The 117,238-nt window shown below is 33.9% G+C and overlaps 4 protein-coding genes across 10 annotated transcripts; 2 read left to right on the top strand and 2 right to left on the bottom strand.

The window, feature by feature from the left end:
• Positions 1–1,542: 1,542 nt before the first annotated feature.
• On the bottom strand, positions 1,543–24,356 carry LOC125055756 (villin-like protein quail). Of its 2 annotated transcripts, none has more exons than XM_047658319.1 (16): positions 24,255–24,356; positions 20,340–20,438; positions 12,185–12,298; positions 11,145–11,350; positions 10,640–10,841; positions 9,872–10,174; positions 8,488–8,781; positions 7,655–7,852; positions 7,045–7,131; positions 6,881–6,974; positions 6,021–6,251; positions 5,299–5,436; positions 4,538–4,693; positions 3,881–3,987; positions 2,677–2,862; positions 1,543–1,810 (listed from the first exon to the last, which is right to left on the bottom strand). In XM_047658319.1, exons 1-16 carry the CDS (start codon positions 24,267–24,269, stop codon positions 1,697–1,699), a joined length of 2,544 nt encoding a protein of 847 aa, XP_047514275.1. In that variant the 5' UTR covers positions 24,270–24,356; the 3' UTR covers positions 1,543–1,696. The 2 variants fall into 2 exon arrangements, with proteins under 2 accessions (XP_047514275.1, XP_047514274.1); XM_047658318.1 differs by lacking the exon at positions 24,255–24,356 and adding an exon at positions 21,925–22,071.
• Positions 24,357–26,963: 2,607 nt separating this feature from the next.
• Positions 26,964–27,544, top strand: LOC125056059. The gene has a single exon (XM_047658927.1). The coding sequence runs from the start codon at positions 27,043–27,045 to the stop codon at positions 27,496–27,498; it is 456 nt and encodes a 151-aa protein (XP_047514883.1). The 5' UTR covers positions 26,964–27,042; the 3' UTR covers positions 27,499–27,544.
• LOC125056057 (elongation factor Ts, mitochondrial) lies at positions 27,495–32,612 on the bottom strand. 6 transcript variants are annotated; one of them, XM_047658926.1, is made up of 5 exons: positions 32,483–32,544; positions 32,238–32,291; positions 31,371–31,520; positions 30,297–30,548; positions 27,495–28,069 (listed from the first exon to the last, which is right to left on the bottom strand). In XM_047658926.1, exons 3-5 carry the CDS (start codon positions 31,518–31,520, stop codon positions 27,551–27,553), a joined length of 921 nt encoding a protein of 306 aa, XP_047514882.1. In that variant the 5' UTR covers positions 32,238–32,291; positions 32,483–32,544; the 3' UTR covers positions 27,495–27,550. The 6 variants fall into 6 exon arrangements, with proteins under 6 accessions (XP_047514882.1, XP_047514880.1, XP_047514876.1 ...); XM_047658924.1 differs by having other exon boundaries at positions 32,478–32,541; XM_047658920.1 differs by lacking the exon at positions 32,483–32,544 and adding an exon at positions 31,896–31,934 and having other exon boundaries at positions 32,238–32,439.
• Positions 32,613–33,127: 515 nt separating this feature from the next.
• Positions 33,128–103,534, top strand: LOC125056173 (dynein axonemal heavy chain 7). Its single transcript, XM_047659146.1, has 75 exons — positions 33,128–33,498; positions 33,714–33,918; positions 36,366–36,501; positions 36,844–37,010; positions 37,376–37,529; positions 37,794–37,943; positions 38,295–38,486; positions 39,108–39,236; positions 39,459–39,706; positions 40,662–40,883; positions 41,694–41,775; positions 42,578–42,702; positions 43,837–44,014; positions 44,463–44,584; positions 45,163–45,447; positions 45,542–45,664; positions 45,774–45,927; positions 45,997–46,223; positions 47,108–47,252; positions 48,054–48,182; positions 48,553–48,715; positions 49,335–49,450; positions 50,481–50,637; positions 51,264–51,400; positions 51,717–51,947; positions 52,030–52,195; positions 52,667–52,812; positions 54,191–54,316; positions 54,573–54,695; positions 55,686–55,846; positions 56,466–56,637; positions 57,309–57,491; positions 58,421–58,552; positions 60,170–60,283; positions 60,757–60,864; positions 61,051–61,248; positions 61,741–61,864; positions 62,707–62,882; positions 63,802–63,953; positions 64,753–64,900; positions 65,611–65,823; positions 66,727–66,899; positions 67,468–67,609; positions 68,362–68,475; positions 69,277–69,387; positions 70,924–71,112; positions 71,703–71,932; positions 72,643–72,868; positions 73,092–73,274; positions 74,098–74,323; positions 75,612–75,757; positions 76,271–76,466; positions 76,857–76,927; positions 78,313–78,470; positions 79,025–79,178; positions 80,054–80,187; positions 80,462–80,735; positions 81,122–81,263; positions 82,274–82,452; positions 83,628–83,791; positions 86,915–87,056; positions 87,859–87,925; positions 89,361–89,506; positions 90,264–90,416; positions 90,945–91,074; positions 93,012–93,253; positions 94,703–94,859; positions 96,512–96,678; positions 98,835–98,843; positions 98,914–98,934; positions 99,934–100,171; positions 100,648–100,799; positions 101,397–101,534; positions 102,133–102,276; positions 102,749–103,534. The coding sequence occupies exons 1-75, from the start codon at positions 33,279–33,281 to the stop codon at positions 102,953–102,955; spliced, it is 11,964 nt and encodes a 3,987-aa protein (XP_047515102.1). The 5' UTR covers positions 33,128–33,278; the 3' UTR covers positions 102,956–103,534.
• The last annotated feature ends 13,704 nt before the right edge of the window (positions 103,535–117,238 follow it).

Genomic DNA, 117,238 nt, shown 5'->3' with positions numbered 1-117,238 from the left:
CTTGCGATAACCAAGTTGATGTGTAAATCGTAGTCGTGATCATAAAGTACAAAGCAATTGTTAAAGTACACAGCGGAATTGATTTTTTTCCTTATTGAGAAAAGGATGTTAGAAGTGATGGATGAGCTTTATCTTCGTTGGTTGAGTCTGAGGTGTTTTAGTATGACGCTCGGTGCTAAAGGCAGGCCTCCGTATTGTTACTAGTAGTTCTCGTTAAATGTTTCTGCCATTGCTCTACTGTTAACATTCCTGCAAAAGCTATGTTGTTTTGTTTACCTTAGTTTTATATCGAGTTCTATTGCCGATCGCGAGCGCCGTGAAATGTGATATGGTTTTAACGAATTTTTGGTCTACCCTCTTAGGGAGCGTTCAAGTATTACGTAACGAATTTTGGGAGGGAGGGGGTCCTTTTGTAAAACGTTACGATGCGGGGCGGGGATTGAATTACGCGTTATTGTTAATTTTTCTTATTACACCACATAATAGTAACTAAAGAGTCACTAGGTGGTCACGAAACGTTTTACTAGAAGTCTATCCAAGTAGATAGTTTAGATTAGTACTGTACTTGGATACTGAAAAACGTTACGGCGAGTTCATGGGGGTGGGGGGGAATAATCTCCAAAAATTGCGTTACGTAATACTTGAACGCTCCCTTAGTGAAATTAAGTGAACCATATCATAAAATAACGGCGTTTGTATGATCAATTATCCGCTTCTACGTTGTAGGTTAAGTTTGTAAAGCTTTTAAAATAACTCGCGAATTTCAGAGTAACGTACTTATCTCTCGTTATTTGATTTCATCGTATTTTTACGCTTATTTTGTTTGAATGCATTTTTTATGTTAGGGCAGCTATTTCATTGCTTATGTCATTCCATCCTCTATATTTTTGTTACGCCGTTTTTTTTTCGATTTGTTGCCAAAGAAATTTTGGAAATTTTGTAAAATTTTTGCATTTTATTTTCTGATCATTGTTTTGTTCAATCGTAGTTATGTATGTTCGTGACAAAATTTGGGAGTATTTTTATTAACATACGGTGGTGGTATCAGGAATACTCCCAGTTTGTCGTTAGATCGTTGCGTCGATATTGAACAATTATCGAACATGTAATTTATTTATTTATGGTATTACATATTATGCTCTCGTATTTATCAATTTATTGTAAGTTCCTAGATAACTTTCTCATTATAAATCGGCGCAGCCATCTTTGAAATAACTTGTGTATGGTTGTAAGTCGTATATTTTTGAAATGTTAGGAATCAATTAGGGTTTAATGAATGACGTAATCGTCACGGTGCGTACGTAATACGTCCGTACGTGTCACGCAATACTAATACCACGTGCCTTAGCTACGCGGCCCACTCCCATATCATGTAGGCATATGTTATGTATCTATAGTTATATTGTAAATATTATGTTTTGAAATAAACCAATATTTTATGGACTTTTAAGGAATTGTATATTGTAAAGATAATTATTAATTTTATCATGTAATAATTAATGCCTAGCTAATAAGTGCTACATTTGTGAAAAATAAATAACATTAAAAAAATATTTTGTTTTATTTTAAAGCAGCTTAGATCACAATAATTATATCTTATTATTAACATATAATTTCATAGTTGAATATTTTGATTTAAATAAATTATAGTGCAAGTGCAATAACAATTTTCACAAGCTGTATTTTTGGTTAATAATTAAAATAAGCCAACAAATTTCTTCATCTCTTTTTGTTTCCAATTTGGCAGGGTCCGGAACTCGCAGTACGGCATATTGAATGTTGACACGAAATCGTCGTGTGTCAAATAAAGCTGAAAGATTCAATTTGGTTTAATATTTACATATTTTTTTTATTAATTCAGCTGATATAATACATATAATATATTTTTTCCGGATAGTTAACAGGTATAATAGCCTACTACTGTAGGGACTGCCCCAAGGGGAGCTCTGCTCATAAATCTAACTTCGAATATGCGTCACTAGGGGTTTAATATGTAGTTATTTAAATAAGATAACAAATAACTCTTATGCTGATGTACGGTTAATATTGTACCAAACCCATGTGGGGTTTGAATACTAGAGTCAGGCTAATGAAAAAAGATAATTGAATTATTTGAAAACTTTCGGATGGCAACAGAATGTAATTGAATTTCTTAGGTTAGTATGATTTATTGTCTTGATACTTCATGCAATTACTAATTTTTATTGCTATTAAATATTTTTTCCGAATAGTTAACAGGTATAATAGCCTAAACTTTGTTTTATTGATTTTTTGGATTCTGATTTTGATTATTCCGAATAAAGTTGTGTTTTATAGTAAATATACCTAGTTTTAATTTTCCATACGTCATTTTAAGTATCAATAGTAAAAGACTAAATACGTATAGTATTTAATTTCAAAGAAATACAGTTACTATCAATGTAAAAAATAATAAAATAAAATCAAGTATCAAGTAAGTTTAATCCATAAAATATATCAAACTTTTAGGGATACCATACTGATTTTTTTTGAATTTGCCGCGCTTTTTCGTTATCTTCTTTCATTAGTCTCTGGATAGACTAAACGGAGTTTGTTTTACTAATCTAATATATAAAATTGGTACCTACTTGTTACTGCATACTAAAAAGTCAGTGACAGCATATGTGAAACAAATTTAAATGGCAAAACAACGTTTACCTCTTTAGTAAGTGGATCGATTTCCAAAGGCATATGTTCTTTGGGGCCTCGCAATACCGACAAAGGATACTTCTCGTGCTGATCAAATTGATTCTCAGAGTTGCCATTCTGGTGGGCACTGTTTCCACCGCGTACTATTGCTTTACCCTCTAACGCGCTTACTATTGCACTAAACGTCTTGTGAGCCTGAAATTAAGAATTATGGCGCGCTATTAATAGAGCAGTGTTGACCTATTGGCTTCAGCGACTCTCATACCAGAGGTCATAGGTTCGATCCCCGGCTGTGCACCAATGGACTTTTTTTCTATGTGAGCATTTAACATTTGCTCGAACGGTGAAGGAAAACATCGACGAAAAAGTCGACGGCGTGTGTCAGGCACTGAAGGCTGATCAACTACTTGCCTATTAGATTTAATAAATGAATATGAAATAGATTCAGAAATCTGAGGCAAAGACCTAAAGAGGTTTTAGCGCCACTGATTTTTTTTATTAATATGAAAATTCAGTTTCATCAGCCTAAAACAGAACATGTTAACTCTGGTAAAATACATTGGTGCAAACGATTTAGACGTTTATAATTGTATATATATTTTAACTATAAAAAGTCATGTCGGGATAGATACGTAACTATCAAAAAGTGTTTTAGCTATGTTTCAGAGCACGTGTTTTTTAACGTAAACTACCAATGTATAGTAAACCCAAACCCACGCTGTATGCTGGTAAGTGAGTGTATATTAAGCACTTGAAACATCGAGTTAGGTAAATAATGTAAAAAACGTGTGTGTACTTATGTACGAGTGTTAGAAGTTATACTTCTTTGGCGTAACAAGTAAAAAATCTTTTCAAAAATTATATACTACGTTTGTAGAAAAAAGGTAAAGTTTTATTATAACGCATTATCTAGTTAAATAAAGCTTATTTAAATATCAGAAAAAAATAAAATGCTGACTATAGCTAACAAAGGGTGTCGATTTTTTGTGACGGTATGCGCGCGCATCGTAAAAATTTACTCTCATCATTTTTTCCTAACGCGCCAATAGAAGTATAAGTTCAATAAAGCTGTATTTACATCATCTACGTCTTTTATAGCATTAATCTTTAACTTATCATTTATCGTAGTCAGGTTCTTGGCCCTTAAATACTGTACAAGATTACATACTATTAATATAATTACATTTTAGGTATAATATAGGCAGCAACTGACCTTCCACATGGAGCTCTTCCAATGGGGGAAAAATCCAGTAAAGTTTGGAGGCTCACGGCCTTGACTTAGCACGTATATTGGGGTATCCGGATCGCGGGATGCAGGATCTGAAATAGCTTTAAATACTTAGACAGGTGTACTAAGTAAATTTTGTATTATTAAGAGGAAAATATTTATAGAAATCGATTTTAAACCGTATGAAATGTACCGTTGGTTTATAATATTGAAAATCTTTGTGACCAAATAAGTACTACCTTTGGGAGCATTCAAGTATTACGTAACGCAATTTTTGGAGATTATTGACCCCCCCCCCCATGTACGCGCCGTAACGTTTTTCTGTACCCAATAGTAAAACGTTTCTTGACCACCCAGTGACTCTTTATACCTAAAAGTATCATTTTGTGGTGTAAAGTACTGGAAAGTCGAAAATAATATTAACAATAACGCGTAATTTAATCCCCGCCCCGCATCGTAACGTTTTACAAATAGAAAAAATTCGTTACGTTAATACTTGAACGCTCCCTTTATTACAAGATCGATATCTTGGCGACTTAACTAAAAAAAAATTTTTTTTTTTAAAAGCGTTTTTTTTAGGTAACTGGTTTGTTAAAATTTTTGGGAAAATTTCTCAACCTATAGATAATAACACCATCATACCAAATGTGAGATAGGAAAGTGCGACGTTCCTTGAATCATCCTTAGCACGAAGACAGCAGTGTGCGCCTAACCACACGTACACAGCGCAATGTACATCAAGTATGCAACACATTTCAGGCGACAACTCGTATTGGGTGAATGATACTATCTCCTCAACTGGAATTTCATAAAGAAACGAAAGAAAATTAGTTATTTAAATCACGTTTGGATTTTATTTCGGTAGTAAATAACTTTTAAAGATTCCTATTTTCTGGTAAAAATGTTGTTCGTTCGTCTATGTATGGTATTAAGTTGAATTTTGTCTAATAAAAAACCAAATTTTTATTAATCGAGACATTTTCATGGTCTTTACGATAAGTAGTTTAGACTATAAAAAACCTAATTATAAGAATATGCCAGTCTGTTTCGGATAACAATCCTCTAAGGTCGTCACACAATCTATTTATAATAATAAATAAAATAAAAATGTGTTATTCTTTATAAGTACATATGCATTACAATGTGTAAGATTTGGGAACCCTTTTAAGTAAAAAAATACCTACGTCAGGGTTCCCAGCTCTTCCATAACAAACTTATTTATAAATTCCTTTAAATATAATATAATATAATTTAATTACCACATCTTTTATTCTGTTGTCAACACGCCCGAGTGCGTAAGTCAGTGTGTGGGTGTAAATGTGTGAGTGAGTGAGTGAGTGAATGAATAAAGAGGATAATTTATAATGCAGATTATAAACAATACTGGTATAATATGAACTTACAAGTATAATGTCCAGGTGAAGTCACAGCCACGTAGAACAAACGAGGCGGTAGGGGTCGTTGCATCTCTTCAAGAGGCGCTGGAACGAGCAGGTGTCGTCGATCTCCTAACGCTGTCCAGAAGTCTGGCTTTTCTTTGCCTTAAATGATAATAAAATTAATAATAATTGTTTTGATGCTGTTAGTGTTGCAAAAGCACAGAACGGTGTAATTTAATAAAGAAATGTAATTAGAATTAAGTATGAAGAGATACACAGTAACTCTTCATTTACTTCGCTAGGGTAGTGTTAGCAAGGCTTGACGCTCGACTCTAAACCATGATATTGGACTACCAGCTGTGTAATGTTTTTTTGAAAATCAGGCAATTAATTAGCGATGAAAAAGAGTGGCAGAGAGTTTCTTGCCAGACCTTCTTTCCCGCTCTACGCCCTTGACTTACGAACTTGTAAATGTAAATTTAGAATCAATTTAACACCTTTTCTATTGACGTTCATAAGTTTACCTATATGAATAAAGTTATTTAAAGTTTGAGTTTGAATACTTACTCATACGAAGAAACCAGCATCTAGTCTTAACCTACAGTCAAGACACCGCTTAGTGCGACTTCCATATCGAAATAAGTTTTTGACTCATCATCGTTTGTATACCAATAAAAGTATACAGAAATCTATAACAATTAAGGGAGGTTTTGAATCTTTAGTTTACAATATAGTTTAAGATATACCTTGCATGACTAACACATGTTCCGCCGCCGCCATGTTCTTAGCGACCTCCCTTTCGTCACCAGTAGCAGTGGCAGCGCACCAGACCCAAATCCGAGCCCCTTCTCGCACTATGTAACACGCGCCTCTGGTGGTCGTCGACGCACAAACTTCTACGCCACGAGCCTCCCGTGCGTACTGACCCGATACGCGAATTAATGCTCGCGGTGGGGGCACCACGCGACGCCCACTGGCTACATAAAATTATTTATTGAAGTTAGTTAGGGAAAAATGATGAGAGTAAATTTTTAGGATGCGCGCGCGCATCGTCACAAAAAACCGACACCCTTAAGTTAGCTATAGTCGACATTTAAGTTATATTTCTTTTGGAGTATTAGGGAAAAATTATGAGGATAAATTTTTACGATGCGCGCGCACACCGTCACAAAAACCGACTCCCTGAAGTTAGCATAGTCAACATTTTAAAATAAAAAATGTCAAATTCTTTAACTATGTAGAAATATTTTTTGTGATATTTAAATAAACTTTATTTAACTAGATAATGTGTCATAATAAAACTTTAATGTATTAAACACCTTTTTCTATTGTTAAATACTCCTTTCTTCTAACGCGTGTACATAAGTACATAATGACACAAGCAAAAAAAATCTCTTTCCTAAGCTATCAGTTATCATCTGCTGCCTATTTCAAGCAAGGATGGGATAGAGGATAATTTATCCATCTTGAAGGCTGTATTATTACTAAGAAGAATTTCGTGTCTATAGTTCTAAAATTCTTTATAATTTATAAAAGTTGTGTAAGGATAAAAACTTTAAACTTTTAATATCAACGCGTTATTACTTATTTATTTACATATACTCACGATCGTAATTCGTGGCAGTACCGCAGTATGTGACCATTCGTCCTTTGAATATTTGAAGGAAATGTGCCGGTTCTTTGCCCTGGTATACCCAAGCCTGTAAAATATAATGAAAATAATATTACTGTTATATTTATAAAATTATATTATTGCTAAAAATTCAATACCTGAATAGGAAGACGCCCCAACTTTGTGTAGAGGTCTTTGGCTTCTTTAACGCCCAAATTCCTCAGATCATTTGGCGAAGAGCCACCCTGGAATGAAACAAAGTAGTAAGGATTTGGAGTCTAGTGCTGAACTGTAACGTCCAGTATGATGCCAAATTTGACATAGTGTGGTACAATAATTGAATATTGAAATCGGAATAGCTATCTATCGCTCTTGGAAGTTGTTCCCACGCTAACTCCAAAATCTACATTTGTCAAACACAGAAGGTCACTATAAAAAAAATAACAAACGAAAGCAATTAAAGGCCAAGATTTCTTCCTTCCTTTAGTCCTTCAAGAAAAGAGCGTACCAATTCTTGAAAGGCCGGCAACGCACTTGCGAGCCTTCTGGCAGTGTGAGTGTCCATGGGCGGTGGTATCACTTAACATCAGGTTAGAGCCTCCTGCCCGTTTGCCTCCTGTTACATAAAGTGTAATTATAATTGTAATTAATGGTCCAAACAATTTTTAACATAAATAATTATTAGAAAAGTGGGTACTTGCATAGAAAAACTACAAATTTTTATTTTGTATGGAAGTTACTAGGTCTGCCATTACCTTACACACTTACCATCCAATAATAAAGTATTGTCTGATCCCCGGTTGGCGTGTGGTAGGTGTATAGTGCGATGTAACAGTCTCGATCGTAGAAAACGGCTTGTTGAGGTCGCTCTAACTCTTGTAAGGCGCTTCGTTCTCGGTCTATTTCTTCCTCACGTCGAACCCGCCACATTCGGAGAGCACCTGAACCATCATCTGGGACCTGAGTCTGAAAATAACTTCTGCTAAGAAAAATCTTCTAATCAATGTTTTCTCATTTTGATCTTGAGTTCGCTATTCTGTGTACAATAGAGAAAAGTGTACAGACTGCTCAAAATTATGCAATTTTTGAAGTGAAACTTCTTTAGGCGCGTGAGGGTAATAAATTTACGGATGAAACGCAATAATAATAATATTAGCGCCACGAAGATGTGCAGCATTTTTGTCGAAGAATAGGGAGAGAGCGATTCTGACCGATTGAGAGAGAGTGAGAAGGGCGAATTACCTTATTGAGATTCTATTTTAAAATTAAAATTTCGTAAAGAGAATTTATGAAATATTAGTATTTTATATTTTATGCAAAATAATTTATTGAAATCTCAAATGACGAATTGTAAATTAAAATGCCACGTGCTATTATTATCGAAGCAATAAATTAAATTATTATTTTGTATTAATTTTCGACACTTTTAATACTTTAATGACAATTAAATTCCTAACATATCTTCCTTTTTCCCTCCATCTAAGTCTCGGAAATCTAAAGTTTTAGATTTGTATAAATATGAACAAAACTTAAAAATTAGTTTGGCAAAGAAGTTTCACTTCTGACATGTGTACTTTGTACGCACGCATTTTTTTTATTACCTCAGCCGCCAACCAAGCATTCGTCGCAAGGCTGACCGCATCCAACTTAGTTGTAGCCGATCGAGCTGACCGCAACCTCACATCTCTTCGCGAGTCGCACCAGTTCCACTTATGGAACAGGGCTGCGAACTCCAAGGGCTCTCTGCCTGATACAGTAACTGACACCGGGCCATTGTATCTACGAGCTTTTGCCAACCCTCGGGCTGCGGCTAACGCCCCACGGTTAAGTTTGGAAGCGTTTGATCCAACCCAAGCCCATACTCCTCGTGAACCAGCGTCTATTACGTAGATGCCCTGAAATCGAAGATGTATTGCTAATATAGGAGTTCTTATTAGTCTGAGCAGTGTTGGCCTAGTAGTTTCAACGTGCGACTATCAAAACTGTTTGATCCCCAGCTGTGCACCAATGGACTTTCTGTCATGCGCATTTAACACTGGCGCGTTAATTACTGGTCCATTTATTGCAGTATAATAATACGAATTAAATACGGTATCAAATGTAAGATCTCAGTATGTACATTAATAAAGAGGCACAATCTATATTGTGGTCTTTTAATTACTTTAAAGAATCGTATACCATTACGTAATGTTACATACATGTTACAGTGTTTATTGGTATAAAATCAATCGTTAAATATTTTATTGTTATAATTTAATTTGTTGTTGACGTGACGTATTCACTCCAGCGTGCGACTCTCTTCCCTGAGGTCATAGGTTCGATCCTGCTATGCACTAATGGACTTTCTTTCATGTGCGCATTTAATATTAGATCGAACAGAGAAGGGAAATATCGTGAGGCATGCCGTAGACCCAAAAAGTCGACGGTGTGTGTCAGGCACAGAAGGCTGATCACGCACTTGCCTATTAGAAATGATCACGGAACAAATACAGAAATCTGAGGCCCAGACCTAAAAGGGTGTGCGCCATTGGTATATAACTTACTAGTCAATGCCATTAAACTTAATGTTATTGAATTGAAAGTGAAAAGTTACGTATAGTTCACATATAGTTTTTTGTATAACGATATTAGTCTCGGCACATAACACGATTTTGCATGGGATAATAGTTCGTACAGTGAAAAGACTTAAAAACTACCATCACATGACTCATCTTATAAACCGAAACGTAGGCCGATTTTGTTAATATGAATTAATAATGACCGACTGTAACTAAAAAAAAATGTTGATACAATTATATAACCGTCTATATGACTTTCGTTGACACGGCTGTAACAAGTTCGAAACGTCGAATTAAGTATATACTTAATCTTTTTTTATGTAATAGGAGGCAAACGGGCAGAAGGCTCACCTGATGTTAAGTGATGGAGTCACATTCCCAGAAGGCTCGCAAGTACGTTGCGGGCTTTTAAGGTGAAGGTACTTACATCATCATTTAAGTCTGATCTATACAGCGGAGCGCGTTTGATTTCTTCCAGTCGAGCAGCGGGTTTCTGTGTCAATACAACTGGGGACGCTCTAGTTGGTTTCGAGGACTTATACAATCTAGCAGGTCTTGGTGGATCCAGGGTTGGGGCAATTGGTCGTACAGAACGAGCTCGAAGGTCCAAGACAGAGTCTAGAAGATTTCGGTCTGCTACTGGTAGGGTTTGCTCGTAGCCATCGTGAGCGATCGTTATACGACGGGACAACATGCCTTTGTCGGCGCCACGGGCCATTCTATATGCAATCTGTTAGAAATTGTAAAAAAGTTAAGAAATGTAATAGTACTCTAATAAATAAAGAAAAAATATTTTTTATTATTTAATATAAAATACTGGTATCAATTATTCCACGTCATTAAATTTTGATCGGTAGACATCCCTAGCAAAGAAGACAGAGGGTGTAGGCCGAGAGAAAAGCGACCGTAAAACCTCTCGGTACTCTTTTAAAATACCAAATCATCATACAAAATGATTATGGCAAACAACACGTATTTTAGAACATACATCGCAAATCAATTAGAATTACTACTACTATATCCTCCTTCTGTCTTTATTAAAAAAAAGTAATCTTCTTTCTTCTCTAAAAAACCTCTCCTAAAAACTTTGGTCCTATTTTCTATCCTTAATGTGAGGAGATGTTATTCTATTTTAAATCATACAACATTTTTCAATCTCATTATTCAAATAACTGGCCACAATTTCAGAATTTACCTTAGCACCAAAAATTTTCTCAATAAGATTAGCAGCTCGACCCAACCACAGAACAACGAGAGCAGATGTGTCAAGAACAAACACTCCGTCAGAGGCAAGATGAGACCATGACACGGGTTCCAGTTGTAGAAGCACAGGTCTGCGCCCGCTCACTCTGTACAATCGACTACCCCCGTTGAGGTTAGAGCCACTGCAAAGGATCCTGGAATAATACAAATTAATAATTAGAGAAGCACACGAATGTGTTTCTCTTTCGGAGGATTCAGAACTTAACATGAAATACAGAAATTCTGTTTAGATTATAAAAATGTAAGTATTGTTGATACGTCTTCATTTAAGGTCAGCGCAAAACAATAGAATAACTACGAGAAAGGGGGGGGGGGGGGAACAAGTATACTATAAACTAACCTATCTATAACGATTAACAATCAACCAAGATACTTTTCCTGCCATAACAGGACACAAGAAACCCCTTATGTTGGTAAAATTAATTAATAATACTGGCCTAATCCCATCACGAAAGTAGGACAATAGTCTCGGTGATTCTTTAGTAGCTGTCTCTCTATGTATGACCAGAGGTGCCCCAACGTGAGAAGCGAGTTGTGTTGCGCGTCGTAATGCTAGAGTCCCCGGACCCCCTCGATCGCCGGCCCACGCGTGGATATGACGCTCAGCGCATTCACCGCTACCATTTTCTTTTATTTCACGGCGCTGGAACAAAACGAACATTAAATTATACCCATCAAATATTTAATGATTGATTTCATACAAATACATAAAATACTTCGAAGATCAGTAAATCTTTCAAAGGAGGACTTTTCCGATCTAAGGCAAGCCGGTTTCCTTACGATGTTTTCCTTCACCGTTCGAGCGAATGTTAAATGCGCACATAGAAAGAAAGTCCATTGGTGCACAGTCGGGGATCAAACCTACGATCTCAGGGATGAGAGTCGCACGCTGGAGTGAGTACTGCTCATCAACAACAAATTAAAGTATAAAGTAAAGATTTTATAACAATAAACACTAACATGTAACATTATGTAACAGTGTATACGATTCTTTAAACTACTTAGAAGACCACAATACAGATTGTGCCTCTTTAATAATGTACATACTGAGATCTTACATTTGATACCGTATCTAATTCGTATTGTTATACTGCAATAAATGGACCAGTAATTAACGTCAGAGAATTGATTTACGAGATCCGTTGTTTTTAATGAGACGTGGAAGATTTTTGACCAACCCAATAAGGACGCTTCAAATTCATCGGAATTATTTGTTTGTTCCCCGATTACTCACGCCTTTTTGACAGGCGTGACGCCCTACCGCCAATCGAATTTGTATGATTGGTCCTGTGCCAAAACGTGAGCTTATGTTATCCCCAGACTTTGCTTCAAGCCCCAGGTCAACATACACATTAATACTTTTTAATTTGACGTATTTAATAGTGCTACAGATAATTTTGAATTTGTATCTGGGTCTGTATAGCTCAAATTCCAATCGCTACTTCTTAGGTTATTTTAGCTTTTTGAAAATACTTACAATAACATCAGGACCAGCAGGCTGTCCAGGCAAAGACGCTGAATATACTAAATAAGCATCAGTGTCGTAGAATGTGCCGAATTGAGTCCGTGGAAGCATTTCTGTGGAAGACTCCTGAAACGTATACATGTTTTTATTGTATTTATTGCAAATTTGATTTTTTTAAGTTTTTTTAATAGAACTGGCGGCAAACGGGCACGGTTAAGTGGTACCGCCGCCCATGGACACTCTCAATGCCAAAGAGCTCGCGAGTGTGTTGCCGGCCTTTTAAGAATCGGTACGCTCTTTTCTTGAAGTACCCTAAGTCGAATTTTGATATACTTAATAACACATTGGTTGAATGATTGATTGTTTGATAATTGCTATAATGAATGAACTACTCTCCAATCGGACTGGTTACCCGCGGGGAAAGTGACCACCATTACATATGAAAAACGTAGAAGTATATACAATATAAATAAAAATAGGCGCTCCACGTTACAGCAATAAAAATTATGCGCTTTCAATGTAAGGTCCCTATCATCCAAAACAAGACAATCTGAACAAAGCATTGAGAAAAATCAGAAAAATATAAAGGAGGCTTTTACCTTAAAAAGGGGCCATACTACCTAAAAAAACTAACTTCATTTTGTACAACTTATACTAACATAACTAATACTCATAGTAGAAATAATAAATGTTAACTAACCAATTGTTGTATGTATCAATAAAGCTTTAATAATAAAAATAATAATGACTGAATACTTAATAATGATTAATGGGCATAGAATATTCACCTCACTTCACCTCTTTTTATAAATTAGACATGTCCTAATATTTATTAAGATAAGTTTAAGTTTATTGTTTGTTAAAGTAATTTATTACTTTCTATGATTACGGTAAGTCCTGTTAAACAAACAAGTTTTCGGCATTTGTAATAGACATTTTTAAATTGCGTTGGTAAGTATTTGTTTTTTTAACGAGACCCGCGCGTTGATTACCATCTATGAATAAATTATATTCGTTATGGTTTGTAAATACGTAACTATTGTAAATAAAACAATTCAAATTGTATCACACTAACAAAAATTATAAGCTTGTGTTTTATTTAAATGAGAGAAAATTGTTCTGTTTGTGTTGTTGTTATTAAAATAAACCTTTGTTAATCGATTTACACGTAAAAAAGTAAGCAATGAATATTCTCGAAAATTCATCGGAAACTTTTTTTATATGAAGGCAAATATATTAAGAAGAAAGCACAAGACATGATCGCCAGCATACGACGTAACGTGGGCTTCTGTGGCTACAAGCTACTAAGGTCCCATACGACTACTTACTGTACTAATTTTTGTATTTCTTGAGCATTATTTTCATAAAATACTTTGTGTATTTATATTTCTAATAAATATTGTGCAGTGTTGGCCTAGTGGATTCAGCGTGCGACTCTCATCCCTGAGGTCGTAGGTTCGAGCCCCGGCTGTGCACCAATGGCATTTCTTTCTATGTACGCATTTAACATTAAACGATGAAGGAAAACATCGTGAGGAAACAGGCGTCTTAGACCCAAAAAGTCGACCGCGTGTGTCACACACATGTGGCTGATCTCCTACTCGCCTATTAGATTGAAAAATTACCATGAACATATTGATTTCAAATAAATAATGTACTGGTTTTTACTGACGTTAATAACTGGTTATAAATCGATTGTGCGGTAAATGAACGTTTTCTATTAATTAACAATAAAATATAGGTGAGACGGAATCAATACCAGCGTAATAAATCTGTTGGTCCAATTTTTTAGCTGCACTAAGTTACACGTTTAACGTCGCGGTCAGCTGAGCTGCATAGCGGTGTACGAGAATGAATCATTTGTGCCGTTAGTTTTTATCTTAGCTTGCCTACGTGCCTGGGACGGGTTAGTACTCAAAACCAGCCTAAAGATCGTAAACATTGTGATAAATACGTTTTGTTAATGGTACACAACTTGTTGGTTGCGACTTGCTTTGTTACCAGCTTTATTTATTTCCTAAAATTACAAATACATAGATTTTGTGGCATCTTGTGGCGCTTCATTCCCACTTATATATTATTTTATGTATTTGAACTGACCTATACCTGTTTTGTAACGTTCATTAACAAATCTTAGGATTAAGCACTTCAACATATTGTTGCCACAATGGATGCTTTTATTCGTTGGAATATTATTATTTTTTCAATTTGGCCGAAGTTTTTTGTTTATAAATAGTGTCCTTTAATAATGATTGCATAAATAATAGATATTTCATAAGATTTTTTATGAAATAATCATTAAAATCCAGTGGCCTTAACTATTTGGTACTTATTTGGTTACGTTCATTTACACGTGTGACAAGAGTTTTAGATTTGCCGCCAATTCACAAAAACAAATGACAAATGAATGCACTACATTAGGTTACGAAAGAGTTCTAAAATTGAAATTAAAAAAAAGTTTTCATTAGCAATGTCTCTAACTGGCCAGATCTATCGTAACTGGCCAGTCCTATCGTATCGTCCGTGACGACGGATGGGTAAAAAAGATTTACTTGGCCTAGTGGGAAGGTATTTGGTTAATTAATCTTTTTATTTTATGAATAAGAACTCTTAAGCCCGTCACAAGTCACGATATACTAAAATGTTCCTTCGCGGTATGCGCAGATATAAGGAAATCTCAGTTAGGGCAGAAACGTAGGAGAACTACCCCTGGGTTGGGATTCGCACGCAAACCAACACGGCTCATGTTTTTATAAAATACTTCTACAAGTCGAAGTATCAAGTTATAAGAAGAACTCGGTTATATGTTTACTTACTATATATAATGGGTGAAGTTTTAAAGATATAAAACAAAAAAAAAAGGTTTATTATGGAACATAAGATACACGTATCACTTATTCCACGTCATTAAATTTGAATTTGTAGGCATCCCTACTCATCGGCAAAGAAGACAGAGGGTGTAGGCCGAGAGAAAAAGCCGGCGTAAAAAACTCTCGGTACTCTTTTAAAACAGCAAATCATCAAACAACACTTATTTAAAACAAATATCGCAAATTAATTAGAGGTAGCCTGTCTAGCACTAGTCCCAGGCCCTTTTATCAACTAGATAATCGTTGAATTTATAGTAAACCTTTTTACACAGCTTTTCTTTAATACATTTCTTAAATTTATTGAAAGGCAGAGATAAAAGAGCCTCTGGGATTTTATGAAAGAAGAGTATCCCTTTCCCCAAAAAAGAATTACTAACTTTAGATAGTCTAGTACGGGGAAATTGCAGCCTGCGTTTGTTCCGTGTATTAACATTGTGCGTATGTTCTATTCTAGTAAACTTATCACTATTTTTGTATTCATACATTATATTTTCATAAATATATTGCGAGGAAAAGGTAAGTATATTAATTTCCTTGAATTTATCTCTAAGAGATTCCCTACATTTTAAATTATAGATTGCACGAATAGCCCTCTTCTGCAGGATGAAAATTATATATTTAATTTCGATGTTTCTAATATAAACATTATACCAAGAACGCTCATTCTTGTGCCAGCTTCAGCAGTTTTATAGATGAGTTCTAATATTGTGTTTAGACAAAAAAATCCATCTGTAACACTTCATGCGGAAAAACGAAAGTTTCCTAGAACATAAAATGTACAAATAACAGCTTGCGAGACACGCTGAGATAATAGTGGGTCTGCGCGTGCGCTTCTCGCATGCAAACCGATTTATTGCTATATGCCTAATTAAGTGTAATACTTTCTCTTTACTTTGTTTATTAGATGTCACTTGCAAATTCAATAGGTCTCTTAAATGGTAATTAATTTTAAACGATTATTACAACCATCTTTATTACGCAACCCGTGAAAATTCTGACATGTGAACTTTGTGTTTAAACTCCTGAAACAATATCGGGCACTTATTTCTTTATCATTGATAATAATTTTCAATACAAACGGTAAGTATCTTTGCACACAAAAGCGATATTATGATATTTTTATTTTATCAGGTATCGAACGCCATTAGCGCTACTACAAAGAGGACGGTGGTTCATATAATAACAAAAACGAAAACATAACTTTAAAAAAAATTGTTTTCGTATTTTATTACTTTTATTATCCGTACAGCATTGAAAATAAAATACTCTATTGTATATATACGCAAAGCTAGTTAGCATTGGTTAGGAAAATCGTATAATTTTATACTAATTTGCGGTATGAAAAGCTTATCCAAAACAAAACATCCTCTATATTTTCTCTCGTAGATAATTCTAGTGCTTATATTCAAGAAGTCACAGAGAGATAACGATCACAGTCATGATTTAGAAAGGCTAATTTAATGCGCTTCCTAGTGAGTGCTTTCAACTAATTTTCTTGCAAGTTAATTTTCCAAATTATTCATTTGCAACGAAAGTTAAGATCTGCTAGACTCATCTTCCCGCATTTAGATTAATCCTGATTAGCTGCATTATGTTTTTGTAAGATTTGTCTAATTTAGGAAAACTCAAAAGCATTGTTAAGTGCTTTCCTAATCCGCTATTTTACTAGTATTATTTTGGTTAATAATAAGCAAAACATATTTTGGTTCGGTTTGGTCAAAGCACCAAGTCATTGTTTAGAAGCGCGGCATCCAAAATTAAGCTAGCTATGATGATCGCCAACCTTCGCATGGAGTTGGCTCTATAAGAAGAAAACATTATTACTAGTAAAATCTAAAATTTGAAGTGTATAATATTTTTATTGAATTTTTACTTTTTTGTAACATAAGATTTTCTATAATTGTCATATATTTTAGAAAATATAGCGTGAACCATACTATAGCTGGTGGTATAGCTGTGGTGAACTTTAATAAATAAATGCAATAAAACTCAATTAAATTAATGTAGCAGTGTAGGCGATAAGAATAGAACTTGTATCATCTAAATGCAGTCTGCGATTAAAACCATACGAATCCGTGTATTTTTTTTTTTTTAATTTTTTTTTTTGTATTTTTTTTTTTTATAGTTCAACCGCATAAGGGGAAAATTCTCGCGACTTAGTTGAATATTTTCTTTTGAATAATATACATATAACTTCGTTCACGGCGGGTTACACTTCCCGTATGATACTTTTAATTATTGATGTATGCTGGCTTTCGTCTGCAGTATCGCCTGCGTGTATTAAAGACGCAATGGCAAGATTAAAATAATCACTGTTAAATTTCTGTCAACTTAACAAATATATAATAAATCAAACAAACATAGTTATTTGAAAGTTTATCGCGTTCATACAGACGTAGCGAACTTCATATTATATGTGGATACAAAATAATAATCTGATAAATGAATAAAATGTCACAGATTAAAAATCTCAATTAGAAGTTGTACTGTTGTAATTAGAACGTCCAAGATTCTTAAAATTGTAATTTGATACGGTTTCATTTGTGTCGTGGCACCCTGTCGACGGTTTTGTATATACTTTCACCTTAATATAAAACTTGCTATTGAATGCTATTATTTTTAAGTACGATACGATACGATGAGGTTTTTTAGATTGAGGAGATTTTTTATATTCTATGATCAAAGTTGGTTAAAACATGGCGAATATCTATAGTATTCGATATTCAAGTGTCAACAAATGTTTATATGCCAACATATTAAGGTGGGAACTGACCAACGTTACGAGGTGTAATGTAACATGTAATGTAATATTACACAGCGAGCATTCGTGCAGTCAGTACGTCGTGTTACGGGGAAACCAGCGAGCAACGAGCCGCTCGTTGCTCGCTTTGAGTGCTCCACCCGGCTGTCGGTTTTTTGGCGAATCCTTTGACTGTTACGCGGTTCAGTAATTACGCGTCGCACGTCGCGAGTGATCATCATTATGATTTTCTATAAATTATGTCTTTTTTAAGTACTTTTGGTCCAATTAAATTCGAGACCTGCGTACAAAGTTTTTATACTGTCCAGTAATCATTTGGTTTTTAATATTGCAATCAATAACAAACCACCTCATATTCCTGTGTTTTTAAATAAGTTTAATGTCCAGTAACATTTTTTCTTCTTCTTAATTTGGATGAAACAATAATTAAATAGAATGAAAAATATCAACATTATCAATATCACATCTCGTGAACACTGGCGGCGAAAGTGGAGCACAGAGTTTTGACAAGCATGTTACGCCGATTTTAGAACACAGCGTAACATGCTCGATGCGTAACACGCTCGATGCGAATGCTGCATTACACCTCGTAACTTGGTCAGTTCCCACCTTTAGCATAATATGCCAGCGAATCTGTCAATACTGGAAATATGAAATGATGTAAAAGTACCAAAATCTTCACGCGTTTATTAGTAATTGATATGTGCGTTCGAGTCACTGCTGAGTCGATGGACTTTTCTTCGGCATGCCTTAGACACAAAAATCGAGGGCGTGTCTCAAGTACAGAAGGCTAATCAAAAGACTTTTTTGAAGTTATACTTCTTTTGGTGCGTTAGGGAAAAATTATGAAAGTAAATTTTTACGTCGCGCGCGCACACCGTCACCCTGAAGTTAGCTATAGTCAACATTTTAGTTTTTTCTATTCCCAGTGCCGCTTTTTCTAAACGTAGAATAATATTTTTGAAAAGATTTTTATCTTGATACGCCAAAGAAGTATAACTTCTAACGTGTGTACGTAAGTACACACACGTTTTTTTACAATGACTGATCAAGTTGTTATTTAAACAATTGTATTAATTTTACTATGCAATATTTATTCGCAAACCTTCTAATTTTTTTTACATCTGTACCAATTTATTTTGGCAAGAGTTTGTAAACTTATATAAATATCAAAAGAAGCACATAACATTGTTATTCCAATACATATTTTTTGTTGTATTGTTAGAACTAGGTATAACTAGACTACCTGGGCGTTGACCTGGAGGCTAACGATCCTTTGTCACGGTTCTGAACCTCAATTCAAGCGAAACTTGTTACTCGATAGACTAATATGTTATATTAAATACATATTATAGATTTGTAACTATTTACAGTTGTGAATTAATATTGAGAAGACTTTAAAAGACGCAAATCCTTTTCAATCGCAAACGTTATAGTCAAATAAGTGATATTTGTTATTTATTAACATTTGTGAATAATAAAGACAAAATATTTAATGGATAGCCAGTTTTTGAAGGAGGTATTTTAGTTCGTTCAGTTTGTATACCACAAAGAAATATATTATACAGTTTTATTGTGATAAATCGATCTGCAAAAATGGTATCTTCACAATAGTTGGGTGTGATAGCTATTGAATAAAAATTTGATTAAGGGCACATGATCTAAATCTTAAATTGTAAAGCAACAAAACCAGTGGCGTTGCAAGCTTTGAAGGTCTGAAGACCTCAGATTTCTGTATCTATTTCGTGATCATTTGTTCTTTCTAATATGAGTAGTAGGTGATCAGCCTTTTGCGCCTGACAGACCGTCGACTTTTTGGTTCTAAGGATTTCCACACGATGCTTTTCTTCAACGTACGAGCTTTTTGCGCACATAGACAAATTTTGAATGAAATACTTTATATTTATGTTCCATAAATGGTAAATCTAGTTGTCTATTAAAAAATAATGTCCCAAGGGGGACCTATCCTAATGAAGTCGGTTAGTAAGGTAAAAATTTTCTAGTCATGAATACTAAAGTAAAGGTAAAATTCAATTAGTTTTCATTTCATTCGATAGTTAGGTGATATTTGCATCGAAAACAATTGCTGTGCGTCTAAAATCCGCATTGACTGTAGGAGTATAATAACACTAAGCCATTCTCTCAAAAGACTGTAAACAAATTGTTTTTTCTCACAGTACTCCGAGTTGGTGAAAGTATCTTCCTACGTGTGGTATTTCACTAGATTATGGGAGCGATGGTGATCGTGACTATAATTATGCGTGATTGTAATGTCTTTGTTAACTGTTATATCATACCGTCATTGTTTTACGAGGAGCGGAAGATATTCCATATTGTAAAGTGGCCGCAACTCGTACAAGCATTTCTCTTCATACATTCATGTAAGATTTTTAAGAAAATTTTACTACTTAAATTTAAGTTAATGGATCTTTTGCCAACTTAATAGTCAGAAACTTGATTGTCCATGAGATTATTTAATAGTTAGTTCCATTTTTATACAGTGTTAAAATAATACATCACAGGTAATTCAACATACCGTAATTTTCCATATAAGAAACGTAGTTTGATCCCGTGGGACAGTCCTGAAGACTGCGCCGTCCAATACAGCCTTCGTTGGTACGGCATTGTCCTCATCCTGTATTAATAATAAATGGACAAAATATAGTAATTTTAAATATACATACTTCATATAGGCAGGTTTTAAAAAAATATTGTTCTATTTAAAAATAAAGCATACAAAACAAAATTATTACTACTGTATTTTATGAAATTGTCATTATATATAGCGTTATTAAATAGAGAGATATAATATGCGTTTCGCGGGCGCGTACTGCAAACAGTCCAAAATGTCGCTGCCAGCAGTTAAACCGCAATTGACAAAGTGACTTCTAAACCTAAACAGAACTAATCTCAAAACAATGATAGGGACAATTACATTGTCTCCTTAATTAACATATTTTTAGACAGCCCCATGTGCAGAGGCTGTTTCAGCGCAGAGGAATTAGTCACCAACGTAGCCCTGGAATGAGAAGCTGTGAGGTCGCTCCGTGAAGCCTGCGAAGTGCCCGGGAGGCTGCTGTGCTTTTGGAAGGAGTGAGGCTGGCTTAGTTAACCAGGGCTTTATGCACAACGGACCTATTGAGAGGCTAAGTGCGGAAACGGCCACAAACCAATAACCAATGCGTTTTGTGCGAATGTGTTTGCTTTGGTAATGGCAGAATAAACAATGTCTATTGGCATCCAGAGCGGCAAAATCATCTAGAAGCAGCCGTATATAAACAATTTTCAAATCATGTATCAGCAATATCGTGAATCGTCTATTGATATCGTATCACGAATGTTGACAACTGACATTTTTGAATAACAAAATCGTTGATCACGAATTTGCGGTTAACAATACTAATACAATTTATATGAAGAGCTAACGGCCTGTCATGGAGTCACAAGGACATTTATTTCTTAAATATTTTAGATATACATATAGGCTATGTTACTTAATGGTAATGTGGCATTCTAATGGTGAAAGATTTTTTAAAGTCCAGTTTTCGATAGTATCCGTTATTTGTTTATAATATTAAAATGACAACTTTAGTAGTTATTAGTATCTTTAGTCATGGTTACGTAATTAAAAAATTTAGGATTTCCATTCTGGTGACCAGACGATAGAGGTTTTATAAAGTAAATACATGTACCCAATATTATATATATTTTAATATGTATTACTTGTTCCTATATATACCAAGAATTTTATCTATAATTCGATTAGCGGCATGTAATCGGTTTGGATCAATATTGGGAGGCTTTATCTTTTGTGGGTAATCTATTTTTGTCGATTTCGCCATTTCGATTGTAGCTTCAAGCTTTTTTCTTTTAGTAAAGTCTTAAATAATACACAAATGAAAAATAAGATAAAAATTATTTAATTTTACACACTATTAAATCTAAAGGTCATATTGTAGATGGGTTTTTTAATATACAGTCTAAAATGGCAATAGATAAGATCTCCTGACAATTAAATTTGTTAAATTGTTAAAATTAAAACAATACTGTCGACCACCGTGTAACTATAAATTCTCACACAATACACAAATTTATTTACATGTTACAAAACTAAATCGTACTTGTTCAGCGCCTATTTCCAGTATGTGCATGTTGGTGGTCAGGCACAAGAGTCCATCACCTACGCACTCGCGCAAAAACCGAATCTCAAGACGACCGAATTCTACGTACACGAACCACAGACTAACCCGCCACGGACAAGAGAAATGTTTCACGCTGACTGCATTTTTATTAAATGGGAATAAATTAAAACGCGAAAGTCGCGTGCGATTGATGGTTGATCATCATAGCGTAATTATAATTAACAGTAAACAATCACAAATATCTGGAGCAGACGATGCATAACTTTAGATAGTTTCGTATATAAAGATAATTAACGCGAAACGTTTCTAATCTTTACGCTAAGATTTATAAAAACTTGATAGATTTTGTTAGTTTTTTTGTTTTGTTTTTATTAGGCTTTGCGAAACGAAAGTCTTCGAGATATTATGAAGAATATAAAGTCCAATTCCAAAATTTTGTATTATTATTTTAAATATTTTGCAGGTATGAGGGTAAATTATTTGACACTCCAAATGTATGTAGAATACTACGTAAATAACCGGCCGCAGGAGGAAATTAGAAATAAATATAAAACAGATAAATTGCAGTAAATCTGCTTACGTAATACTTGAACAGTCCCTAATTGCAAGCAGATTTACTGTAATTTCCCCCCCCCACTCCTTGCTCTTGTCAGCAAAAGTAAGCAAAGCTCTCAAAAATAATAGAACATAAACGTATTAATTTTTTGTAGGAATCCTCGAAATTGCATTTCGTTTTCAAGCATAGACAATGTGTTGGTAATATGTGTAAAAAAGTAAAGAATTACTGTTGACGTAATCACCAAATAAGAAAATCGAAGCCCCCCCCCCCCCATAGTGCTTCCGTAATTCTTGGCCGGCCCCTTATGAACAGGGTTGGACCTAAAGATTTCTAGAAATAAGCAGAATTTTTTATATCGCTTTGAAATGTTAGTCTAGGTTAACTAATGCTTCATATTTTCTAGGATAGTGCTAGTTGCAGAAAATGCAATTAGTTTTAAAATTCGTCTCGGCCCCTATTTGAGATTTTCCGTTTGATAAGTTAGTCATGTACTTATTAAGAGGCTTTGGGTTTGACTACGAGTGAAATATCTGTTTGTTCGATAATAATCTTCATCTTTATTTATAAATTTATTACGTGCGTGTTAAAATAATTCTCAATGTAATTGTATGTAACTAGTATATGATATGGTAATTTTTTTTTTAAATTAGATAGTTTCGCACTTGATGCACTTTTCCATATTCTCTTCATTGTTTTTAGGATAACCTGGAAGATATTGTTTGATATAATGTGGCCGCCTGTACATATAAAATAAATCAGTGGCGCTACGACCTTTTTAGGTCTGGGCCTCAGACTTCTGTATCTGTTTCATGATCATTCGTCAACTATTAGGCAAGTAGGTGATCAGCCTTCTGTGCCTGACACACGCCGTCGACTTTTTGGGTCTAAGGCAAGCCGGTTTCCTCAAGATGTTTTCCTTCACCGTTCGAGCGAATGTTAAATGTGCACATAGAAAGAAAGTCCATTGGTGCACAGCCGAGGATCGAACCTACGACCTCAGGGATTAGAGCCGCACGCTGAAGCCACTTGGCCAACACTGCTCAATGCGCCTGTACCTATATACTAATTAATTTGAATTATTATAACGTGACGAATAAATAAAAATTCTCATCTATACATCAGATTTGGTTGTAATATTTATTTAACTTTTATCGGCCGGTCACATTGGCCGCATTTGTGATGGCAAATGGGTCAAAAAGACCCTTACTTGGAAGGGTCAAGTTGGAAGAAGAAAGAGAGGATGCCCACCAAAAACTTGGGAAGATGAAATAAAACGTTTTTATTTTGTATTACTTTAGATTAAGGTACTATGTATATATATATATATTTTTATATAACATTTGTTTCTGCACTTCTCGCACGAATCATGTTTCTTTTTTTTTAGTTTTTTCTTTAACTAGGGTTGCCTGGAAGAGATCGCTTATTAGCGATAAGGCCGCCCGTTACATCCCTTATAATTTTTTTTTTGTATTGTGTTTGATTTATTGTTTTTTGCAACGAAGTGTTAATAAATAAATAAATAAAAGGGATAACGGGGTAAAACTGGAAAATTGTCGCAACAAATAGGGACAAATGGAAGAATCTGGAGGAGGCCTTCACTCCGTCGGAGGTCGAGTAAAAGTGTAAAACTTAAAAGACATGGACTTACTGTAGTTATAGTGTACTCGAATAAAGGCTATTTTTATTTTTTGTTTATTTAACTTAAAACTACTGATTCTCATATTTATAAGACAAAAACAAAAAGTATCACCTGATAGATATCCATGTGTATCTTTCTTGATTAGCGGTTTCTTGCTCCACGCAGGCACATGTCAACTCCGCTTTGTGTGGACTGGTGCAAAAATCCCACAATTCTGGTCACAGGAAATACGCTTGGACGCGCACTTTGTGAAGTCACACGTTCACTTTCGTTTGTTACGGATTTTAAACCCATAATGACCAGACCAAAACGATATCAGATTTCATAACTCAATTGAAACGTAACGAAATCTAGACACCGCCAATACACGCAACATGCAATATATACCAAAATTACACAAGAACTCCTAATTAAAGTGCGGCGCAGTTCCTAAAGGAGCAGACGAGTTTAGTGAGTTACAAATGAAACACCTCACTTTAGGTAGCATGACAATAATATTTTTGATATCGTTGATCCATCAACAAGCCGCCAAGTGTAAGCTGAGGCTCGTAGAAGTGACAGTAATAGATATATCGGCCCCGTAGAGCGAAAATTCATTAAGTCCAAAAAACCTGTTTCAAGATAATGAGGGTTAAAGTTTTGAAATATATAAATTTAAATTTTAGCATGTCATGACATATTTTAAAGTTTTTAGTTTCATTTTGAAGGAAATCAAATTAAGTTAAAATGATGTTAGCTGCCCAAAGTGATGATTAAGTTATTACTGAGAAAACCTAAAAAAAAACCAATTAGTTATTTGTTCTCTGTCGAATATCCGATGTAGTTATGAATTAGTTAATATTCGCCCCTAGTTAGTGATTTTACACTCAGATCGAGTTTATTTTTGATAAATAACTTGAGTTGGGTAATTTACGACTAACTGGTAGATATACAAAATGTACTTAATGAAAAAAAACTTAATTTTGTTTTATAATAGTATAAAATCTAACTACTTTTATATAAAAAAATCTTCTACACTTCCTATGGATTGAAAATGTTAATATAAAAGTAACTAAATCTTTTATTTTTATAAGCTATGTAAGTTTTTGATAAATAAAAAATCGTTAACATGATTCAGTTATTTCTCTTATTTTCTATTAGGACCAAAGAATAGATTTATTTAATTTTCACTTTTTGTAAATCGGAAACTAGGATACCTACAAAATTGACGGTTAGACAGTTAAATAGAGAAAAAAAATATAGTTTTATTGGCATTGTTAACTCGATTTGGCCATTTTTCGACTTAATAAGTTTTCGCTCTACGGGGACGATATGTATCCTAGTGCTTAAGAATAAAATATAATGAAACATTTCATTAATAATTCTCTCACTATTACGTAGGCACTCCCTAACAAAAAAGAAATCCAATTCAGTCCTTTCGCAGATGTCGCAAAATACGCGGTACGAAAACTGAATATTGAGATTTGGATCGACATTAAAGTTGAAGTTTGCTGGCTCTAGTCTGACTCATCTAATAGCTTTGTTCGCACCATATAAAAGTACAAAAAAATTACAAACGACGACCAACGCCTTTCATTTGAAATGGTAGTATACTATTACATTATGAAAACTATTACATTGCATTGAGAAACTTCTCGAACCTTGTTTCCAGCTACTTGATTCGAACAAATTTTCTCCAGATATCGAAACATTTAAAAATCATAGGTACGTTTATATACATTATTTTATTATGAAGACTTAATTCTAATATTTATTTAGATAGGGTCTGGAAAATCGAAGTAGGTACTGTAACTCACTCTTTTACCATTAGGGGCCGTTCAAGTATTACGTAAGAAGATTTACTACAATCTATCCCCCCCCCCCCTTCTTCTTCTTGTCAGCTCTCAAAAATAATAGTACTTACATAAACGTATTAATTTTTTGTAGGAATCCTCGAAAATACATTTCCGTTTTCAAGTATAGACAATATGTGAGTAATATGAGTAAAAAAGTAAATAATTACTGTTGACGTAATCACCAAATAAGAAAATGAAAGACCACCCACCCTCTATAGTGCTTAGATACGTAATACTTGAACGGCCCCTTAGCACGAACAATTCGTAAAATCGAGTAGTTAACGTAGGTTAGTAATAGCAAATTTGTATGGAAATCTTGAGAAAGCACAAACATTGTTGAAATATAAAATCTGAAGCAAACTATACAAATTGTATGGGAAAACGATGCGTTTGTATACAAAATCATACGGGAGATGAGACTGTCAACCTAGACCAATCACAATCAAACGGAACGCACTTTTGTATTGACTTATACTTGACGAAATTGTTCTAAAGTTCGTATAGATTATAGGCTCTAAGATATTTATATGCCCATGCGTCGGCATTACTTTATATATGGGAAGCCTTAAAAGTGCGGTATTAAGCAATAACAATAAATAGATCAACAATAGAATGGTTACGCTCGAGCGGCCCATCTATCAAGGACAGTTACAATTATTTAGATTCACAACAAAAATATCAATAGTAACGGATGCTTCGAATTAGTACACCATGAAGGTTATATTATTTAATTTATCACCCATATCGAGTTTCAAGGAGTAAATATTCTCTTGTGTGTTCAAAATAAAGTTGATTTGGCAAAATAAACGAAATTTCTTATTATTTTATCTAGAATTTAAATGATTGCTCAGTAATTGTCGATGCCTTCTTAAATGTATCTAAAGAGTTCCACGAATATTGGTATTCTAAAAGAGTACAATCGTGGGTAAATCCTGAAATGAAAAGATAACTTTTTGGATATATAATTTTAGACCTTATTTAAAATTGTCATTGATGACACTATGATTTTGACAATCGATAAATTAAGTATTTCTTGATACGTTTTATAATAAAAAAATTAAATTATGTACACCGACGAAAATTCAGATAAGGAATGTGAATTTGACGAAATTAGTCCTGAAGACAGTCCGAATGTTACAAAGAAATCATTATCAACTGTTGGCTTTAGAAATACTATGGAGAGTCAAGCGCGGCCGATGGCTCTGAGAGCCACTCAATCTTTCACCGGAGCAGTGGAGGAGTTACGGCTTGGCTCAAACTTACAGCGAGTGCACCTTACAAATAGAGGAAATGTTACGCCCATCACTAAATCTACACCTGTATGCCCTTGTGGATGCCTTTTACGGCCAGCTGTAACAGGCCCTTTCCGGACTAGAGAAAAAAACACCCTAGCACTTCTCGTTGTTGCGCCGGAAGTTCTAAACCATCATGGCTACAATTTCGAGCCCAATCAAATCGCAATGTTCTGGAAGAAAGATTGCAGGAAATTTCTTTGGAAAGGGAAATCAAAAACATATTGACTTTTTAATTTTTTGGAGTTTATTTAAAATAAATATCTAAGACCAACAACATCTACTGTAATGTTTGAACGGTATCCAACGGTTGCTTTTCTACACCTGGTAGGGATTCCTCAGATTCTCCACAAGAAAACCTAACGTAATCGATAACTTCAACTTTGTTTTCATCGAGAATCTCTTGGACCGTGAATGAAGGATCCAACAGGTACTCCTGGTAAATGAGGCAGACTTCATCATCAGAATTTTTGGCTGGAGTGTCGTTTTCCTTGTTCCCGATTTTCAATGGCGCACAACCGACAATGTGTTGACACAATTGTCTTCCCATGTCTTCTTGGTCATTCGGTTGCTTGTAGGCTAATAGGGCTCCATATTTTCCAGCAGAATATTCTGACGCGACAGCAGGAGCTGGGTGGGTGTAAGCGGATATTTTAACGTCACTACTGTTAGCTTTCCAGCACTCAGCGCGACGTAGCACGGCGTTTTCCCCAACAGATCCAATAAAAAGTGCCAGAACTTCAGATAATTTCCTACCATCAACATTCATGTTGCCAAGTTGCTCACTGTCCAACTCCATCTGAAATTTTAATAATGTTTTGTTATGCATTTGAACCCTAGCTATACATGACATTCAAGTTAGGCCACAATCGTGTGGCAGGCACAGATATCTGCCTGACGGGTGAGTAGCGACCCGCAACGGCTTCGCACGGGCATCCGTGATCCGTTAACCTTAAAAATTATATATGTACCTTATGAATCATTCCAAATATTTATTAAAACCGAAAGAAATTCCAAGTAGTTCTTTTCAGACACAGAGATAGATATCACTCATCGATGAGGCAGCGCCGTAAGTAAGGTTTACTTCTTTGCAAGTCAGGCACGAAAGAGATATAATTTTTCGGGTTAATATATAGCTTATGACACAACAAAATAATGTGGCTTACTTAAAAAAAAAACAAAATCCATTCAGTAGAACCAGAGATTACTCCCTACAGACCTACAAATTTTACCTCATAATAATAGTATAGAATAAGAAATCGGAATCAGAGACCAAGGAAAGTTAAGGTGGAAACATACTACTAAAACGCTACGCGACGCAACGTGTCGACACCCGATGTCCATCGTGCACATTATCAACACGCGACACCACGACTTAAATCCAATTCGTGGAAATTCCACACAGTATGCATTTTCAGTAAGAAATTAATTTAAGGAATATTTAGGTGGTGAAGGCGCCGTTCCGTGGTGGCTTGATATTGTGAGGAAAGGTAGACAAAATTAAAAACTTGCAACTCATACAAAAGTCTTGTAATATAATATTTTAATAAAACTTTCCTACCTACAATAGCTTGTATTCATTTGTTCGGCTATTTCTTCCCATGCATTATTTCTCACAGTATGGTTGCTGTATTAAGCTAATCTCATGTCATATAGAACAGAATATTGTTTCACCAACTCAGTTAATTGTTGGTCGTTCATTTCGCCAAAAAAATAAATCCAAAAATATATAAGTATATAAATTGACATTTGTGCCAAAAACTCGAACGTTTGACGCTTGGCGTCAACAACACGACAACACGCTGAATCAACAATCGATTGGATGTTACCGCGTGTGATCACATGGCGTGTTGTCTATGTGCACCTGACCATATTAAATATATGGGATTGATAAGTACTGACATACGTCGGATGGCGTGGTGTAGCGTCGCGTTTTAGTAGTATGTTTCCGCCTTTACTGTTTTTAAGGCGGAAACATACTACTAAAACGCGACGCGACGTGTCGTGTCGACACCCGATGTCCATCGTGCACATTACCAACACGCGACACCACGACACGCTTGCAAATTCAAAAGTCATTTAGCTGATTTATTCCCCGCGCAATGTGCCAGCAAGTTTTTACCAATTTGAGGTTCAGATTCGAGGAATGTTTGCAGCGCAATGGTGCACACCTGGATGATGTTATTTTTAAGAAATAAATTTCCCAGATGTCTATTTTAATTGAAATAAAATTTTTTATGTATTGTATTTAGTTTTTTTTTTTATTTTTTTTTCAAATTCGCAAATCTTTCTGGCCAACCCTGTATTTTTCTAATAAACTGAATTGATTAGCAGGTTATTTGTATTAACTAACAACATCCTAACTCCCTGTTTTTGTCCTTGTATTGAGGTAATCTCATGTCATATAAAACAGAATATTGTTTCTCCAACTCAATTAATTGTTCGTCGTTCATTTCGCCAAATAAATCCAAAAATATCTAAGTATATAAATTGACATTCGTGTCAAAAACTCGAAAGCATTGACGCATGACGTCATCATCACAACATCCACAACACGCCGATCCAAATCGATTGGATGTTACAGCGTGTGATCACATGGCGTGTTGTCTATGTGCATCTGACCATATTAAATATATGGGATTGATAAGTACTGACATGCGTCGGATGGCGTGGTGTGGCGTCGCGTTTTGGTAGTATGTTTCCGCCTTTATACATAAAGTATGTAGATTATTTAATTTGAGTACAGTGAGGAAATGCTGCCAGCGTTAAAGGTACTTACACTGCCTCAGGGACCAAACTATTAAATATTTTTTTTTAATTACATTTTTATTCTAAGTAAATTGTAAATACTGTATATTTGATTGATATGTTTAGGTTTTAATAAACAATTTTAATAAGAAGTAAGCAGATATAATTCTTGCTAATTTTTTAAACAGTTTTTAGGTAAAGATATAATAAAAATTTATACATACAACCTAAAGATAACTTTGTTCTACTACTGATAGTAAAAGGTAAATGGTACTTACTTTTGTAACAGGACCCTTGGCCTGAAGGTGAGTATGAGAAAACTTATAACATGCAAGGGTTGCATCTTCCAACATTTTCTGAAATTTCTCATTCTTGGCCACAAAGTCTGTCTCACAATTAAGCTCCACTAAAGCACCATGGCTTTGGTCAAACTTTACTGCAACTAGCCCTTGGAGTGCTTTCCTTCCGGCTAATTTAGTAGCTTTTGCCCAGCCCATGGCCTGAGCTTGCTCATTTAGCCATGCCTCCGCCTGTATTCATTATAAACAAAGAAATTACATAACAATTTTGCATATAAACAAGTAACAAGGTTATAAGATCGGTGTAAAAAATGTTAAAATTTAATATTATTTTAATAGTATAATTGGTGTGATTATAAAAAAGGAATAATGAAAATTTCTTAGTCATAGCAGTTTAAAACTTCCACAGTGACAGTTATGTGGGCCCTTAAGTGTGGAGTCATTCCAAATGTGTTAAATCAATCAATCAAAATCAAAATACGTTTATTCAATTTAGATGCAACTTAGGGCATGCTTATGAATGTCAAAAACGTTTACAAAATTCGCGAAAGAGCAAGACTATGCATTCCGTTCGCAAAACTACCAGGATGCCTTGTTCTGAGAAGAACGGGCAATAAACTCAGCAAGTTTTACCCTCCCTCTACATTACAATTATTCAAAGGAAAATGTCATAAACCACAACGTCATTAAAGTTACATAAGTAAAAAAAAATCTGTTCAGTGATTTACCACATTCACCATTACACACATGTTAAAACAACTAACAAATGTATCTTTTATTAAAAATAAAGACATTTTCTTAGCGCACTACCCTAACGTGTAATGTTTTAGATAAACTATTCTAATCACTCTGATCCAAAGTATTAATAATTAGTATTTTGAGAAAAGGTTAATTGTAATGTTTGTATGACATTTATATTTGACATTATTTTTGTAATGAAAGTATAATCCGAAATAAACAATTGTTTAGGTGGAAAAAAGATACATGTATGTTACAATGTTTAACATAAAATAAGGATTTGCAAGTATTTAAATGGTTAGTTATAAAATATACCTTATCAGTGTCATTGTTGTGCATTTCAAGTGCCTTCTTGCAATTAGCAATTGTATAACCAGTTTTCTTCCTCAACTTAGCTAATAAAGAGGACTCAGCAGCACGCCAACTTATACTTGTGTGAAAATTTCTTACCAATTGCAATATCATCTGAAAAATATTAGATTTTCAAATTAGTAACAGAAATTGAATGCAAGCACAGCAAACATTATAATTATTTATCTTTGTTAAATTTACAAGTATTAGCTAGTAGTCGAACTCACTAGTAAAACATTCTAAATTTAAATTAACTCCAATACACAAATTGAAGATAAATTTTGCTTGCTATAGCTTTATTTTTGAATAGTTTAAGATAATTTAAGCCTTTATACAGCTAAGTTTACAACAATAACTATGAAATGACATCATCGGTTATTACAGCTACTGCAAGGCCAAAACTACACTAACACACAGTAACAGTTTTGTTTAGAGCTTCATGCAAGAAACAACTGATTTAGTTTTAAAACTTATTATAGTTGTTGTTACCTTTGAATGCAACTTAATAGTTTGTTTCATTACATAAACCTATAAGGAAATGTTAAGATAAGAGACATTTTTATTAAAAATATACTAAAAGAAGAAGCGTTTTACATAGAAACTACTATGTCTATCTGTCTCTATTCTAATTTTCATAATCCTGGCTATTGATAAAGGAAAAAGACAACCTGTCTGTTGTCATGGTAAAATCAATAAACAGTATTTTAAATACCTAGCCTTCGCTGGCTAGGTCTTAAAATGTATTAATTTAACCACATTCCTATAGTTACTAATAAGTGATATAAATATTTTCGTATGTTTCTTATGTAGGATACAATAATTTTGACTTACCTTTATCTTGTTTGTCGTAAGTATACTGTGATGATTAATTAGAAGTAAATACGGCTGTAACAATATTTTGTAGATCTATCTTTTTATGCACTTCACAAAGATGTAAAGAATAATTTATTTGTTTAAAAATGTTAGGTTATTATTTAGTAATTTAAATGCAATTTTTTTTCGTGCGATTTTTGACAAATAAATAGGTTTTAGAAGCTAGTTAATTGTTATAACATAATATTGACAATTTACCTTACATCAATAGTAAATAATTGAGAGAATGATCCGACGTCCGACTACCGTAGATCTTACATTATTTTTAAATAATATTTCACAATAATTAAAATTCTAGTTTATCCAGTCCAGTCTAGAAAGGTCCGAAAAATTTATTATCTGTTCCTTAACCTATACAATTTCGTAATCTGTGCTCAGGCCTCCGTCATTTGGCGCCTAAAATTCAGTAATAAAACGGGCAATATTATAATTTTTAACTATTCTAATTTCTATTCTTGTATTTTATGTATCTGTTATACATAAAGTATAAAGAAATAAATTAACTATATAGTGAGAATCTAATAGATGCGCAAATGTCGCTTTTAGGTTTATTTATTGGTATATCTTTATATAAGTAATTTTTGTAGAACACGTGTCCACAGTAGGAAGTTTAATAACAATTTTACATGGAGCTTGATTGATACAATTTAAATTATAGTTTTTAATAATATGTAAACATAATATGTTGTGCTGACATATTATACAGTTAAAATTGTTGTCACTTATAAGAATATGTGATCATATAATTGATTGGTATTAGGTATATGTAATTACGATCAGAGAGAGTTGCGTCAATTTTTCAGATCCATTCGTATATTTCTGTTATTAGTAATGATTGTAATAACTATTAAATGGCTAGAATATTTTGGCTGGAAATGTTTCAACCTGGAGAATTCGAATTGCATGCTACGTGCAATGGAATTTTCATTTTATATTTAATAACATTTTATATTTCTTTCAACATGGACATACATTTAAAATTTCAGATCGTAGGTAAACATGCAGAAAAATAAACCAACGCGTAAAAAAAGCCAACCAGCACCGTCAACGTCGGATGTTAAACTTCCAAAGATTCCAAGGATTAAAATGCCAGATGATTTTAAAATACGAACACAACCACTGTTTTCACTCCCTGAAGAGGTCTTGAAATTGCCTCACCCAAAGACAAAGGCTGCGAAAATACAGGCATCTAAAACGTCTGTCAGGAAGAAGTCTAGTGGTATTTGCTTGTCAGATTTTAATTTTTAACCGACTTCAAAAAAACTAAAAAACCGATCAGTTTGAAAATTAGGATCATGTTTTTAATTATTGAAATAGCTGGATAGTCTTATCATCAGTTTTTATTGAATGGAAAGGTCTCATGATAGCCCTGAATATATAATTAAGTGTAACAACATGTAGAAATTTATGTTTAATCTACGAAAAACATTTCAGTAATGCAAAGTTTTACGGCAATGAGAAAGGCCCGAGAGGAGTTCAGGGCAAAGTTGATGAATTTGATTTGTCAATCCGCGCCAGGGGAGGACGGGGATTCAATACCCTCAGCTGAGGAGAAGAATATGCTTAGATATTATTATTATCTACGTTATGGGATTGATACAATTCATGTTGCGCCCCTTGATAACAAAATTATTCTACGGTAAGAGTAAACACGATAAAAAATAATAACAACTTAGTTGAATACTAACTTTTATATGTAAACATTAAATAAATTAGGGTACCCACTCGTTTCAATAGTGAGGGTAGTCACGTTTTTTAATTTTGTTCAATTAAACAATTTATATGATATTCCGAAGTTTGTTGTTGAATAACGGCCAAAACCAATATGCAATCTCAATCCAATTTTAGCTGTCATAGACTGACAATTCAATCCATTTCTAAAGAAAAGCATGCCAATATTCAATACATGGACTGAGATACCAATCTAATTATTCAACCAATCGTTCAGAGGGCGGATAAGAGATTGAAGATTGCCCTCTGTATGAAAATGAATGTTTACTCATGCCAACAACCTATCTGTCCATTTTGACAGTGCTTCGATTGGCCAAATCAATCTCGGATTGCTATCGGTGAAACTCGTATGATTTGGGTTTGGGATTGCGACCTAACTTAATATTCATTGGGAAAATTTATTCATCTTCGTCATCTTCCAGTTCTAGTGATAGTGATTTGGAAGTTTAAATGCAATTATCCGATTGGGATAGTAATTCTGAAGCTGGAAGAAGACAACGTACTTCTGTGCGAAGACATAAGAAGACAAGAATTTATTATATCCAGGGCCTGAATGACGCCGAATTCACATTTAACAAAAGAAGCTTTGGAGACACTTTTACACAAAGTGATGTCTATCATATATGACTTCTTGCAGGTTTCATCTTTTCATCAACTTTTGTAAAAAAAAAACCTACTAAATCCACTTCAAAACCTCAAGACTCCAGCAGAACATCTTTATAACGAATCTCAAATACGAAGCAGAAATGTGGTGGAAAGGACATAATATGGTGTTTGGAAAAAATCGGTTCCCCAAAATCGGTTTGTCAAAAAAGGTTTTGCTTCAAGTATCTCGTGTACAAGCCGTGATAGTGGCATGTGCAGTGTTGCACAATATTGCTATTGATATGCGAGATGAACATTTTGAACTACTGCAACAAGTGGATGAACAAGCTGATGATATTGATCAAAGCGCAATTGACAACGTGGGAAATGCAAGTGTGCGAAGTAATCTTATAAGTAATTATATTGCTTTATTACTATAATATTTTATAAATTACAACATTTTTGAGATAAATTAAATAAAAATTCAATGCTTTTATTTAAATAAAAATACAAATTTTTAATACAATACATCCTCGCTCCAGGCACAAAATCTATTATTTTTCTAATTTATTTAACAATATATTTTTTTCTATGGCCCATAATTATCTTTTATGCTCTCTTTCTTCCTCTTCAAATGCCCATTGCTTTCTCTTATTTAGAAGCTCTTCCTTTCAATTGACTTTCATTTCCTTCGACAGACAACAATATCATGTCTTTGACTTTTTCCTCGATAGAGATCGGGGTAAGAGGAGTAGCAGCACTAGGGCCACCTCCTGTACGATATGTTTCAGCATGTATCAAGGCAGACTTTTTTCTTGTAGCCCTCTTTAAGCTTTAGCACTGCGAAAGTTTACCCCACTTGTGCTATTAAACAGCGCCTCCAGCGTCTTCCAGCACTGCTCTTTTTTCCTGCCAGGTGACTGAGTCACTCTTTTTATTTTCTAATATATTTTTATGGTCAGCAACAAGCGAAGTTAGAAGGTCAACTTCTTCCCGGCTGAAATTGACGCTTCTTTCACGTTTTTGCGTAGACATTTTTTTAAGTTAAAGAACCAACCTCGAATCACAAAAACAAGATACACAAACTACTCAGAGAAAATTTATATGTGTAATAATATGTACTGAAATACTCAATAACCTAACAAACAAAAATACCATATGAAAATGACAGCCCGTTTCGTTACAAGTAATATTAAATGACCAACAAAAAGGTTAAGGTTCTATGTTTTTCTATAGAATTTTGTAACTTTATTTGTTCGTAACAAAAAAACAAACAAAACGTTGCATAGCTATTTGCTACTTTATCCATACATTGTGAAACAGACCCTATTAGTCTTACTTATTTTATTTCGTTCCAAAAACAGCAAACTTTTGGTATGCTTGAACACAACATATTGCATTGAACGAAACGCGGTCGAGAGGCAAGGATCACGCAAAAGATTGCTGTCAATCTTTTGTCAAATAAACAATCGGATAGCAGAAATGTTTATTGGCATGCAGATTGGAGATCGGTCTTTAGATATGAATCAGTCCAAGATTGGTTATAATCATAGATTGAGGATACATTATTAATTTTGGCCGTTAGTCTAATTCCGATTGATTGATTGCTCATATTATTATACAACTTGAATCAGACTTAAAGATATCCCAAGAAACTTCTTCAGTAATATTTTGGTAGATCTCAAGATAAAATTGGGATTTTCGGATACATTTTGGAATTCATAATATTTAGGGTGACAATCTAATACCAGCAAAACCATAATATTTTAGGGTACACAATTTAATACCGGCAAAACTGAAAAAATGGAAAGACACACTTTTTACGAGTACTGATGAGATGAGAGAAGATTTCATGATGAGTATGAAGAAAGCAATCGTCGACTTTGTCTTGAAAGATCCTAATACGGTTCGAATTGTTTTTGAATTCATTTAATTATACAATTTTAATATACCTTTAATCCATAAAGTCAAAGTCAAATTATTTATTTCAATTAGACCATCTAAAATGGCACTTTTGATTGTCAAAAAACAAAAAAACATACATTTTATATGAACTTCAAAATTAAATATATAATAAACTAAGCATTTTTGAAATCCGAAAGTAAATTGCGAACACAAATTTGTTATAGGACACCAGTGGAAAAGATTTCTTCTGTGTCTAAAATTAATTAATGAAAATTCATTGTAATTATTGTTTATCTCAGAGATAGATTATATAGACACTATTGTAATTAAAAAAAACTTTTAGGAGGAATCTCTGGAAGAAGAAGACACACCATTAAAACAGGAGCTGGCAAAGAAAGATGATGCGTGGCGAAACCGTTATGCCATAGCCAAGAAGTTTGTGACGAAGAACCTTCATAGTGTTAACCCTTGCATTGCACAGGTGCTGCAGATATGGTGGAAACAATTCAAGTGAGTTCATTTTGGCCTTGGCCTTTTGGTATTAGCCTTACATATATGAGTATGTTTCAAAGACTAAAGTTTTAAGTTTTATAAGTTATTCTTGAGATTTTGTGCAGTAAACACATAACAAACCAAATTGACTCGATTTTGAGAAGTAAATGTATTTTTGTGACCCATTTTAACATTATTGAGAAATTTAATCTCGTTAAGTCAAGGAAAACAGTTTTATGTTCTATGAAAGTTGGTAATAATAAAAACGTTACAATTTATATTCTGTAATATAAAATAGCGAGTGTTGACAGCGACACAACGAAGCAAAATAAAATAACTTTAAATGTTGTACAATAAAGTGTTATGAAACAATTGCTCCATAGCGATCTACGTCTAATAAGCATGAAGGATATAAAGATGACGAACGAAGCTTATGAACTACAGGATTTCTGTTTTGTAAGCAAGAGACACATTGAGGCCGCAGGGAACGTGCTCTCTATGCAGTGGATACCCACTGTACAGGCTGTTTTTCTTCAGGTGTGTTATAAATCGTTTTGAAAGGCGATTTAGTACTAACGTTGTCTAACAATCGTGCTTCATCTGGCCGATTTTTAAAATCTTTAACGTCCATTAGATAAGTTATTTGAAATTCTTTTAATTTTCATTCTGCGATATAAAGCCAACAATTATAAATTTGGTTTTGATTCACTTCTTTGGTCAGTGCTTTTTATGGCGTAGAAAAGTTGACCTCTTTGCTTTCGATTTTATAGAAACTTCAAAAGGATTTAATATTATTTGTAGGGTAGTAAAAAGCGGCAAATCCCAGAACCAAAGCAGGTGTCGAAAATGAAACATTTCTACAATTGCCTCGCGTGTATTATGGCGTACAATTTGCAGACACTCTGCCTGAAATCTATGAAGGATTTCACCGAATATATCATTGATGTTGGGGTAATTAACTTAAGCTAAAACTAATTTACTTAGAGAAAAATGATAATCGTTTATAATCCTATTTATATTTCTCGTAAGTTTTTAACTGGTTCTAAAGCGCTTTAATCTGAAATTTTCTCTTTTCCGAACAACAAAATTCGAGATGTATTTATTTTCAATAAATCGTTGCCACTTGGTTGCAAAGAGTTTCTAAATAATTTATTTCTTACAACTATTTGGTGAGGGTAAAATTCTTTACCAATTCCAGTATCATTCTTGCTCTCTTAACCCCAGAAACAAATAGATTCCAAAACTATATGAATATGGATGACATTGTTGACACATGGTTTGAACTGGGATTTAATTTATCAGGGTATGAACCAAGGATTCGTAATAAATCTGACATTCGCGAATGAAGCTATACAGTTCGAGCCGTCTTTCAAGCAGTTCAGAGATCAGCTGTGTCTTCTATATGACTTCATAATAGATGCGTGCAGACAATGTCCAAGACTTGAGACTCTGCTGTACCAGGACTATGTGATAACGAGTAGAGTTACATTACGTGTGAGTAAATTAGTTCAACTTGCTTAAAAGTGTTTTTAACTATATACAATTTCTGCCAAATATCATAAATATAATTAGTGGATAGCACATATCCAATCCAAGCTTCTGGTTAATGCAGAAGGACAAATCTTGGTGTTTACATAATACATTATTGACTCAAAATCTAAAAAACCTAAGGAAATTTACGTTCTTACGTCGATTTCGATGTAGTATGTGTGAATTAGTTCTAGCAATTTTTTTATTATTTTTTTTATAAATTTTCCGATGAATCACACACAAACGCATAAAAATTTCATTTATGCAAAGATTTACAGCAATGAAAAATGCTCCAAAAGGAGTTCAGGGCAAAGTTGATGAACTTTTTTTTTGTTTTTTTTCTTGCTCTCACTTTTTTTGGTTTAGCCGATGTACATGGCCAATCAATAAAAATTTGTCGGTAATAATCATAAGAAGATTTTGATTCAAATAAAGCTAAAAATGTAGTAACCTAATAAGGATAGTCACCTTGCCAAAATCACAGATTGATACCTTCTTGGCATGCGTCTTAATCATTTAACTTTAGATGAACCCACAAAGAATATTGTTGCTTCATATTTAGATGATTATCATGTACCATTTCAGCCCGTTATTGATAACGATTTGGTAGAGGGTTATAAGAAACTCGTAACAGATCTAATAAATGAACAAAGGATTGGACCCGAATTGAGAGTTCAGGATTTTGATGATTACGTCTGTTTGCTTAATGGGGTGGTAATTATAACTATACATTATCTAGTATGAGGATTTGTACATCTAATTAAAAAATTTGGTAAAACTAGTTTAATCTGCTCAGTTTATCTAAATCATTATTCGAAATTTAAGATATATTGACGATATATAGTATTTGTTAGTAAAGTTCATATCTAAGATAAATTATTGTATGCGCGTTTTGTTTATGAAACAAAAAAAGGATTGCAGTTTTTTTGTGTCTAGTCATCATCAAAAGTAGAAAACTTTATCAAAGCGATACCAGAGAAGACTTTCGAAGAGTTTTGTGCTGAAGCAGTCAAATATGTGACTCTTGCGAGAGAGATACCTTCGAAACTCGAAGGGACAATAGTGATTGGTATGTTTCGGATGCAAAGGGCGGATCTTATTACTTCTTTAAGAGGTGCGGCGACGAGACTTGCAAATACTTTACTTAGACGTATGACGGAAGATTACCAGAATATGATTAGATCGTAAGTAAATTTTACATCAGATTTATGTATTTCATAAGATAAGTGCTGAAAATTATTTATTGATATATATTACGTTTTACACGCGATTAGCAGAAGAATAGCAACAAAATTGAAGAATTTCATATATTTTTTATAAATATTAATGTTATATTATGTTATATTTATTAACGTATTTACTGAAAAAAAATAGTATGCCTAACCAATTTTTTTTCAGCAAAGGGAGCATTCAAGTATTACGTAGCGAATTTTGGGGGGGGGGGTTCTTTTGTAAAACGTTACGATGCAGGGGGGGATTGAATTATTAATATTATTTTGGACGTTCCAGTACTTTACACCATATAATGGTAACTTTAAGGTATAAAGAGTCACTAGGTGGTCACGAAACGTTTTACTATACTTGGGTACAGTACTGTACCCTAAGTACAGAAAAACGTTACGGCGCATTACACGGGGGGTGAGGGTCAATTATCTCCAAAAATTGCGTGACGTAATACATGAACGCTCCCAAATATGTTTTATGAAATATCAAATCCAAGCACAAATTGTTTTTTTGTGTGGTGGTTGTTTATGTTCTTATTTTCTCCAAAGCCAATAAAAAATCTTTTTTATCTTTTACATATTTATTTGTATATTTGTCTGTTAATATTTTATGGTCGTGTTAAGCGGGCTATAGACGGACCGCATGTTGCAGTCAAGACCGACTGCAATATGGATCTGCAGTTTCCATACTAAATTAATATCCGCAATACACGGACCGCTCGAGCAGTTCCTGAGCAAATCGCATATTGCAGTCGGTCTTGACTGCAACATGCGGTCCGTCTATGTCCCGCTTTAATAATATTTCATTCTTAAACAATGTGTAGATTGAGTGCCTAGAATTTCTGAAATTCTCGTACTATATCATAAATACCTAATCAATATTAACATAAGAATTTAACATAAAACACATTTTTAGTATATATGACGAATACTCTACAATTGCGAATACTTTATTAACACCTCCCCCGGATACAGCTGCTTTAATGGAACTAATAGCCTATATAAAGAAAGTTGAGGATGTTTTGTTAGACGATATGGAAGATAAATTACGAAATGTTTTGCGGTACATAATTTTCCTAGGCGATTATACGGTGTTCACACCGTTGGAGATGAAGGCGAACAATCAGAGTTTTCATTGGTAGGTAAAATAGCAATTAAATATACATGATTTTTAATAATGATTCAGTGTTGTCAATATTAACGAAATGAGTGCTATGTTTCTGAAGTTAGGGAAAGAGTGAGAGAAAATAATGAGAGTAAATTTTAACGTTGCGCGCGCACACCGTCACAAAAAATCGACACCCTGAAGTTAGCTATAGTCAAAGTTTTAATTTTTTTGAAGTTATACTTCTTTTGCTGCGTTAGGGAAAGAGTGAGAGAAAATGATGAGAGTAAATTTTAACGTTGCGCGCGCATACCGTCACAAAAAACCGACACCCTGAAGTTAGCTACAGTCAACATTTTAATTTTTTTGAAGTTATACTTCTTTTGGCGCGATAGAGAAAGAGTGAGAGAAAATTATGAGAGTAAATTTTACGGTTGGCGCACACCGTCACAAAAAATCGACACCCTGAAGTTAGCTATAGTCAACATTTTAATTTTTTGAAGTTATACTAATTTTGGCGCGTTAGGGAAAGAGTGAGAGAAAATTATGAGAGTAAATTTTACGGTTGGCGCACACCGTCACAAAAAATCGACACCCTGAAGTTAGCTATAGTCAACATTTTAATTTTTTTGAAGTTATACTTCTTTTGCCGCGTTGGGGAAAAATATGAGAATTTTTTTTTTATTGTTACTGTCGTTTTTTCTACAAACGTAGAATAAGGCGAAAGATAAAAAAATTGAAATTTTTTTATCTTGTTAAGCCAAAGAAGTATTACTTCTAACGCGTGTACAGTACACACACATTTTTTTTATTAGAATTTGTATTTATTAAGAAATCTTCTAGGTACGCTCGTATGCCAAGTGTCATTGAGGAAAGCAAGGTTATATGCGATCAGAAGAAAATTGAGTATCAAGAATTGTTGAAGGTATTATTCATCTCAATATGAAAGTCTTCATTTTAAACACATTATCTGTTTAATTGGTTAAAAAAACAACATCAAATTTAGTCTGACAAAAAAATCATGTGTCCAATTCACACGTGGTAGAAGTGAAACCTTCAAAAACAAAGTTTTTATAATTAAAATATGTAAATTAGACTTTTTCTCTATCTAAATGTAGGATCTTTTCTTTAAAAAAAATATATTTTAATGTTAAATTTTTATTTATAACTTTAATATCAATCTTTAATTTGGTAAAAACTAAAATAATAAAAGTTTGAAATAAATTCACAAGATCCAACGTGGGAGAAAATGAGATAGGAAGCATTATACAGTGTATAAACTTTTAATTAAGTGTAGTACGAAGTTTTCACTTCAAAAAGTTTCTATAACTAATGATTTGTAAATAAAATTGATAAATAATCAAATTTTATAATTAAACTACTTACTTGACTTACTTATTTAATTTTCATCAAATCTATTTTTTTATTTCAGAAAATGTTCAAATACACACGAATTTAAAGTTTATACACTGTATAATGCCTCCTATCTCACTCTATCTCACGCCAAATCCTATTAATTTATGTGTCTGTCTCTTTTTACTGTCGCTTTTTCCGTTGCATCCGGTTTGAAATCACAACGATTCTAAAGAAGTTTCACTTCAATAAGCTCCCTTCTCCATGAATGCCATCAGGTCAATATTATGTATGAAGACGTTCCCATTAATTTTTTGAATCACAGCAAAGTTGTGACGAAACTTAGAGACTATTTAGAGAAAGTTCTTTTGTAGGTTCGTATTGCCAAATTCATTGATGATTTGGATGTGTACGAATTGCAATCAAATGAACTTCAATATTGGGGAGACATAAATGAATTATCTAAATATGTCACGCGGGCTCGCCGGCTGGACGAAAAGTAAGTTTAAAAAAATATTTTTTATTCACAAGTAATGTGTCTTGCGAAACAATAATACATTCCCAGAATAGTTTAAAAAAAAATCACGCTCTTTATTAAGTTCCCAATAAAACTGATCTCATTCGGAAGAGGAACATTTCATAAAAAATATCAAATTATACTTTTATTTCACATTTTTAGTCTAAAATGAGCCATCTGTCTAAATTTAAGTTTCGTGTACGCTCTCGATACCCCAGACATCCCATTATTCCATTTGTCCCTCCTTTCCGTAGAACGCGTTTTGGTCAAAGCTCACCGATGTCCAGATTGAGCATTCTGATAAACGAGCTAGATCTGGATATCCATAGTTGCTTCCCTCACGCTTTAAAATCGATTTTTGTTCAGTTTTTTGTAATTTTAATTTTTTTGATTAGTAATGGCTTTTTTCGTAATGTTTGTTTTATTTAATAATTGTTTTGATTGATATTTGTATGATCTCTTAATGTATATCATGTTTGCCTTTAAGTGCTTGTCACATTAAAAATTGTATTTTGTGTTTGTTTTTACTAATGTATTAGTGTGCCGAGCGTTGGCAAGCTTTATCAATAAAAAAAAATGCTAATACGCGATATTTTTTATTCAACTAGGTATACTTTGTATTGATTTATTTTTTCTTCACAAGATGTCTCTTTTATATCTATAGTTAGGTACAGTAAAAAATATAATTGTGGAATAGGCTGCTCGACTCCATACGATTGGCTACTTCCCTAACATCTGTTAAAACTCTTCTGCATAAACATTTCTTAATTATATCCTATCCTGATTAATGTGTGTAATTATTGTATTTCCTTTTCATTTGTATTCATAAATCCGTGAGATAAGCTTTTTAGTTTTGTTTTATTAATATTGTTTTGTATTACTTTAGATTAAGGTTCTATAATTTGTTTTATAAGATTTGGTTATGCACTTCTTGCACTTCACTCATAATATTTCTTTTTAGTTTTTTCTCTTAATAGGGTTGCCTGGAAGAGATTGCTTGTTAGCGATAAGGCCGCCCGTTGCATCCCTTATAATTTTTATGTATTATGTTATATTTTGTTTTTGGTTTATTGTTAACTGTAACGAAGTGTGAATAAATAAATAATTGCCTTTCAGATTGTCAATGGCGCTAGTGAAAATAGACCAATTTAATGAAGAGGAAACATCATTTGGTTGGGAGGTCTCTCAGTACCCCAAGAGGAAATCTGTCTATGACAGGCTCGTGCCATTTAAGAAATTATTCGACGCCGGCTATGATTTTCTTGAAAAGCATCATCTTTGGATGAAATCTAGAGTAAGTTTTAATATTTTTAAATTTGGCAATTTAATGTCATGTAGAGTAGGTGCGAGAGAAACAGCCGAACAGTTATGCGAGCTTTGCTTGCTTTGCTACGCGTTGTTTATTCACAAGAAATATATATTTTTAATGTTAAGTACCCAAATTATTGAGGAACTTTAATGACGTAAAATTGTTGTCATAACAAAAATGGATGTAGATGGTTCTCTCTTCTCTTCTCTCAGACTCACCTTGAAGTTATTATATAAAAGTATTATGTATTTCATTTATTAGGGTAATAATAATGCGGATTTCTTTTGTCCCTGACTGTTAAGATTCGTATAAAAGCTTATTTAATTAAAGTATATAAGCAACAATTTTAATAGAATTAGTATTTTCGTAAGGCGTTCGAGCAGCTATAGGAATCTACCGATACTCATAATGTATAATATTTACATTCTTTCAGGTGGGTAGCTTTGACCCAGAAGATATAGAAGGAGATGTGAGTTATTTCTACAAAATCGTATATAAGCTGGAGAAATCGTTCCAAGAAGTTCCTGCTACATTTGAACTTGCTCAATCTGTACGGTCAGTATCTAGTGATATTTGATGTAATGGAAATCATATTAAGTATATTTTTTTATTAAATAGTATTTTTCATTGCTATGTGGAGGTGAATAAAACTATACTATAACCGGAAAATTTCAAGGTCTTAAGAGTTGCTAATTAATATATTTATTTAACGAACTTTGGTTGCCCGTTGCCTTTTAAATTAGTAACCTGCTTTTTTTGTTTTTTATATGTATGATTTTTTATATTATGGTAACGAAGTGTAAATAAATAAATATGTGAAACCAGCAACCCACTGAAGTATTTTTGAACCAATTCGACTTAGGGTCCTCCAAGAAAAGAGTGTTCCTTTTCTTAAAAGGCCGGCTTAGCACTCGCGAGCCCTGTGGTATTGAGATCTATTATCCATGGGCGGTGGTATCACTTAACATCAGGTAAGCCTCCTGCCCGTTTGACCCCTGTTTAAAAAAAGTTCCAAAATAAGGTAACTTGGATATTTTTCCTAGTTTCTATTTACTTTTATACCAAGACTTGTTCATAAAATAATCAGAGGTAATAAATTAATCTTCAAATCTATAATTGAATTTTAACTACAGTCACAAAATGGAAGAGTTCAAGACAAATATGCCCATCATTCAGACGTTGGGTAATCCGGGCATGAAACCACGACACTGGGAGAAAGTATCTGAAATCGTGGGCTTCCCAATAGTAGTCGATGAAGAGTTGTCACTAGAAAAAGTTATTGATTTCAACTTAGTAGATTACATTGAGAAGTTTGAGAGTATATCGGAAGCTGCGACTAAAGAAAATAACTTAGAAAAGGCTCTCGATAAGATGATGAAAGAATGGGCTGATCTTAAGTTCGACATACTGCCATACAAGTTAGTACATTCGAAATTGTGGATGTTGAAGCTTATTTAATTCCTAAATGGTAATTTGATAATTAAAACCAATTAACCGAACTTATGATTTCAGAGATACAGGAACATATATTTTATCAAGTGTGGATGAGATACAGTTGCTGTTGGATGATCACATCGTCAAAACACAGACGATGAAGAACTCGCCTTATATTAAACCATTTGAAGAGATTATTTAGTAAGTTCACTTTAAAATTAATGCTTGCTTTGTTAACTTTCAGAAGAGTAAAGATACTTATTTGCTATTTATAACATTTTTGAACTCTAACAAAAATTTGTTTTAATAGTGACTGGGAAGGAAAGTTGGTCCTCCTACAAGAAATTCTTGATGAATGGCTCAAAGTGCAAGCGACTTGGATGTACTTAGAGCCCATATTCTCTTCACCAGATATTCAGCAGCAGATTCCAGAGGAGGGTCGCAGATTCAGTGCTGTTGATAAAGTAAGGAAAATCGAACTTACGGCTACTGAAATTAGTTTAAATTAAGTTTATAAGTTAACTTGATTTTAGATGTGGCGTGAAATAATGAAAGCCGGATTTACGGAACCTCGCGTTCTAGACGTGATAAAGATAGAGAAAATGCTGGACCGGTTAAAGAAATCCAATAATCTATTGGAAATGGTACAACGAGGGCTCAACGCTTATTTGGAGAAGAAGAGATTGTACTTCCCAAGATTCTTCTTCCTGTCTAACGATGAACTGTTGGAGATCCTGTCGGAGACCAAGGATCCGATGCGGTATGTGATTATAGAATTGGATTACCGGATATCTTTTCTAGCTTTTTATAGTTTAGTTGATATCTGATTCCTCTATGTATGTATTTTCGTGTTGTTCCCTCGAGAATGTAAGTGCGTGCTCCAGCAGATCGAGGACAAATCTTTGTTTTTAATTTATTTTATATTATTACTTAAGAGGTCATGTGGAACATGGTGTAATGGTTGCAGCTCCTTACAAACGTTGGGTAAAACAAAAACTTGGCGATCAAAAAGAGTGGCGGAGAGTTTATTGCCAGTTCTTCTCTTCCATTCTACGCCCTTGATTTGAGAACTGGCAGTAATTATAAAAATTATCCATTTTTTTTTACGTTTATAAGTGTACATTGTCTTACCTATATGAATAAATGATTTTGACTTTGACTTCTTAAAAACTTTGTTATTTGTATATCAGATGAGCAGGAGGCCCGTTTACCTCCTGTTACACAAGAAAAAAAAATAACGTAATGTAAATGTAACAGAGCTTAAGCATGATGTCGGGTGTTTCAATATTCTGTTTGTCTTGAAGACAGGATTCTGTATTGTATTATCTGAGATTTCTTAGAACTCTCAAAACAAGATTTGACGTTTTGGTATGAGCAGCGCTGTGGAACACGTCTGCTCCACAGCATAATGCTGAGCCAGGGCCAGTTACAACCACAACTCATTACACACTTAAAATTTGCCTTATTTCTTTTTTTTTTCATTTTTTTTTTCTTTTTTGATTATTATTGTTATTTTGTGTGTTTATGCGTGTGTTTCGTTAGAAATAAATGTTATGTCTGTCTGTTTGTTTACGAGCTGTACTTGCCATTCCTTCTTTCTTACTTTGTGAGATCTGCCTTTTGTGTCACTGATTAAAATTACAGTGTCCAACCTCACCTCAAGAAGTGTTTCGAGGGCATAGCAAAATTGTCGTTCACAGAGGAAATGGTCGTAACTCATATGCGGTCTTCTGAAGGAGAAATTGTAGAACTCACTATAACCATCAATACTGCTGCTGCTAGAGGCCAAGTGAGTCTATTTTGTGTATTTTCTTTTTATCCTACTATTAGTTAACACAAAAGATAAGAACGTGTCGGTACTTTACACTTTTAAAATTTACTGAGGGTAGGTTATTAACACGTCCGTTCCGCACGAAGTCTCGAAATAAGAGTGAGTCAACGCCGGTATTGCTTCGCGTTATATAGGTTTCTGCTACAAGATGGCGTTAGTCCGCTAACACTACAACTTTAAATATATAGTTTTATTTCTGAGTTTCTCTAGTCTATTAGTCTTTCCGAAGCAATTCTTAGGGTCCTTAAGAAAAGAGGGTAGGTACTAATTTCTAAAAAGCCGGCAACGCACTCGCGAGCCCACTGGCATTGAGTGTCCACAGGCGACGGTAACACTTAACATCAGATGAGCCTTCTGCAAGTTTGGCCCCTGTTCTATAAAAAATATATTGGGTCACTTGATATTGTAGGCATATTTAGTAGGATATGACAGGCAATTGTGTAGCGATTTTGTAATCGGGTTTTTTGATTATTAACATTTTAGGGAATTTGAGTGAAAAATATATCATCTTCGTAGAAACTGTATATCAACTCTAAAATAAGTGAAATTAATTATATGGCGATCATACTAGAAACGATAATAACAAATATTTAAAAAATTGTTTTTAAGTCTCTTACCCCCGTTGGGTCATGGCATTTAACCGTTTGCTTCATACATACTTAAGGCGAACATGAGTCCACAAGCTACGATAGCTGTATTAGCAACACGACCTATACTAAAACTCGTATTAAGATAATTGATTAATATTTTAATTTATAGGTAGAAAAATGGTTGCTAGAACTAGAAGTATCAATGAAATCTTCAGTACACCATTGTGTAGCATTATCGTATGATGACTATTTGAAGAGACCCCGAGAGAATTGGGTTCTCATTTGGCCCGGACAAGCGGTATGTATTTATAAATACTACTTGTTAATGTTTTTTAAACAATATTAGGTTTTCTATATATTTCCAATTATACCTTACTATGAATAGATAATCGTATATGATAAATATGTTGCTTCTTCATTATAGCTTTTCTCATTACATATAGTTTTATTAGACCGGAGATTTTAATTTGTTAGTAATTTCAAAAATATACTTTTACTTAAATGCGTTTTTTCTTATTAATATTGCATTAAATTTCCAAAATTAGAATTATCCCGACATTTTTACATACAAATTGATATCATTAAATAAAATAAAATTTACAAAAAACCCATTATAACTTTACTTTAGCTTTTGACAAACTATGCCATAGATATTTTTACAAATGTAGGTACAATGCATAGCAATGACTTTTTGGACGTCAGAGGTAACAGAAGCCATACACATAAACGTCAAAGCCATGAGAGCATATTGGGACAAGTGTAATTACCAGATATCCAAAATTGTGGATTTGGTGAGAGGTGAACTGAGTCTCCAGAATCGGATTACGCTGGGTAAGTTGAACAATGGTTTTAAAGGTGTTTTTCAAATTTATAAGGTTTTACTAATTGTGTTTTTATATTGAGTAATTTTATATTGAATATTTTTACAACAAATAGTAAGACAATTAGAATGGTGGTATAATTAAAGCTAGCCAATGATTTGATTCTACCTAAATGAGCAATTAAACCGACGGTAATAAGTGCTAATAACGATAGCAGTTGAGATTCTGATTGCAATGTTTTATTTTTGTACCACGCTATCAGGGTCCTATACTAGGGTTTCTGATATTTAGAGACTTTTATCTAGATCGCAAACAATATGTCGGTATGGTTATCGCTGTCGCTATTGGCCCAGAGTACCAGTGCAGTTAGGCTTCGTTTCATTAAATCTGATTTTAAAACGATATTTACAATATTTTGGTAAAATCGCTTGAAATAAAATACATTTTGCTGGTATTTTTCGTATGATGATGATGTTTAGGTGAGGTTATAGATGAGGTTTTAATAAGGCAAAAATACATGAGTGATTATACATTTGTAAAGTTACATTCATTTAGTAAAGTAATATTTAACGAAGACATGAATATTATACCTACTATACAGAAATTGTAATTTGAAGTTTTGGTTTAAGGCGCTCTGGTAGTGTTAGACGTCCATGCTCGAGACGTATTGATGGAGTTAATTGATTTCAATGTTCAACAAGATAACGACTTCAACTGGCTCTCACAAATTCGTTATTACTGGGAGGTGAGGAACTTTACAACAAACGACTTCCGATATTTTTATTAATTAAGAGATGTAAAACTTGGCTTACTGATTCTTTACTGTACATTTTAAAAAATCGTGATATTTGTTGTTTTACAATCACTGAATAGAAATATTTTTGGAAATAATAATAATAGTAAGTACAACTTGAGGCTTATTTTAGTACCAACATCAACAACAAATAAAAATAAATTGAAAAATGAATAGACAGCCTCCGTGTACAGTTGTACGCCGACAAATGTACGCAGAAACTGCTGAACAATTTGCAACTAAGTCACTTCTTGTAAGGAGATAGTATATACCTCACTCACCTATTGTAAGATTAATTATAATTCTAATACCGACTTTAAACCACTACTCCTGATACTGATGAAAAGTAAAACATATGATGATTAGGATGCCAATATATATATTCATTATACATATCTATAATCTATATATATAATATACTAGCCGTTTCCCGCCCGCCCGCCGGGCGAATTAAAATAGGAAATAAATAAAATTTTATGTTTCATTATTTTATTATTCTTCTTTTTAACTTCCCGCTAAGAAAATTGAAAATTTTCGAAAATCGAGTTTTTAACAGATGTTGACGTTTTGAGGTTCTAGGAAGAATGTTTCCGCGGTGAAGTCCGTATGTATAAATTTTCATAAAAGTAAAACAGCAATAAAAAATGAAAGAATTTAAAAAAATAATAGCCATAAACCATCTAGGAAAAATTTCGCATCGAATGGCAGTAGTTTCATGTCGATACGATAGTTGTTTGGGCGTCAAGGAAGAACCTTTTTTCTTATATATATATATATATATATATATAGATAGATTGGCATCCTATCATCTACCGATCATCATATATTTTACTTTTCATCCGTATCAGGAGCAGTTGTTTAAAAGCGGTATTGGAATTTAATAAACTTACGACAGTCGTTAGTGTACGTCGTATCGTATCGAATCCCGTCGACCTAATTGTACAAAGATACTCAATCTTCTACAATGCTATTTTATTAGGAGCAAGAGGAAGACCTGAGCTGGCAAGTGGCCACAAGGATGATAAACTCCCAGTTAATGTACGGTTATGAATATTTGGGTAATACGGGACGTTTAGTCGTAACTCCACTTACAGACAGGTGCTTTAGAACTCTGTTTGGGGCGCTGCATCTTAATCTTGGTAAGTGGCCAATTGTAATATTTTGTTTTATTCGATAAGATAAGTGTTGTTAATGTTAATACTGTATCCATATTGTGTACAAAACCCTAACTTGCTTCAAATTATGTCATTTATATTTTTGCTACCGAATATTACGTTATCACTTTTTCCCAGCTAAATCGGAGCAAAATCGGAGTATTTATCTCCGATTTTTAATTACGTAGAATTCTGACAGCTATCATTTTTTGACAGATGTCAGAGATGGCAAACCTTTTTGGCCGGGCGCATTTTTCAATTTCAATACGAGTCTGAACATCTGAGTCTCTACATACATTTTATTTGTTAGTGAATGTATCCATTTTGAGAACTTTTTTAGAGCAACACTTATGAAATGTCTGAATTCTACGGAATAAAAATCGGAGTATAGTTTAAAATCATGAATAGTTTGTACTTAACAATTATATGCAGAAGAAGATGTTCTCCTAGACCAATCGTTATAGGCACTTTAAAATATGCTCCCTTATGAAATAGATATTTGCTTTCAAACAAAACATTTGCGGTATTTTTTTTAAAGTATGATCATTTAAAGACAAATAATGGAACAGCTGTCATCGATCTTTAATATAAACCATAAAAATGAATTTAAGGAGGAGCACCAGAAGGCCCAGCTGGAACTGGTAAAACAGAAACAACAAAGGATTTGGCAAAAGCCGTAGCCAAACAGTGTGTTGTATTCAATTGTTCAGATGGGTTGGACTATATTGCGCTTGGGAAATTCTTCAAGGTTAAAAAAACCACTTATATTTTTATTCAAAAATATTACTTTTCTTACTTAGTTTCTAAGTTTCCATAGGTAACTAGAGAGATAAGATTTTTCTATCCTTATCATCACTCATATATATGTCGCATCCAACTAGCTTAATAAGCCGTTCAATTAAAAGCCTAGCCTCTTACCTACACAGCGCCGTTTAACTAGCGGCCTGAAACCGTAGCGTTTGTATCAATACATAAATTCCCATAAAATTGCACACAATCTTAAAATTATTTTAAATTAAAATTCTAGATCTACGTTTTAATTCAAGCAATTTCCTCTTTCTCAGGGTCTGGCATCTTGCGGAGCATGGTCATGTTTCGATGAATTCAATCGAATAGATTTAGAAGTATTATCTGTGGTTGCGCAACAAATCCTTTCAATTCAGCGCGGTATCAACTCTGGCTCAACGGAACTTTTGTTTGAAGGAACTCTATTGCATTTGGATAAGAGTTGTGCCGTGTTCATCACTATGAATCCTGGTTATGCCGGGAGATCCGAATTGCCTGATAATTTAAAGGTTTCTGCGTGTTTTGAACCTATTTATTAGTCTACTAAAGCTTTCTTTTTTATAAGATTAATTCGTATTAAATTTTTTCTAGGCATTATTCCGTTCCGTGGCCATGATGGTACCGGATTACGTTTTAATATCAGAAATAGAGTTGTACGCTTTCGGATATCTGAATGCTAAACCTTTAGCGGTGAAGATTGTAGCCACATACAGGCTCTGTTCAGAACAGCTCTCATCACAGAGTCACTATGATTATGGTAAGAATATATATACAAATAAACGTGGGGCTATTATCTTTTAGGTCAGGGTCTTAGGGGTCTGTATCTATTTCGTGATTAGTTTATAATAGGCGAGTATGTCAGACATATGTGTCTAACACGCGCCGTCGGCTTTTAGTTGCTAAGGCATGCCGGTTTCTTTCGCCGCACGAGCAAGTACTGAATGCGCACTAGACAGTCGATTTGTGCTCAACCGAGTTTCGAACTTTCGACCTCAGTAATGAGAGGGGAAACGGGAGAAAAATTTAATTCAATACATTTATTGTTTTCATTAAAACAAAAGATTGAATGGGCGGTCTTCTTGCAGACAACCCAAACATAAATAACATAAATAAACAAACAAATATAAATAAACACTATCTGAAGAGGTTTCAGACTTCAAATTGGCTTAGTTATCCAAGTGAAGTTCGTTTGTAATTCTTTATGAACTGAAAATGATTTCACTAATAGGAATGCGAGCTGTAAAATCAGTATTGCGAGCAGCTGGTGCTTTGAAACTTCGTTATCCCGACGAAGATGAAGATGTGATACTGTTGAGATCAATCAAAGATGTCAACTTGCCCAAGTTCTTGGAGCACGATGTACCGCTATTTATGGTAATTGCTTTATCGGATGTATTGTGGTACTATGCAATCTGAAAAGGTACGATTCCACCAAAATACCGTGCAGCACATTTGTAACAATCATTTTGTGCAAAACAATAGTAGAACACGTCTTAGGGCGTGACCAAACAGGGCGTGCAAAGTGCGCGGCAGCAACATGCGGCATTCGTAGGACATAACAACGAATGCTCAATGCGAATTAAGGATTCTCGATGTTGATCGCAAAAACATCGATGATGATGTTGCTTTACGAAAAATATCGTAACATATTAACGGAATCGAACCTCAATGTTAGCTCACGGTTTCGGCACGACCAATGCGACTTTGCTGAAATATTCGCGAACAATTTGTTATGTTCGCTTGAGTGAGTCGACCAAAACAAACATTTGTGCCGTACGCTGTGCTGTTCAGCACTGGTGGAATCGTACCTTAAGAGACCAGAAACACTACCTATAGCGTTTTTAATTGCAGTAATAAGTCTACTACGCACTTCCATCACACATCAGCGCTACCTATATTGATAATATAGTATTATCGTCGCTGTAGAATGATAACCTCGTATGTCCAGAGAACCAAACATTACAGGAAACCAAAAAAAATGTTTAATTTCGTCAATGTTCGTTAAAATATTAATGTGTTTTTGTTCATAGTTTTAGATGGTAAAAAGTACTTGTTTATGTTATAAATAAGTCCTTACTTCATGACTATACCAGTTAAATGACATAACAGTCTAAGAATAAAAAGAAATGTTTTTTTGACATACATGGTTATCATTCTACAATGACGTTATATTTCGTCCTTAGTAATTTAGTAAATGGCAGCATTAACTAAGAGACTGTCTAGAGTAAGAGAACGTTCTCGCCACTAACTTTTCGAATGAATAATTTAAAAAAGCCGTTAGTTTGGAAATGATTTTTCAAAGAGTTTCTTAGAAAGTCTAGATTTTTATTTAAGAAAAAATTGAGCTCTTATATTTTTTGACGTGACAACGTCTTATAGATCGATGGAGCCGGCTGCACGCACGAAAAAACATGACTCATGCGGCGTTACCTCGTTCTGAGGCGTTACCTCGTTGTGAGGCGTTATCTCACTCTGAGGTGTTCCATTTAAAATTGACATAATTGTATTTATGCGTACAAATAAACTTGATCAACTAACTAAGATAACTTGATCAATTCAATTGTGATTTCCATTTACCTCCTTCTCTATATCCATACAAAATACCTATCAAACATATAAAAAAAATTTATTTTTTTGAAAAATGCAACCATCCCATCAATATTTATTTATGACGTTGTCACGTTCAACTATCGTCAGTAAACCGACTTTACAGACAACTGATTTTTTTTTGTAATTTTGATAATTTTTGTAGGGTATAATCGGAGATCTGTTCCCTGGTCTTCCATTACCACAGGCTGGTCTTCCACATCTCGTGGCGTGTCTTAAGGAAGTCTGCGTGCCTCTTAATTTGCAGGCCAACGAGTTCTTTGTTGAAAAGGTTATTATGTCATTTTTTCTACAATTGTTCGAGATTGACAAAATTTCTTAAAAAAATTTTTTTACAGAGATAGTAACAGATCTTTTAAAATTAAATTGTTTTCTGTTATTTTATTAAATGTTTTTTGTATTTTTTTGGTGGAATAAATTTTCAAGCTAAACTTAATATATCGAAGTTACATATCACATTACAATTAGATCTAAAAAATAGTCTTGGAAGTGAAGTCTTTGATCACACTTGAATTATTGGATTACAGGTTTTACAATTGTACGAGATGATTCTGGTCCGACATGGTCTTATGCTGGTAGGTTTTCCCTTCTCAGGGAAAACTAAATGTTATCATGCGCTTGGGCATGCTTTGGCAGCTGTATCGGAGAAGGTAGGAACATACGTAAAATATTAAAGCCGTATCATAGAACTTTTATCATTTATCATAATTTGATTATAGTGACTAATTTTTGGTATTTCTTTCAATTTTCATAGAATAAAGTAACAGGTAATAGACCAAATAATGTTATAAGTTCGAATTTGTTGTTGTTTTCGTTACACCCATTAAAATTTCAAACATCGGATAGCTTCTAGTCCATTCGGAAATTGGTTTAATTTCAATAACTTTCACAAGTATGTTTCCTACTACTAAGAAATAACAATGGACGCTTGGCGGACCCATGCGACTTCTTCAATACAAAAAGATTTGCGTTCCGCCATATAGCGGGCTAATCGATTCCGGGGAAGTTGCATGGATTTGGTAAGCGCTGCGCCTGATTCATAAGTTGTCATATCATATTTTTTATTTATTTCATAATAATTGTTTGACCTTCCTCGTTTTATCATTGGCAGAGTAAATGAAAAAGTGCGTGCGTACTTTACACATGTCACAAGTGAAACTTCTTTGGCAAACGAATTTTTAATCTAAAACTTTACATTTCCGAGATTTAGATGGAGGAAAAAAAGAAAGATATGTTAGGATTTTAATGAATTTAATTGTCATTAAAATAATAAAGTTTCGAAAATTATCTAATAGAAATTATAAATTTAATTTTTTAATTTATTTCTTCGATAATAAAAACACTTGGCATATTTTAATTTACAATTCGTAATTTGAGATTTCAATAAATTATTTTGCATATAATATAAATATATGCAAAATTTATATTATATGCAAAATAATTTATAAATACTAATATTTCATAAATTCTATTCTATTTTTATAAGGTAATTCGCCCTTCTCACTCTCTCGAACAGTCTCAGTCGCTCTCTCCCATTTATTCAACAAATACGCTGCAAATTATTAATTATTGCGTTTTATCCGTAAAAATTTTACCTTCATGCGCCTAAAGAAGTTTCACTTCAAAAAAACATATTTTAGGGTCTTATGGATGAGAACGCAGTGGAATGGACAGTGATAAATCCAAAGTCGATAACAATGGGCCAATTGTACGGACAATTTGATCCCGTGTCCCACGAATGGTCTGACGGTATCTTGGCTGTTAGTTACCGGGCCTTTGCCGTCTCTATTAATAATAACAGGTTTAGTACTATTTATTTTATATGTATGCACATCAATTGAGAATTCCTTATTAAAGCATGAAGTGTGCAGTCATTGCGCACTTGGAGTTAAAACTTTTTTGTTAACTAATAAAATACGTTAGAAATGATTTTTTTTGGGCTTTGTAACCCAACTTGGGTGAAGACAACGACATATTTTCCCATCTTGCAAGTTTTGAACAGGTTTTATAATTTAAATGTGTCGCTCTTACTAAGAACTATGCTGTGTACCAGATTTTTGTACATTATTTTATTTATGTATAATTTTTAAATATGTATTTTTTTTAGAATTGTACGAAAAAGACGTAAAATTTTTTAGAATTTTTGTCTTTTAGTATGTTTTTTTCCTGGCAAAACCACTAACTATTTAAACATCTTATTATAGTTAATTAATTTTAATATGTCCTATTACTATTACTATTTTTCGTACGGAATAACATCGTAACCATGGTAACAAACGGCTTTAATTCCTGTATAATAGGGCTCAGTGGTTTCTATCAAATTTTGAACTACGATCCGGTCATGACAAGACCATTATTATTTTTTAAAAATACAAATTATTTTATATATAATTATTGTCTTCTTGTACATTTACTTTCAGGAAATGGCTAGTTTTTGATGGCCCGGTAGACGCTATATGGATAGAGAATTTAAACACGGTATTAGATGATAATAAGAAATTATGTCTCATGAGTGGTGAGATCATACAACTGGCTCCAACAACCAATTTAATTTTTGAGCCAATGGACTTGGAGGCAGCCTCACCAGCTACCGTAAATATATTTATGATCACGCACATTTCTGTTAGATTTTTAAACGCACTAGAGGAAAATCACGTGTAATACTAATCATTGATAGAAACTGGTTTGAAAAATCATCTTTTTAAGTCGTCGAAGAGCTTAGTTTTTATTTAAATTCATCGTTTTGACGGTTAGCTAAAATGTATTTGATTTTCTGCACATTCGCGGCGCATTCGCCAGATGTGGACGCACCCTTAAATACGTATTCAAACCCATGATAGGTTCTATCAATGTTTAGAATTATACGGGCAAAGCGAATTTTGTTGATTTGATTAACAATTAAGTATAGAAACAAGGTAATTAGAAGGAAAACCAGTTAAAAAAACAAAAGAAAACGTAATTATGACGCGTTTCGCATGAATGTGATTGGTCAATAGCATCTATACACCAATCACACGCGATAGGATTCGTCTTTTCGTTTGACGAATTACAATAAAACGAAATATTTTATTTTTCAACATTCTTACATTGATTTCTTCATTGTTATAAAATATGAAAAATTAATGAATTATTAAAGTTATTTGAAAAGGTTTTTTATTTCCATATTGGTAAGGAAGCATAGAGTTCTTATCACGGTGTATTCACCGTGGTAAGTTATGCTATATAAAGCGATTATCGTATGTGGAATTATATTTTTTTAATAGGTCTCCCGCTGCGGTATGATTTATATGGAACCCAAAGGACTGGGTTGGAAGTGTCTTTTGGAGTCTTGGCTTAACACGCTCCCATCGACATTACACGGATTTAATAAGAACATTATACGTGCATTGTTTAATAGATTTATGTCGCCGTTGTTATGGCTTGTTGAATATTCTGGGAAAGTTAAGGTAAGCTATTTCAACGAATTAACATTATTTGTTTCCTTCTTAAAATGTTTTTTTATTTAACTAAAGGATCTGAAAATATATTTGGTTTTGATGATGCGATTACATTTATTTTTAAGGCTATTCAAAGTTTTTTCTTTCTTGTATGTCATGTCCTTAACGATGACATGTCGAAAAAATGTCTCATTAGCAAAATTGTATGTATGCTGTTCTACTTATTTAAATGTTTAGTTCATACTTTCTTTTAATATCAAACTCATACATAAGCACTAAAGGGTGTCGATAGGGGCAGATAGCCCTCGTAGAGAATTGTGATGGAAACTTTCCACTTGAACTCATACTTTATTCATCCTCTGTTTCTACTTGTACTGGCTCCCTGCCCTCCCTTAACAATCGGCAGGCGATACCCGTATAATATAAATCACAGTATCATATGCGATTTAAAAAAATTAAGAGATAATGATTTAAAGAAAAGAGGGGGGGGAGGCATGGCTGAGTAGTGTCAAGGCCGTGTGTTGTACGTAAATACGTTTATGTAACGGGTTATAATTGATATGACGACAGTTGATAATTAAAAATTTAAACGAACATCGTAGCTTCTACGTGTCAAAAGTTATACTAATTGCAAATCTCGATACGCAGCAAAATAATCTCAAAATGGCGGCGCATCCACCCCCACCCAACCCCCTACCGCGCGGGATGTATCACAGTTCTCACTTATCGTATGAATTCTTTAATCCTTTAGCTATCCAGTGATATAATTCAAATTTCGATATAGAGGGAGGATAAATTCGAAACTACAACGACAAACTGCCCCCGATTTTGTTACCATAAGGGTTTCTTAATTGCCCCCAAATTGTAGCAAAGTTTACGTAGCGAATAACTAAGGAAGAAAATGTGTGCCTCAAATTAAATAATATTTTGATTCACAGCAAATGTATGTCACATCCCGTTCTAATTTGGTTGTTGCGTGTATGAATTTATTTGATACATTTATGGACGACTTCTACGACGAGAAATATATTGAACAGATTTCGGATCTCGATATTCGGGCGCAACTAGAGGTAATACAATCTATAATTTTACTATTATAATTAATTGTATTATATTTTGTATAAATAATATTTGGCATAAAATATAATACTTAACACATGTGCTACATAGTAGCTTATCATTTAAAAAAATCAAACACTACACGCAATCCCCGTCGAGCGAGTTTGCTTATCGAAGCCGCGTACAAATTATTTGAAGTCTATTAAGTATGAGGGTGCAATATTTGATCGATTACCGTCTAAAATTCGTAATATTAGCGCGTTTAACCAATTCAAAGGGGCATTAAAGATACATATCAGAATGAGCCTAGTAGACTAAAATTAGGACGGCTGTCTGATGGCGACGTGTATGTCGTTCGTATATACATATTAATAGTCTAGTCGACAAGTTGAAAATGGTCCAAAATAGAGATACTGCTCTTAAAATTATGTGCGATAGCTCATTGGTAAAATTTTTTTTATAAACAAAGTATAAATATTTTTTTAATTTTTATGGCATGATCTTAAGTATGTATGTAAGAAAGGCTCTACGTAGCGAAATTTTTTTACGACCATTATTTAAACATTTTATTTCACTTACAATTAAGACGGTAGTTCGAGAAAATTTCGTTAGTGAACAATTGTTTAACTTGTTGAAAAATTAATTTTAAGTAAAATTTCCAACGGGAATAAATTAATTATAGTGTTCAGAACACACCATAATTTTTTCATATTTAAAAATATATTCAATACCTTAAATAAATTAATTAATGTGCCGTACTCGCTTTTGACGCCACGCGCGAATCCTAAAAATGTCACGCGCAGACCTATTTTCAGCGTTAAATTAAAATTATAAATAATTGAGATAGAGTTCCGAGAGTTAGAGAGAGTTTTTATTGGAAATTTCCTCCTCTTTCAGAATCTTTTTTTGAAATTAATTAAATATTAATAGTTTATTAAATATTGGCAAAAAACGAAATGCCATTTTTTTTTCATCTTTAATTGTTTATAACTTTTGCAATTTTTTATGTGCTAATACACGCTTTTGGCACATTTTTCTAAACGTCATTCCGGATCCAATGAGCTATCGCACATAATTTTAAGAGCAGTATCTCTATTTTGTACCATTTTCAACTTGTTGACTAGACTATAAATTTCTCATGTAAAAAAAAAATTGTAATGAGAAATAAAGTTCTTTAATATAAATATTTATACCTTATATTTTTTAAAGTTCACATAACCGTACAATCCATTAACTTCTACAATAAAACTATTTAAATAAAGACAAAATAATAATAACAGACTCTTTTTATACGATACATAATATAGATTAGTCTTCAGTTATTTAAGCAAATACAAGCATCATATTTAACATATTAAATTATAATTTTTACTATCAGCTCATTATAGAGTTATTTGTTTTTAAATTCGTCAAGAAGTCGTATACTTTAAGCGTCTTCGTATCGTCCATCCAATTTGTATAGTTTACGTATTCTATACGTATTGCTTTTAAAATTTTCGTAAAGAAATGTATACTTACTATTATATTTTTACGTTGTTCGTGCCTTGTAAGGCAATATTTTTTGCGTCTTTTTTGTCCATACATTGTATTTAAATATAGGAAAAATAAATGTATCTTATTATTTGTAGGGTGTATTTTTCTTTTCGTGCATTTGGTCGATTGGAGCAACTCTGGAAGCTGACAGTCGGGAAAAATTCGACATGCTTTTCCGAGGCTTGCTCGAAAAGGAATTTCCTCAAAAGGTAATACGGTTTTCCTTTTGAATGTGGAAATTCTGAGGAATTGTATGATGTTCTATATTTAGGTTAGCTATGTAGTACTGTTTATATTATACGTCAAAAATATGCATTGTTGATGTAATTTTTTTTTTTATATTTATTTACGAGTTTTGTCTTCATGAGCATTTAAATAACAGATACGGTCAGCGCAAGAAATATTCGTTAAAGAAGTTTTATTTAATTAATTAACCTATTTGAAAGTACCTACACTCTTACAGTGACTATGTTTAGTGTAAAGCACGCCAAACGTCAACATAAAAAAAAAATATTTGTCTTAATTTAATCGCCTTGTTAACTGTATACATGTTTTTTTAAATCTATATAAATTTGAGGTTTTGAACATACTTGTTCTAACTGAGCTCTAAATTAAACATATTTTAATCTGATGTTTTTTACTTCATAATGCAAAGTTAAATATTTCGATTGATATATTTTAGATTATAGAACTGTTGAATTACCCCCGAGAAATACAGAAGCCAGAGAAACAATACATATTTGCTCTGCCAAAGGAAGGACTTGTGTATGACTATCGATTTATTAAAGAGGTAACTCAATTTAATATACATATATAATACTGTCTAAAGTACCCTTCTATCTCTTTTCATCACAGCGTAAACATAATTAAACAGAAAGAGACAAAAGAGTTCAATTTGGTTTATTTTCTATGAGAATCGAGGGATAGTTACTAATATTATAAAGTAGACATTTTAATTTCTGTACCTCGCCTTTAGGGTAAGGGTAAATGGAAACCCTGGCAGGATGACGTGGTATCAGCTCCCCCAATCAGCAGGGACACTCCACCTAACCAGATTCTTGTGACCACCCTGGATAGCGTCAGATATTTGGCCTTGTTTAAATTGCTGGTAATGCACCACAAGGCTGTTATGATGGTTGGACCAACGGGGACTGGGAAGTCTTCGTATATTATCGTACGTTTTTCTCACTTTCTAACGAAAATCTTCTTAACCATGTACTTATGGTTATTTATGAAATTAAATTTCTGCTCAAAGCATTTGGACCAATCGAATTTATTTTCCGTTGAAATAAACATATAAAAATCAGTGGCGCTATAACCTCTTTAGTTCTGGGCCACAGATGTCTAAATCTGTTTCATAATCATTTGTCAATCTAATAGGCAAGTAGGTGATCAGCCTCCAGTGCCTGACACACGCCGTCGACTTTTTGGGTCTAAGACATGTCGGTTTCCTCACGATGTTTTCCTTCACCGTTCAAGCAAATGCTAAATGCGCACATAGAAAGAAAGTCCATTGGTGCAAAGCCGGGGATCGAACGTACGACCTCAGGGATGAGAGTCGCACGCTGAAGCCACTAGGCCAACACTGCTCTAGTAATATCTATAGACTAAACCAATTTGTTAGAATATAATATAATTTAAGATTAAGTTAAAACAATATTTGTAGGATTTCTTAGTCAGACGCGTTGACACGAAAGTGTATAAGGCGCTTATAATGGCGTTCTCGGCTCAAACAAATTGTAACCAAACACAGGATATTATAATGGGAAAACTGGATAAGCGAAGAAAAGGTGAATTAAATTGTTATTTAAAAAAATATAATCTAAATTTAAATGTTTATATTTTTCACATATTAGGTCCATCACATAGGTAAAATATTGTTTACAAAAAAAAATCAATTCTACCCACCCCTGTAGAGCATTTTGACCAAGCAAAGATTTTTTCTTACAGACTATCGCAACTAAGTAATTTTTTTAAGTCCTAGCATTTTGGTGTACTTTCATACATAACTAAAAAGAGTATGTGACTAATTTTTATTACTATGTGTCACGCCGTCGATTTTCGGTCTGCGGCGGTATGCCTTGGTTGGTTTTCTATGTTTTTCTTTGCCGTATGCGAAAGTTAAATTGCGCACATTGGGACACAGTCGTGTTTCGAAGGTGCGACCGCATTGCTGCTCACTTGAGCCACTAGGCATACAATCGTCCGTCGTGTAAATACATAACAATCCTAAATTTAAAATTGTCATCTGTACGTTGGGCGTTAATTTTTCTCTACAATTGTCTCAATATTAATAACATAAAAAATGAAATATAGCCCTTTGTTTCATTGATTTTGCTAAATATAATATCAGGAATATTGTATATTACAATATGTATCACTATGTAAATTGAAGTCAAAATTAAGAGTCGTCCAACTTCGATTTTGTTCCCTTTGGAGTAAAGACTCTCGGGCCGTGGGGTACAAGTGCACAGGCGCTAATTAAACTATTACTACTACTATTACTATGTAGTTTAAGAAAATTGTAGATAATGTATATTTGATTGTTATGAATACAATCTCATATTATTTATGTATTTTTACTGTAATATTTACCTAGTTATATTTAGTACAAATGAATAAATATTTTAAGGTGTTTTTGGTCCACCTATCGGTTGTTACTGCGTAGTATTTGTGGATGATGTAAGCATGCCACAAGCGGAAACGTACGGTGCACAGCCGCCCATAGAAGTACTGAGGCAAGGCATTGATTTAGGACTCTGGTACGATAGAAAAACAAATGTTGCTATGCATTTGATTGATGTACAGGTATGTATTACATTCACTCTTGATAACGACAACAATTGAGTAACAAGTACTTTTTAACTTGCTAAAATTAGTATAAACTGCGCAGTCCCTTTATTATCCTAGCCCGCAATAAACTCGACTGTCGGCATCATGCATACGAAATTTCTAAGAAATTCGTTCTTTTGTTTACAAACCGGGAATGCTTGCACGTGTAGACTGTTGTTGACCATGACTAATAAGTAGGAGTCTTTTCTCCATTTCTCCACGCCATAAAATGCAAAGTCCCTTCAGTGTCGTTATATAAAGTTTACACTATATTCAAATTATTGACCGATTAGGACGCACAATATAGCCAATAATCAATTGCATTTGTCTTTGTTTTGTGTGAAAACCTACGTCATGAACCGTAACGTTAGCTTTTTTATTTATTTTATATTACGTTTGGTAATTATATAATATTCCAGTGTTACTTGTATTTTTACGTTAACGTTTACGTTACGTTTACGGGTAAAGTATATGTATATGTGTCCAAAAGGAATTACACAAATGCCGTACAGTAATAAATGACCTATATTGCTCCTGTAATTGTCGTCGAAATAAAAATTTGCACCGACTTCCGGCACCATCACTTTAGTATGGAACTAGGTTTATCGACATTTATTTTTAATCATCTATACACTATAACAAAGCCGTACATTAATAATTAGTCGAAATTCCTCATTTGTACCTGAGAAATTCCATTCACTCACGTACTCACATGTACCGCTCAGAAATGACGGCATAGTGTTCAGAGTTATTTTCTGATATAGTAACAGCCTTCTAAGCGTTATTCACGTTGGTTCATTCACAGGTATTTTTTTTTTCATGGGCTTGTAGTCTATTTATATCGTATAATAAAATATAATATAAAATGTATGTATAAATGTACCTATGTACATAGTTCATGTGCGCGATGGGAAAACCGACGCCTGGTGCCAAGTTGATCACGCCGCGTTTTTCAAGACACTTTTCGTTCTTTTGTATCGACGAATTTGATGACGAAACATTGCAAGTTATCTTTGGCCGGATTATGTTGTGGCATCTGGATACAAGGTATGATATTAACATATATATATATAGGTATTATATATAATCCCTCGTGTCACGTTGTTTTAGTTAAATTTCTCCGCTTTTATGCATATTCAATAGGTCTATCTTTTGGGTCAGCTATTTTTATAATTAAGTAAAAAGCTTTTAATAGAAATATTTCATTTTTTCAGAATAAATCTTTAATGTTTTTTTTTTTTTTTTTTTTTTTTAAGACAATTCACCCCAATTGACCTAGTCCCATGCTAAGCTAGTGAAGCTTGTGTTATGGGTACTAGGCAACGGATATACATACATATTATAGATAGATATACATATAAATACATATTTAAACACCCAAGACCTAAGAACAACACCAAATGCTCATCACATCGATGTTCGGCTCAGCCGGGGATCGAACCCGGGACCCATGGATTCGCAGTCAGGGGTACTAACCACTAGACCAATGAGTCGTCAAACTACTTGTATAATAATAATAATAGCCTTTATTTGCTGCTGCCGTAATTACTTATACTAGTTAAACATGTTAAGTACTAATAAAGTAACACTAAAAAATCATCACTAATAATAATTAATCGGCAAGCCGGTTAATTTCTGTTATACAGCTCGTCCTTGGACATAGGCCTCTTCTAAGAGCTTGCACTCTTTTCTGTTTCTAGTTTTACGCTTTAAATTTTCCGATATAAAAAAAACTATGTGGGAATAAGTTTGTCTATTAAATGGTACCTAGGACGGTTAATGCACCTAAGATTTCTTAGGTGCATTAACCGTCCTAGGTATTTACCTAGAAAAATATTTTTCCCAGAGGGTTCTCGAAAGACTTCGATCCCTGCATCGATGAGATAGTGGCAGGGACACTTGAGGTGTACAAGGAGTGTCGTCTTAACCTCCTGCCGACGCCCTCCAAATCTCATTATACATTCAACTTACGAGATTTCTCCAGAGTCATTCTGGTACGTGCATACAAATTTTTAGGTTTTTTGTTGTAGATGGTTAAGTTTATAATATTAACGTTAAATTAATAAGCGTAACCCGTTTTATCTGTACCAAAAACTATTTAAGTAATTTTTACTTCCAACCAAATATATCCTCATCGGGCAGAATAACTTTGTCACGGTATTAGTAATCACAGTGATTTGTAAGCGCAGATTAACGGTATCGCTACAATCATGTTTCAAACTGGCTTTATGGGTTATATAAAATATTTGAAATAATTAACTAAATACAAAACCTCCTGAAGTAGTTCTAGAAACCTCCTGAAGAAGTTCTACAAACCTCCTGAAGTAGTTCTACAAACCCCACGAAGTACTTCTACAAACCTCCTGAAGTAGTTCTACAAACACCACGAAGTAGTTCTACAAACCTCCTGAAGTAGTTCTACAAACCTCCTAAAGAAGTTCTACAAACCTCCTGAAGTAGTTCTGCAAACCCCACGAAGTACTTCTACAAACCTCCTGAAGTAGTTCTACAAACCCCACGAAGTACTTCTACAAACCTCCTGAAGTAGTTCTACAAACCCCACGAAGTACTTCTACAAACCTCCTGAAGTAGTTCTACAAACCCCACGAAGTACTTCTACAAACCTCCTGAAGTAGTTCTACAAACACCACGAAATAGTTCTAAAAACCTCCTGAAATAGTTCTTAAATGAAACCTACTTTTAGGGTGTCCTACTATCAGTGCCGGAAGTGACACCAGGCCTCCAATCCATCAAACGTCTCTGGGTACACGAATGTTTGAGAGTCTTTTCTGACCGTTTGGTTGAGGAAAAGGACCGACAGTGGCTTGTCACTTGTTTGAGAGAAGCTACGGCTAAATGCCTTAATGATGACTTTGATAAGATGCTTGGAAGACTTCTTGATAATCCCAAAGATAAGGTAAATATAGCATTTATTGACAATCTTGTAAGTTACATCACATTACATTATCTTATTTCTGCTTAGTTATTAACGAAATTTAGTTAAAGTAAATGTAAATATTATCTTATTATTTTCTACTAGTATAATAGGAAAGATAAGGTATGGTAGATTAATTTACATTTAGTGGTATATTAAGCTAAGGTGTCTGGCAAATGGGGGAATGCATATTGTTTTCTGTGTTATAATCCTTTCCACCACGACGCCTGGTTTTCCGCAACTCGGCGAAAGGCACTTACTGTCCCACCACCACCTATTTGTAGATCCAGCTACCCGTATAGGTGTTTGGAAACCGATATGACTTAGAAGTCTATAAGACAAGAGCGCACCATTCCTTAAAGGTCGGCAACACACACGCATACCTGTTCGTTTGCCTATAAAAAGCCAACATTGTTTTCAGTAGTTTTAATGCCGTCCTTACAATATCGAAACACTATCACTAGTCATGTCATGCATGAGGATGCTATGTTGTATTTAAAATATATAACAAAAATAAATGGTGAAGATAGTATAGAAAGGGATAAGGGTAGGTTTAAAGACACGGTGCTTCTATAATGTAAGGCGAACTGCCCTAGATTATAAGTTTTGAGGTACTGACGTAAAATATAATAACTAATATAATTTGCTAGTTTAATATGCAAATTATATTATTGTATTTTTTTTAATTCATGCATAATGTGTACAACTTTCATGGCAAATGCAGGATTTATTTATTCAAAGAATCTTACGTATGTACATTTATTAGCTTTTTAAAAAATGTTTAACTTAATCTTAAAATACATATTTTCCTTACATCCTCAACCGTCTGGAATGAAATAATTGAATAATAATAATGCTATTTGAATAATTTTATGGTTTCCTTAGATAACAGATCTACATCTTCGTAATTTGATATACTGTGATTTTGCAAATCCCAAAGTTGACACTCGTTTCTATATGGAGACTACAAATATGGACCATTTGAACTCAACTGTCGATGCCTTCCTCGTCGAGTTCAATAATATGTCTAAGAAGCCGATGAATCTTGTACTGTTTAGGTGCGTATTTATAATCATAAATATGTGTTTTGTTGTACGTTGTTTGTTGTATGTTTAATGTAATAAAAATTAACCATGTTGATGACATATTTTAATAATGAGGCACTAAGAGGGTACAGGGGCTACTAGTACCACTACATTAAAGGCCGTTAACGCAATGCAAACCTCCAGGTGGTGCCCATGGGCGGCAGTAATCACTAAACATTAAGTGACCTCCTGTCCCAAAAAATAGTGCCATAAATGAATATACTAGATGACAAAACAAAAATATTATCATTCAGTACCTCCAAATTACTTCTATTAAACAAAAACACAATAAAATATCTTCATATATTCCTTGAAATAACAATGTATTGAATTAAAATGTATGGTGTCAAACTTAATGGTATAGTGAAGCTATCGGACCAAATGTGTTTAATTTTACTTTAGTAATAATAGTTATTTAGAGTTTATTTTTCTTTAATTATTTAAAAAAAAAAATTGAGCTTACCGAATCGAATTCTGCATGCATACTTGTACAATATGAATTCTCATTTATTAATGTTTTTATCTCTATATATACCTCTAGGTTTGCGATAGAACACGTATCACGTATTTGTCGAGTGCTAACTCAGCCGCGGTCTCACGCACTCTTAGTAGGACTTGGTGGTTCCGGACGACAGTCCTTGACAAGGCTGGCTGCTCACATCAACGAATACGATCTATTTCAGGTTAATTTATATTTACTTTTATTCTATGCCGTGAAAAGACAGACAATTGTTTAGGTTAATTGTGATTAGTCGAACAGTAAGGTTCTTTGAATTGATTGATTGAATTGTAATTTAGACTTTAGTTTTACATCCTTAGCGAAAATAATTTCTGCCAACAATATTTCATAGAGTGCCTAGAAAAATGTTAGCCGGGAATCGAAGGTTGTCTGCGAATGCATATAGATGATTTTTGCTCATTAATAGTTATGATTAAGCCATAAGTTGCCTTCAGAACAAATCGTATGCAAAAAACTATGATAATATTAACGATTTATTTGTATGGAAAACTTGAGAAACGTTCTGACTTTAAGCGTTCGAACAAAATGACGAATTACGAAGCGTTTGAGCAGTTTAAAACGTTATCATATTCATGGAATTATTAAATTTGTGCAGGACCAGTCCTGCGATTCTGTAACTCACTTTTCGAACTCACACAGCGGTTTTCGCATCGGCGGTCGCTCTCAAATCAGTCGTGAAGCAGTCATTTTATGATTTGGCATTCTGATAAACAATAAACTACAAGCTCCCAACTTTTCAGAATGCCAAATCATAAAATGACTGCTTCAAGACTGATTTGAGAGCGACCGCCGATGCGAAAACCGCTGTGTGAGTTCGAAAAGTGAGTTACAGAATCGCAGGGCTGTGTAGTATGTCACAAAATTGCCACTTGTTACCAAAAGCGTATTTTAAAATTCTCTCAAATTTCAATATAGGTAGAAATGAGTAGAACATACGGTAAGACAGAGTGGAGAGAAGATTTAAAGACGTTGCTACGAAAGTCCAGTACTCCAGACTTACACATGGTGTTTCTGTTTATTGAATCACAGGTATTTATATTTTGAGCCTTCAATTGTGCTGGTTTCAGCGTGCGACTCCCTGAGATCGTAGGTTCGAACCCCGGCACCAATGGACTTTGTCTATGTGCACATTTAACACTCACTCGTGAAGGAAAACATCGTGTGGTTTGCCTAAGACCCAATATCGACGGCGTGTGTCAGGAACTTGCCTATTAGAAAAAACAAATGATCGCGAATCAGATACAGAAATCTAAGGCCCAGATTTAAAAGGTTATAGCGTTACTTGATTTATAAAAGATTTAGTGCAAGTCATGAAACTATTATTTTGTATAAATTTGTATTACGATGCCTACATCTTGTTTTACGTGTGATTTTTAAATCTATTGTAGAAATAATTGAGAGAGAGCAGTGTTGGCCTAGTGGCTTCAGCGTGCGACTCTCATACCTGAGGTCGTAGGTTCGATCCCCGGCTGTGCACCAATGAACTTTCTATGTGCGCATTTAACATTTGCTCGAACGGTGAAGGAAAACATCGTGAGGACACCGACATGTCTTAGACCCAAAAAGTCGACGGTGTGTCAGGCACTGAAGGCTGATCACCTACTTGCCTATAAGATTTAAAAATGATCATGAAACAGATTCAGAAATCTGAGGCCAAGACCTAAAGAGGTTGTAGCGCCACTGATTTATTTTATTTAGAAATAATTAGAAGCGAATACATTATCAATACAATGTAAATTATAGACAACGGTGGCTTTCCATACTTCATAATTGTCTCTAAAAAGTAATAAAGCTTTTAAGAACAGTTGAAAGTGATTGTTGTTAATATAGATAAAAGAAGAAGGATTCCTCGAAGACGTCAATAACATGTTGAATTCGGGAGAAGTGCCGAACATATTTGGTGCCGATGAGAAAGCGGAGTTGTGTGAGAAAATGCGAGTGGTACGTATTTATTTGCCCTTGCTCTTTATCTATCGGATTTAGTTTTATCTATGTATCATGTATCACATATCAGAACATACGTTATATTCAAAGCTTAATTCATATACGAATTACATGTTTTGACATTTCTAGTTCTATTTCATTACCTTGATGGCTGGAAGTTTTTCACAGTCCGTTTCACAAGGCACTTTCTTTTGCGAAATTGTGGAATCGACTCCCGATGGGGGTCTTACCTGAGAGATACGACCTCCAACTATTCAAAGTTTGAGTGTACTCCTCCCTCAAAGGCCGGCAACGCACCCACTAAAAATGGGTATCCATGGGTAGCGATGACTGCCCTTTTTCGTCGTCCCGTAGGCTCGTTTTCCCCCCCCCCCCTATTACATAAAAAAGGGGGGATATACAAGGGGTTAATATCTAAGTCAAGTACAGAAATAATGTGTATTAAAAAAAGAGCACTTTGGGTCCATTAACCTTTGTAAAATGAAAAAATGCGGTCGTAATATGTAAAATCTTAAATGTTTTTTAAAATCATTTCAAATATCTAATTCAGTCTTCGTCGTTAAAGTAGAACATTTGTCCTTAAAGTAGAGCATTTCAGACATTAATTTTATAAAATGAAATACTTGAACTTTTGAAATACAATATTTCACAAGGAAATAGAAACCAATTGCTGTTGAAATAAAATGACATGAAAAATATCTTCAAAGTAGCAGCCGACTGGAAATATGGAGCATTGATAGTACGGTTCATTTGGCACGTAAAGTGTGCGCTCCAAAAGATATATTACACTTATAAAGAATTTCCTTTATTCAATTTTACATAGGTTTTTTAATATTTCAATATTTTGCCTTAAATGTGAAAAGTAAAATATTTTTATAGTGTTATCAATTTGAAGGTTTGTCAAATGGATGGCAATGTTGGTAATAGTATAGTTTTAAATTTATCCTAAGTTTACCTACATTTGGGGATAACTAAAGTAAAGTCAAAAGTCAAAGTCAAAACATTTATTTCAATTAGACCACCTAAAATGGCACTTTTGAACGTCAAACAAAATACAACGAAGATTCTAGTAGAAAATATACTCTTTATAATATATATAAATTAATATTTTATTGGTGAAATAAGTAACTACTAGTTACACATCTTATATATAAATATGAATTGCTGTTCATTTGTCTCGCTAAAACTCGAGAATGGCTGGACTGATTTGGCTAATCTTGAAATATATTTGGAAGTTCAGGGAAGGTTTAAACGGTAAAACATGAATAATAAGTAAAGAAAAATACTATAATTGAAATTTCCAATAAAAACATACCAAGGTAACATAACATATTTGACCTGTTTAAAGAAAATTTTTGACCTGAATCTTTTTTAGAAATAAGAAAAATTTCACTTGGTGTTTCATAGTTGTATTATGAGGTCCGATCTCTTTGATTTACAAAATTGTATTAAGTTTTGAAATATATATGTGATACATGGTTATAAAATGCACAAAACGCTCCGCCCACTTCTAAACACGATTGCTTGCCGTAGATCGATCGACAAAGGGACAAATCCCTACAAACGGACGGCACGCCGACAGCGTTGTATGCGTATTTCGTATCCATAGTTCGAGATCAATTACATATAGTACTAGCAATGTCTCCCGCTGGAACATCGCTTAGGACAAGAATAAGAAAATTCCCCTCGCTTGTCAATTGTTGTACTATAGATTGGTTCCAGGTAATTCATACTATATTAAATTAAATATAATAATGATATAGTTAATTCATATGGGTATTGATACTAGTGATACGCCTATGGATATATATACAAATATATAATATATACAAATTCTTAACTTAAGAAGAATTTGTATAATTATTTAATTGTAACATTATTGGAAATAAATTTATTATTTTGGTGATACTTTTGAATGTTTAAAAATCTTATTTTTGATCATTTTTCTTCTGCCTCGTTATTAGTATTATATGTTAATTGTAACTCAATTAACATTTGGATTAGCTTTTACATTTTTGTTTAAAGATATTATTTATTATTATTTTCTTTAGATTTTTTTTTACTTTGATACCTAAATAGAAATTGGTTATATCGGCATATAAATAATTTACTAATAATAACTTATGTCTTAATGTCTTATTATTTGTTACAGTCACGCAAATAGATTAACTATTGACTTTTAATCTACTACTGTTTTCTTGCTAAATATCCCTACCATATTCTCTTGCGTTGCCATTAATAATAAAAAATTGCCCGAGAAATGTATGAACAGTTTCTTTTCAAAAGTAAATCCAATTTAATAACTCTTGTAGGAATGGCCACCCGATGCCTTGCTAGCTGTAGCGACACGATTTTTAAAAGAAGTTGAACTGACTGATCTCGAACGAGAAACAGCCATAAAACTGTGCCAAATATTCCACACGGACACACAGCAGCTTACGCGAGAATTCCTCTTAAGATTGAAAAGATACAACTACGTGACGCCCACCGCATACTTGGAACTTATTAACATGTTCAAGTCTTTGTTAGGGAAAAAGCGAACGTAAGTATATTAGTTGAGCCGTGTTGGCCTAGTGGCTTCAGCGTGCGACTCTCATACATGAGGTCGTAGGTTCGATCCCCGGCTGTGCACCAATGGACTTTCTATGTGCGCATTTAACATTTGCTCGAACGGTGAAGGAAAACATCGTGAGGAAACCGACAAGTCTTAGACCCAAAAAGTCGACGGCGTGTGTCAGGCACAGGAGCCTCATCACCTACTTGCCTATTTGATTGACAAATGATTATGAAACAGATTCAGAAATCTGAGGCCGAGACCTAAAGAGGTTGTAGCGCTACTGATTATTTTTAAGTTTATTTGTAGGTAAATCTAGAGCGAATTGCAGTAAACGTGATTATTTAAAATTAAGTTCCTACATTATTTACTTTATGGTTACGGAGTGGTAAGACTTGAATATTATCTTTTTCTGGATAAATGATACTTTTAAGTAGTTCATAATGCAATTTTTTTTTCGTATTAGTTTCGTAGGTTTCGTAGTCTTTAATAATAAGATGCTTTCACGCATAAAAATTAAAAATCATCATTGGTTCTATCTAAAAACACATTTTTCAAGATTATTTATTAATCTCTCTTTAGAAGGGAGGTTTCGTTATCTGACGGACAGTTTCTGTGATACGCTAATATCAATCATATCATTAAGCATTTTATGTAATTAGTATTTCAGTAATCAGAAAAAAATAATACACTTTCAGAGAGCTATTAACAAGCGAAAAGCGCTACATTACGGGCTTAGATCAATTAGCAATAGCGGCAAAATCGGTAGCAGCGCTACAGCAAGCGCTGGAAGTGCTGCAGCCGAAACTAGCGGCTGGTGCAGCGGCTGTAGCAGAAACAACTGCTAAAGTGGAGAAAGAGAAAGAGGGAGTGGCGTTGGTAGAAGCTGAAGTTCTTGTCGATCAAGCCGCTGCTGAAGAACAGGTATATTCGGGAATACACATTGATATTGTTTCTTGAAGATATTCAAAGCAAACCATTACTTGAAATAAATAGTATAATATTTTGAGAATTTTTGTTACTTGCTTACATTATTAAACCTCCAACTATCAGTGACTTTACAATTGAAATTAATATTACAAAATCTAGCATAAATTAAATAGTAACACATGAAAGAGCTGAGTTTTTAATGCTTAAAATTATTCAGGCGAAAGAAGCCCAAGGTATCAAAGACGAGTGTGACGCAGATCTGGCTGAAGCCATGCCGATCCTCAACTCTGCGCTAGCGGCTCTGGATACTTTGACTCCTCAAGATATCACTTTTATTAAAACCATGAAGAGTCCTCCCAGAGGCATCAAACTTGTGATGGAAGCTATTTGTATATTGAAGGTATGATTAATTTCTGTGTCGGTCTCAATAAAATTAAGTTGGTGCAGATTTGATGAAAATTTGAGTAATAGACGACTGATCATACAGACTCTTTTCTTTTTCTTTTCTGTGGTCCTACTAAAACCCACACATAATAAAGTGACTTTTCTTTCTTCTTGCTCACACATAGCACGATGACCCGGTAAGTCAATAAAATACATAGTATCCCATTTTGCTTGCAGTTAAATAATCATGAAAGTTAAAGCAATCATTGTAACTGATTCACAAACAGTTAAGGCTAAACAGTTAAAAACAGCGAAACAATCAGTGCGATGCCGTCATACCATCCGTCATGTCATGATATATACAACTTTTCGACCTTAGAAGTATTTCTAGCTTCGAGCCAGCTCAGTCTGATCCTCCCTTTCGGTCGCAAGAAGAGCAGCACCTTCCTTCCTCTACGTGAAGTATCCGTTAGATGTATGATTTGTCAGTGAACCAGTTGCAAAGTTGCTTTAATTTTATGTTTTGCGTCCGTGCGAAAATTGTGTTTTTTTACAGCCGCTTTCTATACTCGATCTATAATCTAAAATTATTTCCGTTTCTAAAAGATTTTCGCAAATTTAGATTGATAAATTTCAAAATTGGATCGGTCCAACCAAAGATATTTTACAAATCAAGATTTTTAAATATCAATCTCAAAGTAAAAATTGGATTGGGATTGAGTATAAAAAGCGGCCGAATTGAGAACTTCTTTTATACTTGCCACATTCACTTAGTAGCAAGGGTATAAAGAAATGTTGAAATTACCATTGATAACATACCTAACAAACATAATTCTTAGGAAATTAAACCCGACAAGATACCGAATCCATCTGGAGTAGGTACGATAGAAGATTTCTGGGGGCCATCAAAGAAAGTCCTCAACGATATAAAGTTTCTTGAATCCCTACAAAATTACGATAAAGATAACATACCTCCACCGGTGATGAAGAAATTGATGACCACTGTGATGCAAGATGATGGATTTGTACCAGAAAAGATACGAGCTGTCTCTGTTGCTGCTGAAGGTAATTCAGTACCATCATGACTTTAATAAGGGAATTTTGAATATGTAATTATAGTGTGTCAATTTCACACTACAACTTCATTTATGTGTTATTGAGTTACTATTTCTTCCATAGAAACATTTATCAAAGAAACTAAATGTACATTTCTTGTTCTATACATTTAACCAAAATACAACCATCAATTTAATCTTTTGTTTAAGATTATTTTCTTTTCATTTCTATTTAATAGTCAGTGTTCATAGCATGAATTAGAGTCTGGCTAATGAAGGAAGATAACGAAAAAGCGCGGCAAATTAAAAAAAAAATAGTATGGTATTCCTAAAAGTTTGACATATTTTGTGGATTAAACTTACTTGATACTTGATTTTATTTTATTATTTTTTACATTGATAGTAACTGCATTTCTATGAAATTAAATACTATACGTATTTACTATTTAGTCTATTACTATTGATACTTAAAATTACTAGCATTGCATGGAAAACTAAAACTATATTTATAAAACACAACTTTATTCGGAATAATCAAAATCAGAATCCAAAAACTCAATAAACCAAAGTTTAGGCTATTACACCTGTTAACTATTCGGAAAAGAAATAAAAATGAGTAATTGCATAAAGTATCAAGACAATAAATACTAACCTAAGAAATTCAATGACATTCTGTGTTGCCATCCGAAAGTTTTCAAATAATTCAATTATCTTCTTTCATTAGCCAGACTATACATAAATATTAATAATTAAATAGAACGATAGCACGAAATTTGTATATGGAAAACTTGAAAAGCGATCCGTGGTCGTATAATTAACAACATTCACGAACATAACCTCGTTTGAATGGAATGCGTGTACTGTAATATTTTATCTAATACTCGGCGAAACTATCTTAGAGTTCGGTCTTCTCATTAAGGGCAGAATATACCACAAAATAATTAAAAGTTGTAGCTAGAGCAGTGTTGGCCAAGTGGCTTCAGCGTGCGACCCTCATCTCTGGTTCTCAGGTTCGAACCCCGGCTGTGCACCAATGGATTTTCTTTCTATGTGCGCATTTAACATTCGCTCGAACGGTAAAGGAAAACATCGTGAGGAAACCGGCCTGCCTTAGACCCAAAAAGTCGACGGCGTGCGTCAGGCACAGAAGCCTGATCACCTACTTGCCTATTAAATTAACAAATGATCATGAAACAGATACAGAAATCTGAGGCCCAGACCTAAAAAAGGTTGTAGCGCCATTGATTTTTCTTTAAAACATTGTAGCTAGGATTTGATAAAGGTTAAATGTTTCTTAGGCATGTGCAAATGGGTCATTGCAATGACAAAGTATGACAAGGTGGCCAAAGTAGTGGCCCCGAAGAAGCAACGTTTGGCAGCGGCGCAGGCTGTTTACGATAAGGCTATGGCTGCTTTAGCTGTCAAGCAAGCTCAACTCCGAGAGGTGGGAAAACTAATATATTAGATAAATTGAATCCTATATTGAGGTATAATAAAAATATTTTAGTTGTATAATATTTTCATAGATTTCGGTTATTGTTCAAAACAACTTTCTAATTTACTTGAGAGCAGCCTTGCGATTCTGTAACTCACTTTTCAAACTCTTACAGCGGTTTTCGCAGCGGCGGTCGCGCCCAAATCAGTCGTGAAGCAGTCATTTTACGATTTGGCATTCTGATAAGGAGGGAGCTTGTAGTTTATTGTTTATCAGAATGCCATGTGAGTGAATGAATGTGAGTTCGAAAAATGAGTTACAGAATCGCAAGGCAGATTACAAATTTGTGTTTTTCGTGTTTTTATTTACGTAATTAAGTCAAGTTTAATACCTGTTTGTATTGATATAAAGTAATATTTTTACAATATCTTTCAAAATTTTTGAAAGGTAAAAATTTTAAAACACAAATAAGGATGTTCTTTGACGTTTTTTCATATGTTTAAATGGAATTCTTATATTTAGGTACAATTGAAATTAGGAAAATTAGAAGACGCATTATCAGAACAGAGCCGCCAACAAAAGATGTTGGACGATGAAGTGATGGATTGTAGTAATAAATTAAAGCGAGCCGAAATGCTTATATCGGGCTTAGGGGGTGAAAAGACTCGATGGACACAAATAGCTAAAACCTTGAGAGATACGTACAATTCACTGACGGGTATGTTCTAGCGTAATATTGTCTATGTTTACTCGGGTACGTACTACACATTTAAATAAAAGCTTTAATTATATGGTGATGCAAAAATGTCTATAATAATATGAACTAGTTAACGATATGGTCTCTTGTTAACCGAGATTAAATAAAAATAAATTATATGTTTTTATTGTATTTGGTACATTTCCGCAGTTGTTTCAATTTTTATAGTAAAAATATTTAGATCAAAAATCTTCTCTCTCAATATAAGAAACAAAATTTAGATTAATTTCTTTCACAATTTCTGACTTTTTTGAAATTTAATTAATCAATTAATAAGTACTCCCGTGCACATAGAGAGTTGAAAAGTTATTTTAATTTTTGTATTTTTTAGTAATATAATGATTATTTTAGGCGATATTTTAATTGCTGCGGGAGTGATCGCATATTTGGGTCCTTTTACGGCAGCATTCAGATTTGAACAAGTATGTAAATGTTTTAACAATTAATAAATAATAGTAAAAACTTTATTTATGACAAAAGGGTTGTGACAGAACTCCTATATCCCCACACTAGGGAGGCCTGTGTGTGGGTAACTAGAAAACAATTATTATGATTGTAATTTAACTTTCACTGATTAATAAGGAAATTATGGACTTTGGATTGAGGGGAGGTTTCCCCATAGTGTGAGACTCGTTCTAAAAGCCCTACCCACTAAACCCCTCCCACCAGTCACGTCACTGTTGGGATAACTTGGAGTTGCGTAAGCACTCTACCAAGAGACCCCGTGACTAGCTTTTACAGCAACCATCTAACATCTTCCATAACATTGACATCGCCTTACAAGTCTCCATATGGTCTAAGATCCCGATATACAACGACCTTCACCGAGATGCTTATTTAATGAAACGTATTTTATATTTAATTTAATATGTCAATAAATATAATCCATATGGGTTGCCTAGCAAATTTCAGTCCAGAGTATTTTAATTAATATTTAAAAAAAATAAACATTTTAAACATTTCACCGGTATGATTAAAAGATAAATTCTATACCAATATAAAGTAGGAAGCACATAGAATATGCAAACGTTAGGTTGTTTTTAGTCAATTAATTATTTATTTATGTGTATATTTTTTATGTGACACTAAAATATATATACATCTTTAGTAAAAAAGAAAGTTATAGTGATACATATATAATACTACCCTGATTAAAAATATAGATTGAAAAAAATTAAAAAAATGTACTACATGCAAATTATAAAAAAAAAATTTTTTTTTAAATATTAATTAAACATACTCTGGACTGCAATTTGCTAGGCAACCCATACGGATTATATTTATTGACATATTAAATTAAATATAAAATACTTTTCATTAAATAAGCATCTCGGTGAAGGTCGTAATATATCGGGATCTTATACTAATAGTTGTGTTGCAATTTCTTGCACCCAACATGTTATTCGCCGACATATTCTCGCTCGCACATACAACGTACTGTGGGGCTTCATCACATATGGGAGATTTATGTCCCGCTTTTCCACACCTATAGCACACATTGCTACGGTCCACAAAATGAGACCCCATCAATATAAAATATTATTTGGGCCTTGGGATTCAAAGGCATGGTTTCAGCGTTGGTCGGTTTAATCAGTGATATTAATTTCGTTCATATTTTTTATTGAGGTATTTCCCAATATGAATTAATGAAAATATAAGAGCGTACCGATTCTTAATAGGCCGGAAACGCACTCGAGCGTTTGGCATTAAGAGTGTTCATGGGCGGATGTATCAATTAACATCAGATGAGCTTCGATATCTCGTTCTATAACAATGTTTATCATGAATATAATAATAATTATTACAGATAAGGAAATGGGCCCGCGCCTGTCACGATTGTGGTATTGTGTGTACATTGAACTTTAGTTTAATCAAAGTTTTGGGTGAACCCGTAACTATACAGCAGTGGAATATTGATGGACTGCCCTCCGACGATTTCAGTGTTGAGAGTGCTATTATTATTATGTAAGGATTTTCATTTAATTTTTATGTTATTTCGTCTTAATTTTACGAGATATTACTTTTAAATAGGAGTAAGATTGAGATAAACATAAAAAATTTAATGTATTTTATGTTTTAATACTTCAAACGTAATATATATATAATACTAGCAGACCCGGCAAACGTTATTTTGCGATGTATATTATTTCTAGGAAACATTCTTAAGTTCAATAAAAATAACTGTGTTTCTATAATAAAAAATAGGAGTTGATCATAGAGGGGTGAAAATTAAAAAAAAATTAAAAGTTGTATGTATTTTTGTATGCTGTTTTATAAAAAAAAATATAAAATAAAAAATATATAGTAGCGGATTCTCAGACTTACTAATATGCATAAAAATTTCATAAGAAACGGTCGAGCCGTTTCGGAGGAGTATGGGAACGAACATTGTGTCACGAGAATTTTATATATGTAGAGATAATAATATATACATGTATAAATATGATGTTCAAAAAGATTATTAATTAACATAAAAAAATTGAGTACCTCGATACTACAATACTGGAGTATATTTGTAGGAACGCCCGTCGCTGGCCACTAATGATTGATCCCCAAGGACAAGCGAATCGATGGATTAAAAATATGGAGAAACCGAATAATTTGTGCGTTTGCAGAATGACTCAGGCTGATCTCGGAAGGGTTTTGGAAAATGCTGTTCAGTTTGGGCAGCCGGTAACTTATCCAAATCTTCTATTCCATTGTTTAGCGGGATTATTAATATGGAGAAGATGATTCGTAATTAACTTTTTGAGAAAAAATACAGACACTTAAGTAAATTATTATTACGTTTTGAGGTGAATTTCAGTTAATTTAACGAAATTTAATTGTCTGTATACTTATAATCGCGTCAATAATTACGCGTGAAGTGAATGCTGGCAATTTTTTTCATTAGTTTTTGATGAATTCTTTCGTTGTTCACTGGCAAACAATAAGAAGTGGTCTGCAATAAAGACAAAATGATTTTTTAATTCATTTTAACTAAATAAAGCTACAAATGTAAAAATCGTATAACGAGTGTGACCTCATGACAAAATCACAGCTTGAATCCTTTTAAGGAGGAAATATTAAAGAATTAAATTTTTTTTACAGAATTCACTTCACGCGACTTAATTTACACGATTATAAGTGTAATCAATATTCACTTATAATCGTGTAATAATCCAGGCTACGTTAGACAATTCAATTTCTTTTAATAAACAGATTTTTTGTTTTTTTGCAAAAGAGTTTATAAGTAATATTTTTCAATATATTTGTCTAGATGTTTTTGACGAAAGTTACTGAAGCGAATTTACAATTTTAATACCTTATGTGGTCCATAAGAATGGTTAACCGACGATTAAACAAAATAATATTATTATTTTCCAAAACAATTTGCATAAGAAACTCTAGACGATTCCAATGAAGTCATGACAATAGTTTCGTTAGATAGTACTAGATGGTGGAGAGAGATTTAAGGATATTTTGTGTACAGACTCATATTGTAGATTGTATCGTAGATCGACCGATTCAGTTGGAATAATCTCTTTCAAATTAGTTTATATTTTTAGGTATTGTTAGAAAATGTTCTTGAGGAATTAGATCCAATGTTGGAGCCATTGCTACAGCAACAGACTTTCCGTCAAGGTGGTGCGCTTTGCATCAAAATTGGAGACACGATTGTTGAATATAGCAAAGATTTCAAGTACGTTGTGATCTTGTTAAAATTGTATTCTTCATTTAGTGTTACTGTTTTAACTAATTGTATTTTATTTTCTACCATTTTACGCTGAGTTTTTAACTCGGTAAAATCATTATCAATGTGCACCGGTTTAACAAAATCGTTCGGTTAAATTTGTACAGAGATACATTGTTGAAAGCCTTATCAAAATCAAATAGCAAATTTATAAAGAAGAAAAAGTTATTGAACCACGATATTTTTTAACGCACGATATATCAGACAAGGTTATGACTTCTAGGTTATATATTAGCACAAAGCTGGCTAATCCCCATTATCTACCTGAAGTTGGTGTAAGAGTCACTCTTGTGAACTTCATGTTGGCCAAAGATGGTCTTCAAGCGCAACTTTTGGCGAGGGTAGTTGCAAGAGAGAGACCGGATTTGCAACAGGCAAAAGCAGATCTAACAACACAAGGCGCAGAACATAGAAGATTATTGCAGGAGATTGAGAAGAAGATCCTTAATGTTCTATCTACATCTGAACACTTGCTAGAAGATGAAGAGGCTGTACAGGTAAGAGACGATGACAAAAAAAGTTACATAATAATATCTGTGTTTAAGATTTCGCATCAGTACTTTCCACGTCCACGCAGAACTAAATGGAAATAAATACTAAAATAGCACTTTAAATTAAGTTGGGCGTGATTTTAAGTGATACCGCCGCCCATGGGTACTCACATTGAAAGAAGGTTCGCAACTGGGTTGCTGGCCTTTTATTAATAAAACGTTAACGTTTGTTTGTTTAAAACAAAGAGGAAGATTATTGTAGCCTATTATCTAGGCGAGGAAACTTCAAGTCACTTGAAAATCCTAAAAAACATGACTTCAATATTTAAGCCCTCAAAAGAATTTCTCAAGACTTCACACCGAAAGAAAATGTAATAAATTATTTTCCGTAGATTTTAAATTCGGCGAAGGATACGTCAAATGAGATAAAAGAGAAACAAGAAGTTGCAATGATTACTGAGAAAGCGATAGACACAGCGAGAGATGACTATGTACCTATAGCGGTTCATTCTACTAACTTATTTTTCCTCATAGGTGCGTTTTTTACAAATATCCTTAATTTCTTCGCAAATGTGACTGCACTGAACTTTTATAATTCAGTGTTTAAAGTGTATATGTCACCGTAAAATTGTAAACACCGTTAGATTGTAATCTATCGAATTAACAAACAAATATGGTGGCGCGAGGCATATTTCGTTCAACCAATCAGCGCGCGAGGTGCGATCCGTTTCACAATTTGACGGTTTCACTTCGATAGTTTACAATCTACCGAATAATTATACGTTAAATTGTAAGCAGTGCGTTGAGGTTCACAATCTTTCGACAGTTTACAATCTCGCGAGATAGTTTACAATCTAACGGTGTTTACAATTTTACGGTGACATATATATTAAATTTAAAATTAATTTTTAACAAAACAATTGAAACTTTAAAATTGAGGGCTACAAAGTACAGTACTATATAAAACAAAGTTGGATTTGTTCGAACACTTATAACTCGACAACGGCTGGACCGATTTTCATAGTTTCGGATTTGTTGTATTTGTCTCCGTCCTGCATAACTTTAAAAAAATTGGAAGATTGACGAAACAAATCCAATACATAATGTTTATAGGATAGCTAGTAATGAAATAAAATCGTGTTGCTATACGATTAAGAAATTTAATTTAATTCTACAAAAATACTAGCGGATCTGACAGACGTTGTCCTGTACACACATATAAACAACAAAATCTAGTAATGTAAATAATTCTTGACTCCATCTGAACACACAAAAAATTTCGTCGATATCTGTCCAGCCGTTTAGGAATTTAATGACGAACACATGCACAGAAGATTTATATACCTGTTTATTTACTGTATCGATAAATAACCTAGTTGCAACTCCATCTGCCGGCATGATTTGTGAATCTAAACCAACTATGGCGCCACCCAAACATATATAAAAAAATTCATTCAAATGGGTGCAGCCGTTTAAGTGGAGTTCAGTGACATACACACGTACAGTAGAATTATGTATATAATATATTGTTAAACCTTTTACAGCATCTCTAGCGAACATAGACCCGATGTATCAGTACTCATTGGGCTGGTTCGAGGGTTTATTTACAAGCTCAATTGATAACACGGAAAAAGTTGAAGAAATACCAGAACGGCTGGACATACTACGAGCCCACTTTACATATTCGCTCTACGCTAATATTTGCAGGAGTTTGTTTGAGAAGGTTTGTCTTATTTCTAAAACAGATTCTTCTAGAAGTATCCCATCCAAAGACAAATGACGTCGTATTCATATCCTATCTTATTTAATTTGTGGTCTTTTAGCCCACGCACATATTTTTTTCTTTTTTTTTACAATTCACACCAATTGACCTAGTCCCATGCTAAGCTGTTGAAGCTTGTGTTATGGGTACGAGGCGACGGATATACATATATATTATAGATAGATATACATATAAATACATATTTAAACACCCAAGACCTGAGCACAACACCAAATGCTCATCACATCGATGATCGTCTCAGCCGGGGATCGAACCCGGGACCCATGGATTCACAGTCAGGGGTACTAACCACTAGAAAAACAAATATATATATATATATATATATAGGTATGTCTCCTATATGTGTGTGTGGGTTAAAAGAGGACGTCGTAACAAGAATATATAGGGAATGCTTAGGTGGTTTGGCCATGTAGACCGGATGATGATGATGATGGATATTCGGCAACCTTGCCTTAGATGGTGAGATAAGGTTGGGTAGACCTTGTACATACCTGGACCAAATCCAGGCGGTGCTTGAGAAGGGACAAGTTAAAAGTACCCATAACCAACGAGCATGCATGTTGAATGACATGAAAGTGGATGAAGCGAGAGAGATTTTTTTTTATAGCACAGGGACAAACGCGCAGCAGGCTCATCTGATGTTAAGGGATACTGCCGCCCATGGAGTGTCCATGCCATCTCAATGCCAGAGGGCTCGCGAGTGCGTTGCTGGCCTTTTAAGAATTGATAATTTTCTATGTTATAGGTAGGACCGTAACAAGTTCCGTTCCGTAGATCCGTGCGAAATAGGCGTAATATTATAATAAATCACGACTCATTGGTCTAGTGGTTAGTACCCCTGAGTGCGAAACCATGGGTCCCGGGTTCGATCCCCGGCTGAGACGAACATCGATGTGATGAGCATTTGGTGTTTAAATATGTATTTATATGTTTATCTATCTATAATATGTATTCGTTGCCTAGTACCCATAACACAAGCTTTACCAGCTTAGCATGGGTCAATTGGTGTGAATTGTCTTTAAAAAAAAAATCACCTATAAGGTAATTACCCAATTATTAGAAAGCCAGCTGTCAGAAACTTATAGTAAGTATAAAATTCTTAAATTGTTACACAGGATAAAATTGTGTTTTCTTTACTCTTGACGATCACGATAATGGTGGCGGAGGGCAGATTGGATCGCGGACACGTAATGTTCTTGTTGGGCGGCGCCCAGCCGAGGCACGTACAACCAAATCCTGTTGCTTTTCTTAGCCCGCAAGCTTGGGGAGAGTTTAATTCGTAAGTATTATTCAACAAAATAATATGTTAGTATTTGAAAAAAAATCTAGAAATAGTGTGTCTTAAGATATTTTTAACTTAAATATTTTTAATAAAAGGCGACTAGTACCTTTCGTATAAGGTACATATATATATATATATACTTTTTTTGTTTTTTCCTACTATAAAGTTCACAAAAGAGAGTGCGACTTTACACGACTTACAATCTAGACTTTGCAATAATTATGGCTAATAAGTAATATTATGACGACATAATTTTCTACAATACTATAATGTTTTGACACTAATTCGTGTGTCCGAGATACCGCACTTGAGATGTAGGTTTATTAACTCAAAAGGTTTAGTTCTCTTTAGACGTCTTATTCCTTTTGTGTCAAGATGTTGGATTGTCTCAGCATTCACATGGCTATGTAGCCTGTTTAAGTGAGCTAAGGCAAACTATTTCGGCGTATTTAGGACTCGTTAGGTACATACATAACATGCTGTGTTAGGTACATGCACAAACATCAAATTGTTGTTTAAAAATGTTTAAATCGAAATATAATTAAAATATTATATTGTGGTTTACTTAATACACTTTAAATTGCAAAAACAAATTTATCTTCAGAAAATAGTCATTAAAACAAATTGAACTTTAAAACATTTCTCATCTATGTGGCTGAGTTTTGTAGTATTATGCAAAAATATAGCACTATACATATACGTATACATACATATGAACAGTGTTGGCCTAGTGGCTTCAGCGTGCGCCTCTCATACCTGAGGTCGTAGGTTCGATCCTTTCGAACGATCGGAACATTTGCTCGAACGGTGAAGGAAAACATCGTGTGGAAACCGACATGTCGTAGACCCAAAATGTCGACTGTCGAAAATGGCGTGTGCCAGGCACTGGAGGCTGATCACCTACTTGCCTATTAGATTTAAAAATGATCATGAAACAGATACAGAAATCTGAGTCCAAGACCTAAAGAGGTTGTAGCGCCACTGATTTTATTTTATACATATACGTGCCATAACGTATAAATGATACAAATGTTTCATTAAATAGAATTTTTTCTGCAATAAAAAGCTATGTTATCGGACAAGCTTTCTTTATTTTTTCAAGTTTTAAACGACTCTTTTATATGAATCTGAATACATTCTCATTTACGTAATGTAGAATGCTGTGTTTACCTTTTAACTATTTATAATATACAAAAAATGTATGTCAACTACCATTGAAATATAAAACGTATTGTTTTAAAAACTTTTTACAGTAAAAGCTGACTCAAACTCATCTATTTAATTAACTCTAATGCTAAGCGCGCACAGGTAACATTTGTTAGCGTTACATTAAAGTTTTTCTCATTATCACGTCATGTTTCTCAATTGGAGTGCGCTCACAAAGGGTGGTTAAAATCGAAGCGTCATTTGCCGATATGGATTTCGAAGAGACGGTCATACTTATAAATAAAAAAAATAACACTTACCGACCGCCACATTTTCACTTACGTTAAATTACCCTAAACATTGCTAACTTTTATTTAACTTATCTCTTCCCATAGTTTAATTTTCTTATTAATGTCACATACATAAATGTCACCCAGTTGTCACGTAATATGCACGCATCTACATACATATCCACAGACTTGTTATGAGTGAGGAAACAGTCACGGTTACAAAAGTAACCCGTGCGCGCTAGCCCTAATACAGTGAAACTTGGTTAAGTGGGACCTGGATAAGTGAGAAACCTCCATAATTGGAACTCATGCTGAGGTCCCAACACTTTGGCACTGAATTACCTCTGTTAGTGGGACGAGGTAAGCCTCTATATCTGGGATTTGTTCTTTCGATTTATGATCATAGTTACCTCTATAACTGAGACAGCGAGTAAATTTTATATGCACAAACCTCTGTAACTGAGATAACATTGTTTGTTTACTCAATCTTATTCTACCCACAAATTCCACTCGTAATTTTGGAATTACGTAATTTAATAAATAAGTAATTTTAAGCTTCAGTTACCTTCAGTTTTAGTTTCGCTTTACTATCATACAGATGTTTATTTGAAAAATGCCAATATGAAAGCTACAATCGTTATCATTACGTGAAAAACTGAAGTTAATATCCGTTTATGAAAGTGGGAAGACACGCGAAGAAGTTTGTGCCAAAATCTACTCTTTGTAGAATAATTCAGAGTAAACATAAAATTGAATCACAATGTTCTGAAGGACAACGAAAACTAAAACGTGTACGTTTATCAGAATATCCTGAACTTGAACAGTGTTTGCTAACATGGGTCTAGAAACTTTGCACAGTTATTTTGAAATGTCGTCAATTGGTGACCAAAGCATATTTCACCTCTGTAAATGAGACAGATATTTATTTATACCTGTATATCTGAGACACTGGGTAAGTGGAATACCTCTATAAGTGAAACGACATTGCAGGTCCCTTGATGTCTCACTTAACCAGGTTTCACTGTAGTAGATTAATAATCTAACTCGGTTCAAAACTTCACTACAGAGTTTAAATACTAGTAAAAATGGTTTTTATTATATCTTGCTTATGTTATAGGTATTTAGACTACAGATTTTCCTTTTTCGAGTATTGAGTGTGCTCTTTTATCCCTTAAGTGAAGTTTATAATTCATTTTAATCATCAATATTTAGTTTATAAAATGACGACTGCGAATTTTAGTTTAAAGGAACATGTAGATAAATACAGAAGTAGCTAGTGGCTTCGACATGCGACTCTCATCCCCTGAGGTCGTAGGTTCCTTTGCTGTGCTTCAATGGATTTTCTATATGCGCATTTAACACTCACTTAAGAATAATAAATGATCTCAAAACAGATGCAAATATGAAACTCGGGGTACTAAAATGTTCTAGAGCTACTAGTTTTGAAAAAAAAAATAATAGCTACAAACATAGACAGTATATTGGTCGAAGTCGGGGATCGAAGTCAAAACATTTATTTGTACGGTACTTGTACAGCACTTGTACAGTACTTGTACAGTAACTGTACAGTACTTGTACAGTAGTTGTACAGTACTTGTACAGTACTTGTACAGTACTTGTACAGTACTCGTACAGTACTTGTACTTAGAGCTTATAATTTTATATATTTGAAAATATATCGCAGACTAAACGAAATGGAGAGATTTAGTGGTATTCTAAACCATTTTGTTACAAACCTTCCGGCGTGGGAGGTTTACTGCGATACGCCCGACCCTCAAAACCAGCCTCTGCCTGAACCTTGGAATACCAAATTGGATATGTTTGAGGTACTCTTTAAAACCCAATTTTTAAATTATTTTTTACCTAATTGCTAATGTAAATAACACTTTCCAAATAACCATTTTCTATTTTAATTTGAACGCTTACACATTCGTAACAATAGTTTAATAATCCGTTGTTTTTTATTATTGGTTAGTTAGTTAGCTATTTTTTACTTATTTAATTAAGAAAGTTTACCACATCGTATATAATGCTATATCTATAGTATATGTAACAAGCTATCTTTTCTAAAATACATGACAATTATGGTGATCATAAATGTTAAAAAAATTAAAAAGTTCCTTTACTATTTATAATGTTTTTATGAATATTAAAAAAATCACTGGTTGGTTAACGTATTATTTATGTATTGTCAATTAACTAGATGTTTCTTATTATCTGTTGTGTTTCTAATCATAGGTACATCAAACGAAATGTGACACAAATTAGCCATTGTCGTCGATTTTTTTTGGTTTTAGTTAAACAAGATAGATGCCTGCCTTGCGATTCTGTAACTCACTTTTCGAACTCACTCAGTGGTTTTTGCAGCGGCGGTCGCGCTTAAATCAGTCGTGAAGCAGCCATTTTGTGATTTGCCATTCTGATAAGGAGGGAGTTATAGTTTATTGTTTATCAGAATGCCAAATCATAAAATGACTGCTTCACGACTGATTTGAGCGCGACCGCCGCTGTGAAAACCGCTGTGTGAGTTCGAAAAGTGAGTTACAGAATCGCAAGGCTGATTATGAATAAGCAAGTTCTAATCAAAAATTTACAAGTATAATTCTATAATATATATAAACTTTTCAGAAAATGATGGTTCTCCGTTGTATGAGGTTTGATATGATGGTACCAGCTGTGCAAAACTTCTGCGAAGGTATACTAATCTTTGTGTAATTTATTTTTTAATACATTTACACCTCTAGGAGATACAGTGTTTATACGTTTCAATGAAATTTGAGGTCATATCTATATATATATTATAAGAAAAATGGTCTTCGTTTGAGGCTCCTTCACGCCTAAACCACTGATCGTATCGACATGAAACTACTGCCATTCGATGCGAAATGATGGTTTATGGCTATTTATTTTTTGAATTCCAACGTTCCTTCATTTTTTTATTGCTTTTTTACTTTTATGAAAATTTATACATAAGGACTTCACCGCGGAAATATTCGGGGACGCTTCCTAGAACCTCAAAACGTCCACATCTGTTAAAAACTCGATTTTCGAATTTTTTTAATTTTCTTAGCGGGAAGTTAAAAAGAAGAATAATAAAAATATGAAAAAAATAATAATAATGAAACATAAAATTTTATTTATTTCCTATTTTAATACGCCCAGCAAAGCGGGCGGGAAACGGCTAGTTACAAATAAATTACGATAGGTATATGTACTAGTGCTAGCACTCAGAAAGATGGGACCCACCCTAAAAAGTGGAAGTCGCCAGAGACAGCCTAAGTCACAAAAATGTTTTTCAAAGATACAAACGCTTACAAACGAGTCAAGACAAGTCACTTCGCACCTCACATGGCCAGATCCTGACTGGCTACGGGGCTTTTGGACACTATTTTCACAGAATCAAACTGACTAGCCCCGCGTGGGACTGTGACGAAAGAACCGACCAATTGGTGGTTCATTTACTTAAGTATCCGTCTTTTGAAAGAACCCAGATGTGATCCGGAGATGAGACTAGCATGGAGGGGGTCGGATTGGGCTATCCAAGATGTTGCTTAAGCACAGATTGCAGCTGGAAAAATTCTTCCATATAATTGTCAAATGCGCTGGATAGTTCCGACTCGCCTATAAATATCATAAGGATATTTCGAGTAGTTGTCGCCCGGGCCCAACAAGGAACGCCAAGCCCACCAGACCTAGTTTAAGCAAGTCCCTTTTTAGGAAAGGGGAGATTTGATACTCTCCTGATGCTAGCTTCTCAACCTAATCGCGTGCCTGATAGGCTATTAGGGGGCCTACGTAAAAAAAACGTTCGCTTCATACCCGTAGCGCTGATGTACACTTTTTTTTATTGCTCTGGCACGGTTTGTGCATTTGCCAGCGTCAAATATAAGATTTTTATAATTCGTGCTTTTTGCCTTAGAAATTCGACCATGTCCTCCATGTACGGTTTAGGCACTCGCCCGGTACCGCACAACCCTCCCAAAGGCCGAGAACAAATTTAAATTAAATTAAAACTTGCCCTCGAACCGGGAATCGAACCCCTCACCTAGCTGCCACTTAATAAGACCGCTAGGCTATGAGGCCCCTGAGAAGTACACTTATCGGTAATTAACGGATTAATCTTTTTGTAGCGAAAATGGGTCGACAGTTTGTTGAACCGCCATTGTTTGATTTGGGATCGTCTTACTCGGACTCCCACTGTTGTATACCACTATTATTTGTTTTGACCCCTGGCTCGGATCCTATGGGTACACTTCTTAAATTTGCTGATGATCAGGTAAGGAAATCAATTTTTATATATTTCAATGACCGATGTTTAATATAAAGAAAATTATATTGTGTGTCGTTAATTAATTAATTATAAATGAAATTCTTACTTTTGCTTAACTATTTTAATAGACAAATCTATTTCATATATTCAATCATACTTTACATCTCTCTTACTACATTCCAATATAGAACAATGGCAAATATAAAATACATATAAAACATCGTATAATATATATAAACAACATAAATTACGTGTCACGTTGTTTGTCCGCTATGGACTCCTAAACTACCGAACCGATATCAATCAAATTTGCACACCGTGTGTAATTTGATCCAACTTAAAAGATAGTATAGCTTACATCTTAATTCAATTCTAACAGATGGCGCTGTGTTGAAAGTACCAACGTTTCACATAAGCTACAATTTAATGGCAAAACCACCAAAAAAGCATGGTGGTCCCCATGACTGGTGTTCTCCTACCGTTTCCCTTGAATAGTTTACTACTATGTAATATATCAAAAATCTTAGGCACACCAACGCTTGGTCGAGTCTGCTAGTAAAAATTATATAACTAAAGAGTTAGTTTAGATGAAACCTCTTACCTTCTATCTATTAACAGTATTAACGCGGGCATGGTTGAAAATTTTTCAACTAAGTTTAAATATTTATTCATACGTAACTATATCTAACGATATTTACATGTTCTCCAATTGTATTTATAAAAAGCTTATCCAGAGAGTTGCCTAATCCCACATGATTATTAGGGTTTTGGGGCATCCCGGCTGTTTTCGTTATCGTTGGGACAGGGCCAAGGGCCAATAGCCGTAAAGTTGATTGACGAAGGTGTACGCAGCGGCACGTGGGTTGTTTTACAAAACTGCCATTTGGCAAAGAGCTGGATGCCAATGCTTGAAAAGGTATTTTAAGACCTTTTGAACTAAACTAAACTTTTTTGATGCTAAGGGTCTGTTTCACAATGTACGGATAAGTTCTACATAAGTTCCAAATAAGTTATTTATTACTTATTGTTAGGATAAACACTATTGTTGCGTTTCACGACTGTCAGATAGCGCTATGCGTCACATAAAGTCCATCATAAGTTAAGAGTCCGATGAATGTCAAATAGCACAATTTATCTTCCAAATAATTTATGTGTTGCTATTTGGTACTTTATCCATACATTGTAAAACAGACCCTAAAAGTATTTCAATACACAATGTGTATGAAAGGAAAGTTTTTTGTATATCAAGTAATTTTATATTTCATTCGTAGAGAATGTGGGCGATAATTTTATGACAAATCTAATTTTAGCTTATAAAGCTTGTCTTATTCAGGTTTGCAAAAGCCTCCCACGTTTCTAAAAGCGACTTGATAAAATTAATAAATGTTATACGTCATTCTTTTATTTCTTTCTACATATTTTAAGATCTCCATAATTCACTTAGATTTGCGAAGGCCTCACGCCGGATTCCACCCATCCAGACTTCAGACTTTGGCTAACGTCATATCCGGCGGATCATTTCCCCGTTTACGTGCTACAGAATGGTGTTAAAATGACTAATGAACCACCTCAAGGTAGGAATTTTTTACCACATTTTTACCAATTTGTGTTGTAAGATAAACTTTTATTCACAGACAATTTACAAAGTAATTTTTATTAACTTTAAATAAAAATACATAATAGGTTGGGGAAAAAGTTTCTTCGCATTTTTTAAGAAAATTCAAAACATTTTTTAATATAGTTTATTTACATTTAACTAAAGTATGTAGGTACTATTTTGTTCGATAACTTTTTGCCATTATTTAGGTAGGGACATGATCCCATTGCTATAGAAATTTTGGGGCTTCTGATCAAAATACCGGGATAATTGGTTTTGGCAGTCCTCTCGTGATGATAACCTGACACTTCCTAAAGAATTCTGAAGAGACTGAAACAGGTGGAAATCTGAAGGTGCAAGGTCAGGACTATACGTCGGATGCATTATCACCTCCCAGACAAGCTCTCTTAGTTTTTGCTGAGTGGCCAAAGATGTGTGAGGTCTACGTTATCATGATGAAAAACCACACCCCTTCTGGTGATTAATTTCGGCCGCTTTCTCTCAACTTCTGGCTTTAATCTCATCAGTTGTTAGCAGTAGAGTTCAGAATCGATGGTCCTGTCTGGTGGTAACAGCTCATAATGAATAATGCCCTTCCAATCCCATCACACACACAGCATCACCTTGTTGCGAGTTATCCCGGGTTTCGCCACAGTCTGTGAAGCCTGACCGGCCTTTGACCACGACCTTTTTCGCACGTTCTTGTCGTACGTCACATCTTTATATATACACTTTTCATCATCAGTTATCAGCTTCTTCAAAAATGGTTCGGTTTCATTAAGTCGTAATAAAGAATCAAAAATGAGTACACAGTTCATTAGGTTTCTTACAGTGAGCTCGTGAGGTACCCAAGTATTGAGCTTTTTTGAGTACCCAGTTTTTTTCAAATGCGCCAAAACTGTTTTGTGGTCAATTCCCCGTTCTTCAGCTACGTCGTAACTACTGATATGCCGATCTTGCTCCACTTTTTCAAAAATTGCATCCATTTTATCTGTCATAGGGCGACCAGAGCGACTTGGATCATTGACATCAAAATTTCCGGATTGAAAACGCTTAAACCAAATTTGTGCTACTCTCACAGACACTGCACTAGGTCCATAAACATCGCAAAAAAAATTCGCGGCTTGTGTTGCATTTTGACCTTTTTTGTAGTAAAATTTTAAAATGTATCGAATTTCTTCATTCGATTCACTCATCTTGACGGTACGAAAAATAAATAAAAAACAGTCATTATCCTAATTTGATTTTGGAATTATCTTCTTTAAAATCTCAACTTTCCTTGATAACAAAACCAGCCAGATACATATAGTATAGCCAAAGAGATTTTATTACAAGTTTATACATACTATAATGCGAAAAGACTTTTTCCCCAACCTAATATTATTAACTAAGGGAGCGTTCAAGTATTACGTAACGAATTTTGGGAGGGGGGGGGGGGGAGATCCTCTTGTAAAACGTTACGATGCTGGGCGAGGATTAAATTACGCGTTATTGTTAATATTATTTTCGACTTTCAAGTACTTACACCACATAATGGTAACTTTTAGGTATAAAGAGTCACTGGGTGGTCACGGTGGTCACGGTCGAAACATTTTACTATTGGATACAGAAAAACGTTACGGCGCGTTACATGGGGGGATTGCGTGACGTAATACTTGAACGCTCCCTAAGAACCGTTTTTTGGAAGGCTGTGTTTTGATATTGATTGTGTTCAAATAATTATTCTAATAAGTTGCTTAAAGTTCATTGTTATATGAAAAACATAATTTTCTCATATATTGTTTTATACTTACGATAAAAACTAGTGGTTCGCATTTCAAATGATAATAAAATATAAATATTTATATGTAAATGCAGAAATAATATATAACGAGAAGATTTTGAAGCCTCTTATAATAGATTAAAAAATTATAGGTCTCCGAGCAAATATAGCTCGTTCATACCAAAGCGATCCGATAAACGATCCAGAATGGTTCGAAGGGAACAAACAACCTGATACATTCAAAAAGATGTTGTTTGCTCTGTGTTTCTTCCACGCTGTGATTCAAGAGAGAAGGCAGTTTGGACCATTGGGCTGGAATATCCGATATGAGTTTAATGAAACTGATTTGAGGATCAGCGTCACCCAACTTTATATGTTTCTTAATGAATATGATGTGAGTATATTCATCACATAAACATTCTAGATCTTATGGTGGCCCTTTGGTAGGCCAATTTTAATAGATAAATCAAGATATCGTGTATGAATCAAAGAGCAGCGCTGGCCTATAGGCTGCAACTTGCGACTCTTTTCCCTGAGATCAAAAGTCAAAAATCATAATATAGGTAACACAATGTACATTTATTAACGTCAAAAAAAATGTATATGAAATGCTTCTAACTTCACATTTAGTGCCAGTTCTCAAATCAAGGGCGTAGAACGGAAGAGAAGAACTGGCAATAAACTCTTCGCCACTCTTTTTAATCGCCATGATTTTTTACACAACGTTTGTAAGGAGCTGCAATCATTGCACCATGTTCCACATGACATCTTAAGTAATTAATAATAATAACATAAATTAAAAACAAAGACTTGTCCTCTATCAGCAGGAGGCATGGTGAAATAGGAGCACGCACTTACATTCTCGTGGGAACTACACGCAAACACATAGTCGAAATAACTAACATCACTGCATACACGAATTCAAGTCCGACCAGTCACCACAAGTAGAACCCATTCACGACTATGATCGTAGATTCGAATCCTGGCTGTAGATCAATGGATTTCTGTGTATTTGCCCATTTAACTTTCACTCATCCTTCTTATAGTGCTATCTCTACGCGAAGGTTGGCGATCATCATGGCTAGTTTAATTTTTGATGCCGCGCTTTTAAACAATGACTTGGTGCTTTGGCCAAACCATTGTATTAGGTTTTTCAACCAAGACGTGTGTCTGCGGCCAGGTCTCCTCCTACCTGCCACTTTGCCTTGTGTGATTAGTTGAAGGAGCTCGTATTTTTTCGTGTTATGTAAAATGTGTTGTGTTGACTCGTGCGGTGAATGAGAACATCATGAGGAAACCGGTATATATATGTAGTTGTATACCGGTATGTATACGTAGCTTAGAACTAAAAAGCCGACGGCGTGTGTCAGGTACAAAAGAGCTGTCCACCTATTTGCCTATTAAGAAATATAAATTATAACTAAACAGATAAGAAAACTTGAGCCGATCATTTTTTTGGATTACCTTAGTAGAATACGGGTTTACAGATTAGTATTGTGGAACAAACATTTTCATTGTTTCATTTCACGGTTACTTGGCTAATTTAAAGTACACATCCATCATACGATTTGTAGGATATCTAACTAAGATTATATTAATCAATATATGTACGATTTTGTTGTATCAAATCATAAAGATTGTGTTACCAATGTTATCTGAATCAATATCTCTCTTTGGAAAAGGATTATTGAAACTCTTGCTGTTACATTTGCCAATATTGGCACTTGGGACCGCGAATATTTTTTGTATAATATTGGGTCGTAGTTTCCTTTTAAACACTTTAACTAGAAATTGTATACAGAACAATAATAAAATATATCTACTCAAATCAAAAGCTTTTTAGGATGTGCAATTTGTTGCTTTGCGGTACTTAACTGGTGAGTGTAACTATGGAGGTCGAGTTACTGATGATTGGGACCGACGGTGTCTTAACACGATACTATACAAGTTCTACAATCCCAGAACTGTTGACGAGGAGAAATATCCTCTGGACCCCACTGGTAAGTAGATTTATTATTGTATTTGATCAGTACCTTTCACTCAGTCTGAAGAAGTATTTCGCTGGCATAAAATATTTGCATGAAAAATCTCATACTAGTATTTTGAATTCCTGATGGTCTAAGATCCCGATATACAACGACCTTCACCGAGATGCTTATTTAATGAAACGTATTTTATATTTAATTTAATATGTCAATAAATATAATCCATATGGGTTGCCTAGCAAATTTCAGTCCATAGTATTTTAATTAATATAAAAAAAATTTTTTTTTTAATATTTCACCGGTATGATTATTAGATAAATTCTATACCAATCGAAAGTATGAAGCCCATAGAATATGCAAACGTAAGGCTGTTTTTAATTAATTATTTATTTATGTGTATATTTTTTATGTGACACTAAAGTATATATATATGTCACCGTAAAATTGTAAACACCGTTAGATTGTAATATATCTCGCGAGATTGTAAACTGTCGAAAGATTGTGAACCTTAACGAACTGCTTACAATTTAAGGTATTATATTGTAAGCAGTACGCTGAGGTTCACAATCTTTCGACAGTTTAAAATCTCGCGAGATAGATTACAATCTAACGGTGTTTACAATTTTACGTTAACATATACATCTTTATTAAAAAGGAAAGTTATAGTGATACATATATAATACTACCCTGATTAAAAATATTGATTGAAAATAAATTAAAGAAATTTACTACATGCAAATTATAAAAAAAAAAATACTCTGGACTGAAATTTGCTAGGCAACCCATATGGATTATATTTATTGACATATTAAATAATACGTTTCATTAAATAAGCATCTCGGTGAAGGTCGTTGTATATCGGGATCTTATACTATGATTTTATTAGTTTCTTTTGCGAAGTGCATACAGATGAAAGTAATTTATTAGATGTACGGGTCTAAGGTCACACAATAATGTCCTTTTCAGTTCGTTCTCCATTCAATCTTGGTCTGGTTTTCATATACATAATAATATTTTGCCTGATTGAAGTGTATACTTGGCGTTATGAGATTCAGTTTACAATATAGCGAAGTCTTCAATTCTGATAATGTATTGAGGATTGTCCATCAACTGATTGTCAATTGATTGATTTATGTATCTCGTACCTATATATAATTGTACATTGTTTATATATATAAGGTATAGCCAAAGATGGAATAAATAATGTATACAAAAACACTAGCTGACCCGGCAAACGTTTGTTTTACCATGTATATCATTTCTAGGAAACATCTTTTTAGTTCAATAAAAATAACTATCTACAATAATAAAAAATGGTTTGATCGTAGTGGGGTAAAAATTAGGGGTTGTATCATAAAAAAAATAAACACCATTTTTTTTGAAAAAATAAAAAACATTTTTTGGGGTCCCCTTATCACTTTGAAATATAGATAGTAGCCAATTCTCAGGCTTCTGAATATGTAGGAGTATGGGAACGAACATTGTGACACGAGAATTTTATATATAAGATTTATGGAACTTTGAAAGGAAATAATCAATAAGAATATTACATATATTTAACTAAGTAGTATTGTGTGATGGTGTGAAAGTGAGGGTATGTACGTGGTGTGCTCATGATGCAAGATATTTAACGCTATAGATATGTGATGGTGATAATAAACCAACAGGTATATACCACATACCAACACTACGCGAGCATTCAGATTTCATTTCATTTGCTCGCTCATTGCCCGTCGCCACACCTCCTTCAGTATTCGGTTTCCACTCCAACGCTGACATCACGAAGCACTTCCGTGAGGCTGAGGAGCTTTTGAGTACGGCTATATTGACTCAGGTAGGCTCTTGGTTATTGTAATAATATCGTGAAAGCATTAACATATCATACACATAATGTGAGGGAAGTTGAGTTTTATTGTAGCTTATATAAAACTGTAGCTTTTAAATCTTACAATCGTTAACACAGAGACTGAATCTAAGAGTCTTAGGGTCTGTTTCACAATGTATGGATAAAGTACCAAATAGCTATGCAACACATAAATTATTTGGAAGATACATTGTGCTATTTGAAACTTCATCGGACTCATAACTTATGATGGACTTTATGTGACGAATAGCGCTATCTGACAGTCGTGAAACGCAACAATTGTGTTTATCCTACCAATAAGTAATAAGTAGCTAATTTGGAACTTATGTAGAACTTATCCGTACATTGTGAAACAGACCCTAAGTAATGCACACTTTAGCCAATTACAGGTTATATTTGAAAACTTCAATTTAAAGTTTAAAAATCACCTTATACTGTTATTTTTCTGAGTGCGTCTGGTATTCAATTTTAAAGTAGTTTTACCTCATTGTCCTGTCAAATTAAACATAAAATTTGCGGACAAATAACAAAAATTCTCGGAGAGCCAAAGGTGGAAAGAAAGAAAATCGATCCTATGTGTGCTAAAAAAATTATTTGAGGTCAAAGGTCAAAATTTGAGGTTTTTTGAATTTTTGTTATTTCAAATGTCTATATCGACCGGACTATTAGTAAAATACCTTTAGTGTTAAGAGATAACTAATTAGTTTGAGTCTTATAAATGCATATTACTTACTTTCCGTCTATATAGAATGTTAGTTCAAATGATTTGTCTTGGCTGGTTCCTGATAATCAGGTACTATAAAACAATTGTTCAATTATTTTATCCTAGCCTTTGCCGCTATAACTCCAGTGAGTTAGAGAGATAACAAATGTTTTAAATTTGAAACATAAATATTAAGTTACCTAGACGTGTAGGTAATTTCACACCTGTCGTTCCAATACAAAAGAAGCAAAACTGCAATGTCCCCAGTCCACTGCACTGTATTGATTTTATAAAACTCCCGATTCTCAATCAGTGGCATTTCTACCTTTTCTGGTTATATTGAAATTAATAATAAACATATGATTCGGAGAGCGCTAATGATGACTCGCGTAGGTATGTGAATGGGTTTGATTTTTAAATTTATAGATTTTATTTTATGCACAAAAATACATACACAATCCTTAGGGTAATCGATGTTGAAATTAAAAATAAAATACATGATATACACAATTTTGCGTCTGTGAACTCATAGCAGTCTGCGAACATATATCACGTACTTAGCATTAAGTTTTTAGAGTCTGAATCTCACTCTAAATGATGTTTTTCTTTACCGTACGAACTAGTGTTAATTGCGCATATAACTTGCTTATAAACTGCGTAATAACTTATTTATTTTAAAGAACGTACCAATTCTTAAAAGGCCGGCAACGCACTCGCGAGCCATCAGGCATTGAGAGTGTCCAAGGGTATACTACTCACCACAGGTGAGCCTCCTGCCCGTTTTCCCCCTGATCTATAAAAAAAACGAATTCAGTGCAAAGTTTTAAACGAAATTAAATACAATGTGACAATACTAAAGAAACCAAAAAGTACTTTAAGTAATAAATCTGATCGCACTTTTATGAATAACGGCGTATATGTATAACCTATGTAATGGCGTCTTAGCCTGACTGCTTCGACCCACTAATTGGAATTGTGTTTGGGACCCCCGTGGATTTATACTGTATAATTTTCTTTAATAGTTATTTCTATAGCGATAAAGCATTATAAAAGCAATTCACTGAACTAATTACTTGCTGAAAAAACAATGTGTAAAAATATTATTTACTCTCAAATAAATTTAATCTAACAAAATCTGTAGTCTGGCGGATTTAGTTTCTTTAGCTTAGTGGTTAGTTTAGATATCATATTATAGCCAAGTGGATTCAGGTATTTAAAGAAATAATAGTTATTTCAAGTGTTATTTCATCTCCAAGTTACTTCATTTAATCACAGCGAGGATAAAAAAAAACATATATAACAGTACATATTAACTTAGGTTTCATTTCGTCTTAGTATGAATGTATTATTATAATGTAGTCTAAACATGTATTTTAATAGAAATTGTATTCTGTTTCATTAACCATCGCCGTCGGCCGACAAGGATCGTACGGTGAGTCTACTCGAGTTTAATTTAATTCCATTTCGTTTTTCCTTTAATAACATATTTCTTTTGCTCAAAGGATCTCCTCAAAGAATATTTGGTGAGTTTATCTTATAGATGTGCGTTTGATGTGTTCAATAAGCGGTAATGGTTTCCATCTGACAGCTTTTAAATTGCTTTAACTGATGACTGTACTTCATTCAGTGTCGGGTGAGAAAATAGGTGCTTGCATCGTTGACGAAATTGCCTTGTCATTATTATATCAGAAAAATTTCACGTATTTATGTGGTCCAGGATAGACAGTAGTGGTTTCCATAGTTCTCTGAAAGTGTTTTGTTTTTTGTTCCTTTGTTTTCTGCATAGTGTTTTCACAGAGACGGCTCATTGGTCTAGTGGTTAGTACCCCTGACTGCGAATCCATGGGTCCCGGGTTCGATCCCCGGCTGAGACACACATCGATGTGATGAGCACTTGGTGTTGTGCTTAGGTCTTGGATGTTTAAATATGTATTTATATGTCTATCTTTCTATAACATGTTTGTATATCCGTTGCCTAGTGCCCATAACACAAGCTTCACCAGCTTAGCATGGGACTAGGTCAATTGGTGTGAATTGTCTAATCATTAAAATAAAAAAAAGATTGCTAATTTGAAATTTTTAGTTATGTTAAGTTTGGTATTATAAGCTTTTTACGAACATTAAACACACAAAATTCAGTAGAATGCTTTAATATTCAAAGCACTTTTTCAGCGCTATACACGTCACTGTTTTTTATATATGAGTCTTCACTAAGACATCATGGAACATTACGATCTAGCCTAACTTAAGACTAATAAGTAATTTAAGTCTAACTTAATTTACTAAAAAGGATTTTTATCATAAGGAAATGTCCAATAACACTACTTACGTATACAGTCTCTATTAAAGGGAAGACACTAGATTCTTGTGTTCTATTTTTTCACTGTTTAGCACTTAATACTAACGTGCACTAACACTAATTCACTATGTCAAAGTTTTGTGCTTTTCAGTCTTCTCACTTATATCACATCAAAATGAGGCTTAGTTGCTATTAAACACATTTTCATATCTTCAACGATTAGGACACGATGTCGGCTGGTGGAGCAGGTGTAACACCAGAACAACAAGCCATGGCCATAGCGGAGGATATCCTCGCTCGACTACCGAAACAGATATTAACGGGACCATCCCATGAAGGAGATATAAAGCCTGCTGATATGACTCCAATGTCAATCGTCGTGATTCAAGAGGCAGCCAGATATGATAGACTTGTTAACGTTGTCCGAAGTAGCTCAAGAGCGGTTATCGGAGCGGTTCAAGGTACAGTTTTAATTGATGATTCTAATACACACTTTGGCGACGTTCAAAAACTATTGAGGTATTTTCTTTGGGCTGCCAGACATGAGTAATAAAAAAATGTTCAAACTCAAACTATCTTTATTCATGTAGGTTAAGCAAGTACAAATTAAAAATAATAATATACATTTACTACTCCCTTATATTCAAATTATTATGCAAGTAACCTGATAAATATATGGTAATCAAACCCATATAAGAATTAAACTATAGTATATATTATATGTAACATATAAAACATGTGTCCCACATTTAGCTCAAGTCTCGTGCCCCCTTTGGGGCACACACAGACATATCTTTGCATATAATATTAGGTTTTTCTGTTTGCATACTTCGTAAGAAGCTTTAAATATTTATGAACGTACTAAGACCTCTTGAGGTACAAAAAAATCCTACATAATTAACACAATCTAGTGAAGTTAATCTTATCTTATTTTAAGGTGTAAGTGTACTAACGGACATAACAGAAGAGGTACTGACCAGTATGGTGCGTGGACGCATTCCTAATCTATGGGCTGGCAAAAGCTACCCATCATTGAAGCCGCTATCAGCATATTTTGATGATTTGCTTGCAAGATTAGCATTTTTGCAGGTTTTTATTATGTTGTATATTGTTTGTATGTATAGCTGTTTATAGATTTCCACAGGTCAGAGTCAGCTACACATAATATCAAGGTACTCGTTTTGCTTGACCATTAAGCTATCACTGTGTTTTTGATATTTCTATCTACGCATTTAAATCAAAATTTATTTATATTTCTCAATCGCATTAGTAATATTAGGTGATATTATTTAAGATTATTATTATTATAGATTGAGTGGCAGCAGTGTAATACACTTACATTTCTATCATTGAGTTATCTATGATTTTTTATTTGTAGTCCATCTATAAACTCTTTTTTAATTAAATGTATTTAACATGTTTTGTTCTTCCTATCTCAAACAACATAAGAATTGGCTGAGTAAATGGTGGAAATGATGGAACGATAGGACCTATCGTTTGATTGTGACTGGCCAAATTGAATGACGCAATTTCGTTTTAGACCTCGACTCAGCATCTCTGTTAACCAATCACAACCAAACGATTATTTAAATAATAATTATAGTTTAAGAGTATGAAGAAAAATTTAATGACTTAAATCTTTTCAAACACACTAGGTTACACTTTTCAATTATGTCTTTTATTTAGCATTGGCATCAATATGGTCCACCTGTTGTGTTCTGGTTGTCGGGTTTCTATTTCCCGCAAGCCTTCCTCACTGCCGCACAGCAGAGTTACGCAAGAAAGTACAAAATTCCTATTGATCAGCTCGCATTCCACTACGAGGTTTGTTATATTCATTAAGGTATACGTTAAGTTGGTTTCTAATCATTAAATTACTATTGCCTAAGTAATTATCTGGATCCCAATTAAAGGTTGGCGAATACCTACGTAGGCGGGGTATGTCAAGCCTGGCAATAGATATATTTTTATTCCCTTTTCAGACTTAGTTTTTCCTGGATTATGATTTATGAAGGGTTAAAAATCAAGATTTTTAGATCCATTTTTGTGGAGGAGATATTACACATCTGCCTTGCGATTCTGTAACTCACTTTTCAAACTCACACAGCGGTTTTCACAGTGGCGGTCGCGCGCAAATCAGTCATAAAGCTGTCATTTAACGATTTGGCAATCTGATAAACAATAAATTACAAGCTCCCTCCTTATCACAATGCCAAATCATAAAATGACTGCTTCACGACTGATTTGAGCGCGACCGCCACTGCAAAAACCGCTGTGTGAGTTCGAAAAGTGAGTTATAGAATCGCAAGGCAGTCACACGATCTCTAAAAAAATCAAACCAACTAGGGACCACCAGACGTGGTTCTGCCTTAGCCCCATCTATTACAACAAGAAGCATTTTAATTAATATTTCATCCATTAGGTGCAACGCACTGTTACGCTAGAAGAACCACCAGATGAAGGTGTTTATATTCGCGGACTTTTCATGGAAGGAGCTCGATGGAATAATGAAGACTACTACATAGACGAATCACATCCCAAGCTACTTTACGATGACTTTCCGCCGGTAAATTTTCACATGTTTTATCGTACACGGATTTTTTATTTTGTGGGTAGACGGAAACCTATAGTTTATATCTTCAATATATAGTTTGTATGTGCGTTTTATGAATTAAAAATAGCTATTTAAAATATATCTGTCATCAAGCAGAAAAGCAAAAGGGTTATGTATATGATATTAATTAATAATATGTATTTTATAGTCTAATAACTAACATTCAACTAGTTGCCTACATGTGTAAAAATACTGATTACATGTTATACCATGTTATTTACATGGCGATTAAAAAGTGTGGCGGAGAGTTTATTTTCCAGTTCTCAAATCAAGGGCGTAGAACGGAAGAGAATAACTGGCATTAAATGTAAAGTTAGAAACATTTCATATACATTTCTTTTTTTTACGTTCATAAGTGTACATTGTGTTACCTATATGATTAAATGATTTTTGACTTTTCTTTTACTATATTCATTCCACGCAGGTATGGCTTATCCCCCTAAAGCGTGAAGATATACCTCAAGATGTATTTTACAACTGCCCGCTCTATAAGACGGGTGATCGACGCGGCGTTCTCTCAACGACTGGCCATTCTACTAACTATATTCTTTTTATGCGACTACCCACATCTAAACCGCCTGATCATTGGATTATGCGAGGTGTTGCTCTACTTACACAATTACCTTTTTAAACATTAGTTTTATTCGTTTTATGATTACTAATCTTTGAATTTTAGTCTATATAAACTTAGAATAGATAGATATTTAATAAATAAAATTATGTATTGCCTTTGTTATTCTTCAGACAATAACAACTTAACAACAATAACAACAGTATTTGGTGAAATTTAGCGCGTTTACATACATGAGCAAAATATTCTCAGTTAAACAGATGTAAGAATTAACCTGATATTCTGACAAATTAACTTTACTGAATTAAACATGTATTTATTTACCAGGACTATACTGAGCATGAAAAATAGATTTTATTTTAAAAAACTGCTAATTATACTGTTGTTACGTACTATGTTTGGCCTTATTATATACAAATTTAATACGGTTTATTCATACACAAGCATGGAAAACTTTGATATTTAGGCAGTTATTAAATGTTTAAAAATAGCACAAACCTGCCGAAGTTTTGAGCTGCACTTGAAATGTTTTTGAGAGCTTTTTGTGATGCTTAACATTATCGTGTTATAATTATTGTAACTTTTATTAGAATATGATTTAATTTCTTAGTTTTAATGAGAAATAAATAATTTATCTTCGTTATTGTTTTATTCTTCTCTATTAGTATTATTAAAACGTCTAATTGAGTATGTCATTTAGTAAAAAAAATAATATATCTAGGTTTATATCGCTACTCAGCTATTTAGTTAAAAATTGTGTGAAATGTTTCCTTAAATAACTAATCGGGTACTGAGTTACGTTTTCAAGCAGTCTAATTAAATTCTATTATTCCTTATTAAGGGACAAAAATATCTAACGCTTTTATATATCTATAACTAGCCGTTTCGCGCCCGCTTTGCTGGACGAATTAAAATAAATTTTATGTTTCATTATTTTATTTTATTTTCATATTTTTATTATTCTTCTTTTTAACTTCCCGCTAAGAGAATTGAAATATTTCGAAAATCGAGTTTTTAACAGATGTTGACGTTTTGCGGTTCTAGGAAGCCTCTTTTGTTTTTATTAGCGGGAAAAATTTTCATAAAAGTAAAACAGAAATAAAAAAATGAAGGAACGTTGGAATTAAAAAAAAAAAAATTTCGCATCGAATGGTGGACGGTGGTAGTTTCATGTCGATACGATCAGTGGTTTAAGCGTGAAAGAGCCTCAGACGAACACCATTTTCTTTCTATATAATTAGATTTGTAGGTCGTTTATTTGAATTATTAAGGAAAGCTTAGTTTGAAGAAGAAAGGATGAAATATTTTTTTCATCTGAGATGTTGAGATGGTCTTAATACCAACGAGATGCACGTCGTCATCCGACAGTCGTCCTAATTTAAATCTTCTAGGCTTATCTGATGTGTATCTTTAATTCCTTTCTAAATTAATTAAACACGCTAATGTTTTGAATTATAGATTTATTAAATAAAATCCCATTCATATTTAATAGGCCTCTTCAACCACATCTCTTCCTAATTATTTTTCAGTCACTTTTAAACTCAGCTGAATTCATTAATACTGAATTATTAAGCTCTATGACATGGCGAACAATTTCCGGCTGTCACATACACATTAGTCTAAGATTATCACGCATATTGTTTGATGTGTGCTATGGACGTGTTAATTTTCGTCATCTAATTAAAACAACACATTCGCTAGTAAGACGATTAACGCCTTATTATTATTATACTACAAAATCGCATATATAAACTATCGTAAGAATGTAAATAGAATAATGTAGCATATAAGGCTTACTGTTTAAATAATAATATGTTTTTTGTGGGCGTATATAAATACACAGTATATACATTATTAATCACCAATAAACGATTACAGAAAAATAAGATAATAACTAACACTTTAAAGAAATATCATCTAAGTATTAATCTAACCGTGATAAATGTCAGTAGTAAGATTTCTCGTCTTGTGTTCGCATCTCTTTAACTTAGCTCACTAGGTGCCAATAAAAAATTAATGATCTGGAAGTACGTTTGGGGTCAATGTCATAGCGTTTTATATTCGAATGAAGTCTGGCCATTACGTGCGCGATGACTCGGAGTTTAAGCGTGTTACGCTGCCCTGTCATTTAGCATGAAAAACTCTTCCCAACGTGTATTAAATAAGGGCGGGGTGGTACGCTACTAGGGTTGACGAATTTTTCGTACTTGAGTTTTGTTGTACAGTGTTTTTATGTTATTCTAAATTCAAATTATGTTTAGTGTATCTTTTATAGGGTTGCGATATTTTCGTCTCATATAGTTCTTTGTATTCATTTCATAGATTTTGAAACAAAAAGTTTCAAATAAGTTTCATATTGAGTTCTAGCTTCAATCTATGCTATCATTATATAGCTAAACACGTGAAAACAATGTAGAAAGTATATTAAGTGAGTTTGACGCGTCTGTTACACTACGCCTTTGTTCGGACATTTAATTTTCGTCATAGTAGCCCTGGGAGGGAGGCACTCGGTCTAGCTCGGTCGCCCCGGCAACGTGAGATATTGATCTGCGCGCGCCCCGCGCAGCATCCCCCTTGCCCGCGCCCTTGATTCTGCGACCGCCCTCTCACCCCATACAAATATGTACTTATTACACTTCACACTACGTACTCTCGTAATCCAATGAAGAAATTTTGCTCGTGCCTTTAAAATTACACGAAACCCACCTCGTGCTTTGTGCCTAATTAAAGTACGGTAGGTTTTATGAATTCGCCATTTTAAGATACTATGTGCGTACAAAGGGCGCCCTACTTTAGCAAGGCTTTGATAGAGGCTTATAGACGGTACTGCTATTTGAACACTTGATGTTGTAATTTGTAAGAAAGCTGTAATATATTTACATCATTTATATATAATAAAGCAATTATGAACTAAATAATGTCACTCAGTTTTAGTTGGCATCTTTGTTGAATCATATTTTATATACATACACAACAGCACACACTATCAAATTGTTAACTATTATAATTAACTAAAGTTAAATTTCATTGTCTTATAGGTAATTGTATAATCGAGGTTCGAAATAACATATACAATAACTTGACGTCTATAGATTGATATAGTAACAAACAGATCCAAAGATTCGTAATCTATTATCTAAACATAGTCTGCAAATATAATGCACGTGAGGCTATGTAAAACATTGTTAACGACCTATAAATGTATATCAATAAAATGTCTATAATCACTCAACTCCTCGCAACAGGAGGTGCTTTGTTTTCCCCGGGTCCCTCCCATTACCTGTGTCCAATTTGGCCGTTGCTATGACGAGAGACATGCTATTATCTCGACTCGGTGTTGTATTGCATTTACGAGAGGAATTAATTAGCTTGCCAACTCAACCTGTGATTCAAACGAGGCTACCGGAAAATTTAATTGTTTTTCGATCTTAATTGAAAATTGTAAATGGCGTACTTTGCGTTGTTTTTGTTATATACACGTGTATGCATAGTCAAAAATTGATAGACGCTTAACAATGGTATTACGTTCTTTGTTTGATATGAATAAATGCAGAGACGTTTCTCAGTATTATAATAAAATACATACGACATTGCGTAGTTCTATATGAAGATGTTTTTATTGATAAAGTATAGTAAGTTTACCTATAAAATTATAGGAATTGATATGTTTATCAAAAAACAAAGAGGTTGGAGGAAGTAACTTAAGTAATTTAAACGCACTTGAAGCACTTCACAATAGAAACCACAGTGATTAATGACGGCCTAATTGACAACAAGATACATAACAAAGAGACCTGCTGGTATCCCAGTACTATCGACCAAGTGCGCTTAAATCAAATGGAACAAAATCGTAGTTAGACGAAAACCTTTACTATAAATCTCATGAATCTTTGCCGCTTATTAAATTATTGTCCAATTTGTATAATTGTATCCACACTTCAAAAGTACCGTTCCTTCCGCTATGTAGACTTCTGCCGACCCTTATAATTGAATAATTTACGTTTCAATGAATTTATTTCATTATAAAACCTCAACTTTAAAGTATATTTGATGAAACGGAAACTTTATATGGACACGATCTATTAAATACACTCACTTCGAACCCTTCTAATGCTATAATGGTTTTCATGAAAAATTTCTTTGATGAAAATCGTACCGTATGTGCTGTCGTATATGATATACAGAGGGTAAACCTGGTGCTAAATGAAACCGTCGTCCATGAATACTCTCAACACGGAACTGGTTGCCGATCTCTTAAGAATTGATACGCTTTAAGCATATGTATATGTATATGAGTCCCGAAATACTTGGATTCTTGACATAGAATTTGACGGCTCATTGGTCTAGTGGTTAGTAACCCTGACTGCGAATCCATGGGTCCTGGCTGAGACAAACATCGATGTGATGAGCATTTGGTGTTGTACTTAGGTCTTGGGTGTTTAAATATGTATTTATATGTCTATCTATCTATAATATGTATGTATATCCGTTGCCTAGTACCCATAACACAAGCTTCACCAGCTTAGCATGGGACTAAGTCAATTGGTGTGAATTGTCCAATATAAAAAAAAAATGGGTGCGTGTACTTATGTACGCGCGTAAGAAGTTATACTTCTTTGGCATTATTAAAAATAGTTTGGCTTTGTTCCACCTCCAGTTTTTTATGTTTCACAGCGATAAGATGACAACTCTTTTTTTGTATTAAATTTAGTGCACTTACACTGATTCATCAATTGTTTTTTGTCTCTTGTCCTTATATTTGCTAGATTAAATCAGAAAAATTACATGTTTTGATTAAACAATGTGGTCATTTTTTTAATCAAAACATTACTCGATAATAATAATACATACGGATAGTTAACCTCAATTGTATTGAAGCACTTAGGAAGGTTGATGAGCACAGTTTTTTCACAAATATTAATTAGTATTGGTTTAAATATTCAATTTAAATCACTTCTGATTATAATTCAAAAAGCATTGCTAAATTTCTTTGAAAAAATAATTAAAACTCCTTTATTTGTTTAAAAGGTAAATGACAAATGTCATTATGGTCATTCAAAATTCTTGGCATACGAACTTCACGCATATTCTATTTCTTTTTACTTGTAGATTGTCTTATTCCTATCTCGCTCGCGCACGCTATAATCACACTCCTAATTTTGTGTCACAGGTGCGCGCGCATTGTAAAATTTCACTCTCATAAATTTTTCATAACGCGCCTAAAGAAGTATAACTTCAAAAAGATTAGCCAGAGCTTGTTACTGCCATTTTTCTAGTACTTGGTTGTACTATGTACTGTTTGTCAATTAAGGCATTAGACAAAACCTGCTCATTAGAATCTCAAGAATCAGCCAGTACCAAGCTTCATTTTACTTTCGCGTAGGTATGTTTAGACTGTCTGATCCGATAAAAGCTCACATCAAGCAATATTATATAAGCTCTATTTAAATCGGCTGGCCCAATCGCTGATTGGGTTTTAGAGGGAAACCTTTTTGGGCCGCCGGCTATCCAATTTTAATATCGCGTAGCAAATTTTAATTTGAGTTGTGGCTTGTACAAACAGTTCTATATTAAATACTGTATGAATTTTATTATGTAAGTTTCGTGGTTAGGCTGTCGTGATTAAAAATTCGTTCATCCCGAAAATCCGTTTTAAAATGCGGTTCCATTCGTCTGTAATATAATTACATTCGAAACAGATGCTATTAATGTTTTATCTGGAAATTATTACATTTGTTTATGGAACGTTTTAATAATAATAATAATGATTTCAACGTGAACTTCTAACTAAAATAATTAAATATAATTTGATTTTACCTAATCCATCAAATAATCACCGTGTAAAGTTTTAATTGCATTAAGAAGTCATTAATCTATGTTATTATATTAACAATTGGGCATAATTACAACTCTGTTTCATGTATTTGACGTGCCAAATCCAGCTGAGGTAACCATTATGCTTATGAACCCGACACAGTTCTGTACTCGCATTATGCTTGTTCATCACCGCTAACGTGTGAATCATTGTTTAATTGAAGCTGCGCAGGGAACGGGGGCGGGCGGGAACGAATCGATCGTCTCCCGTTGCCATGACAACGCTCCCCGCGCTCGCCGCCCGATTCATTTGTAATCATTTGTTTCGCGACCATCGAATAATGGTTCTCGTCAAATAGCGAGAATTTGATGAATTACTATGAGATACAACGTTACATAATGCGACAATGTGCGCACTTTCCACATCACAAGAGATGCTTTTATCGGAAATTTTTGAGGCGTAAGATGTTATATGCCGAACGCCACCTAAATTGAAGCCGATGATGTGAAAATTTCAGCATTTTAACTTTGAACTTTTGGTTTTGGTAACGACGTACACGATAACCCGAATGCGAAATTTAGATTATTTTATGCAAATATACTTACCTTGGTGACTGACACATTCAGACATGAGTTACTGAGAGAAAGATTTTAATATGAACAAAGGTTCGGCAAGAAATTGTTAAATATCATAATTTAAGTAACTTATTACACAATTCAAAGATCTAGGGAATATTTCGAAGCAAAATATACTAAATTCAAATTAACAAATGTTTTCACAGCGCATAAATTTCAATACTATCTCTTTTGTAATAAAACAATTCTCTTAATCATAAAACAATTTTTTATACTATTAGATTTAATACTTATATAACTTTGCCAGCAGGTGTGCAAACAGTCTGCGATTCCAAATAGAAGCCAAGTTCTTATCATTCTTGCACCGTTATTTACTTAGACGATGCTACGCCGTAGATACAATAGCTCTTTTCAACTTTATCACACTTAAAGACATATGTACATACTTACTAAAAAGAGTAAGTTTGTCTTTGATTAACATAACCTTTTCACATTTAAAGAAAAAACTTTTTACCGGATTAAAGTTATGTATTATTATAAATTTACAATGATTTAACATAATTTTAAACATCCAACACCTTTTGTCTTCAGTCACCGTGACCACGCACGCTGTAAAGCACCCGAAACGTCGGATAAATTAAAAATTATGTTAAATAATTGTAAATTTATAATAATACATAGCTTTAATCCGGTAAAAAGTTTTTTCTTTAAGAGTAAGTTTTTTCATTTTTATTTGTTAAGTGTCAAAAAATTTCAGAAATCATCGTCATTCTTTTGTTTTTCATTGTTTGTTTGTCTTCATTAATAATTTACCCAAAACCACAAGCCATCAGTTTACAATTTAAACGTAAGATAAATCGGCCTTCTGTGTCTAACAAATTCAAAACATTTATTGTTTTTTTTCGAGTTAGTACATATTAACCACGGATGAGTTATATGTTGTATATTTCGTTGAGCATTTGAGTTGAGTATTTGGTGCAATTTTAATATATTTTACAAATATTGTCCTGTACTTATAATATTAATAGCACAATTATTAATTATTATGCGATAAAAACAGTATATCAAAGCTACAAGATATAAGTCTGTATCTGTGTAGAACAATGTTAACATCATGTAGCTACGCGATTCCGGATATTTCTGTTTTGCAGAAATTATTCGCTTCAGAGCAACTTCAACCGTCGTGAACATAATGGAATTTTATTCCATTCTTATTCTATTCTGCGTTACTTGATCTTATTATCTTTATTGTTTGTACACACAAACGAGAATTCAAGCGAGTATTTTAGGTTTTAATAATAACTTCTAAATTTAGCATTAAAGTGTCTACACACGAAAATGCAAATAATATATTAATTTAATATTTTTATATTCATAATTGCATGTCTTTGTGATAGCTTCAATTAATTCTGGTAAGGCGTTAATAGTTTATAAAACAAACACATTTCTTTGTTTGTTTCGTTGTTAATAGATTAGGTTGCTTGTACCTTACACACATAGTCGCTTGTTGAGGTCTAAGACGTCTCGATTTTTCACGTTATTTTCCTATCGTAAGAGCAAGATTTATTTTGCACGAAGAAAAAATCTATGTTTATCAAATAGGAGTTGATATGAATCGCACTTTTCAACACTGATACCATCTACCATCGTTATCAATACTGCATTTTAATTGAAAACAAATGACCTAAATTAAATGTTCTATTAAGAAACATTTGAAGCATCGGTAAACAGAGAAAAATTACCTTACTCGTGAATTAATTAAAAGCTTTATCTACAACTAATTAAACGAATCGAATCTATAATTACTCAGACTTGAAACATATTTTATTGCGTAGTACATTATATTTTCAGTATTGTTACAATTTGTTTGAGTATTTGATTAAAAAAGTCGTCATTACGCTTAGCAGGTCCAATTCATTATACAGCACCCATACATGTACTTTTTAATAACTTAGAGCCGATAAGGAGATTACATCTCAAAGGTTTTTATTAATTATCTCTCGATCAGACAACAAAAGGTAAAAAGAGTAGCCGTGTCCCGGGTTGGGGTGACGGGCAGTGGGCGAACGCAAAGTGTTGGGTTTTCTCGAATAATTTTAATAGAAGTTCTGCGTGGGTTGGTCCAGGGAATGAGCGAGGGGTGGCTAGGGCTGTCAGGTTAATATTTAAAAATTTGCTTACTTGATATAATATCTTTGTTACCATAAAGTTCCAAATCATCAAAACATTGTTAAATTCGTATTTTTTGTTTGTTTCGTTAGTACTTGTAATGGTGGTTGTTTGGCTTCTTTTACTTTACTTGTCATCAAATAATATATAATAAATAAATAAAATAATTGTTTGTTTATAACATTGTATATATATACGCTATACCTCGATCTGTGTCCAAGAGTGATCAAATCTTGTATTTAAGTAATCTAAATTCTGATACACTTTTTAGTATTACGAAATGCATTATGTGAAAGTTGTGCCACCCCTGTGTGGGTGTAGGGAGTTGCAAAATGAGATTTCCTTTGAGCCAGTACTCGGCGAGTTGTGACCGCGACCAGCTTCGAGTCCCGGTCCCTCATATATCATGCGACGCACTCATGAACATTTCATAATACGCCCGCCTGCCTTGTGTAACATTCGCACACTTTTGCTTCCATTATTAATTGCACTGCCCAAGCTTTTAGGGTTGCGTATGTGCTCTTACTGAATGGGGACGCTTGGTTTAGATACATTTATATGAAAAATCAATAATGAATGATGGATTGGATGAGTTTAGAGCCGGATTACTGATAGCAATATTTAGTTAGATATTCTTTTTTCTATTTAGGAAAGCAAGTAAATCCAATTAAGATATAGTAGAACAGTTTTTGGGTTTACATTGATAACACATATGAACTTTAAATATTAACAATTGATCTTTGATATATAAAACTCAAGTACCAGAAGCTTTTAAACTTTACGAGCTTTACAGTTTATACTCTATACCTGAATGCGTCCCTATTGTGACTTTTTATCTTTGATAAACACATTCATAATTCATGAAATATATAATAAATGATATTAATGAAAGAACCTCTCTCCCTAATAATAATATAAGCCTTTATTCAGACAAATTTTTACATAAGTTTAATCTTAAACTAGTGTCTCTAGTGAGTCGGTGACACCGACAACCCATCTGTTTGCTTTCCTTGTCCATATTTTCCCAGTTACAGGTTTTATTTCGTCCCACCTTCGAAACTGTCTACCTTATTTTCTTTTCTTATTTCTTGTGTACCAATATTTTGACGACTCATTGGTCTAGTGGTTAGTACCCATGACTGAAAATCCATGGGTCCCGGGTTCGATCCCCGACTGAGACGAACACGACGACATTTGGTGTTGTGCTTAGGTCTTGGGTGTTTAAATATGTATTTATATGTCTATCTATCTATAATATGTATGTATATCCGTTGCCTAGTACCCATAACACAAGCTTCACCAGCTTAGCATAGGACTCGGTCAATTGGTGCGAATTGTCTTTAAAAAAAAAGATCCTTTTGTTCCACTTTTCTATACCTCTTATTATATGACCATCCCATTTGAATTTCAGTCTTCGTATCCTCGTTGTGACGACTTAAATAAGTTTGCGTTAAATTAGTTTTTCATGAACCTCACTAATTACATATGGAATGTTTACCCGAACGCTATAAAGGTACCGGCCATCAGCAAACGGTCCCAAGATACTATTTATTCGTAGGTAGACATCCGTAAAATCACACAGTTCCCTTCCCCTTGTCATCAAGAGGGCCATTAGAGTATCGGAGGGGACTCAATAATGTCCGTCACTGGTCACCTTAGTTTGACTTTACCTTTGTTCCTCACAAATTTAGTCTCTATAGAAAACTAGCGATGCTTATGTGCACATGGCTTCTCTTATATTAATTCTATGCTTATGAATGTACACATATATTGACTGTAAATAGTCAATATATGTGGACACTTTCTTATAGTAACTAAAATAAATACATTGAAATAAATAACTAACCTTAATATATAATTACTAAAATATATTTTTAAAAGGAGTCCCTTTAGGCAAGGTTCCGAAGATACTGGCAGCGTTCCTCCTTTGAATAGCTAGACTAATTCTTTGTCCAAGGTAGCTGCCAGCTCTTCGGTCTCCGGTGATGTCGACTTTTTGATATTTCCTTAAAAAGCCTTAAAGCGCTAGGACCGAACGGACCAAGGGTCTCGACACCGAATGGGACCAAATCATATTCTGAGCCTAGACCCCTGTATTTGAAAAGTATTTGAGTATTTCTCATAAAACTTAATCATAAAGAACGATCAATTAGGTTTTTGGCATTGTGCTGTTATTGAAAAAATTATATCAATGAATGTTTTGTCAAAAGGCACTCGTGAATTCACACTATATTTATCTAATAACATAATAGACAATCTGACATCACAAATAATTAAACATAGGTATAAATAAATAGAAGCTATAAATAGTTAATCTCTAGAGTGCTTCACAGATTACAAAGGAGTTCATTAACGTAAGAGTAAAACTTAATGGCTGCGTTATTCTTTAATGTAATTTTTGGTCAATATTGTCGCCGTAATTGTTGCATGTTCTTTAGACATCTTATAGTTATTTAATGAGTAAGTGTTCTAAGTATCAGTTATTATTATTATTATTACTATGTAGGTTAAGAATATGTTATGTTTTCAAATAGATATATAAATAAATTGAATCGCAAAATATTGCCAAGCGCAAATCTCGTTAACGGCTGGAACAATTTTGTTTTTATTTATTCTTTGAACTCCGAGGAACGTTTTGTGCAGAGAAAAATTGCATGAAAAGACCTAAACCAGGATTATTCCGGAAAAGCGAACAGTCTCTATGGGGTATAACAAAATTTTCTCTGTGTAATTTTGTATGTAGCTACTAACATTACATTTTTGATGACTCATTGGTCTAGTGGTTAGTATCCCTGACTGTGAAACCATGGGTCCCCGGTTCGACCCCGGCTGAGACGAACATCGATGTGATGAGCATTTGGTGTTGTGCTTAGGTCTTGGGTGTTTAAATATGTATTTATATGTCTATCTATCTATAATATGTATGTATATCCGTTGCCTAGTACCCATAACACAAGCTTCATCAGCTTAGCATGGGACTAGGTCAATTGGTGTAAATTGTCTTTAAAAAAATAAAAATTAGTAAGAACAGATTACAACAAATTTAAATCAGATTTAAATTTTTAAAGATAAATCTGTTACCTAAGCGCAAGAAACTTAATACCAGTTCGGAGGTTTCGCAAGAGTTACTATCCAAGTTTGAGCACGTTTTATACTAGTTTTACTACGTGCCACCTGACAGGCCTGAGTCTAGAGGAAAGTTGAAATTTGTAGCACTTTCAGCATACGTTGTTGTTTTCTATCTAAATATATAAGAAAAATGGTCTTCGTTTGAGGCTCCTTCACGCCTAAACCACTGATCGTATCGACATGAAACTACTGCCATTCGATGCTAAATTTTTATTAAATTCCAACGTTCCTTCATTTTTTTATTGGTGTTTTACTTTTATGAAAATTTATACATACGGACTTCACCGCGGAAACATTCGGGGAGGCTTCCTAGAACCTCAAAACGTCAATATCTGTTAAAAACTCGATTTTCGAAAATTTTCAATTTTCTTAGCGGGAAGTTAAAAAGAAGAATAATAAAAATATGAAAAAATTACAATAATGGAACACAAAATTTTATTTATTTCCTATTTTAATTCGCCCAGCGAAGCGGGCGGGAAACGGCTAGTCTATTATAAAGCAACTTCAAGGCGGTTATCAAAACTAATACATGATGTCACACAACCGGTTGGTATGGTTGGAATTAGACTTCCAACCACGAGTGCTAAATTGTTAGTTCACTAGTTTCAGGATATACTTTCTTCGGAAACTAAAAGTTATATCTAATGTGTAAAATTCTTGTGTCACGGTGTTTGTAATTAAATTCTTTCGAAATGGCTCTTCCGATTTTCGTGAAATTTTGGGTGCATATCAGTTAGGACAACATATATTTTTCATCCCCCAAAATGTTAAGGATCCACCCCTAAACATTTTTTTATTTTTTAGACAAAAAAAAATGTTTTTTTTTTTGATAGGTACATACCAAAATACATACAACCCTTAATACATTAACCTCTATTTTTTATTTTAGTATATAGTTATTTTTATTGAACAAAAAAAATGTTTCCTAGAAATACAGTGCAAAACAACGTTTGCCGGGTCAGCTAGTATACATTTAGTAAGTATATTTATAGTATTCCAATTTATTCATCTAAATCTGTTCAGTTGTTTTAGAAATGGGTTACCCTTATATTCGTAGAAAACATGTCCCCTGTGTTAGGTATGTAAAACACTTTATAAAACTTTGAAATTATGTTTTGAATAGGCCTGCGGTATTTATAAATACTACTATACTTTAAAAAAAAACGTATGCGTACTCTTGTACACGCGTTAGAAGTTATACTTCTTTGGCGTAATACAAATCTTTTCAAAAATTTTATCTTTCGCCTTAAGTAGTTTGTAGAAAAAACACTAAGAATAGAAAAAAAATTACTGTCATCATTTTTCCCTAACGCGCCAAAAGAAGTATAACTTAAAAATCATCCAAGCAAGTCACACATTATTAAGTTTATTGAAAACTCAGGAAATGAAATGGAATATATGATTAAATTGATTTTGTAGTTACGTCGTATTCAATTTGTTTGATGTTAACACTTACAGTATGTGATCCCAGCTGCTGCGACCAATTTTCTAAAGTGAAGCTGGTCCTGTCGCAAATAACTTTCCTCTCACAAGTATATTTCTCTAACAACGACAGTGAAATTCAGCATTATTCGATTCTAGTAAACTAGATAAGCTCACGATTTTTGGTCTATTTCATGATTGCCGCTGTGACTTAGAGGTAAAAGCTCAAAGAAACTGGAGGTCCAAACCGAATTCTAGCAAACCGAGGTTCGCGCTAACAATTCTTAAATACATTGTTATTCTGCTAATAAAGAAGTCTTTATTGTATTTGTTGTTCGTATTAATACCTGCAGCTGAGTTTCATCATCGGTCTTCGAGGCAGAATACGAAATTCCACCCATACCACCTCGACGTCCATCGTTCCGCAACTGAGCGTTTTTTAAGGCAGTTTATGCCACGCACCACCACTATGTGGAACCAGCTGCCCACTGAAATGTTTTCGAACCAATTGGACTTAGTCCTTCAAATAAAGAGCGTACCAATTCTTAAAAAGCCAGCAACGCACTCTTGAGCCCTCTGGAATTGAGTGTCCAGCGGCGGTATGACTTAACATCAGTTTGCCCCTTGTTCTATAAAAAAATCGTTATATTAAAACTTGTAAGCCAGCTAGCTAGCCAGGCTAGCTAGTTAACACTATGAATATACGTTCCGAATTATAATTCAAAACCGTAGTCCATAATCGGCTTATATCATTCAATTCACACAAAATTGCAGCCGGGCGTACGTCCATTTAATTTTACTTCAGAAAGAATCTTATTACGTCGTAGATTTTATGCGAAGAGGGGGTTAAAGCGAGCACTCATTTTTTCCACTCCCGTGCACAGTGCTCGGTTGCTTGAAAAACCTGAAAACTCGTATTTAAAACTTTTTCCTAACATACATCGCTTTCGAATTCGTAACACGACTTAGTTTATTTGCTTGCCGCTCTATTAAACTTCTCTTGAAATGTTTTTTTAGGATCTGTAAGTTGATACTGTTTTGTTTGTATGAGTTTCATGAATTTTAAAACTGAAAATGAAAAGCAAAAAGAGGAACGCATGAAGATGAGATTTAAAAGACAATAGACCCGAATTAGGATTAATTCATTTGTAGAAGAGTTTGGGTAATTATTTCTGCATTATTATGGCGTATATAAATTAAAAACTTTATTGCGAAAGTTCAACATTAACCATT

This window comes from Pieris napi, chromosome 14, assembly GCF_905475465.1.
Source record: "Pieris napi chromosome 14, ilPieNapi1.2, whole genome shotgun sequence".
NCBI classification, from domain to species: Eukaryota; Metazoa; Arthropoda; class Insecta; order Lepidoptera; family Pieridae; genus Pieris; species Pieris napi.
The sequence above is the reverse complement of the archived record's forward strand: the minus strand, read 5'-3'. Positions and strand labels throughout refer to the sequence as shown.

Coding starts and splice junctions, on each gene's coding strand:
- LOC125056057 (XM_047658920.1), bottom strand. CDS start 31,925: ATGAAACAAACTATTAAGTTGCATTCAAAG. Junction 31,521..31,895: donor CTATTAAGTTGCATTCAAAG/GTAACAACAACT, acceptor AATATTTTTCAG/ATGATATTGCAATTGGTAAG. Junction 30,549..31,370: donor ACAACAATGACACTGATAAG/GTATATTTTATA, acceptor TAATGAATACAG/GCGGAGGCATGGCTAAATGA.
- LOC125056173 (XM_047659146.1), top strand. CDS start 33,279: ATGCAGAAAAATAAACCAACGCGTAAAAAAAGCCAACCAGCACCGTCA. Junction 55,847..56,465: donor GTCTCTATTAATAATAACAG/GTTTAGTACTAT, acceptor ATTTACTTTCAG/GAAATGGCTAGTTTTTGATG. Junction 87,926..89,360: donor TGTGCAAAACTTCTGCGAAG/GTATACTAATCT, acceptor ATCTTTTTGTAG/CGAAAATGGGTCGACAGTTT.
- LOC125056059 (XM_047658927.1), top strand. CDS start 27,043: ATGTACACCGACGAAAATTCAGATAAGGAATGTGAATTTGACGAAATT.
- LOC125055756 (XM_047658318.1), bottom strand. CDS start 21,954: ATGCACATACTGGAAATAGGCGCTGAACAA. Junction 20,439..21,924: donor TGGAAATAGGCGCTGAACAA/GTACGATTTAGT, acceptor TTATTAATACAG/GATGAGGACAATGCCGTACC. Junction 4,694..5,298: donor TTCACCTGGACATTATACTT/GTAAGTTCATAT, acceptor ATGAAATTCCAG/TTGAGGAGATAGTATCATTC.